Here is a 105,714-nt window from a genome sequence, read left to right as displayed (position 1 = left end):
TGGTCAACCGGAGACTGGGCGTGAGTGCGGGCCTGGGCGTTGGCATGAGAGCAAGGGTGCCTGCCTCCCATGATGCTGTCCCTGGGTGCATGTGAGGGGTATCTATTTTTTTTAAATATATTTTATTGATTTTTTTACAGAGAGGAAGGGAGAGGAAGACTGATGAGGAACATCGAGGAGAGAGAAACATCAATCAGCTGCCTCCTACATCCCCCCCACTGGGGTTGTGCCCGCAACCAAGGTCCATGCCCTTGCCCGGCATCGAACCCGGGGCCCCCCAGTCCACAGGCCGACGCTGTATCCACTGAGCAACACCGCTCAGGGCGAGGGGGTATCTTTTTATTTATATATTGTTTTTATTGATTTTTAGAGAGAGGAATGGAGAGAGAGACACACCAAGGAGAGAGGAACATCACCGATGGTCTGCCTCCTGCACGTACCCCCACTAAAGACTGAGCCCGGGCATGTGCTCAGATCAAGAATCGAACCGACGACCTCCCAGTTCCTGGACCCACGCTCAACCCACTGAGCCACCCCGGCCGGCCGGGCCATGAGGGCTTCTCTTGCCCTCCCCCCAGTTCCAGGGCCACCCCGGTGAGACGCCCTGGTGTCTAAGTCAGAGCCCAGGGCCAGGGCCCTGCTGCCCACAACAGGCTCTTTGGCCTGGGCAGCTCCCGCCCTTCGCTGAGCCGGTCTGGTGCTCCTACATAAGACGCTGTGAGCACTGGCTGTTCACACTCAGGGGCCAAACCGGAAACACACCTGGGCTAAGGCACGGGGTGTTCTGTTCCTGGTTAAGGAGGCTCTCAGAGTCACCCGAGAGCCCTTGGGGCCGACTTCCAGGCACAGCTCCCTGCTGCCCTCTGCAGGCCGCTCTGCCGCCCTGCCTGCAGGGCCGGCCCAGGCCAGGCCGACACCTCAGTGGTGCTCCCGTCCTCCGTGACCGCATCTCTGAAATGGGTACAATCGGAGCCGCCTGACAGCTGTTGGAGGGGCGGTGGGTGGGGGGCGCTGGATGAAAGAGGGTGAAGGGATTCGCCAAAAAGCATATGCAGGGTGTCCCCACCCCGTGTACACTCGCTTTACCGGCTGGTAACTCACTGAGTTTTCACTCCTTTTCAGGTTTAACGCATTTGAAATAGTGGGGAAGCCAGACAAAGCTCTGAACAAAGAAAATGTGCCCACTAGACTATGTATGGGGATACAGAAAAGGTATACACTTTACAATTAAAAAAACTGGCAACTGTGGACGAGTTGAAGGGACACAAATACCAAACAAAATGATTTTTAAAATATATATTTATTTTTATTGATTTCAGAGAGGAAGGGGGAGAGAGAGATGGAAACATCCATGATGAGACAGAATCATGGATCGGCTGCCTCCTGCACGCCCCACACTGGGGATCGAGCCTGCAACCCAGGCCTGTGCCCTGACAGTGTCCAGAGATGGATGCTCGGCCATGGAGCCATGCAAGCCTGGGTCAAGTTCACTTTAAACCTGTATGGTTTTGTGAACCAATGTCATCCCCAATGAAATAAAATGGGAAGGGTAAGTCCTGGCCTCGCAGGGGGTGGCTCAGCATCCATATGGCCACCCAGCAAGCGGGCCAGGCAGGCTCAGGCCCCGGGCGCTGGCGGTCAGCAGAGAGAGGACCCCCAAGCCTCTGGTGTGCAGGCCCCGGCTCAGCCCCACCTTGAATGTCGTAGACAGAAGCAGACGTAGCGCCCAGACCCCGCAGATGTGTGGTTGGGGTTGGCGGCTCTTCTCTGGCCAAACGGCAGGTCTTTGAGCACAAGGACACGGCCAGATAGCTGCTATCTCCCTGAGGGACGGTTTCTTCCCACCCAAGGACACCTCCCGTCCTCAGCCTCTTTCTGAGCGAGCTCTGAGCTCCCGCCCGGCTCTCTGGTGCTTTCCCGCAAAGCTTATCACCCAGCCCTTCCCGGGAGGGAGTGGAGGGAGGGGGGAGGGAGGAGGAAAGTGGGGCCCAGACACTGTGTGGTTCCCCATCTGCTGTCTGTCCCCGGCTGGACCTAAACTCTGAGTGCAGACACCTGACTCTGGTTACCCATGACGCCCCCCCCCCGCCCCCCTCAGTCAGTGCTGGGGAGTGAGGAGCCCATGTGGGTGGCCCAGGGGGGAGGTGCAGGTGTGCGGGGGAGGAATTGACAAGACAAACGGAGCCGAGCCTGGCAGAGGGCTGTGTGCCTGCTGTGTGGGCACCAGGGGGAGGCGGAGTCTGAGGGGAGGGGACGCCTGAGCTGGTCCTGGGATGAGGAACAGAGTGGCAAAGGCATGAAGAATAAGAGGTCCTAGATGTGTGTAAGGAGCATCTAGGTTAAAATGCGGATTAGCTGTCAACCGGTTAAAATTGCGGATTTTAGCCAAAACCGGTGTGGCTCAGTGGATAGAGCGTCAGCCTGCAGACTGAAAGGTCCCGGGTTCGATTCCAGTCAAGGGCATGTACCTTGGTTGTGCGCACATCCCCGGTAGGAGGTGTGCAGGACGCAGATGATTGATGTTTCTCTCTCATCGATGTTCCTAGCTCTCTATCCCTCTCCCTTCCTCTCTGTAAAAAGTCAATAAAATATATTTTAAAAAATAAAAATGCAGATTTTATAATCAAAGGAAACACGATAATTTCAAGAGAAATATCAAAAGCGCTTTCTTAAAGTAGCTCAGCCACATATGTCCCCCATCATTGGTGGGTACCGTCCCAATAGAACTTCTCTTCTGCTGAGGCAGACCATGCAGAGACCCCACTGTCCACGTCTGCGTCCGTGTGGAAGTGCCGCTCACACAGGGCGTGTGCCCTCGAGGGGAACACGTGGACCTCTGAAGGAGCGAGGGCTGGTGAACACGGCGGGTGGGTTCACACTTCCCAGGCAAGATCTTTTCACGTGTCTTTACCTGGTTGTGTGCGTTTGGGATTCTCAAAATAGATCCACTTTTCATGGCCGGTCACATTGGATGCCAAAAAGACTTCCTTTCCTGCCGTTCGTTGTAACTCCAGTTCTTGACAATGATCCGCACCGGTAACCGGTACACCTGGCAGAGTCACCTGGTTGCCAGGGCTCTCACCGGCTGCCCGCCTGGGGCGAGGGACCCCTTCCCCATGACCTCCCTCACAGCCACCACCTGGGCGGGAGGGAGGCAGGGGAAGGTGCTGGGCCCAGCGGCCTGGGCCCCGGAGGCCGCTCCGGCCCCGGCTCACAGGCAGTGGTCCGCGCGGCGCTGTGAGGGTGCGGGCTCTCTGCCTGAAGTGTCCCCCCCCCCCCGCCCCGTGAGCCCCCGAGAGCTGAGGCTTTTCCGTGTTCCTCCCGGGCCTGTCTGCACCCCCATCCCCACCCGCTTTGGGGGTCAGAGGCCAGAGCAGAACTCCCTCCCAGGAGCAGGTCCGCACGACCCCCATCTGTCATCTGTCAGCCCCCATCCGTCACCTGCCCGCCCCGGGAGCTGCAGGCGGGATCTGGAAGCGGGCGATCGATACAGCTGTTCTGGTCGCTGTGCTGGACGTTCCCCTGGCCTACGGGGCACCTCCTCCCGCCTCCCGCCTCCCGCAGGGGTGGGGAGCCGTCTCCCCAGGACTTCCTCTCCTCCCGGGCCCCCTCGGCTTCTGCAGAATCAATTATTGACGAGGCCTGGCAGCCGGCTGTCCCAGGGGAGGGCTCTGGCTGCTCCCTCCCCCCTCTCGCCGTCCTGAGGGGGGAGGGGCGGGCAGGGACAGGAGGAGCCTGTTCGGAAGGCCTGGCCACGGAGGCGGTCCTGGCGTGGCTTCCCGTGGCCAGAGGCCGGAGCACCCTCAGGCCGGGGAGGCACGCACCTGGGGGGCGGGGAGCCCTGAGGCCTGAGCGGGAGGCCAGCTGCCCAAAGGGCCGCAGCCAGGCTGACAGCTCTGGGCCGCCTGGGCCGCGGGCTCGGACAGGTGGGGGTGCCCTGGTGCTGGGCGGCCTCTGGGCGTGGCTGGAGTCCGGGAAGGAGGCGGCCTGACAGGGACAGTTCCAGCCGCCGCGCAGCCCCCCTCTGGGGAGCCGCCATATGGGAGGTGACACGGGGCCGGAGCAGATGGCAGGGTGGCCCGGAGCCGCGGGGGGGGGGGTCTTGTCTCCGGGCCATGGCCTGAGCCTTGGGCTCCCTGGGTGGCAGGCCCCCCATCTTCCGGAGCCCTTCTGCGTCAGAAGCAGGGCCCCCCCCTCTGAGCTGGGCCCTGCCTCCACCTTCCCCGGTCCCTGCCCCGGGGCCCCTCCTGCAGCCCCTACAGCCGGCAGCGCCTCGCTCCTCGCCCGGCCTCTCCCTGTTCACCGATGCTCACTCCTGTGGATGAGTGACCGTGTGGAAGCCACTGATGGCCTCTTCTCCCGTCCAGCTCCCTGGTCTCCCTGCTGGGCATGCCCTGGGTCCCTTCGAGAGCAAGGTTTGCCGGGAGGGCCCCCAGCCCCTCCCCAGACCGGATGGGAGGGGAATGGACTGGCCTCTCTCCCTCCCGAGGCGCAGGCAGGGCCGGGAGGGGGTGCAGCAGGCAGGGCCGGGACCCACTAAGGACTCGGGTCGGAGTGAGGACAGGGCGCCTGCAGGGCATTGGGACGGGAGCGGCCAGGTCATCCGGTTAGACAGCCCACCAGCCCCCGACGCCAGGCTGTGCCCAGCAGAACCCGCCGGGAAGGAGCCTCCCAGCTGCGCACAGCGCCCCCCGCCCAGGAGCGCCCCCACTGGCCGGACGCCCCTCTGCATGCAGAGCTCTGGACGCGTTTTGTTTGACAATCAGCACACGTCCCATTTAAGGGTGATGTTTATGGAGGATTTTATTGATATATCGTCTTAAAGAGAAAGCTAAAAGCGTGGCAAAGGGGAATAAGCAGAAAAAGACACCGGTGTTCGCCCCCAGGGACGCTGGGCGGGCCCTGCCGGGGTGCGGGGTGGCACTCCTGGGGCTGTGGTGGGTGGGGGTGTTAGATGCCCTCCTGGGGGAGCAACCCCAGAGCATAGAGAGGGCGTGGCTCCGGGCAGGAGCTGGGCTGGGGCAGGACCTGGGCCTGCACGGCTGGGTGGGCAGGGGGTGGGCTGACGGGCACGCTGACTCTGGGGGACCTCGGTGTCCTCTGAGGACGCGTGGGTGCCATCGCAAAGGCCCCGAGAGGCGAGTGCCGGCATCTTCTCGTTCCCAGGCCTTTCCCGGGCAGGCTGGAGGGAGAGGGGGGCAGCAGGGGCAACCGTGGGCACTACTAAGCCAGGGGCAGAGCGGGCAGTGCCATGCTCAGGGGACACAGCAGCGAGCCCCTCGGGGCGCTGGGCAGGCTTTCCCTGCAGCCGGTGGGGAGACGGGTTGGCAGGTGGCCTTGCCCACGCCCAGAGGGCAGGACCGGGATCTGGGTGAGCCAGAGAGGCCGTCTCACCCGTCCTCCTCCAGACAGTAGGGGTCCCACGAGAGAGGCAGACCCGGGGGCCCCGCACGGCTCCGGCAGAGGGACGGTGGACGGGAGACCCGGAAGTGTGAAGGGAAGTCCAGGCCGGGGGGTGAGCCGTCCTGGTGCCCCCTCCGCCCGGCCTGAGGCTCCTCGAGGGGCAGACGGGGGCATGGGGGGTCTGTGGGTGAGCCGGGCCTTCCAGAGGGCACAGCGTGGGCCCCGGGCAGCCGTGAGGGCTTTCCTGCCAGAGGGGAGGGGGGCGGGGAGGGGGGCGTGGGCAGGTCCGTCGCAGAGTTCGGGCTCCACGTCCTGCTCCGCAGCCTCATGGCGCTGCCCGCGGGTGTCGGGATTGGAGGCCTCGGACACAGACCCCGGCTAACAGCAGCCCTGGCCCGAGGGCAGCTCGTCCCAGTCGGCCTCAGAGCGCCTGCCCTCCACCCCTGGAAGGAGGGGAGAGGAGGGGAGGGGAGGGGAGGGAAGGGGAGGGGAGGGGAGGAGAGGAGGAGAGAGTCACTCTGCATCAACCAGGCACCTGCAGGGACACGGGACGGGCCCCCTGGTGGCTGCTGGTCAGAGGTCAGAGGTCAGAGGTCTCTCATTCATGGCCGGGCACGCACGGGCACACATTCCAGGTGACGGGCAAAGGCAGGAACCAGGAGAGCCACAGCCAGGACACCCCGTGGAGCCGGTGCCCAGCCTGCTCGTGGGGGCACTGCCGGGCGGACGGGGGACCGCGGAGGGGTCTGGGCTGGCAGGCGGGTCGGGGGGACGGGAGGAAGGAGCCCGGCCGCCCCCGCCCCGCCCCGGCCGGCCGGCCGGCACGCACGGATGAGGTCCCCGTCGGCGATCCGGCGCAGCAGGCAGGCGCTCTTCCGCTCCAGGGCCAGCAGCACCGAGCGCTCGAAGGCCAGGGCGGCCACGCGGCTGAAGAAGGCCTTCACGTTCTCGCCTGCGAGCCCAGGAGACGCCCTGAGCTTCCGCCGTGGGGCCGGGCGGGGACAGCGGGGTGCGGGACAGACCTCTGCCCTGGCTCCCACGTCTGCTCCTCCAGCCAATGGCGCTGAGCCGCCCGCGGCCCGGTGTGGGGTGGGACCTGGGGCACCTGCCGGCGCACAGCTGGAGGACTGGCCCCGGCTGCCCGCCCACTGGGAGTCCCCCTCCCAGGGGAGGCTGCCCTCCCGGCCACAGGACGGGGCCCAGGCCCCTCACGCTCCCCGGTGCAGCCCGCAGCCTGTCCGGCAGGCGGCGGGGGGGCCCTCGGGACGCCTGCCGCCCCCCTGGCGGGAGGGAGCCCTCCAGGGCACGGGTGCCGTCGGAAGGAGCAGAGGGCACCAGCCTGGGCGCTGCCTCCCTGTCCCAGGCCCCTCACAGGCCAAGGGCCGCCGTGTGGTGTCGTTCTGACCCCGGCCCTCTCTGCGCCGGGCACTCACGGCCCGTCATTCCCTTCCGGGCCGGCCGCAGCTCAGCTCTGCGGCACCGGCGGGTTTTTCTCGGTGCACACACCTGGCTTTCGCAATTTCAAACCCGCTTTTCCGTTAAAAATAACGAGGTGAGCAGCGCCGCCTGCTTCCCAGGCTCAGGGCCTGCGGCTCAGAGACGCTGGGCACGTGGCCCCCGGGGAAGGCGGCCCAGGGCCCGGGGGCCGGCTCCGGTGGACCTGGCTGAGGCCGGAGGCCGTGAGGTCTCGTATCTCCCACGATGACACCCAGGGGAGGGAGGGGACCCCGTTCCGTGTGCCAGGCGGTGCCCCCCCCCCGGGCACCCACAGGTGCAGTGGTTAGCGAGGCCGGGGTTCCAATCCCAGACCTGACACCGCCGCCCGGGACCCTGGAAGCCGCTTCCCAGGGACAGAGGGACTGCCCATAGGGTCAGGGGTCGCTGTTACTGTGGCCCAGGGGCAGGGTCCGGTCTCCCCAGGAGGGGGCGCTGCCCGGGCGACAGGAGGCCCTGCCCGGCCTCAGCACGGCCGGCTGCGAGGCGGGCGCCCGCTGGGCTGCAGAGGCGGGGGCGAGCCCCAGCCACCCGCCCGAGCCCCCCGCGCCGCGCCCCCCGCCCCCCGCCCACTCACCCGTCTTCGCCGACACCGACCAGTACTCGGCCAGCATCTCGTTGGCCAGGCGCACGGCCTGGCGCTCCGCCTGCTCACACGCCGCCCTGGACTGGGGAAGCGGCTCTTCTAAGAGGCGTGGGCGCCGCCCACTGGGCCTCCGTCCCATCTCACTGGGCAGGGCGGGCCCAGGGCAGGGGGGAGACCCCCCCCCCCCAGCAGCGCCCCGGAGAAGAGCTCCCCTAACTTCAGGCCCCGGGCCTGCGGCTTCAGATCCTCACCCAGCCACGCCGGGCCGCCCTCCATCCGGGCTGGGGCTGCAAGCGGATCCGTTTCCCGGGGACCCCCCCCGGGACCCCCCCTTTCCCCCCGGCTCACCAGAAGGTCCTTCTTGGTTCCCACGAGGTAAAGGAAGAAGGAGCCCGGCTCGTTCTCCTTCAGTGCGTCCTCCAGCCACTGCCTGGGATGCACGGGGATCGGGGGACCAGCTGAGAGGCACCCCACCACCCGGAGAGGCCCGAGAAAGGCCGGGGGTGGGCGCAGACCCGCCGCAGGGCGGGAGACGGAGCTGGGAGGGTGCCGGGGCCCAGCGGGCTGAGAAGGCGCCGGCTGAGACCGGAGGGGCCTGGAGCCCCCCCCGAGCACCGGCCCAGGGCGGTGGAAACCAGTCTCGGCCGGGGCTCTGCCGGCTGGGGTGACCCTGCACTGCCACGAGCTGGGACGCCCACCCGGCCCTCCAGGCTTTGGAGATGCGAGATGTGCGCACCCACAGGTGGGAGGGGCAGGGACCGGCTCTGGGCCGGGGATCCCGGCAGAGGCAGGACGGCCTCGGTGCTGGTAGAGTGGGCAGCTCCGGCCCCATCCCTGCCCCAGACGGCAGGTGCCGGGCGCGACCCTCCCAGGGGACTGGCCACGGAGCTGGCAGGCCCGGGGACAGGAACCGACGCGGCCCTTCGTCCAACAAGGAGGCTCTCCAGGTGGCTACCGGGGTGAAGAGCGGCCTCAGGCGGCGCGGGGGGCAAGTCCTGGGCTAACGAGGGCCTGGCCAGCGAGCTCTCCCTCGCACCTGCCACCGGGGCCCAGCTCAGGGGCCCCAGGGGGACCGAGGGCTGCAGGCGCCAGACTTGCCTGGCGTGTTCCAGGGTCTGCATATCCGAGAGGTCAAAGGCAATGATGATCACTGCGCGTGGAGGGGAAGCCAAGAGCTAGTCAGCGACGGGGAGGCGACAGGGCGTGACAAGCGGGGCCCTTGGGTCGGCTCCCTGATCCCCAGGAACTGCCGGGTGGCCCCCAGGCACTCGGCTCTGGCCCCCACGTTGGCCAGGAAGGAGCCAGCCCGAGGCTGCCCCTGGTGGCCCACCCCCAGCGGTGCAGCCCCCGTGGGGGATCCCCTGAGGCCCCTCTCCCCTGCAGAGCCTCGGGCTGCGGGCGCTTGGGGCAGAGCAGCTGTTTTAAAGCTCCTGGTGCAGGGCCTGATGCAGGCAGATTCGGGACCGGTGGCCGCTATTAAGAGCAGTTAGCACCCTGGCCGGTGCGGCTCAGTGGAGAGAGTGATGGCCCGAGGACTGAAGGGTCCCGGGTTCGGTTCCGGTCAAGTGCATGTACCTCGGTTGCAGGCTCAATCCCTGGCCCTGCAACCCACTGCATGACCAATCCCTGGTCATGGCCGTGTGGGAGGCAACCCATCAATGTGTCTCTCTCCGTCTCTCCTCTCTCTTCTGCTCCCTAAAAACCAATGGGAAATACCCTCATTGGGGTGAGGACTAACAACCACGAATATGCAACAGGCGGTTTGTGAGCTTAAACCACCAGTTTTGGGGAAATAGCTGATGGGGGCAGGGAGGGCAGAACATGGATATGCAGCCCACCCCCCCCAGCTCCTCCCATCGCTGGCCCCGCCCCCCGCCCGAGTCAGCGTGGCTCTCTGGGGGTTCGGACACGTGTCTCCCCTGCGTCCCTTTCGGAGCTGACACTGGGGCCGAGACTCTCGGAGCCCCATCCCCACCGTCCCCACAGGGTGTGACTGCTGAGCCAGCAGGGGTCCTCAGTGCCTCTTGGGGACGGAGCTGGCACTGCGTGGGGGGCCAGCTGAGCCTGGCGGGAGCCCTCGGTGCATGATGGTGGGGGCCCCGCCGTGGCCGCCCCCCGGCTGCTCACCCTGGGCTTTCCGGTAGTAGGCAGACGCGATGCACTTGAACTTCTCCTGCCCTGCTGTGTCCCAGCTGTGCGGAGGCAGAAAGGGGGCGGGGGGAGAGAGGGAAAGAGAGCAGCAGGTTAAGTGCCTGCAGGGTCAGAGCTCAGCAGACCGAGGCCCACGCCGCACAGGAAGTGCCTGCAGCCGGCCAGCCGTGCCCACTTCCAAGAGGAGGCGGAGTTACAGCCCATCCCTCTGGCCCTGCCATTCTAAAACAGAATATGGCCGCCCGGCCAGCGTGGCCAGTTTGGCCCCGTTTTCCAGATGGAACAGAGGCTCAGAGGCCGGAAGTGACTGGCCAGAGGCCGCCTGGGGGGCCTGGCGTGTGGGGTCCCCGGTGGCCAGGTGGGGAGGCGTGTGGTCCTGGGCCCTGCCTGGTCCCACGGGTCCCGGCTGAGAGCCACGAGAAAGAGCCCGTCGGGGTGTCCTCAGACCGTCCCCCTTGCCCCCCCCCCCCCGCAGGCACCGGCGCCGCCGGCGGCACTCACATCTGGAGGCTGAAGGGGACCCCGGCAATCTCGAAGCGCTCGATCTCGAAGTCCACTCCGATGGTGGCCTTGTAGTTGTGGTCAAACACATTCTTGCAAAACCTGTGGGAGCGGGCACGTCAGCAGAGGCTGCGGGGAGGCTTGGTGGCCGTGAGAGTCTGGGGGCGCCGGGGAGCCCCCCGCTGGGCGTCGCTAAGGAGGCCACAGTCCCGAGACAGGCCGTGGAGGGACAGCCAACAGGATTATGGGGGGCCCGGCGGCGTGATTCTGTGGCCGGGGGTCAACCTGTGAACCAGGAGGTCACGGGTTCGGTTCCCGGTCAGGGCACAGGCCCGGGTGGCGGGCTCGATCGCCAGTGCGGGGCGTGCAGGAGGCAGCCGGCCAATGTGCTCTCACATCAGTGTTTCTCTCTCTCTCTCCCCCTCTCCCTTCCTCTCTGAAATCAATAGTTTCATTTAATAAAACGATTATGTGGGGAGACAGGTCGGGGCAGAGAGAGAGAGAGAGAGGGGGGGGGGGGGATGGGGAACGGGCATGCTCTCACAGCGAGGGTGGGGAGGGCGCCCACAGCGCCAGGGGGACAGTGTGCCCGATGCTGGGTCCTGGGATGCCAGGCTCTCCGCTGACCCCCCCCCCGGCCCCCATTCCTGCACCCCTTCCCCGGGTGTGCCTCCGGGCAGTGCCCTCTGGGCCTCCCGGCAAAGCCCCGGAGCCTGGTGCTTACCTGTGGACGAGGCTGGTCTTGCCCACGTGGAGGTCGCCGATGACCACGGCCTTGGCGAGGCGGAGCCTGCGGGGCGGCGTGTGGCGCTCAGGCTGGGCCACGGGCACCTCCCACACTCAGTCCTCCCCCCGCGGCCCCCCTGTGAGCCCCTCCCCCATCCCTGCAATCCTGCAAGGGGGCTTTTCTCCTTAATCCTCAGCCGAGGGTACCTTTCCACGGATGTTTAGAGAGCGTGGAAGAGAGAGGGAAAGACAGAAACATCGACGTGAGAGAGGCACAGCAACTGGTTGCCTCCTGCACCCCCTGACCAGGGCTGGAGCCAGGGAGGAGCCTTAACCGGACTGGAACCCGGGACCCTTCAGCCCACAGGCTGATGCTCCATCCACTGAGCAACACTGGCCAGGGTGCTGGGTGTGTGTGTGGGGGGGACACTTGCTGGGACACTCGGGGTGTCTGCCCCGCTCTGGAGGTGCAGGAGGGTCTGCATTTGTTCTGGGGGCCCTGCTGTCCCCCCCTCCCCCCCTCCCCCCGTGAGTGTTCAGGCAGCAGCACTCCGGGGCTGCGGGTGGTCCTCGGAGTTCCTGCAGCTCCCGCCAAAGCTCAGCGGGTACCAGGGCCCGGTGTCCGTGATGGAGGCCCTTCTCCCTCACACACCGGCTCCTCCTGGAGCCGCGTGCTCTCTGCCTCCTGGGGTCATTACTTTGCATCCAACGGGCAACGCTCACAGGCCTGCGGCCCCTGAGCCCGCTCCCATCAGATGAGGCCGAAGGTGCTGGAGCCCCAGCTCAGGTGGAGGTGGTGGGAGGGAGGGCCCTGCTCCGTGCCCTGCTCCGTGCCCTGCTCCATGCCCAGCTCCATGCCCAGCCCGTGCCTGGTGCTCTGGCCCAGACCCTCTCCACTCCCCTGAGAGGTGTTTCCTTGCTCCCTCCCCTCCCTCCCTCCCTCCGGATTTACTGGGCCCCTGTCTGTGCCCGGGGCTGGGGCACAAAGGCAAAGCTAGCACCCAGAAAAGGGCTGTGGCTGTGGTGGGTGTAGGGGAAAGGTCCCAGTGACTCAGGAAGGTCCCAGTGGAGGTAAAGCCCCGCTGGGACTGGGAGGATGAGGAAGGGCATTCCAGGAGGAGGGAACTGCAGGTGCGAAGGCGGGGAGGCAGGAGAAGCCCGCCGGACTGGGAACTGTGGAGGCGCTGGAGCCCAGGCCCAGGAAGCTGCTGGGTGAGGCGGGGGTCCCAGAACTCGCTGCCTGGCCCCTCTGCCTCCTGTGCGCCCGGCTGCCGGGCCAGGAAGAGGCCCCGCCCACCTGCCCCAAAGGAGGCATGAAGCTGGAGAGAGGGATGAGGAGGGAGGGGCCGGCTGGTGTGTATTTTTGGATTGCTCAGAAGAAATCTCCTCCCCCTCCTTCTCCTCTTCCTCCTCCTCCTCCTCCTCTGACACCATGGCAACCAGGCAGCAGCTGGGGGAGCACCTGTGAGCTGGGCTGAGTTGAGGGGAAGGTGGGCTGAGGGTAGAGACCTCTGCTCCACCTCTCCGAGCCTCAGTTTTGGCGTCTAGAATATGGGCCCCACCACCCAGGTGCTGGCTCCCGTCAGCCAGGTGCCCCAGGAAGCGGAGGCCCAGGCTGGAGGGCGAAGGCCTGGGGGCGAGCCAGGTGGTGCACCCTCTGCACCCGCATTGGCGCTGCCCAGGAGCCCGGGGGCGGAGGCAGGGCCCAGCACAGACACAGGGATGGCCTCCCTGTGAGCCCTGCAGGGAGGTCAGGGGTCCCCCCGCCGGAGCACAGGGCTCAGGTGCTCCAGAACCCGGTCAAAGACTGGCCTAAACCCCGCGGTCAGCAAACTGTGGCTCTTTGGCTCCTTGAGTGTTCTGGGCCCCACTCAGCACTCGGCACTCTCGGCCTCCCCCGCGGCCCCGAGGACCCCTGAGCCCGGCCCAGCCTGTCCCTCCCCCCGGGTCCTCAGTCTGGGGGGGTGACCCGCAGACACTGGGGTGCAGACACCAGGGGGGCCCTCCGCCCTCACATACCTCCCAAAGGCCCAGAGCGCCGGGTCTGCTGACGTCACCCCGGAGGGCGGGGCCTGCGCCGTGCGGCCACCAGAGGGCGTACGTGCCTCCGGGGCCGCGGGATGCCCACCTGCCCCACAGCCCTCCTCAGTGTCCCCGCCCCCGCTCCCCCCCTCCCGCCAAAGGGGAACCAGGTGTGTCTCATCACTCCCTTCCTCGCTGAAATCAATAAAAAATACTTAAAAAAATAAAAAGAGCAGGAAGAGCAGGACAAACGGAGACGGTGCTGAGACCCCGGCTGGCACAGCAGGGGCCGGACGTGCTGGGAAATGGTCCCGTGGAGCCGAGCGCCCAACGAAGCAGCAAAAACCCCCATCGCGTGCAGGCCTGAGCTGGGCTGCCCCGTGCCGTGTGTCACGTGCGCGAGTGTCACGTGCGCGTGTGTCACGTGTGCGTTCCCACGTCCGCGCGTGTGTCACGTGTGCGTTCCCACGTCCGCGCGTGCCCTCGCGCCTCCCTGCCGGCCCCCACGCCCACGGCCCTGGGCGCTGAGGGCTGCTCACCCGAAGGTCGCCCTGCTCCTGCGCTGGCAGGCGGCAGGGACCTGCCCGTGGAAGCGCTCCTTGAGCTGCAGGCAGGCGGCCGGCGTGTAGAACTGCGGAGAGGGAGGGAGGGAGGCAGGCAGACAGACAGACAGACAGACAGACATGTGGGCACCTGGCCCCGCCACGCTGCGGCTCCACCCCCAAGCCGGACCTGCCACCGGCCCTTCCCCCTTGCCCCACACCACGCCGGCAGCCCCTGGCTCTCCCCGGCCCATCCCCTCTGCTGTCAGCACTTCAAAAAGTACAAGGAAGTGGACAGTGGGGTCTCCGAATGGTCTGCCTCAAAACAAGAACAGTTCTATTGGGACGGTGCCCACCAGTGGCCTGACAGATGGGGAAATGTGTGGCTAGCGATGGACGTTGCTTTGGGTAAAACACTTTTTATTTTATTTTATTTTATTTTATTATTTTTTGGGGGGAGTAAAACACTTTTTAAAAATAAATGTATTTTATTGATTTTTACAGAGAGAAAAGGAGAGGGATAGAGAGTTAGAAACATCGATGGGAGAGAATCATCGATCAGCTGCCTCTTGCACACCCCCTACTGGGGATGTGCCTGAAACCAAGGTATAATGCCCTTGACCGGAATCGAACCTGGGGCCCTTCAGTCAGCAGGCCGACGCTCTATCCAGTGAGCCATACCGGTTAAGGCTATCGTGTTTTCTTTGATTACAAAATCCACACTTTTAACCGGTACCCGCGTTTTTTTTAAACCGGTATGCAGATTAATTGTGAACCGGTTAAAAGTGCGGATACGGGTGAAGAATGTTATTTGCGGACACGGTGTGGGAGCGCAGTGGTCAGGTCAGGCCTGGCCCCAGGACTGCCTACCTTAGGGAGGTTGGCGATGACGCGGTCCGCGCTCACGGGGGGCCTCGGAGGCGGCAGGGAGTCCTTCATCCTGGCGGAAAGTTCTGGAGACCCAACGCGGGGAGAGAGTCAAGGAGCTTGCCAAGGCCCGGGGGCTCTCCCGCAAGGAGACCTGGGCCTCCCTCCTGCTGCGGGGTGCCCCCCCAGGAGCGCCCCCCTCTGCGCCCATGCCTGGTTGTGGGTGAGGCACACCTCCCGGCCTGCAGGCAGGCTGGATGGGGAGGGAGAGGGGGTGCCCTGCTCCTAGTCTCTAAGGGAGGAAGGCTTTGGCTGGGCCAAGGGCCTTGGGGTTCAGCCCACAGGCCTGTCACCCCCACCTCCCAGGATGGGGCCCTGATGCCTAGTCAACAGCTGGATCGCGCCTTCTTCTGCCCCCTTCCCCTCGAGGGTGGCCTTGACCGCGGCCTGTCGTCGTCGCTCGGGCCCCGCTCTCCTCCCGGTCCAGCCCGGGCCTGGCCCAGAGTCGGGGTTCAGGAAATGCTTGGTAGCTCCTGGGTTCAGATTCGGGGGGTGGGAAGCGGGCCCGGGGGGCCAAGGGGAGGACAGAGGGCGGCGGACTCACCGCGGCGGCGGCAGCAGCAGCGGAGGATTTGGGTTCTGCGCAGCCTGGTCCAGGCTGGTTTCCGCTGCGGCAATCACCATGGCAACGACGACCGCGCACGCACGCACGCCTGGGGAGCATCTGACCAATCCCGGACGCCAGGGGCTGGGATGGGGCGGGGCTCGGAGCGGAAGCAATCCCACTGCGGCGGAGTGCGGAGCCGTCACCATAGCAACCAGAGCCCCGAGGGAGTCTAGGGCATTTGGGCTGCTTTCCTCATCACCGAGCGATCACCATGGAAACGAGAGCGGGGGCAGGATACTGGCTGTGGGCGGGGCCATAGCGGTGTGGGTGGAGCCTGGACCCCAAGATGGGAGTCTGGGCGGGGCTGATGGTGGAGAGACCTCTCTGACGATACTGTAGCGGGGAGGGGTGGGAGCTCAAACCGCTAGGGACGTGACGTGTGTAAGCGTTTATTTCTGCGATATACTGACTGTGATTTTTATTTTTTTATTTTTATTTTTTTATTTATTTTTACATATTTTATTGATTTTTTTTGCCCCCCTCCTTCCCTCCCACACATCCCCTCCCTCCCCAGAGTTTTATGTCCATTGGTTGTACTTGTATGCATGTATACAAGTCCTTCGGTTGATCTATCATCTCCCCCAGATCTTCCTCCCCTCCCCACTGTAACTGACTATGATTTTGTTTTACTTGTGTAGGCTTAGCTCACATCTGGAAAGACACCAGGGGTTACCACGGGTGTGGACAGCCTGTTGCCTGAGGACTGAGGGAGAGATTTTTCTTTCGTGCTGTTTGGATTTCCCCCACGGGTGTACATGGCCTAATGAGGAAATAAATGCCTTGAAACCCAGAATACACAGTAACGCCCCACCTCGCAGGCCCTTCCGTGTCAGCTCCAACGTCCTTCGGAGGCCTGCCCTCCCCGGCTCTTCCCTGCGGACACCTCCTCCTCTTTGCAATCCTGGCATGCGAGTACTGGCTTAGTATTGACATTGGATTGGGGGCTCTCACTCTGCAGCGGCAAGCGATGGGCGTGCCCACCGTTTAGGGACCCTCATCTGCATTGTTCTGCGGCAGTCCTGGGCTCCGGCCTGGGTGGCTCTATCCACTGAGCCAAACTGTGAGACGGTTTGGGTCAGTGGACAGAGCGTCGGCCTTCGGACTCAAGGATCCCGGGTTCGATTCCGGTCAAGGGCACGTGCATTGGTTGCGGGCACATCCCCAGCGGGAGGTGTGCAGGAGGCGGCTGATGGATGTTTCTCTCTCATCGATGTTTCTAACTCTCTATCCCTTTCCCTTCCTCTCTGTGAAAAATCAATAAAATATATTTTTAAAAAAAAGAAAGCCTCTGAGGGTCCTGCCTTGCCCTGGATCATGCTAGCAGCTCACGGGTTGCTCTGAGGACTAAAGGCATGCGAGGTGTCCGCACAGAGAAAGGCGTGCTCACTCACTTCCCCTCCCTCCGGTGCTCTTTGTTCCCCACGGAACCCCTAAAGCATCCTCCTGCCCCCTCTTTGCAGCCGGCCCCAGACCCAGGCTGCTCGCGCCGCCTGCGCGCCTGCGCGGTGGGCGCCAAAGGTGCAGCCTCGGCGCTGAGGACGCCGCCGCGCGGGGGTTGCCTGGCAACCGGGTCGCCTGGCAACGGGCGACCGAGCAAGCTGAAGCAGGTGAGCCTGCAGCACCAGGCAGGGGCCCCAGACAGGGGCACAGGGGACCCCCCCAGACCCATCCAGTCTGGCTCACGCGGGTCCCGCGTCCTCTCTCATCCGCGGCGGGACTCCCGCAGCCCATGCCACCTGCAGGAGGGCAGGCCCTTGCCCCCCGGAGCCCAGCATTCCCTGCAGGGGGAGCCCCAATCGGAAATGGCCGCCTCCCGCCCAGCCCGCCACCCTTCTCTCCTCGTCACCCGTGCCCAGGACCGGAGCTGGGCTGACCCCTCTACCTGGGGTGGAATCCTACAGGGCGGGGCCGGGCACGGCCGCTCCCGTTCCCACCGTAAGGACCGCAGCCAAGGCATGCGGAGCCCGGGTGTGCAGGCTCGGGGGACGGTTCCCATGCCAGCTCGGGGAGCAAGGGAAGGGGGTGCTATGATCAAGCATAGCACCCCCTTCCTGAAACTGCTGAGACCCACAAAGAGGAAGAAATTGCCAAGGGCTGCCCTTGGCCTGGGTCCGGAGCTGGCTCTGAGTACTAAGCCACACTGCCTATAGATGCTCAAGGCGTGTGTGTGTGTGTGTGTGTGTGTGTGTGTGTTAAAAACAATTCATGCCCTAGCTGGTGTGGCTCAGTGGATAGAGCGTCGGCCTGCAGACTGAAGGATCCTGAGTTCGATCCTGGTCAAGGGCATGCACGTACCTCAGCTGCAGGCTCCTCCCCGCCTGGAGCCCTGGTGGGACACGTGCAGGAGGAACCCATGGATGTGTTTCTCTCACGTCGATGTTTCTCTCAGTCTCTCCCTCTCTCTTCCACTCTCCCTAAAAGTCAACGAAAAAATATCCTCGGGTGAGGATTAGAGAAAGGAATTTCACCTTTAACTTTTTAAAACGTTAAACCCTGAATTCCTCTTTTGGGGGCGAGTCAGGAGCATCTGAATGAGGGCCCCTGATGGGCTAAAGAGCCGGCCCTGTTTGAACTCCCCGCCTCAGCTGCTCTGTTTCCTCCGGCAGGCCCCTCCCCCGGATCCTCGCCTCCCTCCTTTGTAGAATGAGGTGACACAAGTGCCCTTCTCTGGGGTGGCTCTGGCAGACGCTGGCTCCTGCTGGCACCAGAGGTGTTAAGTCAGCGATCGTGGTAGCCAGTGTGGGCGGGTTCTCCTGCCGGTAAGCCTGGGAGAACTCTGCAGTTTGCCGTTTGGGCTGCTCCTTACTTCACGATGCCCCTGAGCAGATCCCTCCGTGGTCTCAGTTTGCTCATCTGTAAAATGGTTGTAAAGATATTCACCCGGCCTGGCTGGTGTGGCTCTGTGGTTATGGCATCTAGAATATGGGCCCCACCACTCAGGAGTCAAGAGACCCCTGGTTCGGTTCCCGGTCAGGGCACACGCACAGGTTGTGGGCTCCGTCTCAAGTAAGGGAGCGTGCAGGAGGCAGCTGAATGGTGATGTTTCTCCGTCATTGATGTTTCTCTCTCTCCCTCTCTCTCCCTAAAAATCAATAAAAACGTTTAAAAAATCCACGCAGTCGAAACCGGTTTGGCTCAGCGGTAGAGCGTCGGTCTGCGGACTGAAAGGTCCCAGGTTCGATTCCGGTCAAGGGCATGTACATTGGTTGCGGGCACATCCCAATGTGTGCAAGAGGCAGCTGGTCGATGTCTCTCTCTCATCGACGTTTCTAGCCCTCTATCTCTCTCCCTTCCCCTCTGTAAGAAAAATCAATAAAATATATTAAAAAAAAGAAAAAGTTATAAAATAAATAAAGAAATAAATAAAAAATCCACGCAAGCTGTGCTTACCGCGCTGAGGAGCCAAGGAGAGGTAGCGTCTAAATCACGGTAGTACAATGACGTTTGGGTCCTTTCCATCCGTGCTTTCGGCAGAGCTCCGTTCTGGAAGCGCGAGCGTCGCCTCCTGCGCCGTGGAAAGATGGCCAAGACCTGGATCTCGATGTACCTGCCCCCCAACATCAACCCCGCCCAGGCTTCCATCGCCTACGGCTCCCGGGCGCTGCCCAAGCTGAACGAGGAGCTGCAGTCCGACGACCTGCAGACCAGGCAGAAGGCCCTCATGGCGCTGTGCGACCTCATGCATGACCCCGAGCACGTCTACGTGGCCATCGACATAGGTGAGTGGGTCCGGAGCCCGGGGGCCATGGCTGGGGTCTGGGGGGACAGACACAGAGTCGCGGAGGTGACCCGCCCAGCTGGCCATCCCGTCCTTGGAGGACACCCCAGCAGCCGACCGAGAGCCACAAAGCAGCCCTCTCTGCTGTGGCTTGCCCGACCAGCTGGCCACACACCCACCAAACAGCCCCGTGTCTCTGTCTCGCCCACAAAAGAAAGGACGCCCCCTATTGGAACCACAGGGTGTCTGGGACCCCTGGTTACCCGCTCTCCTGACGACCCAAAGGAACGCTGAGGTGGTCTTCCTGGCCTGCCACCCCTTTCCCCGATCAGCACATGATGCGTGAGCTGCCACTCCCCACCCGCCTTCGCTGAAGGGCTGATAAAAAATAAAATCTGCCCTAACCGGTGTGGCTCAGTGGGTAGAACGTCAGCCTTTGGACTCAAGGGTCCCAGGTTCGATTCCAATCAAGGGCATGTACCTTGGTTGCGGGCACATACCTAGTAGGGAGTGTGCAGGAGGCAGCTGATCGATGTTTCTCTCTCATCGATGTTTTTAACTCTCTATCCCTCTTCCTTCCTCTCTGTAAAAAAATCAATAAAATATATATTTTTAAAAATAAAATCTACCTAATAAAAGAGAACATGTTAATTGACTGTACCTTCACGATGCCTACCAGCCAATCAGGAGTTAGTATGAAAATTAACCCAACAAAGTCTGCCCCATAGGCTGCCTGGAGAGCCTGCGGACCCTGCTGAAGGACACAAACCACGTGGTGCGGATCAAGACCACCGAGGTGCTGTCCATCATGGCGACCCACAACGTGGGCAGGTGGGCACTGTTCCGGAAGCCCCGTCAGGCTCCCCCCCCCCCCCCTATGGCAAAACAAAACGCCAGGAACCAGGGAACTTGGGCTGTTCCCTCCGAACAGTCCATTTTAACCCCAAACACTGAGGGTCAGGCCTTCCTCCACCCGCAGGGCCCCCGGCCTTTCCTCGGAGGTGGGGCGTGGGCCCACGGATGCCGCGCCCCCTCCTCTTTGGGGCTTAAACCACACCTGTCCCGTCATCGTCTGATTTGCAGCCGTGGTTTCTTTTAGGAAGAGCAAGGACTCAGACACGAGCGAGGTGATCTGTATGCAGAAGCCTCCTAGGGTCTTTGTATCATCATCTCACCTTTCTTCAGAGACTCCCTTCTGAGCCTCCTCAAAGCATGCCACTTGGTTTTCATGAGGAAATAAAAAAAAACAACAACAACAACCGTCATCTCTCATCCAATGGGCTGGCCTAACATGTAGAATCTATACGGCTTCACGTACAGAATCAGAACAGTGAGGACAACAGGTGTCCACAGGCTGGAGCTGGCAGGAGGCTCGCTGCCCAGAGCCTCGGGGCTGGCTGGGTGGGCAGAGGGCGGCCGGGGAGGCCGGTGGTGGGCTCTGCTGCCTTGTCCCCATTGGCAGGTGGGAGCGAGGCTCGGAGGAGCACAGGGAGCCTCGAGTCCAAGTCCTGGCTCTTCCCTCCACCCCGCAGGCCCTGCTGCTCAGGGCCCCAGGGTCCACTTCTGGCCAGGGTCTTTTTTAATTTATTTTTTTTAAGCAAGGAATTTTTATTATTTTATTTAGTGTGTGTGTGTGTGTGTGTGTGTGTGTTGCTAATCCTCACCCGAGGATATTTTTCCATTGATTTTTAGAGAGAGTGGAAGAGAGAGGGATAGAGAGTTGGAAACACTGATGGGAGAGAAACATCCATCAGCTGCCTCCTGCACCCCCCCACAGGGGATGTGCCCGCAACCAAGGTCCATGCCTTTGACCGGAATCGAACCTGGGACCCTTCAGTCTGCAGGCCGACGCTCTATCCACTGAGCCACACCGGTCAGGGCTTTCCATTGAGTTTTAGAGAGAGTGGAAAGGAGAGGGAGAGAGAGAGAAACATAGAGGTGAGAGAGAGACATCGATTGGTTGCCTTCTGCATGCACCCGGCCTGGGGCTGGGGTGAAGTGGTGGTGGTGGGGGGGAGGGCGGGGATCAAGCCTGCAACCGAGGTACATACCCTTGACCGGAATCGAACTTGAGACACTTGGGCCAGTCCTCTATCCACTGCTCCACACGGGCCCGGGCTGGCCTTGGTCTTCTCTCAGGAAGCCAGAGGGTGTGGCTGCAGCCGCCTGCGCGGGTTCAGGATCCAGGGGGGCGAGGAGGGTGGGCGGCTGATGCCTGGTGCTCCTTGGGGCCTCTCCGGGGGTGGGGGTTGCCCGATCTTTGCCGCGTCCGACCCAGCCTCCCCCTCCAGAGACGGCTTCCTGAAGCACAACATCATCCTGGTGCTGTCCCACCTGCTGAATGACCCGCAGCCGGCCTGCCGGCAGAACCTGCACCTGGCCTTCAAGCACCTGTCCCAGGTGCCCTCAGGTAGGCCCGGCGCCGCCACCCCCCCGCAGCCCCCCGCAGCCCCCCACAGCCCCCGCCTCCGGCCAGCCAGGCGGTACCTCGCTTCCCATCAGACTGGATCACAGGTTTAATGGTCACGTTTAGTTCCAGACCAAAGGGCCCCGGGTTCGATTCCGGTCAAGGGCACATCCCTCGGTTGCAGGCTCCTCCCAGGAAAATAAGAAGGACCCTCCCCCCCCCATGTCCATCGCTGGCAGAACCGTCTCTGGGCTCCAGGCAGGGGGACTGCACACGCCTTTCCTAAGGGAGCCCTGGCTGATTCTCCACCGAGGTACTGGGGCGTCTCCATGACAGGTCAGTGCTGGGGCTGAGCCCCGGGCTCTGGTTCTGACGAGCCCCATCCCGGCCACGCTTTTAAAGGTCATCTGTCAGCTGTTTTCTTGCTGCCTGTCCCTCGCTCACGCCTTGGTGCCTTGGTGCTTTGACAAAGGCGTTGGGAGGGGCGTGGGGTGGATGGAGGTCCTTCCTCAGCCCTGGTGCTGGGTGGAGTCTGGTTTCCTGGCTGTTTCCCCAAAGCAACCAGCAGGGGGCGCCCCAGGACTGTGACAGCCCGGCTGGGCCCTGCTGGGGTCTGGGCCTGGGGTGGTGGCCTCCAGGAGAGGAGGGGCCCCGGGGGGCAGAGGCCACTGCCTCCCAGAGGCCCCCGGCCCTGCTCCTGAGCACCTGCCTGCGAACCGGAGGAGGACACGGATCTCCCTCCCTGGCCGCTGCTCAGCTCCAGGGCTGAGCCTGGGGGCTCTTGGGTAACTGGATTTGGGGGTGCAGCTGAACAGCCAGGGGTCCCTGGGAGTGTCTCCCTACCAGACCCACTGGCCATTGGCCATGCCCAGGCCCCCTTGGGCCCTCTCTCTGACAGCGGCCTTGGGCCCTGACTGGCAAGCCTGGGCGTCCGGTCCGGTCGCCCCCCTCCCTGTCCTCCTCCCCCTCCCCCCCAATCACTCGCTCCTGTGGCCCAGCTTCCCCCGCAGTGTTGTGAGCACCTGGCCGTGTGCAGCCTGGGCTCGGGGTGCTGGGGGGGGGGGGGCGGAGGCAGACGCCCCTCCCTCGGGGAGAGGCTGTGGGCCCTGCTGGGGCCTCTGCCAGGGCCAGGCCCGGGAGGGACAGGACACGGGGAGATTCTGGACCCAGTTTGATGCTGGTGGAAGTGCTGGGGGACATCCCTGGGGTCATGCACCCTCAGGACTGGAGAGAGAAATCGGGGGGGAGGGGGCTGTGTCCAGGGGGAGCTGACGCCGTGGGGCGGGGGTGGGGGCACCGGGGCCGTGCCAGCCTGACCGTCTTGGAACCTCCCAGTCCCCTTCAGCCGGGCACGTTTAGGCCAGCGATGCTCACTGGTCCTCCCACAGCCCAAGCCTCGATGATTCCAACCACAGTCCCTTCTCACGAGAGCCCCTTGGTGATGTGGGAGGGCGTGAAGGGGATCCCATGTGGGCGAGGGGCGGGGCTGGGCGGGGAGAGCCAGCTTCCTGGGGGACCCGGTGCTGAGCGTCTGTCTGCGTGTGCACCTGTGCGCACACCTGTCCGCGGCCCTCACCAGGGCTCCCTGTGGGTGTGGGTGTGGGTGTGGGTGTGAGTGTGGTTGCGGGTGCGGGTGTGGGTGGGGCAGAGGCCGGCAAGGAGGCAGGCCTGGGAGGCAGGTGCCCTCTGCTCCGCCCTCGAAAGGCGTCTGCACCACTCCCTGACCTTGACCTTGACCCTGTCACCTATAAAACTGGCCCCTGCAGACGGGTTTCGTCGTGAGCGTTAACGGAATCTGTGAGCGAACACACGCCCGTGACTTCTGATCGGTGCTTCCCTCCCAAGGGATTGCTCTAACCCGGGTCATGGATGGTGGGCCTGGGGGCGCCTCCTGCAGCACCGCCGGCCCTGATGGGGTGTCTGCCCCCTCGGGGCACCTCTGCTGCTCTGCGGGGACAGCTCTGACCCTGGCGGAGGTGTCTTCAGGGGGGGAGGGGTCTGGGTGCCAGTGCGGCCTCAGTGGGTCTTGGGGACAGTGTGAGGGCGGAGCCATCAGCACCCCCAAACTGCAGCGCCTCGGGATACATGGGCCTGGCAGGGCACCTCACTTTTCAGAAGACAAGTTTTTCTTTAATTTCAGAGAGAGGGAGGGATGGAAACATTAATGATGAAGATCATGGGTCGGCTGGCTCCTGTGCGCCCCCTGCTGGGGATCGAGCCTTCAGCCCGCAGCCCACGGGTGCCCTGACCCGGGATGGAACCGTGACCTCCTGGCTCCTGGGTTTACCGGATGCTCAAGCCCTGAGCCACGCCGGCCGGCAGCTCCCCATGCCGGCAGGCTCTTTCCTCTCTTGAGGGTTTGTTCTTGACGTGCATTTCGAGATGAGTTACCTCCGTGTGTGTGTGTGTGTGTGTGTGTGTGTGTGTGTGTAGGAGCTGAGAGGAGGGGGCGCGGGAGGGGGGGAGGGGAACCTCGGGGTGGACGCGCCCCGCCCTCAGCCCTGCACACGCAGCACCCGCTCGGCTGGCTCGTTCGGGACACTTTATTTTCGGAAAGCAGACAATCTCTGACGTCCGCGCCACCCGGCTGCGTCCCCCTGCGTCTCTCCCAGTCCTCGGCTGTGCTTCGGCGCCGAACGGCGGGGAGAGGAGCTTTGGCAAGGTCTCGGGCGCCTTCCCTTCTCGGTGGCGGCGGGCTCGTATGTACATGCGATCCTCGGCCACGGTCCTCCCGGGCCCGGGGCAGAGGCACGGGCTGGCGTCCCGCGGGGCCTCCCTCAGGCTCCCAGGCTGGCTGAGCCTTCACAGGAGGCAGAGCGGCTCCCAGCCCGGCTCCCCCGCACCCCGTCTCCTCGCAAAGCCGGAGAACCCCCTCTGGAGCCCCAGGACAGGCAGCCGTGCTCCTTCGCCCCGAGGTGAGGAACCGCCTTTAAACACGTCACATTGAATTTTCCGGAACAAAAAACGAAGCAGAAACCGCACCAGGAACAGGGGCAGGGACAGTCCGGGGAACAACGGGGACACTCAGCAAGCCAGACACGAAGAAGGACCACCTGGAAAGAGACAGGTCCCGGAAACCCGCGTTTTAAGAAAAGAATACTCGGTTGCGTTTGGAAATGGTCTGTGTTTTCCTGCGGACACCACGAGGTTTGGCAAAAAAAAAAAAAAAAAAAAGAGAAGGTGTCAGAGAGGAAGTCCCAGGTCCAGAGAACACCGGCGAGCGGCAGAAGCTGGAGCAGGTGGCGCCACTCTGTGGCCGTGTGGCTGCCGTGTCCGGTCCGCTCGGAAAGAGCAGCGAGTGGCCCTCGGAGGCCTGGTCAGCGCTGCGTCCGGCCTCGAACCCGGGTCCAGGCGCAGAGCGTGGTCCCCAGGGGCCGGGGTGGGCGTGTCCAGTGGCTGGAGCTCGGACCCTCCCTGGTCCTCCCTCCTGGTCAGCGACCAGTTCCCTCCTCTAGGGCTCAGCTGGCCTCCGGGTGGCCCCAAAGCCTTCCCCGCAGACCCACGGGGGGGGGAGGGGACCCCGTGCAGAATGGGGCCAACTCAGGGAGGGGGAACGGACTTGGGGGACATGGTGACAGCGCCTCAAATCTCCCAGAGACCCCGACGCTTTGGGGGTGCGTCGCTGTCTCCAGACTGTGTGTGAGTGTGTGTGTGTGTGTGTGTGTGTGTGTGTGTACACCTACCTAGAGACCTATCCGGACACGGTTATGCTTGTGGAGATGTGGGGGCCAGGGCGGCGGAGGGGTGGGGCGGGGCGGGGCGGGGGGCGCTCTCCAGGCCCCGTGTTCGGCCCTGGGCCGGGTCTCCCCGGCAGGAGCAGGGGGGCGGGGGCCGGGGCGGCCCCGGGTTCCGTCACACGCGGACGCCGGCCGGCCGGCCCTCAGCAGAGGCCGATGTACTTGAGGTTGTTCTGGATGATGACGTCGGTCACAGCGTCGAAGACGAACTGGATGTTGCTGGTGTCGGTGGCGCAGGTGAAGTGCGAGTAGATCTCCTTGGTCTCCTTGTTGCGGTTCAGGTCCTCGAACTGCCGCTGGATGTACACGGCCGCCTCCTCGTAGGTGCTCTGGCCCTTGTACTCGGGGAAGCACACGGACAGCGGGATGCGCCGGATCTTCTCCGCCAGCAGGTCCTTCTTGTTGAGGAAGAGGATGAGCGACGTGTTGATGAACCAGTTGTTGTTGCAGATGGAGTCGAAGAGGCGCAGGCTCTCCGCCATCCGGCTCTGCGGGGGGACACGCGGCGTTAGCTGGGGGGCCGCGGGGGAGGGCCCCTGACCCCACGCGGCCGAGCCTCCCAGCCCGGGCTTGGCCCCCACAAAAGCACCCGCTGTGGCTCAGTGGATAGAGCGTCAGCCTGCGGACCAGAGGGTTCCGGGTTCGATTCCGGTCAAGGGCACCTACCTGGGTTGCAGGCTCCTCCAGGGCCTGGACCCTGGTCAGGTGCATGCAGGAGGCACCCCATTGATGTCTCTCTCTCTCTCTCACGTCGATGTCTCTCTCTGTCTCTCCCTCTCTCTCCCACTTTCTCTAAAAACCAATGGAAACACATCCTCAGGTGAAGATTTTAAAAAAAGCATCTTCTGTTGGGTGTTCCCACTGCCGGGCGCGCTGTCTTCAGCGTCTCCCACGGGTCCGGCGCCCTCAAGGGGCTGCTCCCTCCACGCCCGAGCCCGGCCCGGGCTGTAGGAGGCTCCTCCCCTGTTCGCGGCCACGGACCGGCTGGGGACGCTGTGACCCAGTGGGCTGCGGTGCCACCAGCTCTGCGGGGCCTGCCCTCGCCCCCCCCCCCCCCCCCCCCCCCGGAGACGGGCAGGGCTGGTCCGCACACCGTTTATAGAAACCGCTCGCCGCCCGTCGGGAGCCCCCGGCAGCAGGGGAGCCGGCGGGGAGGGCGGGGCAGGCAGGGACTCGGTTTCCCCAGCTCCAGGACGAGGAGGCCGGAAAGCCGTGTGTGGCTGCGGAAGGCAGAGCGTGGCCCCGGGGAGGTGGGGCTGGGGCGGGGCCGTGGTGTGAATGAGCTCCATTCACCAAGGCGGAGCCAGCCCTGTGGCCGCCCCAGCAGCTGGGCCACCAGGCCTGTCCGGCCACAGGGTGCCAGGCTCCAAGGGCGCCGAGCTGGGACCTGGCATGGAGGCCGCCTGGCAGTGCCCGGTGCGGGGGGGGGGGGGGATGTGGCTTAAGGGGCACAGGGTTGAAGACGGTGCGTGGCGAGCCTAGTCCACAGTCTGGGGCCCGGCTCGATCACAGGCAGGGGCAGTGAGGCCCCGAGCCCTCTGCTGGGGGCCGGGCGGACCAGCCTGAGGCCTGTGCATCCCCAACTTCTCTGGCGGGTCAGAGGCCAGGCTGTGTCCAGGCCGCAGGCTCACCTGTGCTTCCCCAGGCAGCCAGCCCACCGAGGGTCCCGTCCCTCTGGGGCTCATTTCCCTTTTGGGGTCCCCGTGTGCCAGGGGAGCTCGGAGAGCGAGATCCTGGCTCGCACCGGGGGCAGGGGTCCCACTGAGATCAGAACTTGGGTTTCGACCCCCCCTGCCCCCGCACCCAGGGGAGGTGGGCCTGTTAGGGACCAGGTTAGGGCCGTGGGAGGGGTGGGGTGGGGCGGAGACACCTGTCTTCCCTGTGTGTGTGCAGAAGCCGGGCACCAGGCCTCAGTCTGCCCCCAAACTGCAAGTGCCCCGGCCTGCCACCTCCTCTCCAGAACCACCCTCCCAGGGACCCGGCGCAGTCTGGCGCCTGTGGTGGCGGGCACTGCCGGGGGCACCACCGTCCTGAGGCATCCCGACATTCACCCCGATACCCCATTTCTAAGGAGCCCCTGACAGCCGCCTCCCCTCCACACAGACGCGGGCAGCAGCTGGTCCTGCCTCGATGCCCGTGCTGCCGCCTGTGCCTCTGCCTCCGGCCTGGCTGGGCCTGCAGACCGCGCTGCCCCTCTGCTTGGGTCTCCCCTTCCTCAAGGGGCTTCCAATGCCCATGGGGGCTGAGAGGCGACAGAGATGGGCAGACAGACAGACAGACAGACAAACACCACGCAACCAGCGGCGTGGCTGCTGCTTCCCCGCAGAGGCCGGCCAGGGAGGGGGCGGCGGGAGGAGCCTGAGTCATCTCTCCGCCTGCAGGGACCGCTCGCTCGGAGCTCAGAGCTCGGCCTCCCCAGGCAGCTCAGCTCCAGCTCTGCCTGTCGCCTGCAGGATCTGCCGCTCCACCCCCACCCGCCGGGAAGGCGTCCCCTGGTCCCCTCGCTGGAGGGCAGGGCCGGTGGCACCGGGTGGAAGCGCCGAAACCCGGGGACCAGAGGGCACGTGTGGCCGTGGTCAGCCACCAGGGAGCAGAGGGGCCCGGGGCACGGCCGCCCCCGCGTCCTCTCCGTGCTGAGCAGCTGAGAGTGTGACAGCAGCTGCCACCAGGGCGGCCGCTCCCCTCCCTGCGCTGAGCCTGAGCCGCTGAGCCTGAGCGTAGTACCCAGACACCCAGGAGATTTGCTGCCATTTCCATGGCAACCGGGAGGAAGCCTCCATCCTGCGAGCACAGACTGATGGCGGGAGGATGCGGCGGGCTCCTGAGCCCAGCCACCCAGGCCCCTTCCCTCCCTGGGCCGGCTCTCCAGCGGCTTCCATCGCGAGTGGTGGTCGAACACCCTCCGCCTGGCTCCGAGACCCGTGGTGAGCAAACTGCACGGCCCTGGCGAGTCTATGTTGAAGACGAGGCGTTAGAAGAAGTTTAAGTTTAAAAAATGTGGCTCTCCGAAGAAATTCAGTCACCGTCCTGTTGATACTTGGCTCTGTGGACGGATGAGTTTGCCGACCGCTGGCCTAGGCCGTCCCGTCCTCCCGCTCTCCTCCCCAGCGGGGCCATGCCGTCCCTTCGGACCCAGAGCCCTTCCCTGACACCCCCGTCACGATCACTGTAGCCCTTCCTGCCGATCGGCTGCGCGGCCGGAGCACCACGGCACCCGCGTGTGTGGCTCCTGGTCTGCCGAGGGCGGCGCTGTCCGTGGCAGGCGCCCAGCGGAGCAGTCTGCCTGGCCTGGGCACGGCGGGCGGGCCAGATGGTGCCCGCCCCGCTGTGTGTGCTTGGAGCGGCAGCCGCTGAGCGGGGGCCGGTGGAGGCGGCGTGCGGGCGCCCGGTGCCCCTGCCCGCCCTGGGCGGCCTGGCTCATGGAGGGCCAGAGGGCGGGTGGGGAGCGGTCTCCCCCTCCCCCTCCCATGCCTCGCTCGGCGGGGACGGTGGAGGACGGCAGGCGGGTACCGTCCTGGCCTCTTGGCCAGGGGCCTGCGTCCTGTCTCACTGTGGCCCCGCCATTTCAGCCGATGGGCCTGGCAAAACCGCCCGCGGAGGCGTTGGGTGAGCCGGGGCTGCGGCTTCGCAGTGACCGCTGTGCCAGGCTGTGCCGGTGGGTGAAGCCGACCCCCGGGGTTCTGTGAGCAGAGGTCCCGGGGCCTGACTCCCGTGTGCTCCCGCCCGCTCCGGCTCCGGCTCCGGCTCCGGCTCCGGCCCCGGCTCCGGCTCCGGCCCCGGCCCCCCAGCCGCCGCTGCAGACACGCAGCCCCAGGCCGGGCCGTGTCAGGAGGGAGATTAGCGAGCGGCACAGAGAGATTAGCGACCAGGACGCGGACTCCTGGGCCCCGGTCCTCACGGGCGCCCCCTCCCCAGGGACGAGAGCGCCCGCCGGGGAGAAGGGCCCCCACCTCACGTCTCCTCTCCCAGCCCCTCGCCCAGGGGAGCCCGTTTCAGAGCGGCCTCGGCCTCGGCCAGCGACAGATGGGCACTGTGGGCGGGGTGGTGCCAGGAGCCCGGAGTCAGCGCCGCCCGCCCGCCCGCCCCCTCCCTCCCCCGCTCGGTCCCGGGGCCGCTGCCCGCCTCGCAGTCACACGGCCGCTGTGTAAACAAGGTGACGCCCCGCCCAGCGGCCCGGCCCGGCCTGAGGGCCAGACACCTGTCCTGGGCTTCCTGCGCCCGGAGCTGGTCACCGGCGCTCGCCTCGGTGCCCCCCTCGCCGGCCCGGTTTCCCCACTGGACATGGGGGGGGGGGCGGGAGTGACCCTAATAACGAACGGGCAGCAGCCTCCCGCTCCCAGCCCCGGGCGGGGCCAGCGCACCTGCTGAGCCTGGGCAGCCTGTCTCGGCGCCGGGCAGCGCCTGGCCCAGCCTCCCTCCTCCGCCTGGTGCCGGGCCCTGCCACGCCCACGGCCGGCCCGAGCCTACAGCCAGGGCCACAGCGTGTGGCCAGTCCGGCTCCCACCCTCCCATTACTCCGTGGCCAACCACACGCAGCTCCCGGCCCTCAGGGGTCCGCCCGGCGAGAGCGGCCCTCAACCCCGGGCCACTCGGGGCCAAAGCCAGGCCGGGCCCCACCCAGGCCCCAGCGTGAGCCGGAGGCGGCCCTGCCCCAGAGCACCTTCCTGTCCCCAGGCCCGACCTCGCCCACCGGGGCGCTGTCCCTGGGGAGACCGAGCAGGCCAACCAGGACCCTGGCGGCCACACGCCTGCTGTCCTCCCTAAGTGACCCCTGGTTGTGGGCTCGGGTGTCAGTGCCTCCTGGGCGTGTCCCCAAACCTCCCCTTACACCTGTGTCACACCGTCTCTCCCCCAAGTCCGTCTCTGGGGCGAGGAGGGTCCTGGCTTCTCTGCACCCAGACAGCTGCCCCTCGGGGACCCTGAGGCCACCCCAGCGGGCACGGCCGCGGGCATGGGGGAGCCCCTCCAGCCTCCGGGGACCGCGCCCTGCTGTCCCACCTGACCCGAGGGAGGGAGGGTCACCCGTAGACGGTGACTGGCGAGGAGAAGGCAGAGCCTCGGGCTCCGAGCCCCTCGGCGGCGCGGGGCGCTGTGACCCTGTAACCCCCTGAGGAGGGGAGGGGAGAGGGAGGCGCGGGAGCCGCTCTCCGGCCGCCGCTCCGGGCAGTGGATGTGCACAGAGAGCACACGTGCGGTCACGGGCCGGAGCGGGCATCGCCGAGGCGGCATGTCCCGGAGGAGCTGACACGCGGGCGCCGCCCGGCTCTTCGGAGACGGACAGTACATCCTGTAACCCACGGATGGCTGAGCCGGCCGGCGGCCCTGGCGTGGGGTCAGAGTCGCCGGATGTGGCCGGGGTGAATGTTTAACAGCCCCCGGAGGAGGCGATTGGAACGGCTGCGAGTTCCCGCTGCGATTACTCCCACCGGGTGGACTGGGAGCTACCAGCTCGCTGCCCAGTGGCCCCCGGGCTCCCTCAGACCGGACACGACCCTGAGCCCGGGCCACCCAGCTCTGCCCTCCCGCGGGCTCAGGGGCAGGGCGGCCATGCCGTAAGCCAGGGGCCCGCCCTCCCCACACGGCCCGTCAGCACTGGGGCGAGGCCCCCACTGGAGCCCAGCAGGTCGGCTTCCACGGCCTCAGAGGCCCGCGAAGACCCAGGGCACCCCCTGCAGGCCCGCCAGGCTCAGGGTAGAGCTGCCGTGGCGGGAGCGGTGCCGCCAGGGGGTGCGTCCGGCCATCGCGGAGGGAGGCGGCTGATGTGCTCGAGGAGGAGGTGGGACGGCTGGAAAGGCCCACCAGGCGTGCGGAGCGGGGCCGAGGGGGGGACGTGGAGCAGAAGGGCCGCCCGCCCCTTCCTTCGCTGACGCAGGACCTGCGGGGGGGGGAGGGGGCACCGAGCAGACAGCAATGGAGCCGGGAGCCGCCCCTGTGACGGGAGAGGCCCCGACGGCTGGGTCTCGCCGGGAGCAGAGGGAAGGGTTCTCCGTCCAAGAAGCTGAAATGTCAGCTGCCAAGTGCTTGGGCCCAAAACAGGTGCCAGGCTGTGCCGCGGGGCGGGGTCCCCTCGCGCCACCCGCCCAGGCCCCCCACAGGCTGGAGCTGGCGCCCCTCAAACTACGCGAAGCAGCCACCCCTCCCTGCCAGCCATCCACCGAGGCACGGCCGCCGGTCAGACCCCGGCCCCTGAGGTGGCAGCCAGAGGACCTGCGCCTCTGGAGGCCGCCACAGGCCGGCAACCGAGCAGAGGGCCTCGGAGGGGGCCAGCGCTGTGCAGCCCGCACACAGCGGGGCTGTCCTAAGTGCTGGGGCGCCCCGCGATCAGCTGTGGGACCTGGTCGTCCCCTTCAGCTGGCCGTCCCCCAGCAGCTGGCCGTCCCCCAGCAGCTGGCCACCCCCCAGCAGCTGGCCGTTCCCTCCATGACGCTTGGGACGCGTCAGCCACAGAGACAAAGAGCGGGTCTGGGGATACCCCTGGGAACCGCCCCTGCTGGGTCCTGAGGGAGGGCAGGTGTCACCAGGCAGCACGAGGGTTTGCAGACCTGACACTGACTGCACTGGGAGAGAGTGCCCCACCACAGTCCGTCAGCAGCTAGCCCACAGCAGGCACCCAGCAGGCGCACGACAGTTATACAGCAGGCACCCAGCAGGCGCACGACAGTTATACAGCAGGCACACAGCAGGTATGCAGCATACAGCAGGCACACAGCAGGCGCACGCCAGTTATACAGCAGGCACACAGCAGGCGCACGACAGTTATACAGCAGGCACACAGCAGGTATGCAGCATACAGCAGGCACGTAGCAGGTATACAGCCGGTGCATAGCAGGTGCACAGCAGGTCCACACGAGGTGCACAATAGTTACACAGCAAGCGCACAGCAGATATACAACATGTGCACAGCAGGTGTACAGCAGGCACCCAGCAGGTATACACAGCAGGCACCCAGCAGGTATATAGCAGATATACAACATGCGCACAGCAGGTATACAGCAGGCACCCAGCAGGCATACAGCAGGCACCCAGCAGGCATACAGCAGATATACAACATGTGCACAGCAGGTATACAGCAGGCACCCAGCAGGCATACAGCAGATATACAACATGTGTACAGCAGGTATACAGCAGGCACTCAGCAGGTATACAGCAGGCACCCAGCAGGCATACAGGAGGCACCCAGCAGGTATACAGCAGGCACCCAGCAGGTATACACAGCAGTCACTCAGTAGGCATACAGCAATCACCCAGCAGGCATACAGCAGATATACAACATGTGCACAGCAGGTATACAGCAGGCACCCAGCAGGCATACAGCAGATATACAACATGTGTACAGCAGGTATACAGCAGGCACCCAGCAGGTACACAGCAGGCACCCAGCAGCACCCAGCCGGCACCCAGCAGGCATACAGCAAGCACCCAGCAGGCACCCAGCAGGTATACAGCAGGCACCCAGCAGGTATACACAGCAGTCACTCAGTAGGCATACAGCAATCACCCAGCAGGCATACAGCAGGCACCCAGCAGGTATACAGCAGGCACCCAGCAGCACCCAGCAGGCACCCAGCAGGCATACAGCAAGCACCCAGCAGGCACCCAGCAGGTATACAGCAGACACCCAGCAGGCATACAGCAAGCACCCAGCAGGCATACAGCAGGCATACAGCAGGCACCTAGCAGGTATACAGCAAGCACCCAGCAGGCACCCAGCAGGCATACAGCAGGCACCCAGCAGGTATACAGCAGGCATACAGCAGGCACCCAGCAGGCATACAGCAGGCACCTAGCAGGTATACAGCAGGCACCCAGCAGCTGCCACAGGGCTGGGAACAGCACGCTGTGCTGGGAATGGGCAGTGACAAGCGGCTGTGTGTTCACCCGGGAACACGCTGACCCTACAGGCAGCCTTCACCCGGCCTCTCCTGAGGGCTCCCTCCCTGTGGAGTGGCCACACGGCCCATTAGCAGGTCTGCAGGGGCCGAGGCGGGCAGCGGGCACCCCGTTTTCCCTGAGGAGGGGGAGCCCGTGACGGCAGGCTGGGTGAGGGCCGGTGCAGACCTCGGGCATGGGCCTGGGCTGCCATGGCGGGCGGGTGGGTGGTCTCTGCATGAGTGAGGCCGCGGCTGAGCCTGCACATTTGTCTTCCCTCCTGGAGGGGCCGGGAGGCAGGCAAAGTGGGGAGGCCGAGCCCCTGGGAGTGGCTCCCCCTGAGGGCAGGCTGGGGCCGGGCTTTCCCACGGCCACCACCAGCTGCAGGCCTGGGTGGCCCCTGCCTCCCCACCCGTGACAGGGACCGCGGCCACGGCCGCTGCCCGCATGATCAGCCAGGTGAGGCATCTCCGGGCGGTGCGCGGCCTCCCACGCCGTCGAGGGAAGCCCCATAGGACAGTGACTGGGCCCGGGCGCCTGCAGGGCCTGCACGGGGGGTGAGGACCGTGAGATCTGTGGGGCGGGAGCTGGGTCACGGTCAAGGCCGGGCACGGCTCGGTGCCCTGGTCCGAGAACGCTCGGGAGTCCGCCTCCCCCTGCCCAGGTGTGGCCCTGCGCTGCCAGCCGCCCCGCGGTGCCCAAGAGCCCAGAGATCCCGCCGTTACCCTTGGCAACCTGCTGACGCAAATGGCGGGGGGCTGGGGGAGGGGGCCGGGGGAGGGGGCTCCGCTCGCCCTGCCAGGCCTCTGAGGGCCTGCTGGCTGCCTCGCCTTCGCCAGGGCCCAGGGGGAGCAGTGCAGGGCCCTCCGTAGGGAGAGGGAGCCGGCAGGGTGGCAGCCCTGCCGGGCCGAGGCGGCGGCGGAGGGGGCAGGGGGCAGAGGCGTGGCGGCGCGGGGACAGCGCGTCTGCAGCCCCGGGAGAGGGAGAGGCGGCTCTGCTCCCGGCTCCGGCCCCGGCTGGGGCTGCGGGCGGCTGGCCCACCTCGGAGGCCGCGGCGGGAGGACCCGGGAGGCGTTGTCTCCCTCAGAGCCTGTTTGTTTTCCGTCCGGAGAGATTGCTGGTGGAGCATGAAAGGTCAGAACCATTTGGAATCCGGTGAATTTCCAGCCTCGCTTGCCTGAGTTTCTCAAGAATTTCCTTTTCTGGTGAACAACCACCTCCCGGGCCTGCCGCCTGCCTGGAGGCCGGGTGGTAGCGGGGGCGGGGCCGGCCTGGCTGCCAGCCCTCCCGTCAGACCGTGCCCGGCCGGCCCGGGCCCGGCTGCTCCAGGCGCAGAGCCCCACGGCCAGGCCAGCAGCCTGTTCTCACCCGGCTCCCGCTGTGGCTTCCCGCAGGGCCCGGGCAGGAGAAGCCAGAGACAGGAGCCCCCGGGGACTGCCTGTCCTCTTGCCTGTCCTCTTGTCTGTCCTCCTGGCTGTCCCCCTGCCTGTCCTCCTGGCTGTCCGCTCAGCCTGCGCCCGCCCCATGAGAGTGCCCGCCATGTGGGGCGTGCAGGCCCCGGCGGAGGTCGGGAGAGGCCTCCCGAGGAGATGGCCCCTGGGAGGAGGCCTGGGGGCAGAGGCAGGTGGGCAGGTGCTTAGGGCTGCAGAGAGCAGAGCACGGGGAGGAGGAGGAGGCACACACAGGACGAAGCAGAGAGGCAGAGGGGAGGAGAGGACGGGCTGGGGGGGCCAGGAGGGCCTCGGGCAGAAGGCTGGCCCAGGCCCATGGCTGATGCCACGTGGGCCGCCTCCTGGTTGACAGAGAAGATGAAAGCCACATCCCTCCTCCAAACACGGGCCCAGCTGTGGGCACAGGCGCCCCGCGGCCGCTGTGGCCTGGCACACCTGTGGAGAGTCTGGGAGAAAAGCCGGGTGCCAGGGGCCTCCCCGCAACAGCCCCCGGAGAAGACAGATGACACAGCCGGGAGCCCGGTCCCCGGAGGGCTCGGAGCACGGCTCTCACCAACCTCAGGCCCCTCAGAAAGGGCGAGAGCTGAAGAGCCGGCCGCGGAGTCGATGAGGCTGGAAGACCTGCCTGGCACGGCCCCGGGGCCCAGCCTGGGCATCCTGCTTCGCCTCCCGGCCTCACAGCCTGGCCAGCCCCAAGCCCTCACCCACAGCACTGCCCTGGCAGGGCCTGGCCTTGTCTCGCTGGGTTGCCCCCGGGCCTAGAGCTGCCCGTGGCGCTGAGGTGGGCGCAGGCGGGAGCGGAAGGGCGGCTGGAGCTCCAGACCACACGGTGCTGGGCGCAAGGCGGGCCTGATCTGGGGACACAGTGTCGTCCTCGGCTCAGGCCACTCCCACCAGCCACACCTGGCACAGCTCCGGGCAGAACCCGGGGCACGGAGGGCCGCGAGGAGAGCCCTGCCCTGCCCCGTGGCTGCTGCCGCCGCTTCCCCTCTCAGTGGCCGTCTCCTTGCGAACCGCACACCCTCCCCAGAAAAGCGCCCAGGTGCCCGCACACCCTCCTCGAGCTGCAGGCCCATCGGGGCTTCCCAGCTGCCTCAGCAAGACCGGGGAAGGGGCAAGCCCTGTCCTTGCCACTGCCCTGGTCCCCAGCCCTGAAGGCCGACCCCCGTTTACCAGCACGGGGTCTCCCCTGACCCCTGCCCTCGGTCCTGCCAGCACCGCCTCCCCCGCCCGGGCACCCACAGCCCAGGCACCTACTGCCCCACTCCCACAGCTCCCTGCGGACCCGCCTGCCTCCGTGCCCCACCCGGGGTCACAGGCCTCTGGAGGGCGCATTCCGAGTCTCCGCTCAGGGCTCCGCCTGGCACGGCGCCTCTGCTGCACGGAGGCCGGTGCGAACCTTGGCCACGTCCACCCCTCGTCTGGCCGTGTGGCCTCTGCCACCGCCACCCCCGGGAGCCGGGAGCTGGGCACCTCACACGGGGCCTTCTGCCTCGGTCCCGACGGCAGGTGTGACTCTGGGGGGTCCCTCGGAGCCCGTGGAACCCCCGGTGCTCCACATTCTACCACAGCCACGCACATCGCCGGAGCCACCACCGGACCCCTCTGCCGGCAGCCTGGACGCCCCCCGCGCCCCCCGGACACACACGCCCGGGACCCCGCCCCCGCCCCCCGGCCGGCTCACCGTCTGGTTGTCCTCGTACAGCTTCAGGTCGTAGCCGCTAAGCTCCACGCAGAAGATGATGGCCGTGACGCCCTCGAAGCAGTGGATCCACTTCTTGCGCTCGGACCGCTGGCCGCCCACGTCCACCATCTTGAAGGTGAGCTCCTTGAAGGTGAACTTGTTCTCCACGATGCCCGTGGTCATGTCCCGGGAGCGCAGGATGTCCTCCACCGTGGGGATGTAGTCGGGCGCGGCGATGCGCTCCAGGTCGTTCAGGTAGTAGGCGGCGTTGTCCTCCAGGTGGTACTCGTTGGAGCGGCCGAAGCAGGTCTGCGCGCCGGGGTCGGCCCACAGGCGCCGCATGACGCCCAGCAGCTCGGGCGTGATCTCGCCCTTGCTCTCGGCGGGGCCGGTGAGCGCGAACAGCTGCACGGCGTCGTAGGCGCGGTCGGGGTTGTGGAAGTCGATCTTGAGGGCGGCCAGGGCGCGGATGATGCGGGTGAGCGAGTCGATGGCGTTGTAGAGGATGAGGGGCTTGTACTCCTTGCACGCCTCCAGGTTGAAGCCGCCGCTGTGGATGATCTTCATCTGCTTCACGATGGTGCTCTTGCCCGAGTTGCTGGTGCCCAGCAGGAGCAGCTTGATCTCCCGCCGCTGCCGCTGGCTCTCGGAGCGCAGGTGCCGGTCGATGCGCCGGGACCGCCGTGCCGCCTCTTTCTCCTCCGAGCTTTGCCGACATCCCATGGTCTGGCAGCGGCGGGCGGCGGCCAGGACCCGGGAGCGCGGACGGGGCGGGGGGGGGCCTCTCCCTCGGCCCCGAGGAGACGGGATGCTGAGACTCGCTCGCTCGGGCGGCGCTGTGCCCGCTGCCCTCGGGCGGGCGCTCAGTGCAGGCGGCAGGGCGAGGCCGGGCCCCGCTGCAGCCCCTGCCCCAGCGCCTCTTCCGCAGCTGGCATGGCGCTCCGGCGGCCGGCCGGGCCGGAGGGGCCGGGCCCTCCCCCTAGCGTCGCTGCCCCGCCCCGGGCTGCCGCCTGGCCTGCCGCTCAGCGGTCATTGCCTGGCCTCCGGGCGGTGGGGAGCCGTCGTCGGTCCGCTCGCCTCCGTCCGCTCGCCTCCGCCTAGGCTGTGGCCGTCGGGCCCCCGGTGGCTGTGACGGTGCTGCTGAGCGCGGCGGGAAGACCTGCTGTCGGGGCCTCGGCCGCGGGTGCTCCCTGCGGCCCCCCTGCCTCGGGCATCTGCCCTTCACCTGCCAACAGAGAGAACAGAGTGAGTCTCCCCCAGGGCGGGAAGCAGGACCTGCCGGGGAAACAGTGACAAGCCCCTCCCTGGAGCACCACCCAGTTGGTGTCCGAACCCCATCAAACACACACCCTGGCCCTGCACTGCACCCTGTTCGCTGAGGCCGGTGCTCAGGGGAAGAGGGCCCAGCGGGGTGTCGAGAGAGGGGATGTGCCTTTTTCCCAACTGGAGGAGCTGGCTCAGTGTTTGAGCGTTGATCCAGGAACCAGGAGGTCTCGGTTCGATTCCCGGTCAGGGCACAGGCCCGGGTTGTGGGCTCCATCCCCAGTGTGGGGCGAGCAGGAGGCAGCTGATCCATCGCTCGCTCATATCATTGATGGTTCTGTTCCTCTTTCCCCCTCTTCCTTCCTCTCTGTGAAAACAATAAAAATATTAAAAAAAAAAAAAAAAAAGACCCCAGCTGGCTTGGCTCAGTGGATAGAGCGTCGGCCCAAGGACTCAAGGGTCCCAGGTTCGAGTCTGGTCAAGGGCATGGACCTTGGTTGCGGGCACATCCCCAGTAGGGGTGTGTGCAGGAGGCAGCTGGTCGATGTTTCTCTCTCCTCGATGTTTCAAGCTCTCTCTTCCTCTCCCTTCCCCTCTGTAAGAAATCAATAAAAAAAAATACATGAAAAAGAGAAAGTGGTGAGGCCCTTACCTAACACCACGAACAAAAATAAACAGAGCGGCTCAGAGCCTTCAGAAAGCAAAAGGCAGGAGCTGCCTGGCACGGATGAGCGCGCTTTCCTGGCCATGACACCACATGACCCCACGCACACAGGCAGCAGAAGAAGACAACTGACAAGCTGGGCCCCATGACCATTAAAAAACCCTGCGCATCCACCACGAAAGCAATGGTGAGAAGCATTGCGAGCACAGATCTGCTAAGAAGTGAATATCTAGACTGGGCAGAAAACCCCGAAAACTCAGCAACAGCGAAACCCAGGTCAAACCAGGCAGAGACGCCACACAGATGCTTCTCCAGAGAAGACAAGCCAACGGCCAGTAAGCGCATGAGGAGGCGCCCATCTCAGCCATCCTCAGGGCAGTGCCTGTCAGACCGCCATGGGACGCCCGCACCCACACGGCGGCTACTCTGCTAACGGCCGGAGTGACAGCGCCGGGAGGGTGTGCGGGAACCGGGACCCGGCGCGCGGCTGGCGGGAACGGCACCGGGGCAGCTGCTGCGGGAAACGGCGTGGAGGTCCCTCAGAACATTACACACAGAGCCAGCGCAGGCTCCCGCGACCCCACGTCTGGGTCAGACCCCCCAAAGGGACTGAGATCAGGGTCCTGGGGGGGGAATCTTGCTACGCCCGTCTGCATGCAGCGGCGTTCACGGCAGCCAAGTCGGCAGTGGGTGGACACGCAAACCGGGGCCCATCCTCCCGAGGAAGTAACCCTCAGCCTCAGGAAAGGGGGGGCTGGCCCAGGCCGCACATGGACGGACCTCGGGGACAGCGTGCCAAGCGAAGCAAGCCGTCCGTCACCCAAGGGCAGACGCTGTCCGCTCCCCGCACACGTGGTCCCCAGGGGCGCGGGGTCCACAGAGCAGAGTGGAATGGGGGGGCTGGCGGGGGCTGTTTGAGGGGGATAGGGGGGTGAGGCTGCACAACACTATGCATGTACTTAGTCCTCCTCAGCGGCACACTGGAACCCGGCTAACGTGGTAGGTTTTACGTTATGTGTGTTTTGTTGGAGACCTACCAAAAATTAAAAAAAAGGTTTTTTTTTAAAGGGCGAAGGCCACGTGGTGTGGGAGAAGGAGGCGGAGGTGACCGGCCTGGCCTCACCCCAGCCGAGGGCTGTTCCGCCCACAGTGTCCACGGCGGGTGCCGAGTCCCGTGGGGGGCGGCCCTTGCCCTCCCAGGCCAGGGTCCAGGGCCGCCCTGTCCGAGGAGGCCTGGCTGCGTCTGAGAAGCTGTGCCCACGGCCTGGTCCTGACCAGTCACACCAGTAGCCGCCGGCGAGGGGGGATGGTGGCCGTGGCGGCCGCTGTCTGCGTCCCGCCAGCTGCCTGCCATCGGCTCGGGCAGTGCCCACAGTCACAGCTGCGGCGGTTCCCTCGCTGGGGCACCCTCTGACCTCAGACCGCAGCACCCACACGCCGGGGCCACCCGGGCCCTTCCTGGGGGTGATGCAGGTGCCAGGGGAGTGGCAGCGGGTGGGGTGGGGGCGGCACCTCCCATTGCCCCGCTGCTCACTGGGCCAGGGATGTGAGCGTGGCCGTGGGCAGGTTGGAGGTCACAGCTGGCCGACGCGCACAGACCCGTGCCGGTTTCGAGGGTGAGGGGTCAGGGGTCAGGGGTCAGACCGAAGGCGGCACACGCACTGTGATGGGGAAGGCAGCGAGATCCGAGGGGCGGGGCGGCTGCAGAGGTGGGCTAGCCTCCCCCGGGCGCGGGTAGAGGTGCCCGTGAGCAGGAGGGCAGGGAGTGGGACCTCAGTGCCAGGGCCTCTGGGTGGGACTGTGCCGGGCAGGGGGGCAGGGAGCAGGCGGAGCCGCCGGGGGCGGGGGCACTGTGAGCGCCGCTTCTCCTCGCGCTGGGCGGCGGCTGAGCGGGGCATGTGAGCAGAGTGCGGGCAGGAGGCTCCTGCAGAGGCTGTCGGTCGGTCTGTCTGTCTGTCCGGCAGGGCTGGGGGAGGTGAGCTCATGGGCCGGACAGTGGGGTTAGGGTTCGAGGCGCCCGGTCTGGCTCGCAGCGGGGCTGCTCTCGGGGAGGGGACCCGGGAGGGGGCTCAGGCAGACGTGTGGACCCGCCGGGGCGCCGAGCCGCTGGGCCTCCTCTGCGGGGCTGCTCTGAGGTCCCAGCACGCCCTGCGGAGCGCGTGACCCACGGGACCTCGCCCGCTGGGGCCACCAGGGCCCGTGGCTGAGGACCCAGGGTGGCGGCCTCCGGGCCCCTCCCAAGCCCTGGGTACCCCTGGGATTCAGACTCCACCCGTGCCCGCCCTCCCCATGCGCCCCAGTCCATTCACCTCCCCAAGGGGCAGCCAGCGCCCCGAGGCCCCCCACCTCCGCGTGGCCTAGTGGGCCTCCGTCACTGCCCCCAGCTCACAGTTCCTCCTCCCATCTTCTCGGCCTCACGGGGGACCTCCTCCTGCCTCCCCCTCCCCTTCCCCCTCCGTCCGGGCAGCCCTCCCTGCCCCTTCCCGTCCCAGTCAGCTCCTGCCCGCCCCGACACCATCCTGCCCACTCCCCACCCTGGGGCGGGGCACGCAGGGCGGTGCGGAGCGTCGCAGGAACGATGGCAGTCCTTATCCTCCAGTGTCGCCCGTCCACCTGGGACAGAGCCGCGTGCTGCGTCTGCCCGTTCTGGAGCCGCCGGGATGGTCTCAGAGCGCCCCCCGTCTGTTATCCCGCGGCCACGGGTGTGACGGGCGGACATTCCCACGGGGTGAGGTGGCAAAGTGACCGGGACCCGATGGCTGCCATGACTCCCTGTCCCCCGCACCACGGCTGCCTTCCCCGCCCCCCGCGCCCCGCCCCCCACCGCTCCCACTGAGGCTTCCACGTGGCTGCCATGACTCCCTGTCCCCCCCACCACGGCTGCCTTCCCCGCCCCCCGCCCCCCACCGCTCCCACTGAGGCTTCCAGAGCAGCCGGCCCTCCTGCCCGCACTCGGCCCCGTGTGCCGGCTGCTCCGGGGCCGTCACAGTGACACGGGCACGGACACGGACACAGGCGGCCACACCGCGGACCAAAGCGGTGGGGCCACGTGCCCGGCTCAGGCGGCCTGCTCTGGGGACAGAGGGCTTCTGAGCGCCAAGGTTTCTGTAAGGCTTTTATTTATTTATTTACTTTAATATATATTTTTTATTGACTTCAGAGAGGAAGGGAGAGGGAGAATGAGAAACATCCATGATAGGATCATGGACCGGCTGCCTCCTGCACACCCCACACTAGGGGTCCAGCCTAAAAACGGAAATCCAACCGTGACCTCCTGGTTCCTAGGTCAACGCTCAACCGTAGCAAGCGTGTGCGTATGTGAGAGGCTGCGGCCCGCGCCAGCAGGAAGGGGAAAGGGGCCGGGACACGTGGCTGTGTGGGTTCCCTGCAGCCCCAACCCGCCTGCAGGCACTGACCCCAGAGCAGATCCCGGCTGCAGCCACTTCCCTCCCGCCTGACCGCCCGCGTCCGAGCAGACGGGAGAGACCAGGCTGTGAGCGCGGGTCCCAGCCAGACAGGCCGGCGGACGGCTCTGCCTCAGGAGGCCCTGCCCGTGGCCCGGACAGCCGGGGGCTCCGGGTGCCCTCTGCCGTGTGTCCACATCGCCAGGGCTGCCCAGACGCGCTGATAGCATCGCCTGGGAGCTCTGACTCAGGAGAAAGCCGGGCCAGGAGGAAAGAAATAAATAAATAAGACGGAAGGTTCCGTCCCAGCGGAGGGAGGCGCCCTGCCGGGGAGGGGCCAATGGAGGACCCCTGCCCCCAGTGTGTGTGTGTGTGTGTGTGGGGGGGGGGTGCTGGCTCCCTGGTTTCCATAGTGAACGTGCCTCATGGCCATCCATCAGGCCCCTGGGCTGGGCGGCGACCCTGATTTAGCCAGATGGGCACGCCTGGGTGTGGCCGCCTCTCCCTGAGCGCACTTGGACGTTGCCCGGCCACAGCCCCGGCAGGTGTCCTTCACCTGTGAGCCGTCAGGCCGGGCTGCGGGCCCCCACCCTCACCCTCACCCCCACCCCCACCCCCACCCCCAGGCCTGTTCAGGAGCCCCGCCCTCACCCTTCCCGCCTGCTCCAGCCTCCTCTGCCAGGGACACTGGTCACTCCGAGCCTGGGCCGCACCTTTCACACTGGCATGGGGCTGCACCCCTCGTCCCGCCCGGGAGAGCCCCAGAATCGCCGGCAGGAGAAGGCGGACGGCCCTGGGGACAGGCCACGTGGCGACCCAGACCGGCCGGGCCCTGGCCCAGAGCGGAGAGGCAGCGTGCGGAGGCTGTCAGGGTCCGGGAAGAGGCGGTGGTGTCAGGGTGCCGCGGGGCCCCTCCTCCGGCTGCAGTTCAGGACAGGGCGGGGCGGGGCGGGGATGTGCCCGGGGCTCTCACAGAGGGAATCGATGCTTGGCACCGGCTCAGTGTTTAAGGGAAATGAATAGATTTTGGCTGAGGACAAAGAGAGTTTGATTAATCAGAAATTGGATAATGGAGGCAACACTCTATTTTTCTTCCCAGCATTTTATCGGGAAATGTGTTTGCACAGCACATCGGAAGTAACGGGGAGGCTGCGAGCGGGCGGGCGGGCGGGGGAGGGGCGGCCTGCTGGAGCCCAGCCCAGCCCGGGGACCGGCAGGGACGGGAAGCCAGAGGGGCTGGGCTGGGCTGGGCTGGGCAGGCCGGAGGTCACACACCTGGGGCAGCTGGGGGCAGAGGCTGGGCGCACAGAGGCGGGACACAGAGGCGGGCAGGGAGGGGAGGGCACACGGCCAGGCCCTCAGTCAGCACGGAGGTGGGTGGTTCCTCACGGGGAGATGGCTCCATCCCCAGCCCGGCCCCCTCCCCCCACTCCCCCTGGCCCGTGGCCTTCTCGGTCCCTCTCTCCTCCTCCTGTGCCGTCCCCCTCCCGCGACGCTGGGCGCTGGGCAGCCACTCGGGCGTCGGTGTGAGAAACGGAAACCGTCTGCACCTTGACCAGGGCCGACGGAAAGAGGGGGCCGCTGAGGTCCGGAGAGGGGAGAGGACGGTCAGCGTCACAGGCAGGGCCGGGACCAGAACCCAGGGCTCCGGGCTTCCCATCCGGCGCCCTTCCCGGCACCGAGCTGCCGGCTGAGCTGCTCGTGGGCGCAGGGGCCACCGGGAAGGGCCACCCACCATCGCCCACTGGGTGCCTTTCTGACCACTGGGACCTTGCCTCCCCCTCTCCGACTGTTTCCCATGGACGTGCCTCTCTCTCCGTGTCCCAACTATGGGTCCCCCGTCTGGCCAAGGCCCCCCCAAGCCGCTCCGTGTCCCCCATATGCCGGGGCCCTGGGCCTGTGGTCCCGGCGTGAGGAGCGGCCGGGCAGGCCGCTGGAGGGAGGGTAGGCCCCGCTGGTCACCCCCTCGGGAAAGCCCGGCCCCCGGGTCTCGGTCTGGGTAGCTGGGAGGAGACGGCGGTGAGCAGCCCCCGGGGCAGAGCTGGGTGTGGAGGGTGAGAGCTTCCGTGTCTCCCGGCCCAGACTGTGCACCGGAGTCCTCTCACCTCGGCCGTGACCTCCACGACCCAGGGGCAGGCCTCGGGGAGCTCAGCCCCCACCCGCCAGGGCTGGGGGTGCTCAGTGGGCAGGGACGGGCCTTCGGGGGGCGCCGGGTGGGTTTCTGCTCAGAGGCTCCTGGAAGGAGCGAGGGGCCTGATGCGGGTTGTAAAGACCCTCCTGGGCACGGCCGGCGTGGCTCAGGGGTTGAGCATCGCCCTATGACCCAGGAGGTCACGGTTCGATTCCCGGTCAGGCCCGGGTTTTGGGTTCGATCCCCGGTTGGGGCATGCAGGAGGCAGCTGATCGATGACTCCCTCTCATCACGGATGTTTCTGTCTCTTTTCCCCCTCTCCCTTCCTCGCTGACATCAATTTTTTAAAAAAAAATTAAGTAAAAAAAGACCCTGCCGGCACCATGGTTTCCATCAGCCTCCCTCCTCGGTGGGTCCCCCGGGGGAGCCTCTGAGAGCCACGCCTTCATCTAGAAGCAGACACTCGGAGCCCTGAGGCCTCGCAGGCTGCTCGGAGAGAGAGAGAGAGACCGAGGAAGCCAGCGCTGGGTGAGGCTGCCCACTGCCCGGCCCAGGTCCTGGCCCCGGGGCGCAGCCTGCAGCCCCTGAGCTGTGGCTCCCGCCAGAGGCCGCGGGGGTCAAGGGCCAGAGGGGAAGAAACCACTTTCGGGGGCTGGGGTGGGGCTGGGAGGGTGGCCGCCCCACGTGCCAAGCACAGCCCACCAGCCCGAGGGAGGCCGGCGGAAGGAAAGGGGACTGGGCCATGGCCCTGGGCCTGCCGCCATGGGCACGGCCACCGCTCTGCTCTGTGGTCGCTGCCCTGAGACGCTCCATCATGTAAAAGACATATGTATTCTCATTCATTCGGAGAGGAAGGGAGAGAGGGAGAGAGCTAGACACATCCATGAGAAGAGAGAAGCATGGACCGGCTGCCTCCTGCACGCCCCCCCTGGGGATCGAGCCCTCCACCAGGGCCTGTGCCCTGACTGGGAACCGAACCCTGACCTCCTGGTTCACAGGTCGATGCCCAACCACCGAGCCTGTGTGGGCCGGCCCTCCAGTGCAGACACACCCTGGCGAGGCCTCTCCATGGGGCTCCTCTCACTGCTCCTCAGTCCTCCCCTGGGCCGGCCCCGCCCTCCTGTCCCACCACCCTCCGTCCCCACGTGACCCCGGCCGGTCCCTGGCTTCCCACCCACTCGGTGCCAGACTCCAGGTTCCTGCCCCCAGTCCGTCTCCCCTCTGACCCCTGTGCACCCATGTCCTGCAGGGTCTGACCGACCCCAGGGCCCTGCCTCCAGCTGAGCCCGCACCATCCATCGGAGCTGTCCTCCTCGCCAGCAGCAGGTCCCTCTGAGTGCCCCACCGGCTGCCGCTCGCTCCCCCCCTCCACTGGGTCAGCAGCCCCCTCCCCCTTAGGCCTGGCCCCTGCGCCCTCAGGGGCCTGCGGACCCTCCCTGACCTCTCGCAGCTCCCTCCCCCTCTCTGGGTGTTGGTACCTGCCATCCCTTCTCTGTCAATCACCCGCCTCGCTTGTGGCCCCGCCGGGCACTGCACCGCTGCCACAGGTCCCCCCGCCCCTGCAGGGCGCCCATCCTTCCCCCGTTCCGTGGCCACGTGCTGGGCCGGCCTCCGTCTGATGTGGGAGCCAGTGTGGCCTCGGCGTCCGCTCTGCTCCGCGTGCCCCTGAGCCTGGCTCAGGGCCGGGCCCAGCAGGTGCGGTAAACATTAGCCGGAGGAAGGACTGAATGGGCAGCGGAGGGCAGGGCAGCCGCCTCCTCCCAGGCTCCCGGCCGGCAGACAGTCCCGAGGAGTCCACGGCCAAACGGGAGGGGGCGGGGGCGCCTGTGCTGGGAAGTGGGGGCCCGTGCTTGTGGGTGAGGACCTGGTGGCTCAGAGCACAGGGATGGGCCGGGGCAGGTCCTGACCCAGGTCTCCTCCCCTCACCGGGAGCTCCGCCTTCCCGGCCCCACCCTCGGGGGCCTGGGTCCTGCCATGCCCGCCCCTGGGCCCTGCTGCCCTGAGGTTCTGCCCGGGGCCTGTCCGTTTCCTTCGCCTCCTTCCTGCCCACCCTGGGGCTCCAAGGCCGCCCAGGGGCCCGGCTCCCCAGTTTCCTTCCGGGGCCACGGGGAGCAGCGGCTATCTGCCTCCCTCAGAGTTCCTGCCCCCCGTCTGGTCAGCTCAGCGGAGGCCCTAGGCACCGGCTGGGGTGGGCGGCACGGGGCTGCCCTGCCCTCTCACCCAGGGGCAAGGCCCGCAGGCTGTCCGTCGCTGTCATCGCAGGACAGACACCCAGCCGAGGCCACACCGCGAGCCGGGGCCGCCCTCCCCGCGATTGGCACCCCACCCACTGGCCCCTGGGCAGCCTCCCTGGGCCCACCTGGTACCCAGAGCGCCCGGCATCGCCCTGCAAGCTCCTGAGGACCAGACCGAGGCGTCCCCTCCTGGGACCCCCGCAGACAGAGCAGCTGGGACGGAGGGAGGAACTCATTCCTGGGTCCCTAGCAGGCCCCTGGGACAGAGCGGCCGCGGGCACTGAGGGAAGCCCCCATGGGCAGGTGGGCTGCGTGTTCTCACCACAACCCCTGGTCTCACCCCCAAACTGAAAGTGTATGGGGGTGTTTTTTTTTTGGGGGGGGTTGGGGGGTACTGGCAGCCAGAGAGCCCGCAGGCCGAGGGCAGAGGTGTCCCAGGAGCCCAGGGCTGTGGGAGGGAACGAGAGGAGTTTGAAAGCAGACGCCGTGGCTCGTGGCTGAAGCACCACTCATCTGGGCACGGGCAGGCGGGCGGGCGGGCGGGCGGGCGGGCGGGCGTGGCCAGGCCGCCCGCACCACAGCCCCGGCCCCGAGACTCCCAGGCCGCACGGCTGTGCCCCCTGAGGTCCTGCCCAGAGGGACGGCAGCTAAACACCACCTCCATCCTGGCTGGGAGGGGGCGAGGTGGGGGGCTGCCCAGGTCCCCGGCCCTGCCCACGGGCCCAGGTGCCTGGACAGGTAGCCAGGCCGCCAGGGGCTCCCCGAAGCCCCTCAAGCTCTGCCCTGGGCCCCCACCAGCCCCTGGAGCACACAGCCAGCCACCCCCTTTCACAGCTCACATGCAATGGGGTCGCCCTTCCCCCAGCTCCCTCAGCCCCTGCACGGCCCCCACCCGCCTCTCCCGCCACACCTAGGGCTCCCCAAGCACCCCCTCTCCACTCTGCGCCCCTCAGACCCGACTGCCCCAGCTCCTGTGCCCTGGTCCGTTCCCCTCTGCCTGCAGTGCCCACCCCATCTGTGCCCGTGCCCTTCAAGCTCCAGTTCAAATGCCACTTTGCCCGCAGGCATGTCTGACCCTAGCCAGGGTCACCTCTTTGAGGTCCCCTCCTGAGACCCCCCACCCCCCACACCCACACTCAGGGTTGGGTTATCTGAGCAAAGACACTGCTCCCCTGTGTGTGGGGGGGTGGGGGTGGGGTTAGTCAGTCCCTGGAGGGCAGGCCCGTCCCCTCCCACCCCAGCGCCAGGCCCTGGGGGAGGGGGGTGCGAACGCTCAGTAAATATTTGCTTAATCGAATTTGGCCAAGGAGCCACCTCCAGACAGAGCCAGGCAGTGGGTCGGACATGGTCCCGGGGCAGGGAAATCGCTTGGGCAGGAAAAAAAAAGCCTGCCAGGGGCTGGGCCGTCTCCTGAAGGCCGGCCAATTTGGCCTCCCAGGCACCAGGCAGGCCCCTGCATCCTCAGACTGGGGCTCCCAGAAACCCGGGGTGGCCACAGAGCACCCCGGTTCCAGGCCCAGGGGGCCCCCCTGCATCCTCAGACAGGGGCTCCACCACGGTGGCCACGGAGCACCCCGGTTCCAGGCCCAGGGGGCCCCCCTGCATCCTCAGACAGGGGCTCCACCCCGGTGGCCACGGAGCACCCCGGTTCCAGGCCCAGGGGGGCCCCTGCATCCTCAGACAGGGGCTCCCAGGAACCCGGGGTGGCCACAGGCCCAGGCGGGCTCCTGCCTCACCCAGAGGCACAGCGCCGCCCTCCAGGCAGAGCCCCCCTCGGATCTCCCGCGGGATCGGATCCCCGAGCCCCAGCCCCGAGGCCCTGGCACCCCTCCCCCGAGACACCCCCACCGCCTTTTAAGGGGAAAAAAAAAATCGAGCCGGGAACGTAGCAAAATCGCAGCGATCGATACTCATCTTGCTCGGAACGCCTCGGAGAGGAGCAACCTGCTCGCTCGCTGCAAGAGCGATCGCCGAGCACGGAGAGCCACCGGGAGCCACCGGGAGCCACCGGGAGCCATCATCCGCTCGGCGCAGCCTCCGGGGCCCTCCCGGCTCCGCCAAGGCCACGCGCTGGCGCCCCCGCCGCCCCGCCGCCTCCCGCTCCCGGACCGGAGACCCGGCCCCGGCTCCGCTCCGGCCGCTGCGGGCGGGGGGCGGGCGGCGCGGCGTCCCCAGCGGCCGCGGTCACCCCCCGGCCCGCAGCCGCCCCCTCCCTCCCGCCGGCTCCCCGCCCGGGGCACCCCGTCCCCAGCACCTGCTGGGCCCGCGACACCCCGGCCACCGCCCTGGCATCGCCGCCCCCCACCCAGCCCGGCCGGCATCCCTGTCGCCGCCGCACCGGGCACCCCCCGGCCCGGGCGGATCCCGGCACAAAGGCCCGGGCGGGCCCCGTGGGGGCGGGGTGGGGCGGGGCGGGGTGCGGCGGATGCCCCGGCCGCGCCCCCGGTTCCCCCGGACTCCGCGGCCGCTCCACTCACTCACCTCAGGGCCGCGGCGCCGAGCATCCGCCGCGCGGCTCCGGCGGCGGGCGGGCGGGCGGGGTGCAGAGCGCGGGCCCGGAGCCCGGATCCGCACGGCGCGGGTGGCAGCGCCCGCGCGGGGACGTGATTGACCGCGGGCGGCGCACACGCTCCGGCCGCCCCGGCTCCCTCCGCCGCCCGCCCGCCGCCCGCTCTCCCGCGCCGCCCGCGGGTCCGCCCGCCCTGCGCCGCCGCCGCCGGCAGGGGGCGGAGCCGCGAGCGCAGCGCGTTGCCAGGCAACCGCGGGCGGGGGGTGGGGGGTGGGAGGTGGTGACCACCCGCGGGGCGCCGCCGCCCCACCAGCAGCGTTGGGTGGCTGCTCATTGGGCACGAGCGGCTGATGGACGTGTCCGCGGACCAATGGCGGCGGGAAGGGGCGGGGCCGCAGCGGGGCGCGCGCCGCGGCCGCGGCCGCCACCCTGTCTGCGCTGCGGGCGCGGGCATCCCCGGGACCCGGCTGCCCCGAGGCGCCCACCCGGTGGCGCTGCCCCTGGCGGATCGGGAGCCCGAGCTGGACAGCGGCCGATGGCCCCTGCCCTCCGCCGCCGGCCCCGGTCCGAACCCAGCTCGGCCTTTTCTGAGCTCCGCGACCTTGGGCCACCGGCCGACCTCTCGGGGCCTGTTTTGCAAAGTGGAGCTGGCGGCACCGCCCCCCTGGCTCGTCTAGACAATCCGCTAGAACGGAAAGTGGGAAAGGTGTGCAATCCTAAGGGTTTGCGCCCCCCAGGTTTGTGCGGCGATGGGAGGGGCCTCAGTCGGCCTTTGATCGCCCACCCAGCTGTCAGGGCCCCTGGCAGTTCTGACCTCGGAAGATGGATTGCCTTGGAAGGGGGGTGGGGGGACAGGAGTGTCCCCCAGACTAGAGAGGGGAGAGGGAGCCAGCCCCGGCAGGGCCCCAGTGCCGCCTTTGGGATGGAGGCGTGTGGAAGGCATGAGATGCTCAGCAGAATGCATCTGAGAGCAGTCTGCCCAGGTCTGCCTTCCGTTCAGAGAGCCCAGCTGTGGGGCTCTGCGCCCCTCACCCCTCACTCCTGTGTGTCCCTCCTAGAGCATCGCGGGTGAGGCGCAGGCACTCCCAGCCAACGCTGACCCCGTCGCTTTACACCCTCATGGTCATATCACAAGGAGCACCCCTCGCGTGGGCGTGGGAGCACTGGCGCTGACCGCTGGCAGAGGTAGATGGGGTGTTGGCCCCACCCCAGATCTGTGGTCAGGAGACAGAGGCGGGGATCTGGCTCTGCCCGCCGGACACCATGGCCCCAGCAGCATCCCGTGACCTCTCTGGTGCGAGTCCTCTGCTGTGAAATGGAGACCATGGCATTACCCACCTGTGACGGGGCCGCCTAGCCTGTCAGGGACGGGACAGAGGTTGGCGATGGGCACCCAGAGGTGGACCTAGGCCGGGCACAGTGCCGGCTGGGGGGATGCGGCTAGCCATCCAGGGCGCCTCTGTGCGTGTCCTCCCCGGCACGGCACCAGGCTGGGTTAGGCTGGCCCCTGCGTGCCCGCCCGTCCTGTGGACCACACGGAGGCCAGCCGCGGTGCCAACAGAAAGGCGGTGCCACAGGTCCTGCCTCGGGTGCCTCCGAGGGGACGGGGCCGGACGGGAAGCTCAGGCCCGGCTTTGCGGCCATGCCCTGTGCGCCCTCGGGCGATGGACCCGGCGGAGCCTCCGTTTTCTATCCAAAGGGGACACCCTAGAGCCGTGGTCGGCAAACCGCGGCTCTCGAGCCACATGCGGCTCTCGGGCCCCTTGAGTGTGGCTCTTCCACAAAATACCACTGCCCGGGCGAGTCTATGTTGAAGAAGTGGCGTTAGAAGAAGTTTCGGTTTAAAAAATGTGGCTCTCATTGGAAATTCCAATCGTTGTGCTGTTGATATTTGGCTCCGCGGACTCAGGAGTCTGCCGACCACTGCCCTAGAGCCGTGGTTCTCAACCTTTGTAATTCTGTGGCCCTTTAGTACAGTCCCTCGTATTCTGGCGACCCCCAACCATAACATCGTTTTCGTTGCTACATCACAACTGTAATGCTGCCGCCGTGGATGAACCGTGACGTAACTATCAGTGTTCTTGGGCTCCACGGCAGCGGTTCTCGCCCCTGTGGGTCCTGTAAGGCCCCCGGAGCTGGCGTCAGCCCCTCCCCCAGGAAGTGCCCAAAGCACAGCCCACGTGGGGGTCCCCCTGTGGACACGGTGACCCTCAGTCCCCGCCGAGCTTTCTGGCTCATCAGCTGCTGCAATCGCCCAGCCACTCGGAATCAGGGCCTCCCCGTACTCTGGTGGCTCCTGCCTTCACCCTTCAGCCCCCCGAGGCCCAGGTCCCCTTCGGGCCCCGGGGACCCTGGCGTCCCTCACCTCCACACGTGGCGACCTGTGCTGTGAGGACCGGTCCCCGCTGACGCGCCCCCTAGTGTCCGCACCCCGCCAGGCTCCGGCGGTGGTGGCTTGGTGCCTCTGGGCCTCTGAGATGGCCCCTTGCTGGCTGACCTGGCTGTGAGCCCCTCCTGTCCTGCCCCCTACCCCCTACCCCCTACCCCGGGCTGGCCAACTCTCAGGCTGCGAGGGGCCGGCTGGGCCCCTCCGGTGCGTCTCCTCGGGGTCTGTGCGCCCCCCACGCACCCCCTCGCTCGCCGCCGCCGATCTGGGTTAGTTATAAATAACCGGGCCCCGGCGCTCCTTTTAGCTGAGAAGCAGCAAAGTGAGCGAGCAGCGAGGCGCACCCGGCACGCGTTTTATTTTTAATTTCCTCCCTCCGCCTCAAAACAAGCCGGCCCCCGTGCCCGGCACTCTGCGGGCGGAGGCCGGGAAAGGAGGCCCGGGAGCCGAGGGCCCGGCCGCCCCACCCAGCCGCTGTGTGGCCCTGGGCACCCCAGGTGCCTCTCTGGGCCTCGGTTCCCTCACCTGGTGGTGGTGACCGCCCAGACCACTGCCTTATGTATTTATTTAAGCCCTCCCCCGAGGACATTGTCCCTCTGATTTTGAGAGAGAGGGAGAGACAGAGAGAAACGTCGATGGGTTGCCTCCTGCAGGTGCCCTGACCAGGGCCTGGGCCGGGGAGGAGCCTGCAACCAAGGTCCGCGCCCTTAACCGGAATCGAACCCGGGACCCTTCTGTTTGCAGGCCGATCTTCCATCCACGGAGCCGAATAGGCCAGGGCCAATATCGCGACTTTCTGACTTCGACCCGCCTCCCCACAAGCTGCTTCGCGGCCCCCCCCCCCCCGCCCTCCCGTGGCTCCGCAGCAGCCCCTGTCCCTGGTTTCCCTAGAGGGCCAGTCCCTACAGCCGGGAGGCCACAAGGAAGCCCTGACTGGATGGTGATGCCCACATTCCTCCCGCCCCCCACTCCTGCCCGGGCCTCGCTCACTCGCTCAGGTGCCAGCCGGGACCCTCTCCCTCATCAGCCAGCGGACGCCTTCCTGGGGAGTGGCATGGGCACCCCCACGGTGAGCTGGGCCGAGAGGGACCCAGGCCTGGGGCAGGGGAAGCACAGCGGGAGCAGGGGGCGTTGGGGGCGTTGGACAGGGGTCTGTCCGAGAGGCGCTCGTGGGGCAGGGCGTCTGCCTTTGTATCTCTCCCCTCCCCCGCCCACCCCCGCAGGATCTTGCTTGCGGCTGGGACCCCGGGTGGGTGGGATTCGGAGACAGTCCCTTGCACAGAGCCCGTTCCCACCTGCTGCCCCATTGGCATCGCGCAACCCCGACCAGGCGGGCAGTGAGGAGGCCGGGCTCAGAGAGGCCGAGCGCCTTGTCCGGGGTCACACAGCGGGCACACCGAGGAGCCCAACGTAGGCTGTTTTTGAAATGGTGCTCGGTGCACTTTAAGCCGTTAGGAAACCGCTCTTCCTGGCGTGGTGACCCGAGAGCAAATGGCTGCTCCTCCCCCGCCCCAGCTGGAAGCCGGCCGGAGGCCCCCCGGCGGGCGCTGCTGGCTCTGCCGGCCGCTGAAGGCCTCTCGCCCCTCTCACCCCGGGGCTGCCATGTGATGCCCTTTGAGAGCCCGAGGAGGAAAAGACGGGGGTGATGGCTTCAAAGAGGGAACCCCGGCGCTAATTGGCACTCGGAGACCTTTAGGCTAATGAACCTGTTTACTCGTCTCTGGAGTAAATTAGACGCGTAGCTGGGAGGCGGGTGAGGTGCTTGCCCGGAGCCCCTGTGGGGCCGCCCCTGTGGGGCCGCGGGTGAGCTGGTGTGGAGGCAGGGCACAGTGGGCTGCAGGGCACGGTGACGGCCACACCTGCGCCATGGGGCAGGGCTGTGCCCCCTGGTGGCATCCCGCTTACTGCCCTGTGTGTGTGTGCTGCTCTGGGCACAGGGGAGCTGGGCCCGAGGGTGCCACCAGGCCCGGCCTGGGTTCTCCTCCTCGGCAGCCTCGGCAGACATGCCCCAGGAGGGACTTCCCCAGCGCAGTGCCCGGCCATGACACCCGGGGCCCCTCCGTGGGACCCTTTAGCACCCCTTGGCTGAGTGCTCACCTATGAACCAGGAGGTCGGGCGCCGTTCCCAGTGTGGAGTGTGCAGGAGGCAGCCGGTCCATGATTCTCACTCCTCGTTGCTCTCTGTCTCTGTCTCTCACTCCCCTTCTTTCTCTAAAACCAATAAAAAGAGCGAAGCCCCCAGTCATAGGCCACCAAAGGCTGGTACTGTCCTGGGTGTTCGGGGACCCGCCCCTGCCTGTCACCCCGCGTGGCCCCGCGTGGGGGGCACGGCGCCCCTCAGTGTGATCTCCATCCTGCAGGGGCCAAGGGCATCGTCTACAGCGGCCTGATCCCCTCGCTGGTGCGCAAGCTGCACCGGGAGGAGGACAGCATCCAGGCGATCCTGCTGGACACGCTGGCCGCCTGCCTGCAGGAGGACGCCACCGAGGCGCTCAACAGCCGTGTGGTGCCCTTTCTCAAGGAGAAGCTGCTCAGCCCCAACGACACCATCCGCTGCAAGGCCGCCCGCACGCTCATCGCCGTCAGGTGAGGCCAGCCGGGCGGACAGGAGGGAGCGGGCAGGACAGGAGGGAGCAGGTGGGCAGGTGGCAGCCCTGGCTGGCCTCACAGCGGGTTCAGGAGCTCTGTGCCACCCCCTCCCCTGGGAGACAAGCAGCACATCAGTGGGGAGATGTCCTGGTGTTGCAGCATTGAGGGAGGAGTGCTTCTGGCAGAGCGGTCAGGGGCAGGGTGCTGCTCCCCATCTCACAGCACTCAGTACCTCCCCATGGAGGCCAGTGGGCGAGCTCTCCGGAGTCCACCACGTTCATCTTCACAGCATCCTGTGATGCCAGGGTTGAAAGTGACCAAAAAGCCCGGCCGGCATGGCTCAGGGTTTGAGCGTGGACCTGGGAACCAGGAGGTCACGGTTCCATTCCCGGTCAGGGCACAGGCCCGGGCTGTGGGCTCCATCCCCAGCAGGGACATGCAGGAGGCCGCCGATCCGTGGTTCTCTCTCGTCATGGATGTTTCTCTCTCTCCTCCCTTCTTCTTGGAAATGAATAAAAACACATATTTTAAAAAGTGACCTGAGGCGGCTGCTGTTTTCGCAGCTTCGGTCCTGGCAGCCGGGCGTCTTACAGAGACAGGAGGAGTCTCCCTGTGATTCCTTAGAGCAGTGGTTGGCAAACTCAAGCCACATGCACCACGGCCTGGGCGAGTCTATGTTGAAGAAGTGGCGTTCGAAGTTTAAATTTAAAAGACGTGGCTCTCCGGAGAAATGTCAGGTGCGGTGCTGTTGGCGTTTGGCTCTGTGGACCAACGAGTTTGCCGACCACGGCCTTAGGGCAAGGCTCCGTCGCCCCTGGCTCCGGGTGGCCTCACCTGTAGCGGCCCCTGGCCGGGCGCCCCCATGGTCCGGGCGTGGGACTGAGGCTCAGCTTCCCGTCCACTGTCCCTTGGCCACCGGGGCCCGGGCCTGACCTCAGGGATGGTCCGAGCACAAGTCCTGCCTCTGGTGTCCCTGTGGCAGGTCCCAGCCCTGCTCCCAGGCTCCGCCCAGCAGACCCTGACGCTCCCCTCTCTGCCCAGCATCCCCCTGGAGGGCAAGAAGCAGATGTGGCGGTATGACGTCATCCCCCTCCTGGTGCACCTGCTGCAGGACTCGGTGGAGGAGGTGAAGGCCAACGCCGCCGGCGCCCTCATGTACGCCACCGTGACCACGGAAGGTGAGGGCCGGCTGGGGCCCAGGGGGCGGGAGGGGGCCGGGGTGTTGGGGTCACCACAGCCTGCCAGCGTGTTGGCTACCCGCCCAGCTTTTAAGTTTTATTTCAGAAAGAAATGGAGAGGGAGAGAGGGAGAGAGGGAGAGAGGGAGAGAGGGAGAGAGGGAGAGAGGGAGGGAGGGAGGGAGAGAGAGAGGGAGGGAGAGAAACACCAGTGATGAGTCATTGATCGGCTGCCTCCTGCACGCCCCTTACTGGGGATCGAGCCCACAACTAGGAACTGGCGATCTCTTGGTTCCTAGGTCGACGCTCAACCACTGAGCCCCACCCAGCAGGGCTGGATGTTGTTAGGAGGCCCTTGTGTTGCCTTGTAAGGGTGGGGTTGAGGGGCAGCTGCCAGGATGGAAGGGGAGAAGCCAGTTAGGGGGCTGGAGGGGCAGCAGAGGACGGGGCCAGACTGGGCTGGAGGCGGAGGGGGTGCAGGGGCCTGCGCGGGGGTGGATGAGGGAGCTCCGGCAGTAGCAGGTGGCACCTCCCTTAGGACAGCAGGCCGAGGCTGGGGGAGGCCTGGGGGGGAGGAGAGGAGGTGGGCAGAGGCCCCCGCCGAACGCCTGGTGCTGGTCGCCCGCAGGCAAGTACGCGGCCCTGGACGCGGAGGCCATCCAGCCGCTGCTGGGCCTGCTGCTCTCGCCCCTGCAGAAGGCCCGCCTGAACGCCATCAAGGCCCTCACCATGCTGGCCGAGGCCCCCGAGGGCCGCAGGATGCTGAAGGCCAACGTGCACAACTTCCGGGCCCTGGAGAGGGACCCCAGCGAGGCCGTGCAGCGGGCCGCCCGGGTGGCCATCAAGGTCATCGAGTGGAAGCCCTGAGCCTCCCGCGGCCGGACCTGAGTAAATGGCCGCATCGTCGTCTCCCGGGTCTGCCTGTCGTTTATGTTCACGGAGCCTGGTCATCCTTGCCCTACTCCCCTTCCCGCCTCTCTCCGGCCCAGGCCAGCGTGCAGGAGGCCTAGGAGGCAGCGCAGGCTGAACCCAGGGCCCAGGGCCAGGGGGAGGCAGCGCTGCTCGCCCAGCGGCCACGCTCCCCGTGGGACAGGGCGCCCCTGGCTCCTGGGTGCCCATGCCCGGGTCCACACCAGCCGAGCCAGCTTTCCCGAGGGAGCGCCCGGCTGTCCTCGGCGACCGGGCCCCTTCCCCAGAGGAAACAGATCCTGTCCCTGGGACTAGAGGACCAGCCTGAACAGGTCCAAGAGGGCGGATTTGCGTGCTAAAAAAAAATAAATAATAAATTTAAAAAAAGTTGACTTCAGAGAGGGAGGGAGAGAACCATCAATGATGAGAATCATGCATGGCTGCCTCCTGCACTCCCTACTGAGGATCGAGTCTGCAACCTGGGCCTGTGCCCTGACCGGAAGTGAACTGTGACCCCTGCTTCTTAGGTCTACACTCAACCATTGAGCCACTGAGCCCAGCTGGGTCAGGTGAAAGCTCATTCCCAAGAAAAGGTGCCGTGAGGGGAGACCTGTTTAGGGAAACAGGAGTGCCGGCCAGGGCTCCTGTTCCTCATGCTCCATCTGGCCTCAGCCACAGCCTCCCCAGGGATTTCTCCCCCCTCCCCCAAGGGCGCTGCCTCCCGCTGCCAGGACCCGTGCTCTGGGGACAGACAGGTGCCCTGGCCCAGCCGTGGAGCTGCCCCTCCCGAGGCCGGCTCTGCCCGGTGGAGTCCTCTGGGGTTGAGGGTTCCGGTGTTTCTCACAGCTGTCCTCTAGGCCCGTCTTCTCCCTCCACCCACCCAGGTCGCCGGCCGGACCTGGGCCTCCTCTCCTAGGCCCCTGCTCGGCTGGCCTGCCTGCTCCTCCCCAGGCTGCTCCTGCTGCCACCCCTCACCGGCCTCCTCCTCCGGTTCTGGGAGGCCCTCACTGACCTGAGGTGAGGCGGGTGCCCAGCGGGGCGCTCCTGAGCGTACAGTGCGGGGAGGGCCAGCGAGGCCTGGGTGTCGGCATTCTGCTCCAGGCCTCACCCCACTCCCTACGAGGGTCCCTTGCTGAGCCCCGGTGTCCTCCTGTGCAATGTGGCTAATCCTCCTTTCCCACAGGGTGCTTCTGCGGCTGTGTCCTGTCCTCGCCCAGGTGGGCAGCACAGGCACGAGCAGCGCTGGCAGCCGTTTAGGTGGCAGGGGCCTGGCTGCAGGCCTTCTGTGACCCTCCGTCCACTGGTGTCCCCCAGGCCACGTGCTCTGCTCATGCTGTTCTCTTGCAGCATCTGGCCTATCGCAGGAACTCAAAAATGGCAGCTCAAGAATTAAAGGAGGGCTCAGTGGATAGAGCTTTGGCCGGCAGACGGAAGGGTCCTGGGTTTGATTCTGGTCAGGGCACCTGCCGGGTTGCGGGCTCGATCCCCAGGAGGGAGTGCGCAGAAGGCAGCCGACCCATGGCTCTGTCATCCGTGATGTTTCCCTCCTTCCCTCTCGGGAACCAATAAAAAATGAGACTGAGCCTGGGGACCAGCAGCTGCCTCTGGTGCCCCTCGGGGTGTGATGGCGGCGTCTCCCCAATCACTTCAAGCTCTGCTGCCCCTAAAGGCGCAAACCCTTTACTCAGGTCTGAGGATGAGGAGGGGGCCTGCAGGCTCGCCGCCAGGAGGGCCTGTGTCACCGCTCAAGGGGCTCTCCCCTGGACCCAACCCCAACAACATCCCAAGGGCGGCAGCTGGGAGGGGCTGGGCAGGGCCTGGCAAGGATGGCACCGCAGCTCAGCAGGTGCGGAGGGGGAGGGGAACCTGTTTGCTGGGATGGAGGCTGCCTCAGCCCCTCCCTGGCCCAGCAGGAGCCCACATTCCCATCCACAGGCAGATGCGCTCCAGCAGGACTGCGTGGTCATCCATGGGTACACCTGTGGCAGGAGCCCAGCATGGGGGTGCTCACACCACACAGCGCGGGGGTGCTCACACCACACAGCGTGGGGGTGCTCACACCACACAGCATGGGGGTGCTCACACCACACAGCGCGGGGGGGGGGGTGCTCACACCACACAGCGCGGGGGGGGGGGGGCTCACACCCCACAGCGCGGGGGGGGGGGGGTGCTCACACCACAGCACAGGGGGTGCTCACACCACACAGCGCGGGGGTGCTCACACCACACAGCACGGGGGGGGGGGTGCTCACACCACACAGCACGGGGGGGGGGTGTGCTCACACCACACAGCGCGGGGGGGGGGGGTGTGCTCACACCACACAGCACGGGGGGGGGGGTGCTCACACCACACAGCGCGGGGGGGGGGTGCTCACACCACACAGCACGGGGGGGGGGGTGCTCACACCACACAGCGTGGGGGGGGGTGTGCTCACACCACACAGCGCGGGGGGGGGGGTGCCCACACCACACAGCACGGGGGGGGGGTGCTCACACCACACAGCGTGGGGGGGGGGGTGCTCACACCACACAGCACGGGGGTGCTCACACCACACAGCACGGGGGGGGGTGTGCTCACACCACACAGCACGGGGGGGGGGTGCTCACACCACACAGCGCGGGGGGGGGGGGTGCTCACACCACACAGCACGGGGGGGGGGGTGTGCTCACACCACACAGCGCGGGGGTGCTCACACCACACAGCGCGGGGGTGCTCACACCACACAGCGCGGGGGGGGGGGGGGGGTTGCTCACACCACACAATACGGGGGTGCTCACACCACAGCGCGGGGGGGCGGGGGGGTGCTCACACACACAGCGTCTTTGCTCGCAGGGCCGCACATCTAAACAGGAGGAGAAGACAGGAAGTGGCGGTCGGGCACAGGAAGGACATGGTGACAGTAAAATAAACATAAGCAAAACCCCAACACATGTAGCGACGAACGGCCAGAATAACTCGAAGTGAAGTCAGTGTTTATGGGGAGAGCCATGGGGAGCGAGTCCTGTCGTCACGGGGCAGACGCTCTCGCCGGCGGCCCCGCACCTGGCGGGCTCCGCTGTCCCCGAGGATGCAGCCTGCGGCTGGTGGCACCTGCTGCTGACTAGTGACCCGGGGCCCACCCCGAGGGCCTCTCCCCGCGAGGGCACTGCTGCTGGCCGTCAGTGGTAGAGCGTGTGGAGCAGGGCCGTGATCAGGAGCAGGAAGAACCCGCTGGCATCGGCAACTTTCCCCCAGAACGGCGGCTCTGGCGCCTCCAGCGGCTTCGTGCCTTCCGGTGAGTCGCTCTGCTCCGGCTCTTCAGACATGGGCCCGGGCTCCTCGGTCTGCTCTTCCGGGGCCACCTTGGGGGTCGGCCTCGGCTCCAGGCCACAGTATATGTCCAAGGCATTCCAGAAGCAGCCCTCGCTCCCCTTTCTTATCCCTGGAACAGAGGACAAAGGTCAGGAGGCGCAGGCGTAAACACGCTGTAGGGGGTCCCATCTCAGCCTTGCTCTGATGTGAAGAACAGCCTCCGGCCCCTGCTGAGGGACCTCCCACCACCTGAGACGGGGAGAGGGGACGAGGTGGAGGGGAGCATGTGGGGGCAGTGGGCCGCCTGGGCCACGCTTCCCGTCTACGGGCGGAGCCTTCGGCTGGGCCCAGGGCCCCGGACTGGGTGGCGGAGGTCAGGGGCCTCCGCTGGCAGAGCAGGCTGAGCCAGGTTGGCTCAACATGCCCACACTCCTGTCGGGCCACGCAGCCCAGCGCAGCTCTGCAGGCCGAGGCCCTGCCCGCGGGCGGAGACGGCTGCCGACTCCTCAGACACACACGGCCGCCTTTGCAGCGCCTCCGCAGGAGCGTCTGGGCCCAGGAGGGGCTCTGCAGGCCTGGGGAGGAGGGGGAGTGAGTGGTGTCTCCCAGGAGGCACGGGGGAGGGCTAAGGATTACAGGAGATTTCAGGAGGCCGACGCTGTGTAAACGCCTCGCTCTGGGGCTTACACTTGGCCCCTGTCAGCACAGCGCGTGTCGGCGCGGTCAGCACCACGGCCAGCGCCGGCGCGGCCCTGACCGGGCCGCCTCCTCCTTGGTGACAAGCTGGGTTCCGTGGGACGGATGCCAGCAGTGATGCCCAGCACGTGCCGGAACGCGCCTCCACGCCGGCTGCTCCTGAGGCCGAGGTGGCACCAGGAGTGTGGAACCCATGGCCAGGGACGGAGGAGGGCTACAGGGGGAGGTGGCTGCAGGAGGACCTGGCCGGGGACAGCGGCGTCTGCTGTGGTGCTGAGAGGCCATCACCCCGCCCGCGGCTGCCAGGCCCAAAGGGGGGCGCATGTGGAGGGCGACCGGTCGCTCCACGACAGCCGCAGAGCAGCAGGATGGGCCAGTGGCCAAGGGCACACACTTTGGAGTCCGGCTGCCTGGGTCTGATCCCAGGTCCGCCACTGCCCAGTCCTCTGTGGACCCTGGGCAAGTCATTCACTGTTCAGTGCCTCAGTCTCCCCATCGGTAAAGTGACAATGGTACTTCTCACGTATGGGCATAATTGTGACAGCGCTGGCACGTCCCAATGGGTGGTCAATGTGAGCCACTGTCACCACCACCCATGACAGCGGGACGGGGAGAGAGGAATGGAGAGGGTCCAGGAGCACCTGGCACCCTGTGGGTACAGCGAGCCATCCCCCATCAGAGAAATGCCCAGGGAGCCTGCACCCTCGGATGATGGGTGGCCTTGCTTATGGAGTCACCCCCCACCCCACTGGCCGGGCAGAAGTCCCAGGAGCCCACCCACCCAGGTCTCCTCGGGCACTGCCTTCCCTGGCAGCCTCTTCCCTCCCCGTCTCTCCCTCCCTCCCTCCCTCCCCGAGTCTCACAGCCCCCCCCCCCCGCACCTCCCCCCGCACCCCAGCCTGGACTCAGGGTAATCTCCTTAGGCCTCATCCTGCTGCGTCAGGGTCCGAGAAGCTCAGGCATCGTCCTTTCCTGACCTGACCTGCTAGGACCTTCCCCTGGGCCCGCAGGCCGCACCTCTGCCTGGAATGTTCTCTCCATTCGTGCTTGGATGAAGTCTAGCTGTCCTCGGACCTGGTGCCCTCTTAGGTGGGGCTGCTCCCCTTACAGAACATCTTCTGCCCCCTTCCCCCCTGTGAGAAGCCCTCTCCCTCTGAATCCCTGTGTTACGCCCCCCCCCCCCCCATGCTACTCTCAGTGGCAAGCCAGCAGCAGAGTCTCAGGCATCATTCCTCGCCCTCAGTGCGTGGGTCAGCCGCCCCTGCAATGCTTCCAGGTCACCAAGCAGTCCTTCCCGCCCCCCACTGGCTCCTCCCGGTGGCCTGGATGCCCCTGTGCTTCACGAAGGACCCTTTCTCTCCTCCTCCCCCTGCCCTGCCCTCTAGGAGGGCCCCGTGCTCTGGCTGACGGCTCCCACCTGGGTCTCTGCAGCCAGACCCCTCCGCAGATGTCTCCCTCAGAGCCCACAGAGGCATTGCAAGAAACAGGAAAGCCAGGGCCTCTGCCCGGAATGCATTTCCGCAGGTGGGGCTGGTGGCGGGTGCTGGAGGCAGTGCAGATCCCCCCCCCCAGGTGAGCACCCCCCCCCCCCCCCAGGCTGCGGCTCCTCCTCACCGGGCTGCATCCGCAGCACCGTCCTCTTCATTTGCATCTCCGCATCCAGGTCCTCCCTTTCCTCCTGGCTGTTGCGTAAACTCCAACAGAGCCGGTGCAGCTGGGGGGGAGGGCCAGGCCCGCTCAGCCCTGCCACCCAGGCCTACAGGGCCATGGCTGGCAGGCGGGCACCGGGGCTTGAGGGACTGAAAGGGACCTGGTCCTTAAACTCCAACAGGAACGAGAGGGATCGGGGTGGGGAAAGCCGCCATGGAGTTCGTGCCTCCCCAGGCCTCTGTACTCGCTCAGGGCCCCTTCCGGCTCTGACTCCGAGGGACCAGGAGCCTGTGCCCCCGCTGGTCTCGGCCACTTTCGGCATAGCTGGCAGAGCCCAGGTCCTGCTGCTGGGCCTCTGGCCACAGCTGACCCCGAGCCCCCCGGGCAGGACCTACGTGCTTGTCTGGAATCGGGTCTGTGAGCAGGGAGATGCCCATGATGGTAAAGAGGCTGACGATGAAGAGGAAGATGGCGAAGTAGAGGTAGTGCTCGCCGCAGATGATCCGAGGGCACTTGTTGGCTGAGGAGCAGGTCTGGTGCCCGTAGGAAAACTCAGTCACCATCCGGATGAAGCCGATCACCAGCCCGCCGATCAGCCCCCAGAAGGCCCCCTGTCGGGGGGAGCCCTGAGGGTCACTGATAGGGGTCGGGGGGAGACACAGCCCCCTCAGCCCGCTCCCTGAGTAGCTGATTCTGAAGCCAACCTTGTCATCACAAGGGCCCCCCAGGAGCACTGTGTGAGCACCAGGGTGGGGTGCCTTCTGGCTGAACAGAGGCCTGAGAACGTGCGGGCGCCCCCTTAGGCTAGTCAGAGCGTCAGAAACACTGCGCATGCTTGTAAGGTGGGTCAAACACAGGTACCTCCAATGCGATGTGTTCAGAGACCTGGTCCTCCCCATCCTGTAAGGGCACCTCCATCTCCCTGATTCTCATCCCTGTTCTTCCCTTTCCATCCGGCCCTACCTCCCGCCCATTAGCCAATTCTGCTGGCTCTACTTCTCAAGTGTCCCTGGAGGCCGGCTGGTGTGGTTCAGTGGTTGCGTATCGACCTGGGAGCCAGGAGGTCACAGTTCAATTCTGGGTCAGGGCACATGCCTGGGTTGCAGGCTCGATCCCCAGCATGGGGCATGGAGGAGGCAGCTGATCAATGACTCTCTCTCTCATCATTGATGTTTCTCTCTCCCCCTCTCCCTTCCTCTCTGAAACCAATAAAGCTATAGTTTTAAAAACACGACTCAAACAAAAAGTAAAAAATCCTGACGAATGGTGCTTTCCAAGTCTGATGAAAGCACAACGGAGCCATTCCTGGGATCGTTGCTTTAAGCATGGCTGCAGAGCGGCCCTCGCTGCAGGGAAGGTGGAGGGAGCCAGGACTGCAGATCCCAACACAGAGGCACGTGACGTGTGTGGGGGAGGGTCACAGCGCAAAGGGAGGGGAACAAATCAGCCTTCCCCACAGGGAGCAGGGGCCCCTCTCTCCGGAGGAATCCCTCTCGGGCGCCTACCTGCTCAGTGACTCTCTTGCAGAATATGGCGAGCAGGAAGATGGCGGCGATGGGGGGCACCAGGTAGCTCCTGACTGCGTGCATGTACTCAAACAGCCGCTCGCTGTCTACCGCTTGAATTATAGGGACCCAGATGATGGTGACAATTAGTAAGATGATCACGAAAAATCTGTGAATCAAACCAACATCAGTGGCAGTTTGGTGCGTTTGCCCCCTTGCCGATAAAATGTCTACAAGCCATAAACGATGGATCCAATGATCCCTCAGGTTAAGCTCCAGTGCCCGTTCTGAAGTGTGGGGCAGGGGGGACCGCCACACCCCTAAACTCCAACAGGGCTGTGTGGCTGCGGACAAAACCCCTCAGTTCCTGAACAGCGACAAGGACACCGTGTTCGCTCGCCTGGTCCTGAGTGAGGGCCAGGCTCTGACCATGTCTGCAGGGTGGGTTTGAGGCAGTCCTGCTCAAAATATGCAATCCATGAAAACTGCCACTGTCTCAGAAAGGTGCCTTACAACTCGGACTGCTGGCCGAAATGTAAGGACAACTCAGAAGCAGGGATGAGAGAGAAAGGAGATGAGCTACATGCTTCTTCATGGAAGAAAAAGGAAGCATCGAGACACACGAGGCCACGTGACTTGCACGCAGGCTGGACGTGGTCCAGGGGCAGTCACCGAGAACCGCTGGGAGAGACGGGCCACATGGTGCAGGGTGTGTGCCCACGCCAGGCCGAGCAGGGGCTGTGTGGCATCGGGGGTGACACCAGGGCTCTAAGATGGACGAGTCCTCTTACTTACCCCTCCCCCTCTTCCCCAGAGAGAGTAAGACAGCTGAACCGCCTTTAACAGCCGAGGACTAACTGAGATGATGAGACACTGCATGTAATTGTCCTCACAAGGACTGCTTTGGGGAGACAGTCAACTATGCCAACTTTTTTCAGTGATCACTTCATTCTTTCCCCAAGTACATTTTCTATGTGATTATAAAAGCAATACATCTTCATTGCAAAACGGCAGCAAAAATATACGGAATCATACTGTGTACAGACAGGCGGAGTCCAGAGGTGGTCTTATGGTCTAAACGCATCACACAATGACCCTGGCCACCGCGTGGCGCCAGCATCACTGAGCGCAGAGCAGTCCTTCACCTGGCTGTCACCATGAGCTCCCTCTCGGTGGCTGTGGGCCGGATCTGGGGGTAGATGTCCACGGTGAAGAGGGTGCTGGCACTGTTGAACACGGAAGTCAGGGTGGACATGAGAGATGCCCACAGCGCGGACAGCATCAGGCCCCGGGCACCTGGAAGAGAGGGGACGTCGCCTGGGCCTCCGGCTCTGTCCGCGCCGGGAGGGGGGTAGGCTCCTAAGGGGCCTGTCCAGGTACCGCGTTTTCTCCACAAAACAGGCACGTTCTACCTGGAGTGAAATTTCATCACAGAGATGAAGTCGTTGCACTTGTCCTCGCTTTGTGCGAGACTTACTCGCGTCTTGATATAATAATGGAGCTCATCTCTCCTGAGGGTTACCTTAACCTGAACATTTCTTAGGCATCAGCCTGCCGATCCTCCCTCCCCCCCCATGTGACAGACACCTCTGCTGCCTCCCCCTTTACAGACGAGGAGCCAGAGGCACGGAGACGATCAGACTCAGACAAGTGGGGCTGCTCCTTGTGCCTGTCTTCATCTGGAAACTGGGCACAAAAGCACTTCCACAGGCTGTCGTTCAGATTAAGATAAGTAGACGGGTCAGCACAATCCCAATAGTGTCAGCGATGACCCTAACGACCCAGCCCTGTGACTGCCAGGCCACCAGGGGGCCGGGACCCCGAAGGCCACAGCAGTGAGACCCAGGCACATAACGGGCTGCTCGGCAGGCACACCCCCGTGTCCGGACTGCCCTGCTCCAGGCGCCCCACAGCCCTCTTCCTTCTTCTTTTTGAATATTTCAAAAATACATTTTTATTGGTTTCAGAGAGGAAGGGAGAGGGAGAGAGAAACATCAATGATGAGAGGGAGTCATTATCGGCTGCCTTGCGCGTTCCCACGGGGGGTCAGGCCTGAAAGCCGGGCTGTGCCCTGCGGGGAGCTTGCGGGGCAGGCCCAGCCCTTACCTTTGGGCAGCAGCCCCACGATGAGCAGGGCATAGGCGATGGGGCTGCAGGAGGTCTTGGCGCCGCAGTGCTTCTCGCACTCAGCAGGCGTGACGCAGGCCACTTTGTCTGCAGACAGAGATGCACCACCCTGTTGGCCCCGGACCTCTAGAACCGAGCTCAGGGAGGGGAACGCAATGGGATTGCAGGTTCCTCATCCGACAGGTTCCGGGGGGACTGGTGACGCTTCCTGTTCATGGTCCTAGCCACTCTGGGGAGCTGGGGGCAGAGACAAAAGCTAGGAGGTCAGCGCTGAGGAGTCGAGGAAGTTATGCTTCTGCCAATTCACTGCCGGACCCAGAGCCAGTCCCGGGACCTTGACCATCTTTTAACGATCCAGCTACTTGTTAGGAAAGCAAAAGGAATGTTCACCTAACGTGTGAGCAACTCCTAACCCTACGCCCGTGGCCTGGGTAGGGTGCGGTTTTGGGGTCCTGGAGGAAATTCTGGATAGGGAAGTAAAGGGGTGACTGTGATGTAACCTTCAAGAGCTTACATCCGGGATACAGAGCTGCCACGCGAGAAACCCCCAGTAACTAACACCGGCCAGGAGGCGGGCTTCCGCCAAGGTTTGGCGGGACAGCTGTCTGGCTTAGGAGGTGGTTACCAAGCGCCTGGAGAAAGCATGTGCAAGCTCACGGGGGCGGCACAGTGCTCTGCTCTCCCCCGTGTCGGTACCGGAGCCTCAGCCCGCCTGGTGTGGCTTAGGGGGCCAGGAGCCAGGCCTGGCCATTCTGGGCATTTCTGCTCCGTGGTCACCATGCCTGGTGCCTGTCGCCACGTGAGTTCGCGAGAACGCCCTGGGGTTTCTGCAGGAAGCACTGGGAGAGGAGCACCCTTGCTCTGAGGGCTGAGCGGGTGGCACAGAGGCTGGTGCTGCTGTGACGGTCTTGTCACTGGTGGACTGAAGGTGACGCCAGCCCAGAAGAGAGAGGAGCCAACAGGCAGATCGCTTTCAAACCAAAGCCGTCACCGAGGCTACAGAGAAAACTGGCCGGAGAGGCAGCGCCGGCCGGCCTGGCAGGAGATGCCTGAGCAGGCCAGGCCGGGGCGTCTTCTTCCAGGAACGTGGCCGGTGCCAAGCCCTCACGCTGCATGCCTCTGGCTCTCCACACTGGGCATGCTAAGTGGGTCCGTGCCTGGGCCGGTCCCGGGGACTGGGACACGTGGTCCTGGCCCCCGCACCCCAGGCCTCTCCCCAGTGCACTCCAGCGCCTCTGTGCACCTCTCGTCAGAGGCCGGAGGGCCTTGGCCTCCTGAGGCCACTTCCGCCAGAGGGAAGAGCTGTGCCCCTGCCTCCTCCCTCCCTCAGCAGCGTTCAGTCCAAACACATGCAGTTCTGCCCGACCCTGTCCGTCAAAGGGGTGGTTGGTAGTATGGAGGGGGGGGGGCATGACGCCAGGGCTCTTGGGAGGCACAGGGGCCTAGTTTCTGTCTGAGGCAGAGCCTCCTCTGAGGCCCACAGGAGCACTGTGTTACCTGAAGCCAGATGCGGGGATGCTGGACCAGAGCACGGCCCCCCTTCCTGCTGGAACTAGAGGGAACCGGGATCAGGGAGGCGGGGCTCGGTGGTTGAGCATCAACCTAAGAACCAGGAGGTCACGGTTCAACTCCAGGTCAGAGCACAGGCCCGGGCGGGCTCCATCCCCAGTGCGGGGTGGCAGGAGGCAGCCGGTCCATGATCCTCTCTCATCATGGATGTCTCTCTCTCCCTCTCCCTTCCTCTCTGCAATCAGAGTAAAGAAAAGAAAAAGAAAGAGGCATGTCTCAGGGCAGCCGGAGGACGACCTGGGTGAGATGTCACTGCACAGGCTGAGCAACAAGCAGTGCTTGCCCCGTGGGCCTGGCCATGGCCCTGCCGGGGACGCTGGGGCTGGGGCCGGCTCTGCGCCCCTGGCTGCCTCTGACCGCGTGCGTGCTCCCCACAGGCCTGACGGATAAACAATCCCAGCCCTGAGGCCAGCAGCCAGAGAGACCGGGGGATGGGCTGGAGCCACGGGACTACGATAGCTCACTAAGGGAAAAGGGATGCTTTCGTAGCATTTAGTGGAAAGAATGTGGGCCTCAGATCAGACGTACTTTGGGGGTTACGTGGAGTTCCCCCTCCTCCGCGCCTTATGGATGCAATGAGGTACCAACCCTCTCTGGCCTGAGCGCAGGGACAGCGTGGCCAGATCCCAGCATGGCACCCGCCAGGACCGCCAGGCAGGGGAGGAGCCCGCTTCCTGGCGCGGAGCACTGGCCGGCTCTTCCCTGCCTGCACGGCTCTCGGGAATCCTCCCAGCCGCCACCTCCTGGCCCCTGCCAGACTTCCCTCAGCGTGCCCCTAGCCACACCATGGTCCCAGGGCAGCGACCTGGGCGCCTGGACCCCAGTTCACTGAGGCAGCGCTGGTGGCCCAGACGGTCTCTGGGCCTGTGGGACAGGATGGACCGGGCGAGCACCTCGGGTCCCGGACGTTACCTGTGTACAGGATGCGGCTGATCATGCCCGGCATCACCACCGTGAACATGGGCAGCAGCTTCAGGTACCCGCACAGGACGCAGCCCCCCTTCACGTGGAACGTGCTCTTCCCCGCCAGGCACCTCTGCACGAAGACCTGCCGAGGGAGCGCAGGCGTGAGGCGGTGGCTGCTCTCTGGGGCACACAGAGCCGGCCCCTGGCGGAGAAGGGCGGGGACCCTCCCCCAGGCGGCTCCAGGGCACCCAGCCAGAGGAGATGCGTGGCCAGGAGGCGCGCTTGGCTCAGTGCACAGCCGCCGGAGGGGGCGTACGTGGCCTTGGCCTCGTGGCTGGCACTGATGCAGCGCTTACAGCCTGGCCCCCGGCAGGGATGAAGCTCCCTCCCAGGGACCACAGACCGGCTCTGCCGGGAGAAGGAACAGAGCCCTGAGACGCCAATCAAAGCGAAGGTGGGTTCTGGCCACAAATGGGTATTTCCAATGCGGACCTACTGCGCTCATCTCAAGTAAGTGAGCTGGTCAAGGCCTTAAAAATGCACACGTCTCCTCCAGGGGAGGTCTGGTGACCCATTTCGTGGCTCCTGCTCTCAGAGGCAGCGTGCGCTCGGCCGAGCGGAGCAGCACAGCTGGCAGGAAGCACTTGAGAAAAAGCCGGGACGTGGGCTAGGGCACCAGGACCATTCAGCACGCTGCGGGCACCGAACGACATCCCTGAAGACGTTTAAGCCATGCGGGGAAGTGCCCATAGCATGACGGTAACCACACAGCGCAGAATGCAGCAGCAGCACACACACCTCGACTCTACGCGCAGGAAAAGGTCCGCAGGAGGAAACCAACATGACCACAGTGGTTAACCTGCCCGGCCGGCGTGGCTCAGTGGTGAGTGCCAACCTATGAGCCAGGAGGTCACGGTTCGCTTCCCTGCCAGGGCACAGGCCCGGGCTGTGTGCTCAGTCCCCAGTAGGGGGCGTGCGGGAGGCAGCCCATCCATGATTCTCTCTCCTCATTGATGTTTCTCTCTCTCTCTCTCCCTCTCCCTTCCTCTCTGAAACGAAAAAAGAAAAAAAAAAAAAGATTTATCCATGTTACTATATATAGCTATACTTCCTTTTTATTTCTATATTTCCCTTTCACTGTATGAATACTTCACAATTTATTTCATGATCCACCATTGAGAGAGCCATGGAATTTCAGAGTAAGTTTGAGTCCTTAAAAAAACCCAATTGATATACTGATTGGCTGCATTTTTTGGCTCCACTGAGGGGAACTGACTCATTTTTTCGTGTCCAAAACAGTATGTTTTAGAGAATGACAGGGAAGAAGAAGAAAATAAAAGAGTCGCTGTGCTATCGATGGCACTGTGGGAGAAACGCCTTTAGACACACTCATCCTAGTTACGTGGGCAGTGGACGGGGATCCGAAGGCCACCTGGCCGCCGCGCGCCCCGTACCTGGTCGCTGCACCAGTAGTACACGGAGATGATGGGGATGCCAAAGACGACGCCCGGCCAGGGCAGGTCCCCCGTGATGGCGTTTCGGAAGATGTGGAACGAGTCCTCGCGAGGGATGTAGCATTCCGGGGCGGCGGTCCAGTTTCCCTCCTGGATGACGCTGGGCTTCGCGTTGGGATACTTATTCAGCAGCTCACTGTACCCGCCCACTTCCTTAAAAGCTTCAAACAACACAGACGTCAGTGTCGGAGCCGTACACGGCACACACCAGAGGACCGAGATTGCAAAGGGGCCCCAGGCTGGTGAACTGTGTCTACTGTATAAAGTGCCAGGGAGTGGCAATTAGTCAGGACTGCACGTGCCTAACAGAAGAGAGGGGGACCCTGGCGGCCTTGTGCCCAGCACCCCTGCTCCTGCTCCTGGTGGCAGAAGCCCTCTTCCCAGCTCATTCCATCCTGTGTGGCCTCGGGGGGCCTCGTCACACATCCCAATGGGGTGTGGGACCCACCCGGCCAGTGTCCCTGGCTCCGGGGGTGGACTTGAGACCCTTAGTCAGCTTAAGAAATCACACAGTCTGCTTTCTTCCTTTGGCCTCTCAGCTAGCGTGGCAGTTGGGAGCTGTCTGTCTCGCTGGTTCAGGCAGAACCCTGGATGTAGCCGTGCCTGAAGGTACTATGACTCTGGAACAATCTTAGTAAACTAGGAATGGGAGGGAACTATGTTGGTATGACAAAGAATGTCTACAAAACAATGACAGCAAGTATTTTATTTGATTGTGAAACATTCAAAATTTCTCTAATATTGAGAATGAGACAAGAACGCCTGCTGTCGCCAAAACCGGTTTGGCTCAGTGGATAGAGCGTCGGCCTGCGGACTGAAGGGTCCCAGGTTCGATTCCGGTCAAGGGCATGGACCTTGGTTGCAGGCACATCCCCAGTGGGGGGTGTGTGCAGGAGGCAGCTGATCGATGTTTCTCATCGATATTTGTAACTCTCTATCCCTCTCCCCTCCTCTCTGTAAACAATCAATAAGATATATATATTTTTTTTAAAAAGAATGCCTGCTTTCTCTACCTCTATTCAACAGTGTGCTAGAGGCCATGGCCAGGGTAATGAGGCAAGAAAAAGACACAAAAGGTATCAAGCTGGAAAAGGAAGTAAAGAGAAAGGTAACTTCTTGGCTGGTGCTGGTTTCCAGGGTGCTCACGCCGTAACAGCACATCTAGCTGCTCACGTGACCTGTGTGTGCGCTTGGCTTTCTCTCAAGAAGCAGAGTCCTCCCGCCCCCACATTCCAGCATGACCTCAGACACTGCTCTGGATCCGAGGGCCTCCGGCTCCTCATCGGGAGATGAAGATGCTGAAAAGGCCGAGGGCACCGAGCAGCTTCGGAGATCCCACCCACGGTGCTCCATGTTCTCAAGATTTACTCACCGAAGCCCATCACCAAGAGTGAGCCCAGGACGATGATGCTGGCGTGCAGGGTGTCGGTGTATATTAACGTGACAAAGCCACCTGAGGAGGAGGAGAGGGGACAGGTGCCACCTAGGGCTTTTCCGCCAAAAGGTGCCCTGGCGTCCTATTCCTCCTGCTCGTCTCCCCCAGATCCCCGCCCTCACACCTCTGCCCCTTCGATTCACACCTCTGTCCCTCCAATTCATACCTCTGCCCTCCAATTCACACCTCTGTCCCTCCAATTCACACCTCTGTCCCTCCAATTCATACCTCTGCCCTCCAATTCACACCTCTGTCCCTCCAATTCACACCTCTGTCCCTCCAATTCACACCTCTGCCCCTCCTTTTCACTCCTCTGCCCTCCAATTCACACCAGTCCCCCAAATCATACCCCTGCCCCTCCGATTCACATCTCTGCCCCTCCGATTCACACCTCTGCCCCTCCGATTCACACCTCTGCCCCTCCGATTCACACCTCTGTCCCTCCAATTCATACCTCTGCCCTCCAATTCACACCTCTGTCCCTCCAATTCACACCTCTGTCCCTCCAATTCACACCTCTGCCCCTCCTTTTCACTCCTCTGCCCTCCAATTCACACCAGTCCCCCAAATCATACCCCTGCCCCTCCGATTCACACCCGTCCCCCAATTCACACCTCTGTCCCTCCGATTCACATCTCTGCCCCTCCGATTCACACCTCTGCCCCTCCTTTTCACTCCTCTGCCCTCCAATTCACACCAGTCCCCCAAATCATACCCCTGCCCCTCCGATTCACACCCCTGTCCCCCAATTCACACCTCTGCCCCTCCGATTCACACCTCTGTCCCTTCATTCAGTGGGTCTACAACTGCTCATGCATGGTCTTGGCACATTGTGTTCTCTCTTTAACTTCCTTTAGAGTCTCCTGCTGGATTCTCATCTTGCCCGCTATGTCTCCATTTCCCTTTCTCCCCATTTTTTGGATGAACCAAAACCTAGAGGAAAGTTTCCTAGTTTCCTAGAGGAAAACCTGTCCGTTTCCTTAACACCTCAGTCTGGAAGCAACCGTTAGCACACGGTGGCCTCTCCCTGCCAGATGCCAGTACTCCCCCACTGTGACACCGACATGTATGCAGACAGACCCTGGGGGGACAAGAACCCCCCAACCCCCCGCACTGCCCAGGCTGAGGACACTGATGGGGTGCCCTCCGTTCCCAGCCCTGATTCCACTCCACTGGGGACCTGCCAGGGACCTTCCCGGCGTCCCAGATCCGCGCCATGGCCTGGAGACACAAGTCCTCACTCTGCGCCCGGGCGAGCCCGCTGAGGACAGGCTGTCCCCCGAGGCTCCCGTCTGGGGCCGGCCCAGGCACCCGGTGAGCAGGGCAGCCTGAGGCTGTGCCGCCCCCTCCTTCCCTTCCTGGGATCCCATTCGTTCACCTGGCAGCCGGCTGTGCCAGCCCACCCCCACCCACACGCCATCCCTGCTGCCCTGCTGACCCACTCATTGCTAGGCGAGGGCGCCCCTGCGCCGCCTGCCTCCATCACTGCCGCTGCTCTCCACAGCCTCGGGCCTCGGCCGTGTGCGCTCCAGACGCAGGAAAGCGCAGAAGCTGAGCTGGCCCCAGTGCCCACCAGGTCGCCCCTGAGAGGCGGAGCGCTGGTGTGAACACGAACCTGAGATCATGTAGACGCCGGTGACCATGAGCAGCACCATGGTGGCCTGGTACATGTCCATGCCCAGGTACAGCCCCATGAACATGGCGCCCACGCAGATCTCCACCTGCAACGACACCGGCAGTGGCTGCTCTTCCCTCAGCTCCTCCCGCCAGCCCGAGGGATCCGCCCGGAGCCGTTGCCGGCAGCACGTGGCCTGCGTCACCAGGGGCACCGGGTGAGGCTGCCAAGCTCTCAGCACGGGGCACGCAGTGGCCGGCCAGGCCCGGCCGTGGCCGCAGGGCGTGTGCACTGACGCGGAGCAGAAAGACCAAATGGATTCCTCTCACACGGTGGCACGTATTACAAGACAACAGACTGGGCAATGGCGCTGAGACTGACCAACGTGCCAGGGGGCCTTTCCAAGGAGCTGGCTGACCTGGGAGAAACGTTCTGGGCACATAAGACCGGTGGCAGGGCCTGGGGAGGGGGCAGCTTTCTGGCTGTGAGCCACAATAAGGCAGGAGGCGGCTGCAGCCGGTGACCACAGCAGGGGGACAAGGCCAGAGAGGCAGGCGCTGGAGCAGCCTTGTCCTTACAGAGGGTGGTGGCACCCCCTGGTGGCTGTAGCAGGGGAGTGACATCACCTAATGACACGACACGGGGGCCCCAGGTTCTCTGGGGACACAGAGGAGGCTTGGGAGGTAAGCTGTTATTAAACTATAATACCGGAGGCCCGGGGCACGAAATTCATGCACACGTAGGGTCCCCAGGCTGGCGAGCAATCAGGGCCATTTACGTTCCCCGCCTCCCCGCCTCCTCCTCCTCTCACTCCCTCAGTGCTCGCCACAGCTGCTGGTCGCCCGCCATGCTGTGTCGCCCTCTGGTGGTCAGCACATGTCATAGCGAGCGACTGAATTCCCAGCCTCCCGGTACAACTCCCGAGGGGACACTTTGCATATTAGCCTTTTATATATATAGATTCTTCCTCTGCTCCAGCTTTAACAACAGCGGCCAGGAAGTAACTTATGGGGCCCCAGAGTGAACTGCTGGGGCAAATATAGCACAGTGCTGGGTACTGGCATTTATTTTCTTTCTTGGGCTGGCTTTTCCGCAACTTACTGAGATCTTTTGGAAGAGATAGAGGAATAAGTACAGAATAGCGAGGAGCAACTGGATCCGGTAGCCACCAAACCTCTTCCTCAGATATTCTGGCATCGTCACTACCTGCACGAGGACAAGAGAAGTCACAGTCAGACACACTCCAGGCTCCCCGCCTGGTGGCTGAGCTCACCACGTGCTGGGGTCCTGAGGAGCAGCCCGGGTGGGAGGCCCAGGAAGACAAGAGGCAGGTCCTGGCCCTGGCCAGGGCAGGTGTGGCTCAGTGACTGAGCATTACCTAGGAACCAGGAGGTCGCGGTTTGATTCCTGGTCAGGGCACAGGCCCGGGTTATGGGCTCAATCCCTGGTGTGGGGTGTGCAGGAGGCAGCCGATGGATGATTCTCTCATCATAGATGTTTCTACCTCTCTCTGAAATCCATCGATAAAATACGCAGAAGTTTGGAATCTGCTTCGAGTGCAATCCTCGGAGAGCAGAAGGAAATCCAGTTCATTCGTAATGTACGATGCTCCAGCCCCCTGAGCCACACTGGCCAGGGGATCCACACATATTTTTAAGTTTAACAGTTTTATGAGCTATAATTTACACTCAGTAGGATTCTCCCAATGGTATGTAAAGTTTTATGAGTTTGGGGAAATGTACACAATTGTGTGATCACCACCACATTCAAGGTACAAGGCATTGCCAAAACCCCCCCAGAGCCCTGGGGCTCGCAGTCAAGGCTCCATCCACCCCGGTAAGAAAATATTGTAGAAAACAGAGGAACTGTAATTGACACTCACCCCAGCGTTAATGTAGATAGGAGAAAATATCCAACCAAGAGCAAAGATCAGAACTGGAGACTGAAACCAAAAAGAAAAACATCAGGGTCCCACACAGGCCACGCTCTCAAGTACGACGCAAGCTCACGCACTACCAGTTCTGAGCCTAATTCAGGTGTTACCGCCCAGACCTTCTGAGTAACAGCACACACCTAGACCTCCCATCCGATGAACTTAACTGATGGGCACTTGATGTTTGCCCCTAAAAGGGTGCATTCTTAATTATGAGGGCTCCCTGAGCCAATTTTCAAGGTATTTATTAGTATTTATTGTTTGCCTACTTCCAGATAGAAATGAAGGTGGCTTATAATGAAATATATGGTTAAAGAAGAAAGAAAAGTCAGAAACAATTCAGAGAAATGGAAGAGAAACTACCAAAACCGCACACGAGTTACTGAAATTGAATACAAAATTGGGTCTGGCTTTCTTGACAGAAAATGGAATATCTGAAGGAGATGCTAGCCAATGTGGAGAGGAAATGTTTGTCCAGTTGAGCGTTTCTTTTTTTAAAAAAATATATTTTATTGATTTTTATACAGAGAGAAAGGGAGAGAGATAGAGAGTTAGAAACATCGATGAGAGAGAGTCATCGATCAGCTGCCTCTTGCACACCCCCTACTGGGGATATGCCCGCAACCAAGGTACATGCCCTTGACCGGAATCGAACCCGGGACCCTTCAGTCCCCAAGCCGACGCTCTATCCATTGAGCCAAACCGGTCCCGGCCAGTTGAGCATTTCTTATTAGGGTTGGGATTTCCTCTACTAGAAGTATTCTTCTTTTTAAAATATATATATATTTTTCATTGATTTCAGAGAGGAAGGGAGAGGAAGAGAGAGAAAGAGAAAACATCAATGATAGAATCATTGATTGGCTACCTGTTGCATGCCCCCTACTGGGGATTGAGCCTGCAACTGGAGCACATGCCCTTGACTGGAATTGAAGCTGGGACTTCCAGTTGGCAGGCCAACACTATCCAGTGAGCCAAACCAGCTGGGGCTAGAAGTATTCTTTATTTTTGTTGTCCATGAGAAGAAAGATGTGACTCACACAGATATATACATATTTATACATACATACATATATCTACATGTTAACATGACCTTTTCTCTACACGACCATTTCCCTAAAACAGCCGTCTACTGTATTCCTACAGTCCCTGGAGTATAAATATTCCGTCTCTTCATGACTTTACCAAGAAGAGAAGGCGCTAGCCCGGTTTTTGGAGAAACTAAAGACTTGTCCTCCCAGGCCTTCTCAGGAAGCAGGCAGTGCGCACTGGAAGCTGGGAGCAGGCTCTGGCACCTCTGAGCTGTCTGTGGACAGAGGTAACACGCAGGCCATCACCACCTCCTTCACTCACATTCCACTCGAAGGCGCCCACGGCTATGCCCGAGGCCGCGCCCATGCCCGCCAGGCCCATGAAGTGGGTGGGGCTAAGGTTGGAGGCGTACAAAGAAGCACCGATCTGCAATCAGAAGACAATTCCTCATCAGAACTTAGTCCACGTCCAAAAACTAACTTCACAAATGTAAGCTCAAACTGGATTTTACAATTCTCTTCAAAAGGGGCTACTTCCTAGGCATAATTCCCATTCGTGTCTCTTCTATTCAAACCCTAACCGTAAGGCAGAAGCCAAGCGAGAAGGGAGGCAGAGAAAAGGGTAGAAGAGCCGCTCTGCTGCCACCCTGCCGTGCCCCTCAGGCTTACCTGGGATTCCCGGATGCAGAAATGTCAGCAGGAGTGTAATCCATCATTGTTCAGAGATAATTTTAACATATTAACAACCTAACTCATTCTATGGAACTAGTTAAAATACATGAAAACACTGAAACACAATGCAGCATAAATAAAAATGAAGGAGCTCTAGTAAGTCATAAAAGTTAGACAATATTATAATACAATCTCATTAAAATATTACGTGCGTACATTCCGCTTGTGCACATATATGTTTATATATGCATGGGAGAGATTCCGGTAAAAAATATATTAAAAAATACTTCTGGGGACTGGAATTATGGGCGTAGAAACACGGACAGGGGAGAAAATTTCAAGGCCCACACTTGGACTGTAATTTTTTTATTTTTACAACCAACAGCTGTTACTTTCAAAATAAAAAAAATCCCAGTGGCATTTAAAAGGAACAAAAATCCCTTCTAAACCAAACATCGCTTTTTAACAGAGTGGAGACAGCCACTCTGTTAAAACAAAAATCCAACTATTATGCTATTGACAGGAGACACATTTAAAACCAAATCATCAGGGAGGCTTAACCTAAAGAAGCCTTTAGGTAACCACGGACCCCACGGCGGACACTACACTCACCGGCCACCACGCCAGGCTGCGGCCCGCCAGGAAGAAGTCCTCCACGTTCCCGCGGTTGTGTGTCAGGATGGCCTAGAACAGAGGCGAGGGACACGGTCTCCGCGGGTAACCCCTTCAGTGAGACACCAAGTCCGTCTCCCCTTCTTTCTCTTTAGGAATAGAAGGCCGGACCCCTGAGTTAGGGGAGGACTCATGTGAACCTCCCTAAGCCAACCAGGAGGTGCAGAAGATGTGAAGGAAAAGAGAGAGAGTCCAGTTCTTCTGAGTCAGCGGTCGGCAAACTCACTAGTCCACAGAGCCAACTATCAACAGCACAACGATTGAGATTTCTTCGGAGAGCCACATTTTTTAAACTTAAACTTCTTCTAGCGCCACTTCTTCAACACAGACAGGCCCTGGCCATGGTATTGTGTGGAAGAGCCACACCCAAGGGGCTAAAGAGCCGTATGTGGCTCTCGAGCCGCAGTCTGCCGACCACTGTTGTAAGGGAAGAAAAGTTCAAATGACAAAAGGACACCATGAATAGGCTTCAGACCAGCGGTTCTCAGCCAGGGTGACTTCGGTCCCATCCCTCGAGGGGACATGCGACAATGTCTAGAGGCCTTTTGCTTGTGAACGGGTAGGGCTCAGGGGCACTTCTAGGCATCTTACAACGTACAGGACAGACCCCCACAACGAAGGACAGTGCTGAGGCTGAGAAACTGGTTCAGACAAGTAATAATTTGAAAAACACACACAAAAACACCTTGGCAACTGAAATGACAGAAGAGCTTATAAACGCAGGTAAACAACCCAGTTCAAAAATGGGCAAAATAAAGTGGAGAAAAAGCAATGGAAGGTGCTCAACTGCAGGAGGAGTCTTTCACACATAAATCTCTCCTGCAGGGAGAGACCACTGACCGCCCGCCAGACGGGCGGGAAAGGAAATAAACAGCCAAGCAGGGGTGAGCTCGGCTGGCGAGGGCCGGGGAACGGCGTGCCCACAAGCTTGCTTGAGATGTAAATCTCGACACGTTGTGTGGGTCGCCACTTAATAATGTGACTAAAATTCCACGTAAACATACTCTCCTGACCCAGCACTTCCAAGTTCGGAATCCATGCTGCACAGGTTAAAAGCACCGACGCATAAAAAGAAGGAGGAAAATAACCTGGCAATAATCTGAGTGTCAGTCAGCAGAGAAAAGCTGAACAGTCCCCACGTTTGTGTGACTTTTATGCAGTATGAAACCATGAGCGAGCGCTCTGTTGGTGACCTGTAGGGCTCTCTCCACCACAGCCAGTGACAACAAGCGAGCTGCAGCAAATGTGTCTAATAGGATCACATTTTTCTGTAAAAACACAAAAACACTATGTATGTGCTCCTTGGTTTGCCTAAGCCCCGAGAAGGGGAGGAAGGACACATGGCCCACGGTTACCCCAGACACGCGAGTGGGTGGAGAAGAATAGCAACTCTGCCCTGACCGGTTTGGCTCAGTGGATAGAGCGTCGGCCTGCGGACTGAAAGGTCCCGGGTTCGATTCCTGTCAAGGGCATGTACCTTGGTTGCGGGCACATCCCCAGTGGGAGGTGTGCAGGAGGCAGCTGATCGATGTTTCTAACTCTCTATCCCTCTCCCTTCCTCTCTGTAAAAAAAAAAGAAAAAGAAAAAAGAAAAAAGAATAGTAACTCATTCTCTAGATGTGTACACATCTTTTCGCTTCTCGCAATAGGCGTGCTATACTTTCGTAAAGACAATATGTGACTCAGAAAAAGAGCCGAAGGAGAGGTGATAAGGAAGTGAGAGGTCAAAGGGCCCGGGTAAGCGGGCTCCTTTGATGGCTCCAACGAGGGTAGAAGGCACCGCAGCTTTCCCTGGGGGTGACCAGATGGCTGAGTCCCCTGACCGCGGCCGGGAAGCCAGCCGGCTGGGGGCTTCTTGATTCGGTAACAGAAACTGGGGAAAAGATCCCCCCAAAAGTGTTCCTTGGAGCCCCCAGCCTAGGCCACCGAGAAGGTTTTCTCACCGGGAAGCCCATTTAAAAAAAAAAAAAATATATATATATATATATATATATATATATATATATATTTTATTGATTTTGTACAGAGAGGAAGGGAGAGATAGAGAGTTAGAAACATCGATGAGAGAGAGTCACCGATCAGCTGCCTCTTGCACACCTCGTACTGGGGATGTGCCCGCAACTGGAACATGCCCTTGACCGGAATCGAACCCGGGACCCTTCAGTCCCCAAGCCGACGCTTTATCCATTGAGCCAAACCGGTCCCGGCAAGGGAAGCCCATTTTTTAAAAAGGGGTTCGTTTAAATGATCTGGGAAACACCTCAACGTCTTTTTTTACTTTGGGAATAAAGGGCCTGCATTCTCTCTGCTGGTACACAATTCTCTTAATTGGATGGAAACCATGTCTCCATCAATGATCAGGCTCTGTGTTTTGAATTTATTTATTTTTATTGATCTCAGAGAGATGGGAGAGGGGGAGAGAGAGAAACGTCAACGATGAGAGAGAATCATGGATCGGCTGCCTCCTGCATGCCCCCAGGAGATCCGGCCCTAAGCGGGAATTGAACTGTGACCGCCCGGTTTATAGGTCAATGCTCAACCACTGAGCCAGCTTTTTTGAGTGCTTCCACGCTAAGCTTTAGTGAGTGAATGGCATTGCGGGAGACATGGTCTCCACCTTACTAAGAGCACCTTGCACTCGCAGAGAATACATAAGGTCTTTACACCGATGTAAGGAGAACACATAAGATCCCTACGTTACATACGAGTGTGACCTTTGGGTTAGGCACCTGAGCCAGATGAGGCCGCTCTAGGTTCCAATCGGAACTCCATCATTTCCTGGTGGTTTTACTTAACCTCTTTGAACCTGTTTCCTCAGGTACAGGTGTGTGTGTGTGTGTGGGGGGAAGGGTGCTCCAGGCACAGGTGTGAAGGGTGCTCCAGGCGCAGGTGTGGGTGTGGGGGGAAGGGTGCTCCAGGCGCAGGTGTGTGTGTGTGTGTGTGTGTGTGTGGGGAAGGGTGCTCCAGGCGCAGGTGTGTGTATGGGGGGGGGGAAGGAGGGAAAGAGGGTGCTCCAGGCACAGGCCCGGCGCCCAAGGGTCACACCCAGCCTGGTGTCCAGGCCCCGCCCTGCCCTCTGGGGACCCTGGGCCCCGGCGTACCCACATCGCGATGATCAGGACCAGCACGAGGTAGGCCAACATCACCAGGAAGTCTGTTTTGTTGTTGACGCCCGAGTCCACCGAGCTCCAGTTGGCGGAGATGCCGTACCACAGCAAGGACATGGCGGGCTCCGGGCGGGCAGGCGCTGGAGGCGGCAACGGCTTTCATTCAGGCTTCGCTTGGGCGCCGCGGCCGCGTGGCATCCTGGGAGTTCCAGCCGCGGGGCATCCTGGGAGTTCCAGCCGCGGGGCATCCTGGGAGTTCCAGCCTCGGGGCATCCTGGTTTCCGCCACCTGCTGCGGGGCGGGCCCTGCGAGGCCCAGCTGTGGCCAAAGAGCGAAAACGTGGGCGCTTGTGGGGCGCTCTGTTCAGAGAGAAATCCAAGAGCGCTTCTTCGCTGTTGGCCCAGGCACAGCCCCGCCCTTTGGGGCCACCGTCGCTTTGTCCCCCGCTCAGAGCTGCCCCGGCAGGGGAGTCATCGGGCGTGTGTCTCTGTCTGACCGACTTCCCTTCCATGACGCCGTCTGGGCCCAGCCGTGTTGTGGCGGAGAGCACATGCCGTTCCCGCGTCCCGCCCACATCCCGTCGCGCTGCAGTGACTTGGCAGCTGCGCTTCTAGACCAGAGAGGAGGGAGCCCGATTCTGGGGCGCGTCATTCAAGACCCGCCCTGTCCGCAGTCCGGGACCCTTCAGGGGATGTCGGGGAGCCCATTGCAGCCCGATCCCCACGGGCCCGGCCGAGGGGCCCCACTCTGCACGAATCTGAATAGGGGGCCCTTGGCAGGGTTACATATACATGAATAATTCCATCAGGTTGGCTGGGGAGCGCTTCACATTGCCGCCCGGAAGTGGAATTCTCCGTCTCCCTCATTGGTCTTTGGAACTGGATGTGGATGTCCAGCTGGATGCAGACCGTTTGTTTGTGTTTTTTAAAATATATTTTATTGTTTGTTTGTTTGTTTTTTCACAGAGAGGAAGGGAGAGGGATAGAGTCAGAAACATCAATGAGAGAGAAACATCGATCAGCTGCCTCCTGCACACCCCCCACTGGGGATATGCCCGCAACCAAGGCACATGCCCTTGACCAGAATCGAACCTGGGACCCTACAGTCCGCAGACTGGCACTCTATCCACTGAGTCAAATCGGTTAGGGCTTCCTACCTTCTTTAATAATAATAATAGTAATAATAGTAATAATAAAAATAATAAAATATGTATATATACATACACAGACATTTTTTGCTGGACACACATTAATTTGTAGAATAAACCTCATTATCTTGAATTTTAGTTTTCTGAGCCCTTTGGGGATATGGAGCACCGATAACCCGGCTAGCCCAGAAGGATTGGATCCGTCCCCCCACCCATCACAGGGCAGGGAGACCTGGGAAACCAGCCACACCAGCGTGCCAGCCCTCTCCCTGGCAACCACGCCACCTGGCGGCCAGTTTTTACGAAGACCCCCCCTGGAGCCCGGATTAGATTTCCTGGTCTCTGGCACCCTCCAGAGATGAGGCATTTGTGCCCGGTGTTTTGTAATCAGGTCTCATTTGCCAGGAAGTGATATTAGGCCCAGGAACGATGCTCGCCTTTTACAAAGATGCGGATTTGGGGCTTGTCAGCCAAAGGGTCCAAGCAATCAGCCTGCATCCGTGCCCACACATAGTTGGCTGGCTTTTCACTGGGCGTGGCTCAGATGGGGCTCATCTAGGGGCCGTTCAAGGCCTGTGCTCCCCAGGTGTCTGCAGATTTGCTGCCCACAGTGACAAGATGGAGAAGGGAGGCTGGGTCCTGCTGGTTTGGCTCAGTCAATAGAGCGTTGGCCTGCAGCCTGAAGGCAATCGGATTCGATTCTGGTCAAGGGCACAGGCCCAGGTTTCGGGCTTGATCCCCAGGGTGGGGCGTGCAGGAGGCAGCCGATCTATGATTCTCTCTCATCATTGGTGTTTCATCTCCTTCTCCCTCTTCCTTCCTCTCTGACATCAATAAAACTATATTTTTAAAAAACTAGAAAGGCTGGTTTTGGAGGGTTTTTTTATACCTAGATATTCAAAGGACATAATGCATGCTTCTTCCTGCTTTGTTAGGGCTCCTCCAACTGCAGACCCTCTCCCCATCTCATCTTAATTGATTTAATACCAATTATTCTCACCAATTTCCTTCCAGCCTGCTGTTGTTGGGTGTCAGGGGAAATTGCCTGAGCTCAAAGACTCTGAGAAGGAAGTGAGGCAAAGCCTTTTCAACCCAGAGCAGAAGGCATTGCTGGCCCTCAGTACCTCTACTGACAATTTTCAACTCTGCCTCATCCTTGAGTTTTGAAATTAGCCTTATTGAGGAAGGGAGAGGGAGAGAGAGGAACATCAATGATGAGAGAGAATCATGGATCGGCTGCCTCCTGTGCACCCCCTACTGGGGATGGAGCCTGCAACCTGGGCGTGTGCCCTGACTGGGTATTGAACCCTGACTTCCACTGAGTCATACCGGCCAGGCCATACATGCATTTGAAGGTGGCTGAGTGGTGACTAATATATAAAGTTTTAAATAAAGCCCTGTCACAGCAATAAGAGGTTTAAACAATATTTTTGCTCAGCACGTCCTGCATGTCACCCTTTCCTCTCCGATGAAGCCAACGTCTGCCTGTGTGTCCAGAATAGACTCTTAGGAGTGACCCCAGCCCACGCTCAAGGAGAACGATGGTGTCAGGAGGGGAAATATTGACAGGAAATGGAAGTTACCATGACCACGGAGAGGAGAGCACACGAGGGCTCCTCCCCACCACCTGCCCAGCCCCAGGGAGGGGCCCTTCTCCTCGGGGCCCCTGGGACCCACAGGAAGGAGGCCCCCAGCCCCAGGAATGAATCCCATACAACACAGAGCCCGCATCCCACACAGAAGGGGACGCCCTTCCATGGGGGAGTCCCTGCTCTGGCCCTGACCTGAGCCCTGACCCGGGTCTGAGAGCCGGTGCAGGGGAGGCCACTTAAGTCCTGACCCCTGACCAGGCCAGGAGCTGTGGTCAGACTCTCCCAGAGGACGCTGGGTACAGACTGGAGATGCCCCGAGGTGAGGGGGAGGCCACGGGGGGGAACCCTGGCCTGGCCCTAGGGCAGGGGCAGTGGGCAGAGCAGTGGGGAGGCAGAGGTGGTCTCTCCTGGGTTTTGATTCCCATGGCACTCAATGGTGTGTCTGGGCCTGAACACTAGAGGGCGCTGAGGGTTTGTTCTGAGAGATCTGGGTGATCAGAGCTGGACCAGCCCCCTGACAAAGTGCTCAGGGCTGTCGGCTGTGACTCCCAAAACCTGGGCCCCACACAGCCCCTCCCCCGCCCACACCCATGGCCATCCTCAGGCACAGGGACCCAACCCAAGCTCCCAAGAAAGAGCAAATAGACGGGGTCTCATTTGCATGAGTGGGCCCTCCCTCCCGCAGACTATGAAAAGGGGCAGGGAGAGAGGTGGGGAGCTCTGCTTCAGCTGTGGGCACAGGAGGCAGGACTCAGGGATGACCTCCACCATGGCCTGGGCCCCTCTCCTCCTCACCCTCCTGGCTCACTGCACAGGTGACTGGATGGGGGACAGGGTAGGGGCCTTGGGAAGACACATGGGCCCTGCTTCCTCCTCTTATCTCCAGACCCAGACTCACCCTCTCTGTGTCTCCCCCTCTTCCAGGGTCCTGGGCCCAGTCTGTGCTGGCTCAGCCGGCCTCAGTGTCGGGGTCCCCGGGCCAGAGGGTCACCATCTCCTGCACTGGAACCAGCACCAACATTGGGGATGGTTACGCTGTGAACTGGTACCAGCAGCTCCCAGGAAAGGCCCCCAAACAAATCATCTATGGTAATAGCAACCGACCCTCTGGGGTCCCGAACCGATTCTCTGGCTCCAAGTCTGGCAGCTCAGGCACCCTGACCATCACGGGGCTGCAGGCTGAGGACGAGGCCGATTATTTCTGCCAGTCCTATGACAGCAGTCAGTCACACAGTGCTGCAGGCCTGTGGGGAAGTGAGACAAAAACCCCTCTGCTCTGGGAGGGGTGAGCCCTCCAGCAGCTGCCTGCTGGGCTCAGCCTGAGACCTGTGGTGTAGATTTGCCTGTGATTTTAAGCACAAAAATTGGCCATTCACAGCGATCAAACTATAACGGATTGGGGGTTGCCATGGTGATGAGGAAGGGGGTGGTCCAAGTGGGAGGAGGGGGTCCAGGAGCAGAAACTCTGGCTGTGAGTGCCTGGCTCTGGGAGGACGGGCGGCATGGGGACCGGCAGGGGGCGCTGTCCTATTGTGTCTGTGGAAGCAGCTGAGAGACTGGACCTCAGTGTCCTCAGCTCAGAACCAGCAGCAGCCAGTGTGACGGCAGAGGTCAGGAGCATTATTCTGGAGACGGCTTTGCATGGACACCCACACAGAATCATCATGGTGTACACCTGACACTAATATAATGTCAATTAAATCTCAATTAAAAATAAAATAAAATGATAAGAATGAATCTGAATCCTCTGTCCACAGAAGCACCAGCACGTGGACGTCGATGGCAGCTTTCTTAACGCCCTAGACTAGGGGTGTCGAACTCAATCAGATAAGGGGCCAAAATCTAAAATCCAGCCTAAATCGCGGGCCGAATGGTTTACTGAACAGTCATAAACTGTCATTGTGATGGAAACGCAGTGGAGTGCAGTGATGACAGCGCGGTGCGGGCCACATTGCAAGGCCTGGCGGGACGGATTTGGCCCGCGGGCCTTGTGTTTGACACATGTGCCCTAGACGGAGAGCGGCCAGCAGTCTGTGCCTGGAGCTGTGGCAGCTGTGAGTCCAGGTGATGGCACTGATTCATTCACCTGCAGCCTCCGGTGGTTGTCAGCGACAATGGCCTGAGTTGGTGGCCCAGAGGCTGAGGGGCCGTGTGCTGTGACCATGGGTCTGTGGCTGGTGCTGCTGCTCCTGGGACGGATGGAAGCTCCTAACAGGTCCTCGGGGGGTTCCCTGGGCATCATTTGGGATTGCCAACCGGCAGGACCAGAGCACAGCGGACAGCTCCCTCCTCCCCCTGAAATGGGAAGTGATGTTAGAAAAACGTCTGTTCCCACCTTCCACCCAGAGCAGAGGGCACTGCGTTCCCAATGCTTTTCTACCAACACCTGGACCCGCAGTGTTCATCAATGTGCCTCCTCCTAGAATTTTTTTTAAGAGCATTTGTGGTTTGTTTTTTAAATATATTTTATTGATATTTTACAGAGAAAAGGAAGGGAGAGAGATTGAGAGCTAGAAATGTCGATGAGAAAGAAACATCGACCAGCTGCCTCTTGCACTCCCCCTACCTGGGATGTGCCCTCAACCAACATACATACCCTTGGCCGGCATTGAATCTGGGAACTTTCAGTCAGCAGACCGATGCTCTACCACTGAGCCACACCGGATTCGGCCCTCCTAGAATTTTCAAATGAGCTTTATTGTGATGTTTACATATAATAACATACATGCATTTAAAAATGTATTTCAGACTGAAGGTACAGGTAGAGAGAGAAACATCAATAATAAGAGAGAATCATGGATCGGCTGCCTCCTGTGTGCCCCTCCTGTGTACATCCTTCTTGTGGGGGACGGAGCCAGGACCTGGGCATGTGCCCTGACAGGGAATCAAACCCTGACACTGGAACTTAGGTGGCCAGGCCAACATGCATTTGAAGGTGGCTGAGTGGTAACTGGAGATGCCCCGAGGTGATAGGGAGGCCATGGGAGGGGCCCCCTGGCCTGGGCCTAGGGCAGGGGCAGTGGGCAGAGCAGTGGGAAGGCAGAGGTGGTCTCTCATGGGTTCTGATCCCATGTCACTCAATGCTGTGTCTGGGCTTGGACACTAGAGGGCGCTGGGGGGTTGCTGCTGAGGGATCTGGGTGATCAGAGCCACTGACAAAGTGCAGGACCAGCTGCTCAGGGTTGTCAGCTGTGACTCCCCAAACCTCGGCCCCACCCTGCCCCACCTCCACCCACACCAATGGCCATCCTCAGGTAGAGAGACCCAACCCAGCGCCCAAGGAGGATCAAATAGATGGGGTCTCATTTGCATAAAAGGACCCTCCCTCCCGCAGACTATGAAGAGGGGCAGGGAGAGAGGTGGGGAGCTCTGCTTCAGCTGTGGGCTCAGAAGGCAGGACTCAGGGATGACCTCCACCATGGCCTGGGCCCCTCTCCTCCTCACCCTCCTGGCTCACTGCACAGGTGACTGGATAGGGGACAGGGGAAGGGGCCTTGGGAAGACTCATGGGCCCTGCTTCCTCTTGTCTCCAGACCCAGACTCACCCTCTCTGTGTCTCCCCCTATTCCAGGATCCCGGGCCCAGCCTGTAGTGACTCAGCCGGCCTCAGTGTCGGGGTCCCCTGGCCAGAGGGTCACCATCTCCTGCACTGGAACCAGCACCAACATTGGGAATAATAACTATGTGTCCTGGCACCAGCAGCTCCCAGGAAAGGCCCCCAAATGTGTCATCTATGGCACTAACAGACGACCGTCAGGGGTCCCGGACCGATTCTCTGGCTCCAGGTCTGGCAGCTCAGCCACCCTGACCATCACGGGGCTGCAGGCTGAGGACGAGGCCGATTATTACTGCTCAGTATGGGACAGCAGTACCAGTGGTCACACTGTGCTGCAGGCCTGTGGGGAAGTGAGATAAAAACCCCTCTCCTCTGTGAGGGCTGAGCCCTCCAGCAGCTGCCTGCTGGGTCTATGAGGACAGCTGAGGAGGTCAAATGAGGGCGCTTCATGCACAGAACTCCAAACAAAAGGAATCCAAAGAGGACCACACCAAAGACAAATCATAATTAAAATACCAAGAGCCAAAGACAAAGAGAGAATATTAAAAGCAGCAAGAGCAAAGCAGGTAGTTACCTATAAAGGAGCACCTATACGATTGTCAGCTGATTTCTCAACAGAAACCATGCAGGCCAGATGAGAATGGCAAGAAATATTCAAGGTGATGAATAGTAAGAACCTACAGCCAAAGATAATCTACCCAGCAAAGCTTTCACTCAGAATCGAAGGCCAGATAAAGAGCTTCACTAATAATAATAATAAAAAAGCTAAAGGAGTTCATCACCACCAAACCAGAATTATATGAATTGCTGAAGGGGGTTCTTTCGGAAGAGAAAGTAAATAAAGATAAAAATTATGAACAACAAATACGTAACTATCAACAAGTGAATCTAAACACCAAGGAAATTTTAAAAATAATCTGATGAACAATATTAACTGTTGAATATAATAGAATCAGAGGTATGGAAGGGGAGTAAATTGATGATTCTTGGGGAAAAGGGGAGAGGGGGATGTGGGAAGAGACTGAACATAAACTGTGCACCTATGGATGAGGACAATGGGGGGTGGGAAAGGGCAGACGGTGGGGTGGGAACCTGGTGGAGGAGAGCAATGGAGGGGGGGGAGGAAGGAACATTTGTAATAACATGAACAATGAAAATTTATTTAAAAAAATCAGGGCACTTCAGGCCAAGCTCGGCCCTGGGTCCAGGAGGGATTGACAGAGGGTTCTGGCCCGAGTCCTGAAATCTGAGTTTCGTGGCACAAACCAGCAGAAATGAACTGTTCTCTCCACCCGGGAAGCGCGCCCTCCGAATGCAGAGGATGACGGCCGGGCTGCCCGTGGGGCCGCTGCCCGCTGGGGCCGGGTCCCAGCCACTGGGAGGGCGTCCCCCTGGGGACACACCCGCCCGGCGGGGCCTCTGCTGCCCAGTGTCTGCCCCAGCCCAGGCCCCCGGGGCCCGGACACCAGGGATCAGACCCCTCTCGTCTTTGTGCCTTTTCATGCCTCAGAGGCCGAGCCACGGCCAGACACACTGGGCACCAGGGGGCCGGGGCCGCTGGGCGGCTGAGGGGCCCGTTGTGTCCTGAGGAAGCTGGACCAGGGGCAGCGACGGTCGCTGTGCCGCCCGAGACGAGCCTGGAGCCCACTCCGCTCTGTCCCGGAGACTCTGTCTGTGGCCGGTGCCGCTCCTGGGACAATGGAAGCTCCTAGAAACTCCTCATGGGGGTGGCAGGGGGTTCCCTGGGCAGCGACTGGGGATTGCCAACCGGCAGGACCAGAGCACAGCGGACAGCTCCCACCTCCGCCTGCAATGGGAAGTGATGTTAGAAAAACGTCTGTTCCCGCCTTTCACCCAGAGCAGAGGGCACTGCGTTCCCAATGCTTTTCCACCAACACCTGGACCCACAGTGTTCATCAATGTGCCTCCTCCTAGAATGTTTAAATCAGCCTCATGGTGGCTTTTACATAGGATAACATACATGCGTTTTAAGTTGGGTGAGTGGTGACTAATGTGTAAAATGTTAAAATAAAACCCTAGCACAGAAATGTGAAAATTCTGCCTAGAATTTTCTGCTCTGTTTTTCCCTTTTCCTCTCAGATAAATGCCAACATCTGTGTTGAGAACAGACTCCTAGGAGTGACCTCAGCCCACGGTTCTGGAGAACGATGGTGTCAGGGGGGAAATATTGACAGAAAACGGAAGTTACCATGACCACGGACTAGGAGAGCACACGGGGCCCCTCCCCACCACCTGCCCAGCCCCAGGGAGGGGCCCCTGGGATCCAGGGGAAGGAGGCCCCCAGCCCCCAGAGAGGAAAGACCCCGTGTCCTGCACAGAAGGGGACACGCCTCCATGGGGCTGGTCCCTGCTCTGGACCTGACTCTGCTCTAGAGTTTATGTCAGAGACCCCAGCTCAGTCCTGACCCCTGACCAGCCCAAGCAGCTGAGTCAGCCTCCCCCTGAGGACGCTGAGTACAGACTGGAGATGCCCCAAGGTGATGGGGAGGTCACAAAATGGGACCCCTGGCCTGGCGCTAGGGCAGGGGCAGTGGGCAGAGCAGTGGAAAGGCAGAGGTGGTCTCTCCTGGGTTCTAGTCCCCATGTCACTCAATGGTGTGTCTGGGCCTGGACACTAGAGGGCGCTCTGGGCTCACTCCTGAGGGATCTGTGGGGTTTGACCTGGGGCCAACCTCCTGGCAGCACCTGGTCCCCTGCTCAGGGCTCACAGCTGTGGTCCCTTAGCTACTAGCCCCACACAGCCCCACCCTGAACTCACCCAGGGCCCTCCTCAGCCATAGATACCTGCCCCAGGGCCCAGGGAGGATCAAATAGAAGGGGTCTCATTTGCATAAAAGGGCCCTCCCTCCTGCAGACTATGAAGACAGGCAGGGAGAGATGTGGGGAGCTCTGCTTCAGCTGTGGGCACAGGAGGCAGGACTCAGGGATGACCTCCACCATGGCCTGGGCCCCTCTCCTCCTCACCCTCCTGGCTCACTGCACAGGTGACTGGATGGGGGACAGGGGAAGGGGCCTTGGGAAGACACATGGGCCCTGCTTCCTCCTCTTGTCTCTGGACCCAGACTCACGCTCTCTGTGTCTCCCCCTCTTCCAGGATCCTGGGCCCAGTCTGTGCTGACTCAGCCGGCCTCAGTGTCGGGGTCCCCAGGCCAGAGGGTCACCATCTCCTGCACTGGAACCAGCACCAACATTGGGGATGGTTATAGTGTGTCCTGGTACCAGCAGCTCCCAGGAAAGGCCCCCAAATGTGTCATCTATGGTGATAGCAACCGACCCTCAGGGGTCCCGGACAGATTCTCTGGCTCCAGGTCTGGCAGCTCAGCCACCCTGACCATCACGGGGCTGCAGGCTGAGGACGAGGCCGATTATTACTGCTCAGCATGGGACAAGAGTCTTAAGGGTCCCACAGTGCTGCAGGCCTGTGGGGAAGTGAGACAAAAACCTGCTGTCCCTCTTGACACAGGGCTTCCCTAGCAGACCCCACTCCTCCGACAAGCCAGCTGCTTCCTGTGCCTGCCTGGACCCGGGCCTGAGACTCATTCAGTGAACTTGGTTCAGAAAACCTGTCCCCATCCTTTCACTCCCACCCTCTCCCCTCCAGCCTTGATTTCTCAAATGGAGCAGAAACTCCAGGTGCCGGGCAGACTGCCCTGGGCAGAGGCCACGCTGGGTCAGGGCAGCCCAGGCCCCGGGGTCCAGCTGGGTCTGAGTGGAGCACATGCACAGTGTCCACCAGGGGGCCCCCCAGTGCCCAGGAGCAGCCCTGCCCACAGCTCCTCTGTGGAGGGGCCCCTGGGGTTTGGGGTGGACCCTCGGGCTCCGGTCTGGGAGGAGCTTCCTGTCCATCGCGGGGCTGAGGCCGAGAGCCAGGCTGCTCTCCCTGTGCCCACCACACTCCCCCGGGGGCTCCCTCGTCACTGCTGGGCCGGGACCCGTGGCTGGGCTGGCTCAGGCCTGGGGCTTTGGGCGTGACTGCTGTCCACCCCATCCATGCTGAGGGCTAACCACTGGTCTCCCCCTGCTCCCCTGCATCCTCTAAACGTGCAGAGTCATGCTGACTCATCGTTTCGTGTCAGTCACACAGCCGGTTCCTGATGGTGTGGGGTTAACATCTTATGTCTTAACATCTTAGCTAACCCCACCCATTCGCTAAGATGCTGGTGTGGGAGTAAGCCTTCTGTCTGTGGAGAGAGTGAAGTTTCCATATTGTAAACGTCTCTGTTTCCATCCGTGTGTTTTTATTAGAAATATGTTTTAGATTTCCTCAAAGGCTCTGTCACTATATCGATTGAGATAATATGAGTTTGTCTGTTGATCTAATACTGTGAGCTATATATCGTATATCATAAAAGGCTAATATGCAAATTCACCAAAAGGTGGAATGACTGGTTGCTATGATGAGCAGGGACCACAGGGGGCAGATTCTGAAGGCAGGAGCTGCCCCCTGGTGGTCAGTGCACTCCCACAAGGGGAGCACAGCTCAGCCAGAAGCTGGGCTCACAGCTGGCGAGCTCCGGGGCAGTGACGGGAGCCTCCCCGTCAGTGTAGAAGCAGTAAGGAGCAGTGAGGAGGCGAGTGGTATAGAGTAATGGGTGCCTGACTGAGATTGGGATCCCAGACTGTAAGAGGGATGTCTGACTTTGGCGCAGGTGATTGTGCCTAAGCCGGCAGTCAGATATCCCCCGATGGGTCCCATCAGACTGGGAGAGGGAACAGGCAAGGCTGAGGGACCCTCCCTCCCCTGGTGCAGGAATTCCGTGCACGGGGCCCCCGGTATGATCACATTTACTGATGTGTTATTATGTTGTGTTACATTTAAAATTTTGTTAATATGAATAAAACTTGTATCATTGGGATAAATCACACGTCATAATAGTGCAGGGCCATCTGCTCATATTTCATTTTAAACATTTGTGGGAATATTTAAAGCTATTGGTCCGTTTTCCCTCATTTTGTATAACTTATGTGTAAGCTGTGTTCATCAATATGGAAACAAAAACACTGTGACATGCTACTTACTGTTAAATGTTATTGAAAAATCTGTGCCCATTAAATTGGAGCCATCTGATCTTGGAGGGTTTGGCAGAGTTCCCTGTGAAACGCCTGCATCTTATGCTCCTCAGTGGATGGTTCCGTTACATTTTGTATTTTTTTCTACTAATATTTGGTCTTTCAATTACTTTACTTCTTTCAGAGCCAATTCTGTATCTTCCAAGGAGAGTATATTGTATCTGTTTTCACTAGAGGTTCTCGCTCAATGTTTATAATGCAGAGCTGCTGTCCCACGTGTTACAGTTCTGCCTGACCAGGAGGGGGCACTGCTGGGCGGCCCTGGGATTCCTGCAGAGCTGCTCAGTGAAGACTGTGCCCTCAGAATACCTGGGCCTCCAGCTGGGCCCTGTGCTCCCTGAGGGGACTGAGCAGCTGAGTCCACTCTGGATGGCAGCGCCCCCTGAGCAGGGACCTTTGTGTGGTCTCAGCAGGTGCTTCCTCCCAGGGCCCCCCAAGGGCTGAGCCCACCTCCCTGCCCCTCAGTCTGGGGTGTGAGCTGAGCTGCAGCCCCAGGGCCCAGGGAGGGGCTGGGCAGTCCCTGGAGGGACCCCCATTTGCATGGCAGCCCCTCCTCTGGCAGAGGGCAGGGGAGAAAAGGAGGCCTGGGCAGCCCAGCCCCACTGTGAGCTCAGGGCTGTGAGCACCATGGCCTGGACTCCTCTGCTCCTGGCGCTCCTCTCTCTCTGCACAGGTAGGGCCAGGCCTGGGCCCAGGCTCCTTCCCTTCCTGCTCGGTCTCCTGGGAACCTGCCCCTGGTCCCTGCCCCTCACTGACAAGTGTCTGTGTCTGCAGGGTCCCTCTCCCAGCCTGTGCTGACCCAGCCGCCCTCCCTCTCTGCATCTCCGGGAGCCACAGTCAGACTCACCTGCACCCTGAGCAGCGGCTTCAATGTTGGCAGCTATGCTGTATGGTGGTACCAGCAGAAGCCAGGGAGCCCTCCCCGGTACCTCCTGTACTACCACACAGACTCCAGTAAGCACCAGGGCTCCGGGGTCCCCAGCCGCTTCTCTGGGTCCAAAGACGCCTCGTCCAATGCGGGGCTCCTGACCATCTCGGGGCTGCAGCCTGAGGACGAGGCTGACTATTACTGTAAGACCTGGCACAGTGGTGCTTCTCACAGTGACACACTCAGATGGGGAAGTGGGACAAAAACCTCGCCCTCCTCAGAGTCTGATTCACAATCTGACCCAGTTAACATAACGTCCAGGTGCAAACTCCCCGGGGAAGAACCTTCTGGTTCTAATGGGTCACCTTCCCCGTTCGCTCCCATGTCTCTGCGTCTCAGAAGCACAGAACCAGCACCAACACCCACTGGTCCCCACGTCCCTGAACGGCGGCCTGTCATCCGTGGGCCACAGACCAGGGCCCGGGCGATGGCTGTGTCTGACGTGAACTAAGGAAACAGCGGTGTGACCTGTTCCCAGAGCCCAGGCCCCTCCCAGCAGGCGGCCCGTCCCCGGAGCAGGGCCTCCGCGCCCAGAGGTCAGAGCAGGGACCCCTCCCTCCCGGCTCCTGGCCCGAGGCTCCTGCCCAGCCCTGTGCCCGCTGACCAGGCCCTCAGCTGGGAGGGGCTGGGGGGCCTCAGGCCCAGGAGGAGGCGGAGTGGAGCAGAGAGAGTCCTGAAGAAACGGGGAGGCAACCTCAGGGGGCACCTGGATGCCCTGAGCCAGGGGGTCAGTGCCCAGAGCAGGGGGAGGCAGGACCTGTCCCTCCTGGGCCTTAGTCAGCAGGGGACACAGTGGTGCGTCCAGGCCTGGCCACCAGGAGGCGCGCAGGGACAGCTGCTGAAGGGCTGGGCTCATCACAGCTGCAGCCTGTTCCCTGGCCCTGCCTGGTGCCCTGTGCTCAGGGCTCACAGCTGTGACCTTGCCACCCCCTTGGCCCCACCCAGCCTACCCCTGCCCTCACCCTGCCATCCTCAGACACAGGGACCACACCCAGGGCCCAGGGAGGATCAAATAGATGGGGTCTCATTTGCATGAGTGGGCCCTCCCTCCCGCAGACTATTAAGAGGGGCAGGGAGAGAGGTGGGGAGCTCTGCTTCAGCTGTGGGCACAGGAGGCAGGACTCAGGGATGACCTCCACCATGGCCTGTGCCCCTCTCCTCCTCACCCTCCTGGCTCACTGCACAGGTGACTGGATAGGGGACAGGGGAAGGGGCCTTGGGAAGACACATGGGCCCTGCTTCCTGCTCTTGTCTCCAGACCCAGACTCACCCTCTGTGTGTCTCCCCCTCTTCCAGGATCCTGGGCCCAGTCTGTGCTGGCTCAGCCGGCCTCAGTGTCGGGGTCCCCGGGACAGACGATCACCATCACCTGCATTGGAAGCAGCTCCAACATTGGGAATAATAACTATGTGTCCTGGTACCAGCAGCTCCCAGGAAAGGCCCCCAAACTCCTCATCTATGAGGATAGCAACCGACCCTCAGGGGTCCCGAACCGATTCTCTGGCTCCAAGTCTGGCAGCTCAGCCACCCTGACCATCTCGGGGCTGCAGGCTGAGGACGAGGCCGACTATTACTGTGAGTCCTATGATAGTACCAATGGTCCCACAATGCTGCAGGCCTGTGGGGAAGTGAGACAAAAACCCCTCTGCTCTGGGCCGGGTGAGCCCTCCAGCAGCTGCCTGCTGGGCTCAGCCTGAGACCTGTAGTTCCTGCCAGTTCCCTCGCTGAGGCCCTGGGGCCAGGTTCATCCGGGGACCCTGCCTGGGGGAGAGCGGTCCTCCCTCCCCTCAGGCCTCAGTGTCACTCTGAGCAGCTCTCCCAGGCTCAGGGGCTGAAGGGAGGGAAGGCCTCTCCCCACCCACCCGAGGGGCCCAGGTCCCTCCCCCTGGGCTGGACTCCCTGGTCCTGTGAGGCTGAGATGAGTGACAGCTGGTCTGGGCCCCGCCCCTGCCTGGGGCTCAGCACTGAGGCTGTGCTGGAAGGGCCACTGGCCCTGTTCCCTCCCCATTCTGATTTCCTCCCCTTTACCCAGCACGGCTGGTGGAGATTTGCGTGTGATTTTAAGGACAAGAATTGGCCATTCACGGCGATCAAAGTATAACGGTTTGGCGGTTGCCATGGTGGTGAGGAAGGGAGTGGTCCTAGTGGGAGGAGGGTGTCCAGGAGCAGAAACTCCTGGCTGTGAGTGCCTGACTCTGGGAAGATGGGCAGCATGGGGACCGACAGGGGGCGCTGTCCTATTGTGTCTGTGGAAGCAGCTGAGAGACTGGACCTCAGTGTCCTCAGCTCAGAACCAGCCGAGCTTGCAGCCACGTGTGATGGCAGAGGTCAGGAGCATTATTCTGGAGCCGGCTTTGCACGGACACCCACACAGAGTCCTCACGGTGTACACCTGACACTGATATAATGTCAATTACATCTGCATTAAAAAATAAAATAAAATGATAAGAATGAATCTGAATCTTCTGTCCACAGAAGCACCAGCACCTGGACGTCTATGGCAGCTTTCTTAACGCCCTAGACCACATGTGTCAACCACAAGGCCCGCGGGCCAAATCCGACCCGCCAGGCCTTGCAATGTGGCCCGCACCGCGCTGTCATCACTGCACTCCGCTGCGTTTCCATCACAATGACAGTTTATGACGGTTCAGTAAACCATTCGGCCCGCGATTTAGGCTGGATTTTAGATTTTGGCCCCTTCTCTGATTGAGTTCGACACCCCTCCCCTAGACGGAGAACGGCCAGCAGTCTGTGCCTGGAGCTGTGGCAGCTGTGAGTCCAGGTGACGGCACTGATTCATTCACCTGCAGCCTCCGGTGGTTGTCAGCGACAATGGCCTGAATTGGTGGCCCAGAGGCTGAGAGACTCGTGTGCTGTGACCATGGGTCTGTGGCTGGTGCTGCTGCTCCTGGGACGGATGGAAGCTCCTAACAGGTCCTCGGGGGGGTTCCCTGGGCATCAATTGGAATTGCCAACCGGCAGGACCAGAGCACAGCGGACAGCTCCCTCCTCCCACTGAAATGGGAAGATGTTAGAAAAACATCTGTTCCCACCTTCCATCCAGAGCAGAAGGCACTGCGTTCCCAATGCTTTTCCACCAACACCTGGACCCGCAATGTTCATCAACGTGCCTCCTCCTATAACTTTTTTACAGAACATTTGTGGTTTGTTTTTTTAAAATATATTTTATTGATATTTTACAGAGAGGAGGAAGGTAGAGAGATTGAGAGCTAGAAATGTCGATGAGAAAGAAACATCAACCAGCTGCCTCTTGCACTCCCCCTACCTGGGATGTGCCCGCAACCAACGTACGTGCCCTTGACCGGAATGGAACCTGGGACCTTTCAGTCAGCAGACCGATGCTCTACCACTGAGCCACACCGGATTCGGCCCTCCTAGAATTTTTAAATGAGCTTTATTGTGACGTTTACATATAATAACACACATGCATTTAAAAATGTATTTCAGACTGAAGGTACAGGTAGAGAGAGAAACATCAATAATAAGAGAGAATCATGGATCGGCTGCCTCCTGTGTGCCCCTCCTCTGCACATCCTTCTTGTGGGGGACGGAGCCAGGACCTGGGCATGTGCCCTGACAGAGAATCAAACCCTGACACTGGAACTTAGGTGGCCAGGCCAACATGCATTTGAACGTGGCTGAGTGGTGCCTGGAGATGCCCGGAGGTGATGGGGAGGCCATGGGAGGGGTCCCCTGGCCTGGCCATAGGCAGAGGCAGTGGGCAGAGCAGTGGGAAGGCAGAGGTGGGTTCTGGTCCCCATGGCACTCTATGCTGTGTCTGGGCTTGGACAAGAGAGGGCGCTATACATGGGGGGTTGCTGCTGAGGGATCTGGGTGATCAGAGCTGGACCAGCCCCCTGACAAAGTGCAGGACTCGCTGCTCAGGGCTGTCAGCTGTGACTCCCCAAACCTGGGCCCCACACAGCCCCTCCCCCGCCCATACCCACGGCTATCCTCAGGCATAGGGACCGAACCCAGCGCCTAGGAAAGAGCAAATAGATGGGGTCTCATTTGCATGAGTGGGCCCTCCCTCCCGCAGACTATGAAGAGGGGCAGGGAGAGAGGTGGGGAGCTCTGCTTCAGCTGTGGGCACAGGAGGCAGGACTCAGGGATGACCTCCACCATGGCCTGGGCCCCTCTCCTCCTCACACTCCTGGCTCACTGCACAGGTGACTGGATAGGGGACAGGGGAAGGGGCCTTGGGAAGACACATGGGCCCTGCTTCCTCCTCTTGTCCCCGGACCCAGACTCACCCTCTGTGTGTCTCCCCCTCTTCCAGGATCCTGGGCCCAGTCTGTGCTGGCTCAGCCGGCCTCAGTGTCGGGGTCCCTGGGCCAGACGGTCACCATCTCCTGCACTGGAAGCAGCACCAACATTGGGGCTAATAGTGTGAACTGGTACCAGCAGCTCCCAGGGAAGACCCCCAGAACCGTCATCTATTATACTAATAGCAGACCCTCAGACATTCCGGACCGATTCTCTGGCTCCAAGTCAGGCAGCTCAGGCACCCTGACCATCACGGGGCTGCAGGCTGAGGATGAGGCCGATTATTACTGCTCAGCATGGGACGATAGTCTGAGTGCTCCCACAGTGCTGCAGGCCTGTGGGGAAGTGAGACAAAAACCCCTCTGCTCTGTGCGGGGTGAGCCCTCCAGCAGCTGCCTGCTGGGCTCAGCCTGAGACCTGTGGTGTAGATTTGTGTGTGATTTTAAGCACAAAAATTGGCCATTCACAGCGATCAAACTATAACGGTTTCGGGGTTGCCATGGTGATGAGGAAGGGGAAGGTCCAAGTGGGAGGAGGGGGTCCAGGAGCAGAAACTCTGGCTGTGAGTGCCTGGCTCTGGGAGGACGGGCGGCATGGGGACCGGCAGGGGGCGCTGTCCTATTGTGTCTGTGGAAGCAGCTGAGGGACTGGACCTCAGTGTCCTCAGCTCAGAACCAGCCGAGCTTGCAGCCAGGGTGACCGCATAGGTCAGGAGCATTATTCTGGAGCCGGCTTTGCACGGACACTGACACAGAGTCATCACGGTGTACGCCTGACACCGATATAATGTCAATTACATCTCCCTTCAAAATAAAATAAAATGATAGGACTGAATCTGAATCCTCTGTCCACAGAAGCACCAGCACGTGGACGTCTATGGCTGCTTTCTTAACTCCCTAGACGGAGAGCGGCCAGCAGTCTGTGCCTGGAGCTGTGGCAGCTGTGAGTCCAGGTGATGGCACTGATTTATTCACCTGCAGCCTCCAGTGGTTGTCAGCTAAATGGCCTGAATTGGTGGCCCAGAGGCTGAGGGACCGTGTGCTGTGACCATCGGAATCTGGGGTGTCTGCTGCTCACTGTGCCCCCAGGCTGGTCACCCCGGGACCTGCAGCTGCGGGTCTGCTGGTTACAAGGCGCACTTCAGGGTCTGTGGCCGGTGCTGCTTCTCCTGGCACAGAGGGAAGCTCCTAGAAAGTCCTCGGGGTTCCCTGGGCAGCGACTGGGGATTGCCAACCGGCAGGACCAACAGCGAACAGCTCCACCTCCGCCTGCAATGGGAAGTGATGTTAGAAAAACGTCTGTTCCCACCTTTCACCCAGAGCAGAAGGCACTGCGTTTCCAGTGCTTTTCCACCAATACCTGAACCCGCAATTTTCATCAACGTGCCTCCTCCTAGAATGTTTAAATCAGCCTTATTGTGACTTTACATATAATGACATATATGCATTTTAAGTTGGGTGAGTGTTGTCTAATGTGTAAAGTTTTTAAAATATATATATTTTATTGAATTTTTACAGAGAAGAAGGAGAGGGGTAGAGAATTAGAAACATCAATCAGCTGCCGCCTGCATGCCTCCCATTGGAGATGTGCCCGAAACTAAGGTGCATGCCCTTAACCGGAATCAAACCTGGGACCCTTCGGTATGCAGGCCGACGCTATATTCACTGAGCCAAACCAGTTAACCAGATGAAGATGCCCTGAGATGATGGGGAGGCCATGGGAGGGACCCCTGGCCTGGCCCTGGGGCAGGGGCAGTAGGCAGAGCAGTGGGAAGGCAGAGGTGGTCTCTCCTGGGTTCTGGTCCCCATGTCACTCATTGCTGTGTCCTGGCCGGGACACTAGAGGGCGCTTGGGGTTTCTTGCTGAGTCTCTGGGGTGATCAGAGCTGGACCAGCCTCCTGACAAAGTGCAGGACCAGCTGCTCAGGGCTGTCAGCTGTGACTCCCCAAACCTGGTCCCCACCTGCCCAACCCCCTCCCACACACATGGCCATCCCATAAGAGGGCCCTGCCCCAGGGCCCAGGGAGGATCAAATAGATGGGGTCTCATTTGCGTAAAAGGCCCTCCCTCCCGCAGACTATGAAGAGGGGCAGGGAGAGAGGTGGGGAGCTCTGCTTCAGCTGTGGGCACAGGAGGCAGGACTCAGGGATGACCTCCACCATGGCCTGGGCCCCTCTCCTCCTCACCCTCCTGGCTCACTGCACAGGTGACTGGATAGGGGACAGGGGAAGGGGCCTTGGGAAGACACATGGGCCCTGCTTCCTGCTCTTGTCTCCAGATCCAGACTCACCCTCTCTGTGTCTCCCCCTCTTCCAGGGTCCTGGGCCCAGTCTGTGCTGGCTCAGCCGGCCTCAGTGTCGGGGTCCCCGGGCCAGAGGGTCACCATCTCCTGCACTGGAACCAGCTCCAACATTGGGAATAATAACTATGTGCACTGGTACCAGCAGCTCCCAGGAAAGGCCCCCAAACTCATCTATTATAATCGTCAAAGAGACCCTCGGTCCCTACATCGATTCTCTGGCTCCAGGTCTGGCAACTCAGCCACCCTGACCATCACGGGGCTGCAGGCTGAGGACGAGGCCCTTTATCACTGTCAGTCCTATGATGACAATCCTGGTGCTCACACAGTGCCCCAGGCCTGTGGGGAAGTGAGACAAAAACCCGCTGAGCCGCTGCAGTGGGTCACGGGCAGCGCCATCCTCTGATCAGGTGGCTGTGCCTTTGGGGGGCGGCCGGAAACCGGGGTCTGAGGCCCCCCTCCCCACCCAGGGGACGGTGTCTGCAAACTCTGTCTCCCCCTGTGCACCTGCCTGCCAGGCCGCCCGTGGCAGCAGCACACGTGTGTGTGTCTCAGCCTGAGCAGACCGTCCTGGGCCTCAGGGGGCGGCTGCCTGGGCGGCCAGGACGGGGAGGGCAGACCCCGGCCCCGCATCTGGCTGTGCCTGGTCAGAGCCCCTCAGGCAGGGCGTGGGTAACAATATCAGCCCCTCACAGGCCGTACGGACACCATGGCACACAGACAGCGGGACGTACAGATGTCGGCATACAAAGGCGATTCCTAAAATTGAAAATAAACCCACAGGCTACAAACTCTGCTGTGACCTGGGAGGCCCCCACACTGTGTTTGACTTTTCAGGGAATCACTGGGTCCGGTCAGATCTCCATGGAAACCTTAAATGCCTCACGTCAGCGGTTCTCAGCCTGCGGGTGAGACCACGTTGGGGTCCCATGACCCTTTCACAGGGGTCGCCTAAGACACCCTGCATCTCAGACATCTACCTCACAGCGCACAACAGCACACAATGACAGCTGTGAAGGAGCCAATAAGGTTATGGTTGGGGTCCACCCACATGAGGAGCTTATTAAAGGGCCGGGGCATTAGGAAGGTTGAGAACCACTGCCTCCCAAGGTGTGAAATGTTTGCTGCATGGTCCTCCTCTGAATGCAACCCTGAGGGCATTTCTGGAACATTCCTCTCTCCCTCAGGGACCTGCTCAGCCCCAGGAGCTCCTCCCCCTGAGCAGCGCCCTCCCCTGTGGCCTGCACAGAGGCTCCCTGTGTGTTTCTTGGGCAGCATCTTCCCTGGGAGAGAAACCCCGTTCCTGTGTCGCTGGTGAGTGTGTGAGCCCCTCACACAGACGCTCACCTGAGAGCGCCCTGCTCCTGCGATCAACAGAGGATCAGACCGCGGTGTCTGGGCTCAGACCCTGGGGGTGGGAGGAGGGACAGAGACCTGGGAGCCCTCAGCCAGCTGGGCTCTCAGGGCTTTGGGGCAGGGGAGGGTGTGTCCTCCCGCCAGCAGGGGGCGCTGTGAGACTGCAGGTGATCAACACACAGCTGTTCCCTGAGACCTTCCCACACAGGGGCCTGAACTGTGGGCTCCCTGCTGTCCTTGGGGGCCTGGCAGCGCCCCCTGAGCAGGTACCTGTGTGTGGTCTCAGCAGGTGCTTCCTCCCAGGGCCCCCCAAGGAGGGAGGCGACTTCCATGCCCCTCAGTCTGGGGTGTGAGCTGAGCTGCAGCCCCAGGGCCCAGGGAGGGGCTGGGCAGTCCCTGGAGGGACCCCATTTGCATGGCAGCCCCTCCTCTGGCAGAGGGCGGGGGAGAAAAGGAGGCCTGGGCAGCCCAGCCCCACTGTGGGCTCAGGGCTGTGAGCACCATGGCCTGGACTCCTCTGCTCCTGGCGCTCCTCTCTCACTGCACAGGTAGGGCCAGGCCTGGGCCCAGGCTCCTTCCCTTCCTGCTGGGTCTCCTGGGAACCTGCCCCTGGTCCCTGCCCCTCACTGACAAGTGTCTGTGTCTGCAGGGTCCCTCTCCCAGCCTGTGGTCACCCAGCCGCCTTCCCTCTCTGCATCTCCAGGAGCCACAGTCACAGTCACCTGCACCCTGACCGGTGGCTCCTATATTGGTGAAATCTGGGTTAACTGGCATGTTCAGGGGCCTGGGAGCCCGCCCCGGTACCTCCTCTACTACCACTCAGACTCAGATAAGCACCAGGGCTCCGGGGTCCCCAGCCGCTTCTCTGGATCCAAAGACGCCTCGGCCAATGCGGGGCTCCTGACCATCTCGGGGCTGCAGCCTGAGGACGAGGCTGACTATTACTGTAGCACATGGGATGGCCATAGTTCTAAGACTCACACAGTGGTGCAGACCCACAGGGAAGTGAGACAAAAACCTCCTCTCTGCTCCCTGGCCTGACCTGGGCCCCAGCTGGCAGCTCTGCAGGTTCTGGCTCAGCCCTGACTGTGCTGGTCGGTGTCCATCTGGCACCGGTTCTGCTTGGACCTGTGGTCCTGACAGTGTCCCAGCTGTGACGTCAGGGCAGCGTTCCCATGGATGTGCGGCTCAGGTCCTGTTTGCCATGCTCCCGTTCTCACAGTGACATTCCTCAGGGATAACGGTTCCCATGGAGACAGGTGAGGAGGTGGAATCAGATCCATTAGGACCCTGCTGTGCACACGGGTCTCTGCATGTGTCTCGTCTCCTCCTCCTCCTCCTCCTCCTCTACCTCCTTCTCCTCCTCTCCTCCAGGAACCAGGGCCCAGGACACACAGCCAGGCCTCTGCCCTGGCCGAGGCAGCAGCACTGGCTGGAAGGCGGCATTTGGATCCCTCAGCTCAGGTGACATCTCACCAGCCCTCTGCACCCAGTGACACAGCCACACCCTCAGGACATGGGGTGCTCAGCCCGGCCGGGTTGGCACAGTGATTGAGCATCGACCTATGAATGAGGAGGTCAGGGTTGTAGTTCAGGTCAAGGTTCAGGCCCAGGTTTGCAGGATTGATAACCAGTGGGGGACTTGCACAGTCAGCCGGTCGATGATCCTCTCTCATCATTGATGCTTCTCTCCCTCTGCCTCTTCCTTCCTCTCTGACATCAATAAAAACATATTATAAACAGAAAGGAGCGTTGGTTCCATTTGGGCTCCAATCAGCCACAGCAGAGGCCCTGGTCACACTGGAGGACCAGGCTGAGCATCACTGACCAGCCCAGCCCGGCCCCGCCTCCTCCCAGCACAGCCCCGGGGTGAGGCCCCTCCTGGGCTCCCAGTCTCTCAGAGAGGAGCTGTCTCCACGTTGAATCTTCATCATTGTCATCATCACAACTCAGAGCGTTCGTTCAGGGAGCACAAGAAAAGGGGGCTGGGAGCTTATCTCCTCTCTGTCCTCCCAACCGCACCCCCGGGTCAGGGGGAGGTCGCAGGTGCTGGCAGCTTCCCCAGGGGCAGCACAGACTGAAGGAGCTCAGCTGAGTCCCTGCAGGAGAGAAGGTCACTGTCCTCACCCCAAGGTCAGGGCGGCCCCTGCAGCCTCGGGCAGGAGGGCCTGTGGGACACTGTGGTGGGTGCAGGCCCTGCTCTGAAGCGGGTCCATCCTGGAACCAGAAGGAAGGCCATCCGGGGCTTCCCCAGCGTTTTCTCCAGAGGCCTGGGCAGGAAGGCTGGGGCTCAGGTCTAACCCATCCCATGTTCTTAAAGGGCCAGGCTGATGATCACACAAAATGCCCCCAAACAGGCATGGATGGTTTCCTGTGTGGCTTTCCCATCCATGGATCTGCCCCTGTCCCACCCACACAGGCACTCAATGTCCTCAGCTCTGTGTGTTGCCATTGAATGGGGACCAGGAAGGGATTGCTCTCCTCAAAGCCTCGCCCACCTGTAGCCACGCCCACCGCATCCCAAAGGACCCCGCCCAGAGGACACTGCATTGCCAGCAAACACCCCCTTCATCAGAGGGAGGAGCCATGCCTTTCAGGAGCCCCTTCATCTCTGAATGGGATTGAGGCCCAGGCTGTGTCCCAAGCTCATGTCCCTTCTCCGCCCCCAGCCCCCTGAGTACCCTCAGCACCCTGATCTCTCCCCTGAGGGCTGGGTCACAGCTCAGTCTTCATAAACGTGGGAGGCAGCATTCCCAACTGTCCCCAGACCATCAGCTCTCAGTGACGTCCATGCTGGCACCTCCCAAGGCTGGGCCAGGATTAGACGCTGCAGTGAGCGCCAGTGTCTGTGCCATCAGACCAGGATGTGGGAACAGGGACAGGGACATGGGGAGCAGCAGACAACAGTTGGGCCTCAGGTCTTTGGACCAGGGAGATGTAGTGTGTCCTGTGGCCAGCAGGGGGCTCTGTGGGATCGCCCTGTGGCCCCACACAGCTGCTCATTGAGGACTTTCCACTCCCAGGACCCTGGGCCTGGGGGCTGGGTCCTGTGTGCCCAGATAGGAGAGCAGCTGTGTCTGTGCTGGCAGCGCCCCCTGAGCAATAGGCTCTGTGTGGTCTCAGCAGGTGCTTCCTCCCAGGGCCCCCCAAGGGGGGAGCCCACCTCCATGCCCCTCAGTCTGGGGTGTGACCTGAGCTGCAGCCCCAGGGCCCAGGGAGGGGCTGGGCAGTCCCTGGAGGGACCCCCATTTGCATGGCAGCCCCTCCTCTGGCAGAGGGCGGGGGAGAAAAGGAGGCCTGGGCAGCCCAGCCCCACTGTGGGCTCAGGGCTGTGAGCACCATGGCCTGGACTCCTCTGCTCCTGGCACTCCTCTCTCACTGCTCAGGTAGGGCCAGGCCTGGGCCCAGGCTCCTTCCCTTCCTGCTTGGTCTCCTGGGAACCTGCCCCTGGTCCCTGCCCCTCACTGACTAGTGTCTGTGTCTGCAGGGTCCCTCTCCCAGCCTGTGCTGACCCAGCCGCCCTCCCTCTCTGCATCTCCGGGAGCCACAGCCACACTAACCTGCACGCTGAGCAGCGGGTTCGATGTAGACAATTATGGTATATCCTGGTACCAGCAGAAGCCAGGGAGCCCACCCAGGTATCTCCTGTTCTATATGTCAGACTTGGTTACGGACCAGGGCTCCGGGGTCCCCAGCCGCTTCTCTGGATCTCCAGACGCCTCGGCCAATGCGGGGCTCCTGACCATCTCGGGGCTGCAGCCTGAGGATGAGGCTGACTATTACTGTGCTAGCGATGTTGGCAGTGGGAGCAGCTACCGTTACCCACAGTGTCTCAGAGGCCGAGGAAGTGAGACCAAAACCCTGGCCCCGAGGTGGTGGCTCTGAGCCTCCTTCAGCGAGGAGCGTCTGGGGCCTCTGTCGGTGGCTCCTCTGCAGGGACCTGTGTCCCGGGAGGAGGGAGGTCGCACTCGGTGGAGCTGCAGCACAGGCCTCCCAGGAGCACCGGGAGGTCAGGGAGCCCCGCCTTCCACCCCGTGTCCGGGAATTCTACCAAGAGGGAACATTATTATTATTATTGGCTCATTTTATCCTCATTGGAGTCTAGGCTGACTGAAGCCATATCCCAGAATGCTCCTGGTCCGTCATGGCTCCTGAGCATGCCACTGAGATCAGCAATGACATCCTCACTGCCCTGAAGGACTGACAGCTGCTGAGAACGGACTGTGTTCTCACTGTGCGTGAGGGTGTAATTCTCACCTCAGCACACGGCATGCTGTCATGAGCACAGTTAGAGCTGATGACACTGAGTGGAGGCTTTTATTTAAAAAAAAAATTAAAGCATATTTTCATTGATCTCAGAGAGGAAGGGAGAAGGAGAGGGAATATGAACACCGATGAGGAGAATCGTGGACCAGCTGCCCCTGAGCGCCTCCTCCTGGGGATGGAGAATGCAGCCCGGCCATGGCCCCGACCAGGACCCACTGTGACCTCCTGGCAAACAGGCCACCGCCCCACCCTGACCCGGGCTGGCTGGGCTGAGTGAATATTTGTCAATAAAAGTCCCTTCTTTCCCCTTGTTTGTCTGCTCTGCTCCTCCCCCCCAGCTCTCCCCTCCTGGCCCTTCGGGGCCCCAATGTGTGCGGAGTGGCTCTCCTACAGCAGTTCTCTGACTCCAGCTGATGTCCCCCAACAGCACTCAGTGCTCACCCATCTGCCCAGAGATGGGGTCAGACCCGCCGTTAAAGGGCCAGTCCCCGTGATTCCTGCACATCAGGGGCCAATCACAGGCAGGAGGTTCCAGGATTGACCCAAGTCTGGGCTGTGGTCAAAGGTTCCCAGGAAAACGCCCGTGATCTCCATTAAGGTGCCATATTCATTAGCTAACTGCACCTGAGCCCTCTCCCCTTTAATGGAATGGGGTGCAGGTGAGGGGCTCCCCAGTTTCTCATCCTCTGGCCTCTCCCGTGGCCCCTCCTCACCCAGGAGCCCGCCCAGCGCCCCCTCATCGGCCACAGGCCCGCCTGCCCCCCAGGGAGTGACAAGGGTCTCAGGAGCCTGTGCCCGGGCCAGGGTTTGGACCAGCGTGTGTTTCCTGTCATCTCACACCCTGTGTCTGCACCCACAGAGGGTCCCCAGACAGAAATGCTCCCCACGCATTCCTGTCACGTGTGTGACCCTGTGTGACTCCTGACCCATCCCATGTGACATGTGCGTGTTCCCCTGGTCATGGACACAGGCTGTGGTGTCAGCGCAGACACAGGAGCCTGGGGCTTACCCTGCCCTGTGCCTCCTGAGGCTTATGGCCCCGCGCCTGAGGATCGTGTGGCTGCAGGGACCAGAGGGGACAGACGCCCCTCAACCCATAAGACCGGCTGCTAACGGAGTGAGCGGCCCCCTGAGCCCTGCACCCCGGCCCCCGGCCCCTTCCCTGTGCTGCTGGGGGAGGAGCTCACTGCGCATCAGCTTTGCAGCAGCTTCATGGAGAGTGACCCCCAGTCGTCACGTTCCCTACGTGCACTTTGACCTTTCACTTCATAGGGCCCTGGGACTGAGCACTGCATTCCCCCCGCAGTGTCTCAGGGGAACAAACAGCAGCTGGAAGGAGCCCACACACCTATGAGCAGAGAGACCTGAAGTTGTGGGGCCTGTGGCCAGCAGGGGGCCCTGGGGGACCGCGCTGTGGGCCTCACAGTGCAGCTGAGGGAGGACCATTCCCTCAGAGGGGAGCCCTGTGCTCCTGCAGGGGACTCAGCAGCTGTGTCCTCTCAGGCCTGGCAGCGCCCCCTGAGCAATAGTCTCCGTGTGGTCTCAGCAGGTGCTTCCTCCCAGGGACCCACAAAGGGGGAGCCCACCTCCATGCCCCTCAGTCTGGGTGTGAGCTGAGCTGCAGCCCCACGGCCCAGGGAGGGGCTGGGCAGTCCCTGGAGGGACCCCATTTGCATGGCAGCCCCTCCTCTGGCAGAGGGCAGGGGAGAAAAGGAGGCCTGGGCAGCCCAGCCCCACTGTGGGCTCAGGGCTGTGAGCACCATGGCCTGGACTCCTCTGCTCCTGGCGCTCCTCTCTCACTGCACAGGTAGGGCCAGGCCTGGGCCCAGGCTCCTTCCCTTCCTGCTCGGTCTCCTGGGAACCTGCCCCTGGTCCCTGCCCCTCACTGACAAGTGTCTGTGTCTGCAGGGTCCCTCTCCCAGTTTGCTGTGACCCAGCCACCCTCCCTCTCTGCCTCTCCGGGAGCCACGGCCAGACTCACCTGCACCCTGAGTGGTATTTCCTATTCGTTTAGTGCTTATGGGATATCCTGGTACCAGCAGAAGCCAGGGAGCCCTCCCCGGTATCTCCTGGAATATAAATCAGACTCCAGTAAGAACCAGGGCTCCGGAGTCCCCAGCCGCTTCTCTGGATCCAAAGACGCCTCGGCCAATGCGGGGCTCCTGACCATCTCGGGGCTGCAGCCTGAGGACGAGGCTGACTATTACTGTGTAACCTGATGAAAATCTGATTCTCACAGTGACACACGCAGATGGGGAAGTGGGACAAAAACCTCCCCCTCACCAGAGTCTGGGTTCCTAACAGCTGAACCTGTTGAGAAGGACATCCCTAAGCAAAGTATACGTGGAAGAGAGAGGGAGAGAAACAGAAAGAGTGAGAG

General features: G+C 62.4%; 4 protein-coding genes, 1 long non-coding RNA gene and 8 gene segments (V, D, J or C); 9 read left to right on the top strand and 4 right to left on the bottom strand.

The window, feature by feature from the left end:
* Positions 1-4,788: 4,788 nt before the first annotated feature.
* On the bottom strand, positions 4,789-5,580 carry LOC123651724. Its single transcript, XR_006740596.1, has 3 exons — positions 5,453-5,580; positions 5,395-5,399; positions 4,789-5,220 (listed from the first exon to the last, which is right to left on the bottom strand). It is a non-coding gene; the product is annotated as an uncharacterized LOC123651724 (long non-coding RNA).
* A 33-nt stretch (positions 5,581-5,613) lies between these two features.
* RAB36 (RAB36, member RAS oncogene family) lies at positions 5,614-14,989 on the bottom strand. Of its 2 annotated transcripts, none has more exons than XM_045576121.1 (11): positions 14,897-14,989; positions 14,296-14,378; positions 13,423-13,514; positions 10,860-10,925; positions 10,136-10,237; positions 9,611-9,675; positions 8,578-8,633; positions 7,832-7,909; positions 7,475-7,565; positions 6,233-6,355; positions 5,614-5,846 (listed from the first exon to the last, which is right to left on the bottom strand). In XM_045576121.1, exons 2-11 carry the CDS (start codon positions 14,362-14,364, stop codon positions 5,782-5,784), a joined length of 807 nt encoding a protein of 268 aa, XP_045432077.1. In that variant the 5' UTR covers positions 14,365-14,378; positions 14,897-14,989; the 3' UTR covers positions 5,614-5,781. The 2 variants fall into 2 exon arrangements, with proteins under 2 accessions (XP_045432077.1, XP_036278847.1); XM_036422954.2 differs by having other exon boundaries at positions 7,832-7,913; positions 8,582-8,633.
* A 3,454-nt stretch (positions 14,990-18,443) lies between these two features.
* RSPH14 (radial spoke head 14 homolog) lies at positions 18,444-55,088 on the top strand. Its single transcript, XM_036422967.2, has 6 exons — positions 18,444-18,678; positions 19,406-19,508; positions 20,969-21,087; positions 52,777-53,002; positions 54,047-54,183; positions 54,811-55,088. The coding sequence occupies exons 1-6, from the start codon at positions 18,480-18,482 to the stop codon at positions 55,047-55,049; spliced, it is 1,023 nt and encodes a 340-aa protein (XP_036278860.1). The 5' UTR covers positions 18,444-18,479; the 3' UTR covers positions 55,050-55,088.
* On the bottom strand, positions 24,843-48,242 carry GNAZ (G protein subunit alpha z). The gene is made up of 3 exons (XM_036422966.2): positions 48,003-48,242; positions 35,826-37,050; positions 24,843-25,309 (listed from the first exon to the last, which is right to left on the bottom strand). Exons 2-3 carry the CDS (start codon positions 36,546-36,548, stop codon positions 24,965-24,967), a joined length of 1,068 nt encoding a protein of 355 aa, XP_036278859.1. The 5' UTR covers positions 36,549-37,050; positions 48,003-48,242; the 3' UTR covers positions 24,843-24,964.
* A 2,821-nt stretch (positions 55,089-57,909) lies between the features above and the next one.
* On the bottom strand, positions 57,910-78,929 carry LOC118710462 (sodium/glucose cotransporter 1-like). Its single transcript, XM_036422960.2, has 15 exons — positions 78,807-78,929; positions 75,646-75,717; positions 74,684-74,788; positions 73,283-73,342; positions 72,502-72,606; positions 71,401-71,506; positions 69,723-69,803; positions 68,291-68,511; positions 66,843-66,978; positions 64,341-64,448; positions 63,380-63,530; positions 62,235-62,403; positions 61,125-61,340; positions 60,694-60,793; positions 57,910-58,513 (listed from the first exon to the last, which is right to left on the bottom strand). Exons 1-15 carry the CDS (start codon positions 78,927-78,929, stop codon positions 58,251-58,253), a joined length of 2,016 nt encoding a protein of 671 aa, XP_036278853.1. The 3' UTR covers positions 57,910-58,250.
* A 3,322-nt stretch (positions 78,930-82,251) lies between these two features.
* Positions 82,252-82,877, top strand: LOC118710458. The segment is given in 2 exon segments: positions 82,252-82,366; positions 82,476-82,877. Coding segments are annotated over 2 exon segments (423 nt in total).
* Positions 82,878-84,887: 2,010 nt separating this feature from the next.
* Positions 84,888-85,481, top strand: LOC118710459. The segment is given in 2 exon segments: positions 84,888-85,015; positions 85,123-85,481. Coding segments are annotated over 2 exon segments (471 nt in total).
* Positions 85,482-87,975: 2,494 nt separating this feature from the next.
* On the top strand, positions 87,976-88,617 carry LOC118710455. The segment is given in 2 exon segments: positions 87,976-88,112; positions 88,223-88,617. Coding segments are annotated over 2 exon segments (507 nt in total).
* Positions 88,618-90,789: 2,172 nt separating this feature from the next.
* Positions 90,790-91,577, top strand: LOC118710447. The segment is given in 2 exon segments: positions 90,790-90,871; positions 90,973-91,577. Coding segments are annotated over 2 exon segments (651 nt in total).
* A 607-nt stretch (positions 91,578-92,184) lies between these two features.
* On the top strand, positions 92,185-92,804 carry LOC118710454. The segment is given in 2 exon segments: positions 92,185-92,312; positions 92,423-92,804. Coding segments are annotated over 2 exon segments (425 nt in total).
* A 2,386-nt stretch (positions 92,805-95,190) lies between these two features.
* Positions 95,191-98,118, top strand: LOC118710446. The segment is given in 3 exon segments: positions 95,191-95,316; positions 95,427-95,637; positions 97,941-98,118. Coding segments are annotated over 3 exon segments (447 nt in total).
* A 1,390-nt stretch (positions 98,119-99,508) lies between these two features.
* Positions 99,509-102,968, top strand: LOC118710444. The segment is given in 2 exon segments: positions 99,509-99,616; positions 102,556-102,968. Coding segments are annotated over 2 exon segments (444 nt in total).
* A 2,036-nt stretch (positions 102,969-105,004) lies between these two features.
* Positions 105,005-105,595, top strand: LOC118710456. The segment is given in 2 exon segments: positions 105,005-105,141; positions 105,243-105,595. Coding segments are annotated over 2 exon segments (444 nt in total).
* Positions 105,596-105,714: the final 119 nt, after the last annotated feature.

The sequence above is a fragment of the Pipistrellus kuhlii genome, unplaced genomic scaffold (assembly GCF_014108245.1).
Source record: "Pipistrellus kuhlii isolate mPipKuh1 unplaced genomic scaffold, mPipKuh1.p scaffold_m20_p_74, whole genome shotgun sequence".
In the NCBI taxonomy this organism is placed as follows: domain Eukaryota; kingdom Metazoa; phylum Chordata; class Mammalia; order Chiroptera; family Vespertilionidae; genus Pipistrellus; species Pipistrellus kuhlii.
The sequence above is the reverse complement of the archived record's forward strand: the minus strand, read 5'-3'. Positions and strand labels throughout refer to the sequence as shown.

Coding starts and splice junctions, on each gene's coding strand:
- RAB36 (XM_045576121.1), bottom strand. CDS start 14,364: ATGAAGGACTCCCTGCCGCCTCCGAGGCCCCCCGTGAGCGCGGACCGC. Junction 8,634..9,610: donor CTACTACCGGAAAGCCCAGG/GTGAGCAGCCGG, acceptor CTCCACGCGCAG/TGATCATCATTGCCTTTGAC. Junction 7,910..8,577: donor CCCTGGAACACGCCAGGCAA/GTCTGGCGCCTG, acceptor CATCCCAGGCAG/TGGCTGGAGGACGCACTGAA.
- RSPH14 (XM_036422967.2), top strand. CDS start 18,480: ATGGCCAAGACCTGGATCTCGATGTACCTGCCCCCCAACATCAACCCC. Junction 19,509..20,968: donor GCGACCCACAACGTGGGCAG/GTGGGCACTGTT, acceptor CTCCCCCTCCAG/AGACGGCTTCCTGAAGCACA. Junction 54,184..54,810: donor CGCCACCGTGACCACGGAAG/GTGAGGGCCGGC, acceptor GGTCGCCCGCAG/GCAAGTACGCGGCCCTGGAC.
- GNAZ (XM_036422966.2), bottom strand. CDS start 36,548: ATGGGATGTCGGCAAAGCTCGGAGGAGAAAGAGGCGGCACGGCGGTCC. Junction 25,310..35,825: donor TGTACGAGGACAACCAGACG/GTGAGCCGGCCG, acceptor GTCCCCCCGCAG/AGCCGGATGGCGGAGAGCCT.
- LOC118710462 (XM_036422960.2), bottom strand. CDS start 78,929: ATGTCCTTGCTGTGGTACGGCATCTCCGCCAACTGGAGCTCGGTGGAC. Junction 74,789..75,645: donor GCAGCCTGGCGTGGTGGCCG/GTGAGTGTAGTG, acceptor TTCTGATTGCAG/ATCGGTGCTTCTTTGTACGC. Junction 64,449..66,842: donor CAGCCGCATCCTGTACACAG/GTAACGTCCGGG, acceptor CTCTGTCTGCAG/ACAAAGTGGCCTGCGTCACG.